Consider the following 144,179-nt stretch of genomic DNA (forward strand, 5'->3'; position numbering starts at 1 on the left):
GTTAATTCTTGCATTATTAGTTTATTTCTCTTGAATAAATAGCCATAATAATAATTAGAAAATATAAATACCTCAGTTGTTGGGCCAGATGTCACTTCTTTGAGGCTGGCACATAGAGCAGCTTTTTAGCATCTTAAAATGACACAGCATTTTTGGTTTGGTGTTGATACTCCATCTTTCTTTTAAGAAACAGATTGCTCTAAGTTATTTCCTCAGCTTCAAAAGGGAAAGATGGGTATCACCAACAAGAAAATGCCAGTAATTTCATTTTCATTCAGGGCGTGAAGCATTTAAAGGTTAATTTTAGATAAAAATATCATGATTGAACATTTTATACTAGCTTTCTGTAGATTTCCAAATGCTTTGGAGTTGCTAATGTATTAGTGTGGAAAATCGAAATGTAAAATTGCATCCATATGAGGACTCCCACAGATTTCTAAAGTATGCTGTCCCTTAATAAATTAATTATAGCATTTTTTTTACTATCTCCAGGCTTTTGTGGAAAAATCAAAGTTCTCACTGTAGGAAATCAAGGGATAAGAGCTGGCTGAGAAAAGCTGTGGTTCTGCTTTGTCAAGTCTTTGTGGTAGCCTTTATATTGGTGCTTTATAACAACATGTATTTAGAATAAAACAGACAATTAAATTATCTTTACATTAAAGGAGTGTTTCTTTTTGTGCACTAAGTTGCAGCTAGAATAGAAGAATTGAGGGTCACTTTTGAGGGCATGGGAAAAAAAATGAGTCTTTTGCAGAGAGATTTACAGAAGGAGTTTGATTATTTCTTGCCTTTTTTTCCCCTCCCTTCTCTCAGGTCCACACCAGTGTCCTACCTGACCACAAGGAACCAAGAGCAGATGTTGGGGTAAGAAATCATTTTCAGTAATTGATTTTTTTTTTTTTCCATCTCATTGGAAGGCACTAACACTCAGTGCTCAACAGGAGCTGAAAAGCTTTTTTAATAGCGAAAGTTTTTGGTGGAATGAATAAAATAATCAAGGCAGGAGTGGCAGTCTCATGGATTGATGTCATCCCATTCACATCTTTTTGAAAACCTCTTTCAACTGAAGCTATCCTGAGACCAGCATAACCCTGTAAAGTCCTTGCTAATATCAAGCAAGCAGTCTGGATGGGAAGTCATTTTCTGAGAGGGCTAAAACCTCATGGATAATATGGGCCCCTGGTGGGAGTGGGAAAGGTTGGTCCTGCTCGAGCTGAGTAGAAGAACAAAGCTCACCTGGTGCAGGTGTCAGATCTGTCTGCAAATATGGAAAATGCCTGGAGGCTTCAATTTTTTAGCCTAAGGGTTTGACTTTTCTGCCTTACAAGGGCTTCCTTGGCATGGTTTTCAAGACTTCAGCTAGTGTTTGAAAAACCTGTAGCTTGGCAGCAAGTTCAATCTTAGTGAAATAATCAGTGTGTTTTAGCTTTCCATATAGCTATTATAGAGACTTTTCTCTTTGGCTAGTTGAGATTATTCATCAAACTACTCAAGGCGAGTGTCTTTAGATTTGTGTCTGGAACACTAGCAAAATTCCGAAGGAGCATTACTCTGCGATTAGGATTACAGAACAAATTTTGTTCTAAAGCCTACTTTTCAAGCCTTTCCAAGTCATGTGGGCAAAGTTAAATTGGTTTGTAGACTGCCAGTTCAGGCCCCAGGGTGGACTATTGGTATCTGAATCAGTATAGAAAAAGTATTCTCCAGTTTGATATTAGACCCCTTGAACATTAGCATAACTCTCTTAATTTGGGTCATGGGATCATTTGAAATTTTATTTGATTTTGCACATAGCTCTGTGCTGTCAAGCAAAGAATTTCTTTTTTTCTAAATAAGCATATGAATATGAAACAGAGAACTAAGTAGAACATTTTAAGCCGATAAAATAATTCACCTTTAATTTTATGACACAGAAGAAGTAGATCTGATGCTCAGACATGTTTAGTGGGTACAATGACCAAAGCTCTTTGGCTTTATGAGAGAGCAGTGTAGTTGTCTCTTGGCCCTGGTCACTTGAGGATTCTGACTTAGGATTCTTAAATATATTTATGGTTCTATTTTGCTGCAGAAAGAAGCCCCAGGTGACCAAACCTTATATCAGTTTCATTCCAAATAGCCCTCTTCCCCTTTCCAAGCGGTCAGGTTTCAAATACAAACACTCAAATGTCATGAAATGCCAGAATAAAGGCTGCTGTGGAGAGACAGTGCTGTGGAATGCGTTCTTGCAGCATGGAGAAGGATATGCTCTTGGAAGAAGATGAATAATCTGGGCTAAGTGTGTGTGACCACAGAGTTTTAGTGTGGAAACACTCTCACACTGACTCATCCAAAGGAAGACAGAACCACCTGTGTGTTCACTCCAGCAAGGCTGTGCATCACCATGTGTTGCACCTGGATGTCTTTTTTTGTAGAAGTGCCTTTAATTTTGGCATTGAAAACTAACTGTGCTCTTTGCTTGTGTGGCTGTGTTATTTTTCTTCCTTTCTTCCTGTTCATCGCTTCCCAAATTCAATGTTTTTCCAGCCTGCCCTAGACACTTGTGTCCTTGTTCCATTGCTGCTTACATGCTGCTTAGGAAATCTAAGGCTGTGCCATTTATGGGAACAAGCCTTACCTCATGACTCAGTTTATTGAACTGCAGACATGCAGTTTGCAGTTTACTAACTGCACTGTGGGTGCTTGCCCAATTTCAGAGTTGGTGTTTGAACTGTACGTTGTGTATGGAAGAAAACTTATCTTAGTGTAAAGCTTTATTGTTTGCATTCAAGCACACAACATCCTGCTGGCTTTCCTGAAAGAAAGCAGGCTGAAGGTTTGTTTTTTTTTTTACCAGAGAAGTAACTCTTCTCAGCAGTGACAAATTCTTTTCTGTTTTCCTTGAAGAGAACATTGCTCTCTGTAGGCAGCCTCTGTTCACTCAGAGCAACTTGATTCTTCTTTCATTTGTATAGCCAAGAATGTATATAATTTAGCCTGGAATTCTAATTTGCCATTCCAACAGTAAACTTAGTGTTATGTAAGAAAAACCAAACTTTGTGCCCTTCTTATTTTTTTTTGCTAAAAATTAAACATAATGTCATGATCTTCTTACAATTTATTTAGAGCAAGTGATGTTGTGTTGTACATTTGAAAGATAAATTGGTAGAAGATGGCTGTTAGTTTCTTGCCCATTGTTCCCAAGGCAAGAATACTACTGCTGGCCAAATTGACAAAATGGGATCTCAGCAGGATATGAGCAGAGGTTAAAAAATAGCCCAAGTGCAAGAGAAGATTTAACCCTTTTTCCTCTTTGTACTTTGTTATGCGTGAAGAGTGATTTTTATAGAAGAAAAAGATACAGTGGTGTAGCCTAATTTAACTTTAGGCATTCTAGTTACATTACCACATTTCTCTGCAATTTTAATGCAGTAAATAAGTTCACCTTACAATGGAAATAGAGGAAAACACTACTTAAAACATTGCCAAGAACTAGAGAAATAAAACATTTCTATTAATAAACTTGTGCTGAACTCAATTTAAGAATGCCTTCCTAGCACATACATTCATATTTTGAATACGTGGATGGTAGTGCCAATGGCTTGAGGAAAAACCATAACAAGAACAACTTTGGTATAACACTGAAAACTTAGCACTTCTTGTAATCCAGAAATTAGAAAAATAGGAAGGAACAGATGCAAAATGCAAATACTGGTACTGAATGAAAATCTTCCTGTGGCTGTACATCTTACAACCTGTTATTTTGTCAGGTTGTTAGACTGTTCTTAATGGAAATGAGAAAGGTTCCTGCCCATAAAACCAAAGTTTTTAACAGTTTACTGATAATCATGCTGCACAAAAAAAATTCTAGAGGATTAAGTATCAAACTGTTATATTGAAATGCAATATTTTTCTTTGTAGCAAAGGAAGATTTTCAAGTGTGTGAGCAAAAGAAATAACAAAAATGAATGAATATGTTATCTTTTCTTTCTGCTTTGATTTGTAGCGAAGCTTCCTGGGCTGTGCAACTTTTAGAGTGGGTGATCTGGTAAAGTCAAAGGAGCAGCAGTTGACCCTCACCCTCAGGTAAGTGTTGTAAATCAGGGTTTTTCTAAGTACTAACCTTTGGCATTTCTCATCCAAAGAATGGCAGCAGAGATAGGGAAGGGTCTGCAGCACGAGTCGAACAAGGAATGGCTGAGGGAGCTGGCATGTTCATCCTGCAGAAAAGGAGGCTCAGCCAGACCCTGTCACCCTCCACAGTTAACTGAAAGGCCATGTTGAGAAATGCAGGTTGGTCTCTTCTCCCAAGAGGTAGCAAGTGAGCTTCCCATGTGCCAGATTAGAAAAGGTCATTTTATACCATGATAACCTATGGAAGAATTGTAGAGAACTTGGCATAGGGAATATTCATTCAAAGTTTCCTTTAGAAAGGAGCATAAAATTGTCAGTTTTGTTTGGTGTGTGTGGTTTAAAGAATTAGCAGTGTACAGGTTTTTTTAGGCACGTTTAAAGAAGGTGGTCCTAATTATTGAAGGTGTCTCCCACATGAAAATGCTTGTGGTCTCCTGAACTCGTTGTATGCAGCTACACTGAGACTGCAGGGGGTGTGATACAGAACTCTAATAAGTGACAGGGTACAGACCTAGGTTGATGAACTCCAGCTTAGTGATTGTAAGAATCTGTTCTTACAGGAATTCAAGTTGTCTTCAGCTCTTTGGGATAAATTTGGTTTCCCTAACTGACATATTGAAAATTTGATCTGGAAGATTGTCTCCAACAGGTGGCACAGTAATTGACAGAACGGAAAGCTTCGGTTTCAGAGTAAATATTTTGTATCTCAGCCATCCAATTTGTAAGCAAAAAGTTAAGATGGAAAACTCATAAGAAATAGATGAAAAAATTGGTTTTCATTAATATTTTTAGTCTTGGTTGCCCTCTTTGTTCAGCTAACACTAAAATACAAATGTACCAATGAAATTTAATTTGCAGACACATTAAATGGTAGGGTTTAGTCAGTTGGATATTTTTTAAGAAAAACATCCTAACCTTTCAAAAGTGGGTTTGTTTTCTGGTTATGACTATTGGGCAGCAGAATGTCAGTAGAAATGATCCACATTTCTTTGATGGCAATTTAACCAGAGCAGTCTACTTATTTAAGCTTGCTTTCCTCTAATTACCCTGCAATATTAGTACCTCTCAGGAGGATAGAGGATATATCAAGGGACTTGTCAGAGCAATAAATTCTATTTAATTCTTGTTGATATTCTTTGGATAGGAGTTTATCAGGGCATGCCTGTGATTGAGATACTCCTTTGTTAGATTTAAAGTAGAGATTTAAGGACCCAGAAATAGCTCTGTGGTGTGCCCTGTAAAGATTGGTGTAATTATAGAATCTGCTTAATTTTTAACTGAGTTTTCTTTTTCTTTTCCTTTTTTTTAGTTATGTTTTTCCTTTATCTTTCTGAGGTAAAATGGAACAATATAAAAGTGTTTTCAAAGGAGCATTCTTGTGTTTTTCTGTTATTTTGTGGAGAGCTGGCTTGTGTCTACAAATTCTTACTGCTGACACACAGTGCTCTACTTCCCTTTTTTTCTACCATTGTGCCCTAATAGTGATTAGGGACACAAGTTACAAAACCTCTGCAAAAGAAGTTTTTATTTTGATTGTCCTTTCTTCTCCATAAAGGTGTCCTAAACTGGTGGCTGAGTGTTTCTGGTAGATCTATGCAGTAATCATCAAAACACAAAAAGATTGATTTGCAGAATTACTTCAGTGTACACAACAGGTGTTGGGAGAGGAATTTAGTTATTAGAGATTTGGGATTGCAGTTTTCAATATGGAATTTATAAGAAGAGAGAGGTTTTCTATAGACTTGCATGTTTCATTTTGCAGTGATAACGCAATGTCACTTGCTTCCAGCTTTCTCATACAGTTGTGATGATGAATGGCAAAAAATGGGCTGTTGAATGCAACAGAAGTATTTTTCAGTAGGAGAATGTTTCTTAATATTGAGTGTATGATACAGTGTGTCTGATGAAAAAAATAAAATCACACTTTTTTTTTTCCTTTCTAAATAAGAGCTAGGTATACTGGTTGCTAATTTAGCAATAAAAGCTGATTTTTTTTATTTTTTTTTTTTTAGAAGATTGGAGGCAAATGCCTGCTGTTCTCAGTCCATCTTGTTCACTTACTTTTCCATCACTAGCTTGTTACCTTTTTTCTCCCTGGATGCCTTGGTCAGCATTTTATGGCCAGAAGGAGTAAGGTGGGCACAGATTCCTGCTGCTCGTGGTGTTACTGGCTATCTCCTTCCCTCACATTTGGGGGAACTAATACTGACCTGGGGATCCTTAAGGACCTGGGATAGTAGAGAAATCTGTTTCAAATGCAGGTGCTCTGCTGACAGGTATCAGATGAGTGCTGATCCTTGTCCCAGGGTGCCAAAAAATATCAGCAATTTTCCATCTCCATAAGCCAGGTGGGTTTTGTCCCGTGTATGGGCTTCTTATGTTGATGCTGAGTTTATTCTCTTGGCCAGATTCCCCATCCCAACTCGCCCTAAGCAGGTTGTCAAGGTGCAGTCCTTTGTTTTGTGGGGATGTGTCTCCTCACTCATGACTGAAAGCAATTTGGTGCAGGGACCGTCTTCACTGCACCGTGTGAGTGCAGAGTGCCCTTCTCAGCTTTATTAAACTACAGCAAATAAGCTGATCTCATTCTAATGCATTGTGAAGTATCCTAAAACCAATTGATTCCTTATCTGGTGCTGTGTTGAACAGTGTGTCTGTGTGAGACTTTTTACATCTCTACAAGCAAAGGACATGAGGTGTATACATAATGTGTGTGTGTGCTCAATACTGTTAGTGCAAAGTAAAATTATGCAGGGTTTTATCCTACTAAGGTATGATCACTAAGCTTTTGTTTTTTTCCCACTCCGTCACTTCTGTTTCTCTTTTTAAATTTTCTTTCAAATGAAATTTTAATCTCATGGTATTGCTGGAAAGTTTGAAATGCGTGTTTTCAAGTAGCTGAAGACTCTCAAGCACTGCTGGTGTTTTAAAATCAGTCTGACAGTTTTACCCTGGGCATTTACAGAGCTCTTTGTTGATTTGTATGCCCGTAGCATTCAAAAGAAACTTTGGGTTTGGGATTTGTTGATTTTGTTGTTGTTGCCTTTTTCGTTAAAATGTGTCTTCGTATTTCTGTGTGGGAAGATAAGAACTGGAGAAAGGAGTGCAACTACAGTGCAACAAGTCCCACTGTTTAGTTTTATTGTGTTGCATTACCTTCTCTTACAGGTAACACCTGTAACAGATTGTAGTATTAAATATGTATTAGACCAGAACAGGAGTGATTTTGAGAAGAAAATAATAATAAAAAAATATATAAAAGTGGAATTATATCAATCACTGTTTTTAAACCCATACAAAATACATATTGCTCCTTGTGCAGGCAAACAGTGCAATGCTCGCTATCATACTGAGGCCAAGCTTTTAATAATAGCACCAAGGGAAATATTGAGGATTCTAAAGAACAGGAGACAAGGATGAGAAAGTGTAGTTAGCATTTCCATTTTACTGGAGCAACAGGCCCTGTTGGTTTGGATCAGTTCATTTGCTTGGCACTTTGATCGGAACACCTTAAGCTCCTGAAAAATTGTCAGTCTCATAACCACACACTTTGGCTTCTAAAGATATGTGATTTGCTGACATCTGCTGTATTCCCTTTCTGCTGGGGATGCTGCAGTGCATTTGTTGACAGAGCCTAGTTTGGGTGCTGGTTTGACACAAGAAGGAGCAGTCAAGCCACACGGCTGTAGCAACTCCAGGGAAAGTTCTTCATTCAGAAGGCCCTTTCAATATTATTATGTATTTCTGCTCATAATTTGGACACTGAACCCTTACTGCTTTTCTTCTGGATACTTCTTAAATTAATACAGGCTTCTTCAATTGCAAAAATATCTGGAACTGGTTCATTTTTAATAGTCTCTTTATTGTCAGTAATTAATTTGGCTTAGAGCAGATGAAGTTTTACACATGTAAAATATGAAGAATTATGTTTATTTTGCAAGGTTTTATAGAAGACCAGATTTGTGTAGTTGCAAGATGAGTGTATTCTACTGAGTGCATAGTAAAGCCTAATGGTTTTCAAGGAAGATAATTATTTAATTTGAAAGCTTGGGGGTAACTATTTTTTGAGACTTTACTGTACGAGCTGAACTTGTTTAATGGGTCCCTTCCAACTCAGCATATTCAATAATTCTGTGGTTTAATGATTTTATGACATTGAAGTTTTCTATGTATTCTTTTTTCTTGATTCATCACTCTTCATTTCCACTGCTCAGAAAAGACACAGTATTGCCCCACACGTATTTGTTTTGATTCTCCTTCCTCGCTGTGTTTTTGTAATTGTGCTGAACTTATTCTCGTCATTTCCTTTTTGCCTATTTTTGCTTGGTGCCTTTTGTTACCCTTTCCTCATTATTATGAAACTATCAGTTACTCTTCTTTCCTTCCTTTAAAAAAAAAAAAATCTAGCTGTTCAGAAGAAGTCAGGGAGATAAACTTGGTGCTGTGCTGCCAGTGAAAGCTGAAAAAGCATTTGGTATCTTTCAGGAGTTTAAATCCTTGTTTCTTCCTAAAGGAAGTCAGCAATGCTCTTCCCTCGGTGATGTACATCTAAATTATTTGTTTTTGATTAATTGAAAGTAAACTATTTATGGGGATGATAATGAAGGAATTCACCTGTAACTATACTACCATTCCCATATAGTTCAAGAAATGGGATGGATTCTGAATAATTTCTCTGTGGAGGGATTACAAAGGGAAACGTGATATTCAGATTAGCTTCACTGTTTTGGTTTTGCAGGGATTCTGTTAATACACTCTATCCTTTCTTTGCAGATTGTTAGGAAACAAAGCCATGTACTCTGCATTGGGATTGCAGATCCTAAGTGGAATATTGGTGCAGTGTTACAGCCCTTTATCCAATGGTCCACAAAGAGGATAAGGTCTAGAATGAGAACCTGGCAGTGTTCATGGATTCATGCACCATTCATAGCACTTACCTGTCCTCAGTGTTGTGATGAGAGCTTTCATTGTCCTGAAGAAGTTGCCTCATTGTTGTTAACATTTGGTTTGTGATGGTAAATAGCCAGCTCAGTAGCGGTGGCTGCACTTTACAGAATGGAGAGGGCACTAAATATTTACTGATGTTATTCTAATTGAAAGGATTTGATGCTGCAAGTGACCCGGTGTCATGGGTTGGTTTTTTTCCCTGGACATCTGATGGTGGAAAGACAGTTGGTACCATTGAAGTCAATCTTATGAAGATGGGAGAGCTGGATGAGGGGGAAACAGACCACATCACAGCAGATGCTCAGGATCAAAAGGTAGAAACTCAGTTTATTGCACAAAGTTAATTAGAATGATCTGTTGTACCAGATGTCTAAAATACTAATTACCAAATTGGGTTAAGAACTTAAAACAAAATTTGTGGCGCAAGTGCTGTGTAAACTTATCTCCCTCATCCAAAAAAACCAAATTCATGAAGATGTACAGAGTAATATCCTAACCTGAGTTTCCTAGGCCCTCTCCTTCTTGAAGAAAAAAATAGCTTATTTTTATCTCAACTGAATATATTTGATCACTTCTGATAAAAACTGTCCAGAGAGATGCCATAAATACAGCTTCTTTTTTCCTTGGACAGCTGGTCTGGTTTCTGCCCTTGAAGTCCTGTTTATGTTGATTTTTATGTGCAATCTGTGCCCACAATACTGAAAAGCTGGAAGAATGACAGACAGGCAAAGCAAAGAAGAGGTAAATTCCCTTGCAAAGGGGCAGGTTCATCTGCATTAAATGGGAGCACACAATTTTTGCAGCCCGAATACAACAGTTCACTGCTTAACACTGTGGTGTATCCTGTTCTTCCTGAATAAAAGGAAATATTGCTACAGGGAATGCAGGATTTTTTTGTTTGGAAGTTACATATAAAACTATTTTTTGAGCAGAGGACATTATTTTCAGTATCTTTTCTGCATAGCAAAATCAGTCTGAGGGTAAATTTCACACTTTTTTTTCACTGCTTATCTCAGAGAACTTCAATGCCTTAGATGAGTGTGACCAGTTCCAAAAAAGCAACAAATGCTGTGAAATCTTCCTGACTTTGACCCGTAAAACTTGCACAATATAGGCAACATGAGCTGTTTTTTTCAGCCTTCTCTTTTATTTGGCTTTTCTTCCACTGCAGAATGTGGAATGAGACTCCTTGCAGTTATTGGAGATGTAGTTACTGAGCTCTGTTGGGCCTGGGGGACACAGAAGGCTTTAATAGCAGCTTTCTAGGGGTTTCTAATACTTGTAAAGAGAGACCAGACTCATGACCAATGTATGGTCTTTAAAGGAGTCCTTGGTTTGTACAAATCAGTGGCAACACAGTCTTGGATTATATGTTGATAGTGAGGATGCAATTGTGAGAATGGTGAGTCATTGAATTAATAAAAAATAAATAAGTTTTGAACTGGTGAATCACAAAATCTGAGCACATTTTAAGGACTTTTTTGTGCTTCCTGCTTTTCCCTTGTTTAAAAATTAATGAAGGGTTTTCTTGCACTGTGCATGTGAAAACTGCTTTGTCTAAAGAAACCTCTTCGAAAGTATGGAACTTGTCAAAAATGGTTTTAAACTAAAGTGCCTTATTTTTATAGTAAAACGTATTAAGCTAAACTATTACTATCTCCCAACATTTCTGCCATAATACTGGTAGGAAACATTTCTGTTTTGTTATGGAACAGCTGATCATATTTTTTTCATTTTCTTGGCTATAATTCTGATTGTGTTTCAGTATCTTGGAACAGAAATATAAAGAAAAATGTAAATTCTAAGTAAGACTTTGGAAGTTTGTATTATTATCACTCATGGTTTTCAGCCTACCTTTTATAAACTGCCATGGATTTATCTCAGACCCCCTGAATGTGTCACATCTGTATTGTATTTTTTTGCAGTGTGCATTGGTTCGTGAGTGTACAGCCACTGAGGGCATAAGTGGGAAGGACAACCTGCCTTCCTTAAATGCAGGTAAGAATTCCAATATCTGTAAGAGACAGCTCTTGCAACTCCACCTCTGGTCCTGTAGAAATCACACAGATTCGTGGCAGAGCTCATCAATGTCTCTTCAAATGCTGCACAGATGTTCAAGTTCAATATTTTAGTGTTTTATACATGTTTGGCATTATCATTTCACGGAGAAGTTTGAATAAGTGTGTGTCAATTGCGCTTTCTGAAGCAGTGCTGAAATCTCCATCTCCTGCATCTTTACTGTTCAGTGATTTTCAGTGACTAAAAATCACTGTCAGTGACTTCCATGGGCATGGAATTACCATCATTAGTTTCTGTTGTGTCATTGCACGGCATTCTGTAAAATAATTCTGCATTATTTGTAAGTGAATACCCAGGACAATCAATCTCTCTCATTCATAACTGGTGAAGTGGCAGTTTCAGATTGATCTGGAAACTGTCTGTCCTAGAATGAAGGGAGCTGTTGGCAAGGCATTCTCAATTCTAGGCCAGCTTGGGCTTGAGTGCATGGTGTTAAACTAGATCTGTTTTTCTTTCATTATCTGAGGAGTATTACATGCTGATGTGCTGTGCCATAAAACCTTTATTAGCCCGAGTTTATGAATCTCCATTACTCGGCAATAACAATGTCACAAATAAGTTATATGGGTCATCTAAAACCACAGCACTGTCAAGAATTCTGTGTTTGCTACATACCGTTGAGGAGGAATGTTACCAAACTTTTACAACTTTTTAAAATCTTTCTTGAAACTTTTTAATCTGATTTCTCTGATAGGGCAGACTTTCTGAATCTGCTTTGCAGTCTGAAGGAAGCCCTAAAAACTGCCAAAAATTAAGTTCTTCCATATGTGTGTGAATATTGCATTTTTTTTCTGTGAGTTGTTGAGATTAGATCAGAATCAGAAAAAATATGTTCTAGAGAAATACCATTTATTTTCATCAATTCAAAGTGAGAAAGATGTTAATTGAGAATTTCTGAATGTGCCGGAGCTACATCCGGCTCCAGAAATTCCTGAACTGGAAATAGCTGGAGGCATGGAGGGTATCCTGTGTCTCCAGGTGTGTATTTATGGCTTTTCTTGGGCACAAGATACAGAGGCCAGGTGAAGGATTTCATCTAGCCCAGTGCAGTTCTTTGGTTGTGATTCTGTATGTCATCCAGATTAGTGAGACTTGAAGAAATGACATTTCTGCCAGAGAACGATGCTGATTCACAACAGATTGTTTTCTGTTTGTTGCCTCCCTTGTATAGGTCTGATTGGGGTTTTTTGTTGACTTCTTTTGTATAGGAAAATGCTGTAGGTTGTGAATATGTTTTGTTGGAACTTCCAAGGTAGATGTCAGTTTTAGGAATATTGAAGTCTCGATCAATTTGTCAAGAATATTTCCATGTGATTCTACAGTGTATCTAGGCAGCGTTTTCACATTTGTTATTGTCATATACAAACACAATATAAAACCAAAGCCCACCCAACACTACTCGGGTTTATAAAGTTATAAAGTCAAACACACCTTGAAGAGCTTTTTTTTTTTTTTTTTTTTTTGTCATTTTTTGGGTTGTCAGGCTTTTTTTAAAGAATTGAGGGGAAAGAGGTGCATATGCAAGAAATGACAGCATGCAGGCTATTGGGAAGAGTTTGCACTCACAGGAAGTTTTTCTCAGATAAATAATTAGTCTTCAGTCTGTTTCCTGTATTTGTGACTTTCTCTTCTCGTGCAGCATCACCTCCACTTTCCTGCTGACATGCTGTGCTCATACAGAACTGCCCCCAGAACAGTATGTTTTCCATATACATTCATATTTAGTTCACGTGTATGCTGCTGTAAAGCTTTCTGGTATTTTCTTGTTGTTTATCAGGCCTTCAAAATGATGAAACTGAAAAAAAAAGCTGCCTCTGTGAATCCTTAAGCTTGTAGGCATAGAAGCATGCTGGCATTCTTGTGAAATTTAAATCCTAGGATAGGGAACTCTCAGCCCTCCAGTGAGTTATGAGATGCTTGTTGAGCGAGTGGGAATAAGCAGTGTGTTTCAGAGCCTTATCACTATTGCTTCTATACCTCCAGAGACTGAATTTACGTCTCAAAATTCAGTTACTTATTTATAATGCTGGAGAGTTTGCCAGTTGTTTACATGTAAACAAATTGCATTCTAAATTAAAAAAGAAAGATAAGAAAAGTAATTGAAATTAAGCAAAATTAGGAAAGCTTTAATTATTATTCCTGAGGTAATACACATCATATTCCTATGCTACAAAGAAAGATATAAATAGGAACACTGTTAGCAAATTAATATATGGCAAAGATATGCTTTGATCTGTGTTCAATAGGGAATGAAAATAAAACCAGAGTATTCAATCTTTTATTATTTTTATTGTACTCTCAGGGGAAGCAATGTGAAGGATATTGCATGGAATAAAAAGCACAGAGGTTCTTCATATTAAAAATGACAATGTCCAAAAATATTCATGGGTAAATATATGGCATTGGCTTTCAGGCTTGATGCTGTGAGAAAAGCTTTTAAAACAGAGTTTTCTCTTTTTTAACCACTGCAGTTCATGTGGATTTTGGGTTTTCTTCAATGCTTCTCATGATCACTGTCTGAGTACAGCAAGGATTATCTTTATGAAACTTCCACTCATTTTAATCACTACTTTTTATGAAAACCAATTCTAGTCTCACCCTTCTTATTGTACATGCCCTCTAGAATTTGGTTCTAGACAACTTGTTACAGGTAGAAATTAATTATTGTTGCAGTTGGAGGGGAAGATACTTCTGAGATTTTTATGGAGTTGCATGCCTTCAGTAGTTCTGTTTATAAGGAAAAAACATCAAGTACTTATGCAGCTTTTATTGGCCTTAAATCTTAAGCTTTAGCAATACTGCATATTGGGATTATTTGGGAAAAATGCCCAGGCTTTTTTTGACTTTGTAAATGAAATTTTCTTCTTAAACCCATGGATTTGACCATTTAAAAAACTTACAACACACTTGAGATTATCCCCATCTGAAAATTCAGACCTGAATCAAAGACCTGAAGATGAAGCCAGTACCTGGAGAGGAGTTTAATAATTCTAGCCACAATAAAAGTCACAACTTTGAATCCATATTTTTAGTGTTCTTTGTCCCTTGGTGCAGTTGTGATGGGTTTTCTGGGCTTTGCTTTACTTTGTGATGGTGGCAACATTGGGGAGATGGGAGGAAAGAGATTTTTCAGATACATATTTGCATTAGGTTCTCACAGATTAATGTGCATTTTTCAGTGTAGTCGATTCTGAGTGTGAATTTAAGGGCTGCTCTTGGAAAAAATCCCTTGATAAACTCCTTAGGAAGTAGATATAAAAAGGTAAAATAAAGAATCTTTTGTGTCAGGGGCATCATCATTTAAAATGTCCAGGTAATATGCTGATCGGGGGGCACAACAGAAAAAACAGTACCAACTCAAAATTATCATCTGGTTTGGCAGTTTTCTGTTTAAGGCCAGACTTGAATTAGCCCTTGAATTAGCCCTTAGTTTCCTGAGGTTTGAACATTGAGATATTTTGGGTATTGATAGTAAAGAAAAATTGCTCTTTTTAATATGTCAGAGAAATTAAGCATCTCTTTCGCTTATTTCACAATACTGAGTGAAAATTTAGTTTTTGAAAGTAAAATCACTAAGAACTAAAGGCAAAATTACTCTAAAAAGGCTCATAAAATGACAATAAAATGGCAAGAAGTGCTTATAATGTACTGTAATTAAGAAATAGTTGGCTTCTGATTGTAAAGGCGTAAATTATAACATCTGTATTGTCTCACCCTTCCCAAGAGATTGAAAATAGAATAAAAGTTTTTTAAGACTCGGTTGCTCCATCTCTGGATCAGAAAAGGGCATAATCCAACAACAGTTTTTCATCCAAGATTGCTGATGAAAGACATCTCAGTGGAGTGATGGGAATATAGAGCAGTGCGACCACTTAAACATTGCTCCTTTCTTCGGGTTGCAAGCAGTGGGTTTATTATCAGTGTATTTAAATCTCTGGTCTTCTTTTAGGCCTTTCCTAAAGGATATTTGTTAAAAATCCTGATTGCTTAGATAGACAAGGCAGTTTGGGTACCTTTTATTTTTAATTCTCTATAAATCAGACTACATAAACATTAATGGTGTCTGTGAAATGTCTGTTAGTAGCTGTCACTGTTAGTAGCTGTCACTCATTCCAAGTCAAGTGATGTTCTTATGTCACATTGCAATAGTGATCTGAAAACTGTGTGTGTAACATATCGACAGGGCTGTTATATTTATTTCTATGTAGTGGCAGTGTCTTGACCCCATCAAAGTTCCAGGTAACTCTAATATGTTCAAGTTTCCTTTAATGCAGAAGCACACCTCCAATTTGCATTAATGATTTGTGTGTGCATGTCCAGGGGAAGATGCAGCTGAACCCTGAGTCCTGTGCAATTTATTGGAATTGTGAGTGGTGCTGGCAAGCTGTGGTGGTGGCTGTACTGAGTTCATTGTTCATTTGTGCTCTCTGGTTTTCCTAACTCCAGCTGAAATGCAAGAAAAGAGAGTCTGATTGACATTCTCACTACTTTGAAGACCTAAATTCAAAAGTTAGCTACTCTGCTGGTAAAATGCGATTTATTGATGTACTAGTAATACTTTGCCCTCCACATGCTGGTATAAAAATGAAATAGATATTAAATGTTTTTAGTGGAATTTTAATGATACTAAAATTAATTTTGTAAGCTAGGGGGAAATAATATAATAATTATGCAGGTTATTGTCATAAATGTTTGGACTCATATAAGCACATGAAAGCAATGATATTATTTTTGCTCTTTGCAGTGTTGAGAAACCCTGTTTGTAAGTTGTATAGATTCCCTACTTCTGACAACAAGTGGATGCGGATCCGGGAGCAGATGGCTGAGACCACCCTCTCCTTCCACGTTCCTAAAGAACTAATAAATCTGCACATAAAGGAGGACATGAGAAGGTAAGGAAGAGGCAGCAATATAAATTATATTTTTCTGACTTTGAATCATGCAGACGAGGAGCTAAAATATATTTATTTGTAGTATGAAATGGGCACTTTTATAGCTGCTAAGAATTTACAGCTGTAACTGAACAGAATTGATTGCTCAATAGGACTCCAGTGACCTCATAAGTTCTGAGCAATGAACTGTGCTAAAGTGCAGTCATGGCTTTAAACCTGTTAGCACCACCGTTTGATTAACAATTTAAATATTCTGGAACATTAGCATTTTATAAAGGATCAGAAAATGACAGGGGGCTGAGCAACATTGTGCTGTGTTTGGCTATGTGTCTGGGTAGAGTTAATAACATAGAGAAACATTATGCCATGAAAAATGACAAGTTTATAGTGAATAAAGGAGCAATGAGGATAAAATGGACATTCCTTTAGCTAATCTAAATTAGTTGGCATAAGAAAAGGATTCCAAAGTAATGTTTGTTTGAAACCCTAACGTTTGGCCTCATAACCCAGAGAGATATCTGAGAATCATAACAATGTGTATGGCCTGGAGAAAAAGGAGAATAGAGAACACAGGTGTCCCAAAAGCCTTTGAATGTCCAATTTGCCATTGCAGTGATTAAAATGGAGCCTGTCCTTGAACCCTTGTAAGCTGTGCTGATAAAATTTGGGGAAACATCTTTTTAAGTAACCCAGGGCTACCCTGAAGACAGTGCCTCCTTCTTCTTCCAGCGATAATGGATGATGTAGAAGATATTGCCTCCTTCCTCATGCAAGTTACTTAACACATAGATGGGCAGCTGGTCTCATGTGTAAGAGTGATGCTGGGACCCAGTGCTGCATTCCAAAGCCATCCTGTGCGCTTTGAGGCAATTCCTTCCTGTTGTGTCACATCCCAAAACAACCTGTTGTGGCTGTTTGTTCTGCAGTATCAAGCTTCTTTTCCTTTTTTTATTTACCCCATCTGTTGCTTCCCTGTGATGTTTATATGCCAATAGAACAGCATGTGGGAGGCTGGAATCTTGATTTTAATAAAGTCACTGGACTGATACATCCTTATGCATGGTGATGATGGGTTATAAAATTCCTATGAATTGTTATAATAGTTTATTTTTTTCATTTAGTACTGTGTTTAGGCATTTATGGCCTCATCTTGTTTGAGAATACTTATGGGCAAGGTTTTTGCAGTAAGCAATAAAAATAGATTATACTGAGTCTCACAGTTCATGCACTTCCCATATTTTCATTTGCCTCATGGGTAAGTGCCTTTTAAATGTTAGAGGATTACTTGAACCACTTTTACTACTTCTGCATTATTCTCTCCAAAGGCATAATACAAGTAATAGCCCTTGTTGTTGTATCATATTATAGAATTCACCTCCCTGGACAAACTCCTAGGAAGAATTCACCATGGTGGGGTTTTCTCTTCACCAAAATAAAGATTTGAAAAAGAAACAGAAGTAACAGTGGCACAAAGATTGAGATAAGTGCCTCTGATTTTCCTGACTGCCGGTGTGGTTGAGCTGTTCAAGCCTAGTTGAAAGTGTGGGTGTGAAAGAAAGAGACCAAGTGATTGATGCAGTCTGGAGGAGGAGATAAGACTAACCAAAATGAGCAACACTATGTAGAATACCAGCAGATGGTGGGAACAGGAGCATCTGTGTCATCTACCATCATATAAGAGTGTGGGTTGGAGCTTCTGCTTTGTCTGGCCTTTCTTTTTCAAGAAAAGCAATTGTGGAGATGTGTGTTCTTGTGGAGTCCTTACACTTGTAGTCTAGTAGAACGTGTGAGGAGGATGCTGCTATATTCGGTGTGGGCTCAAGTATTCTTCTCTGTGTCTTTTCCCCTCTGTTAGTATAAAAGGATAAATATTTCTGTCTCAGAAGCCACTTATCATACTCAGCCTGTTTCATTTTTTTTATTGTGGCTTCAATATAGTCAGGCCTGAAGCAATTATCTATAAAAATGTGCCAGTAAGTGTTAATGCTATTCAGTATTCATTAAAAATTGTAGTTTAAATTCCCTTTTCTCGCCATCTTGAGATTGATTGTCTCTTGATAAAACTTCAGTGTTCATTGTTAACCAAACCCTTTCATTTATTGACATGATGCTTTGAAATTTGTAACTTCTAACAGTATTTGACTTTATTTTAACTTTAAGGGAAAGAATTTAAAGCAGGAATGGAAGCAAAATGATCTTAAAGTAGGAAGGGAGAAACAAGTTAAATTTAGCTTATAATTGTCTACACTTTTGTATAATAAAAAGTGTAGTGGATAGAAATTTAAAAGGAACTAAAAGTTTTCATCTCTTAGGAACCATATAAAATCGTATCATGGCTTTGCAAATCCCAGTCTATTCTCCTCACATGCATAGGAAAAGAGGCTTTAAAATAATTTTAAATGTATTTGTTGCCATTTTTGGGGTGGGTAGTTTGCTCATGGGGTTCTGGTGGGGTTTCTTTTGTCTCTTTTTTCTGCTTTGTTTTCTCTTTTTCTGTTTCTAAACAACTGTTCAGGGCATGCAAAGGTAAGCACAACTCACATTGAAGTTTTTAGTTGCCTGTCGGGTCAGGCTCACCAAAACTTGAAATAATTTTGGGAAATTCTGTAAGGAGACAAAAATTGCAACTGTTTTCAAGAGAGTCTAAAATGAGATTATTAGTAGAGAAAGAAAAACATGCCTTTTTTTTTTTCTTTTTTTTCTTTTTTTTTTCTTATTGACTCCTCCGTAATAATTATTTGCCTGGTTTGGAAACAACAGAGTGAAAAAGCTATGAGTATTTTATTTCTGGAGGGAATGTTATATTGTTTGTCTGGAGTTTATTGCCTATATATCACAGAAGCATATCTTGTAGCAAAGAAAAATGAGAGTAATTTTATCTGATTCTGTTCTTTAAAAAAAAAAAAAATTGAAGTGGTTATCCATACATTTTAAAGTGAACTTTGTTAGGAAGAATAATTCCTGTGCTCCTTTCCTTAGAAGCTTCTAAACTTCCATTATGCATGAATGATTGAGTCATATCCCAAAGCTATAGTTTATATTTACTCCAAAGCTGCTGTTTGATAAATATTCAGAATTTTTAAGCTGTTACAATATTACAGAAGTTTTGCAAATATAATCTGCAGAAATGTCCCCTCTTGTTTTGAATCCTGCTAAGCTCTTTGCTTCTGATGTGTTGTAGTGTGTTTTTAAGTTTCTTGTTTTGTTCCCCCATTTTAGGTATTATTCTCCCCCTGTTCTTTGTAAGATGGTTCTTCCCCCTCCAGTTTTCCCGCCACAGAGTCTTTGGCAGTTATGTTACCACGGTTACCCCTGCCCCCCTTATTTGTCAATCTCCCAAGTTACATAACTGCTCCTCCCTTATCCCACCATGTAAGTAAAGTTTTCCTCCTCCCTGGGCCCAGTCAATCACCCCCCACTCCTCCCTGCTTTCGAGAACATTCTTCTCTCTGGGGGTCATAGTTGGCTGGCGTCCCAGGGCCCCTCCTTTGTTCTATGTTTATTGGATAAGTTCTTGTGTCAGTTTTCTTATGTACCTCCCCACATGTTCCCCTATTGGTTAGCTGGGCTTCCCCTCCCGTCTCCACCCCTTCCCTGTAAAACTCTGTCTCCCCCCGTGTTCGGGGCCATTTTGCTGTGGGTTTTTCCACTTGTTGGTTTGCCCTGTGCTGCCTGTGGGCTCTTCAATAAACCGACGTTTTACCCCCAGCAAGTGGTCGCCTCCTCTCTCGTCTCGTCCAGCGCGAACCCAAGTCCGCAATCCAGCCCAGCCCGAGGCCAGGACGCCAAGGGGGGCTGGCCTCAGATGCGCAGGGGCGTCGGCCGCTTTACCCCTTCAGCTAGCCGGACTTAGGGCCGTGTACGCCCTCGCGCAGTTTGCCGTCCAACGTGGGGGCCGACGAAGTGGACTTTTGACCACGGACTGGACCCTGCGGAGTTGGGATTTACTTACCCTCTGGACGCCAGACTACCCCGGGTAGTAGCAGGCTTCGTTTTAGAAGCAGCGCTCCCCGGCGGAAGGGAGTCGGGACTCCTCGCACCCTCAGAGGACGACTCCCCGAGACGAGTGACCTTCGCCTGGTTTTTTCTTTGTCGCCGCAGCAGGATTGGTGAGTTCGGGCCCCGTCCTGGGGACTCTCCGGCTTCCCCTCTGCCTTTTTAACTTTCCCTAGGGGTATATGCCCTGCGTTGGGGACCTACCCCCCCGCCTTCTCTCCTTGAGGTTTTTCCTCGTCCCCGCGCCGTTTTTGTTTTCTCTTCCCTTTGGGTGCCGGATTTCCCCAGACGTGGGGCCGCACCCATCACCCAATCTCTTTTTCCCTCCGGCTGTTTACCCAGACTTTGGGGCAGTGGGGGGGGGCAGGGGCCGGCGGCAGGCGGCTCATTGTTTAAGTTCTCGTTGTTTCCCGGGCGTGCGGTTGCGTCATCAGAGGATTTTCCCCCTTTCTAGCGGTAGCAGTTTCTGCTCTAGAAAGGCGCAATGGGTGCCGGCTTGGGAAAATCCCAGAAGGAGGTTTATTATGTTGTGAAGGGTTTGTTGCTTGGGGGTGGTCAGAAAGCCCGCAAGCAGGAGTTAAAATGTTTAGTTAAGTGGGTATTTTCTAGGTTTCCCGAGGTCTCCCCGGAACGCGTAAAAGAGCCGCGGTTTTGGGCAGCCGTTGTGGCAAAATTAGAAGAGGCCATAAATTCCGGGGAGACATAACTAGCCACCGTGGCGTATTGCGCGCGCAGAGTTCATGCGACACTCGGCGTGCCTGTGGAGCCTAAGAAATGTCCCGCGGTTTCTGGTTTGTCCCCTCGTTCTCCTCGTTCAGTTGCCCTTGTCCCCCAAACCTTTCCCTCGTCCCGTAGGCATGAGCCCTCGAGGAGGATTTTGAGGGCCGACCAGAGGCAGGGGGTCCATCCTGCCCCTGCTCCCCCTCGACCGGCTCGGCCTCCCCCTTCGAGGAGCCCTGGCCAGGCTCCTTCTCTTCCCTTACCCTCTACCCCGGTCCCCAAGTCCCCGGTTCCAAACCCCAAAGTTGTTCGGTTTTGCGACGACCCTCAAAAGGGGTCCCTTGGTGCCCGAGATGGCGGCGGCCACGCGGCCGCTCCCGCCAGGGCTCTTTCTTCTCCTCCTAACCCTTTCCTCCCTAATGCTAACCCTTTCCTTCCCCTGGACCGAACCTCTTTTTCGGTTGTCCCTCCCCCATCTCTTTCCTCTGCTCCTTCCATTTCTCCGCCCTCCGATCCTCCGTCGGCTCCTCCCCAGGTTCCTCCCCCAGTTCAGCCCCCTGTTTACTCCTCCCCTGCTCCACCTTCATACTCTGCTCCGCCTCCGAACTCCACCCAGGGGGCGGAGAGGGGCGGTGTGCCGCGCCCACTCCCTCGCCCTGCCCCATTGCCAGACTCCGCCTCAACCTCCTCCAACTCCAGTTCCCACGCTCCCCCTTCCGGTTCTCACGCCTTGTGTTCGGGGTGGGGGGGGATGGATGACTGGAAGCCGGGGCAGGCGCCTTTATTGGAAGCCGCTCCGGTTACGTACCACCTCAGCGGGGAGGGGAGCTCTCAGGCCCAGTGGGTGCCTTTAGCACAGGCCCGGATTAAGAAACTGTGCAAGGCGCAGAAGGACTACTCCCGCGGGTCTGAATACTTCCGGGGTATGCTCCGGAATGCCCTTGCACAGGGAGATCAGGTGCCGGCGGACCTGAGGGCCCTTTTCTCTAGTTTAACAAGACCCATGGAGTTTAGGGTCTGGGTGGGGGAATGGAGGAGGGAGATAGTGGAGGTTCTCCCGATTCTTTGGGGGAATCCTTCAGTGTCTCATGACGCGGACGGTTTGGCAATTTCCCAAGAATATCTTTTAGGCGAGGGACAGTGGGCAGAGGGGATAGCTCAAGCAAAGGCCTTGTTCTCGTCTCAGCTTGTAGAGACCGCTAAGGCAGCAGAGCGGGCCTTTTATAAGCTAGAGGTGATGACCTCCCAATGGGAGGACGATGAAGTCCGGCAGGGGCCGCAAGAGCCTTACATGGTTTTTATCGAGCGCCTCTACAGATACGTGGAGGCCCAGGCGACCGGGGACGACGACAGGGAGAAGATGCTCTGGAGGATGGCGTATAGCAACGCCAACCTAGAGTGTCGGAAGGCCATCAGGAGGCTCCCTCGAAGTCCCCGGCCCACGGTGGAGGCCATGATAGAGGCCGTGGTAGGCCAGGTATCCTTACCATCGCGGCCTAAAAGAGCCTCAGTGGCTTTTGCGGAGGACCCCGAACCGGACTTCTTTGATATAGAAGCTGCCCCCGTTGCCGGGCCCCCAACACCCGGGTCCGGCAGAAGATCAACAGCCACCCACCCCTGCCACCTCTGTGGCAAGACAGGGCATTGGATGCCTCAATGCCAGATACGATTAGATTATTTGGAGTATAGAAGGAAGCGGGAAAAGGAGGAGAGTAAGGGCACAAAAAACTAGGCCTGGAGCCCAGCCCCTCCCTGCGCGAAGACAAAAATGCGGCAGGCCACTTAAAAACAAGCGGGGAGGGAGGAGACGACAGAGAGCTGCCGTACACACTGCCGGATTTGTCTTACTTAGTACCAGACTTGACACATACCTGTGGTATTCAGCCTACACCTGCGCTTGACACCATGTCCTCTGTCCCTACAGGCTGCAGCTAACTAGGGACTTCTATCTCCCTAGTAGTGACATCCAGCTGGTGTCTGTCGACCTGCAACACCCGGGTCGCTGGAGGAAACTTGGACGTTGCAGGTGGACAGTCGTCGGGGACACAAAGCACACACCGCGAGACATTCACATCGTCCCTGGTCTAGTAACTACCGACCGGGACCATTTCGCGGTAGGGCTGTACTGTGTCCGACCCCCACTCTTCCTCCCTAAGGGACAGATCATTGCCCAGGCTATTCCGGTTCCAGATAAAGATAATTGGAAGAACTCCGTGGAGAGGACATCGCCTCCGACAGTAGCCTGGGCACAGCTGGTGGGGAGGGAGAAGCCCCGCCTGACTTGTCAGCTCTCGTTGGGAGGGGACAGAAAGATCGTGAGGGGTCTTTTGGACACAGGTGCGGATGTGACGATCATTCCCTCTCGGGAGTGGCCGTCACATTGGGACTTGCAAAGCGCTGCGGGCACAATCTCAGGTGTTGGGGGCCTTCAATTGGCCAATCAATCTAAGAGCATTGTGCAAATTAAGGGGCCCGATGGGCAATTGGCCTCTATACGCCCGTTCGTTTTAGATTACACCGAGCCTCTCTGGGGAAGGGACCTACTAGCCCAGTGGGGAGCCAGAATTGACCTCCCAAAGGCTCCCCAGGTTTTTCGGGCAGTGGCCACTGAGGAGCGCCAGACCTGGAAGCTGAATTGGCTGTCAGATAAACCAGTACAGGTCTTGCAGTGGCCACTCAACAAGCAAAAATTAAAAGCGCTCAATGAGCTCATTCAGGAGCAGTTACTGAAAGGCCACCTGGTGGAGACCATGTCACCTTGGAACTCCCCAGTGTTTGTCATTAAGAAGCCTAATAAGGACAAGTGGCGGCTCCTGACCGACCTCCGCCAAATTAACGAACAAATAATGGACATGGGTCCTCTTCAGCCAGGGATGCCTTCCCCAGCAATGCTCCCCCAAAACTGGAATTTGGCAGTTATAGATATAAAAGATGGTTTTTTCCAGATTCCCCTGCACCCAGACGATGCCCCGCGCTTTGCGTTCACGGTTCCATCCATCAATCGTGAGTCCCCAGCCAAGCGCTATCATTGGCGAATGCTTCCGCAAGGCCTAAAGAACAGCCCTGTGATCTGCCAATGGTATGTCGCTTTGCTGCTGTCACCCATACGTACAGCCCTCGGGAATGCCGTCATCATTCACCATTACATGGACGACATCCTCGTGTGTGCACCCGACCACAGTCTGCTTGCCCATGCGCTTGACCTGACAACCAATGCGTTGGTTGCTGCAGGGTTCGAGCTCCAGCAGGACAAAATTCAGCGGATGCCACCTTGGAAATACCTGGGCCTCGAAATCACAAAGCGGACCATTGTTCCGCAGAAATAGGCTATTAGGACAAAAGTCCAGACCCTAGCGGATGTCCATCAGCTGTGTGGGTCTTTAAATTGGGTGAGACCCTGGCTAGGCATTTCAACTGAAGACCTAGCCCCCCTTTTCAATTTGTTGAAAGGGGGAGAGGGGCTGAGTTCCCCTAGGGCTCTCACCCCAGAGGCAGGGGTGGCTTTGGAGAAGATACAGAAAGTTATTTTGGCCAGGCAGGCCCACCGTTACCATCCGGGCCTGCCCTTCAAATTTATTATACTGAGAAAATTGCCACATCTCCATGGCGTGATACACCAGTGGGACACCAGTGTAAAGGACCAGGGGCTGGGTGACCCCCTCTTAATTATAGAGTGGGTGTTTCTCAGCCACCATCGGTCCAAAAGAATGACACGGCCACAGGAGTTGGTAGCCGAACTGATCCTCAAAGCAAGATCGAGGATCAGGGAGCTGGCGGGGTGTGATTTCGCATGCATACATATCCCAATTAAATTAGAATCAGGACAACTCAAATTAAAGACCTTTGAAGAACTGCTGCAAACTAATGAATATCTTCAGTTTGCACTCGACAGCTACACCGGGCGCATCGCAGTAGATCGGCCGGCCTACAAATTATTCAATTCGGAGTTTAAATTATCGCTGAAAAAGGTTCAGAGCAGGAAGCTGCTGGATGCCTTGACAGTTTTCACAGACGCGTCTGGAGCATCCCACAAGTCAGTAATGACTTGGAAAGATCCTCAGACTCAGCAGTGGGAGACTGATGTTGTTGTTGTGGAGGGCTCTCCACAAGTTGCTGAGTTGGACGCAGTCGTCAGGGCATTCCAGAGGTTCCCTGGGCCTTCTAATTTGGTTACAGATTCTGCATATGTCGCAGGTGTAGTGTCTCAAGCTGAGTCTGCGGTTCTTCAAGAGGTCACCAGCAAAAGATTATTTGAATTGATTAACAGGCTCGTCGAGCTAGTCTCCCACCGCGAGCACCCTTTTTATGTTATGCATGTGAGATCACATACTGATCTGCCCGGGTTTATTGCGGAAGGCAACCGTTGTGCCGACTCTCTGGCCGCGGCTGCTGTTACGCAGGCCCCTCTCCCAGACGTGTTCGGCCAGGCTAAGATCAGTCACCAACTTTTCCATCAGAATGCGCCTGGCCTGGTCCGGCAGTTCAATCTGACACAGGATCAGGCCAAGGCGATAGTGGCCACATGTCCCCAATGCCAACAAGATCAGATGCCTACTGTGGCCTCAGGGGCCAATTCCCGAGGTTTGGCGAGCTGCGAAGTGTGGCAGATGGACGTGACGCATGTCCCATCTTTTGGTCGATTGTGTTACGTCCATGTCTCAGTTGATACCTTCTCTGGGGCTATCTATGCTTCTGCCCACACAGGTGAAAAGGCAGCGGATGTGCAGAAGCATCTGCTTCAGGCATTCGCTGTCTTGGGCATCTTTAGGGCCCTAAAAACAGATAATGGCCCTGCGTATACCTCCAAGGAGCTGCGGAGCTTCCTGTAGCAATGGGGAGTAGTCCATACGACTGGCATCCCCTATTCCGCAACAGGCCAAGCCATGGTGGAGAGGGCCCACCAGAGCTTTAAGAAGATCTTATCCCGGCAACAACCGGCGATGAAGGTGGAGACCCCCCACGTCCGGCTGTCAAGGGCATTGTACACGCTTAACTTTCTAAATTGCTCTTTTGACAGCCAAAATCCTCCAGTGGTCCGGCACTTTGGCAGTCACCAGCAGCTGCAGCCTAAAGCCAGGCCACCGGTTCTTGTAAAAGATCCGGAGACCTGGCGGACGGAGGGCCCCTTTGACCTGGTGACCTGGGGGAGGGGATATGCCTGCGTGTCCACTCCCTCAGGCCCCAGGTGGATTCCATCTAAGTGGGTCAGGCCCTTCGTCCCGAAACAGAGGACTAAGAAGGAGGCAGTACCACAAGTCCGGCAAGCTTGTTGGCGTTGGCGGAGGAAACCACACCATCAATCTTTGTCTTTCTTTCCGGATCTTCCCCCAGTTACAGAAGAGCCCTCTCCTCCAGCTTCTCCTCCACCCCTTGACCTCCTATGTCATGTTTCCTCCCATTCACCCCCTGCTCCAGCTCTTACCCCCTGTATGTTTTACTTAAACTGGTTGTTTGGAGAAGAACCATTTTTGTGAATTCGTCATACTTTTACTATCTTATCTCATTTCAGTTACATCTCCCCCATGGCCCCCGTTTCAACATCGCTGACTCCCAACCCTAGCCTGCTAATGGCGATCATGACGACCTGCGGACTCCTTTTGCCACCTTCGGAGCCGTGGGTCATCCCCCAGCGGAAAGTCAACGTCTGGCGTGCCTTGGCTCAATCGTTAGGACAGGACAGTATATGCCTAGACACGGGCGCAGCAGAGGACCCGATGTCGCCTTGTGGGGATCCCTTTCTCTCCAGGCGAGTTTCTCCCTGCCTTCTAAAGTGCCTTTAATGCTATCCTAGCCCAGAGCCTCACTATCCTCCCCAGTTGTGATTCCTCCAACGCCTGGAGAGACGGAGTGAGCAGGCTAGATCCTGCACCCTCCGAGCCCACAGAGTTACATTTCCTCGGTTCGACCAATGCATCAATTTGCTTTCAGTTTGATTATACAATCACCCCCGTCGAGAGGGGTAGTGAGGTAGTGCTACAGTCCAAGTTAGAATACCAAGCTAAGCAGTGGTGTAAGGCTGTCCTAAAGATCCTCGGCCCCACCACTACCAGACGGACCCCTTACTCCCTTCCCCGAGGCGTGTTTTTAATTGTGGCGACCGGGCGTGGGCAGGCATCCCCTCTGGCCTGGTCGGAAGGGCCGTGCACTTTTGGCCGGCTGACACTGTTTACCCCCAACGTCACTCAAATTATCAATTGGAAGAAGACAAACATCACATCTAAATTGGCTAGACCTAAAAGAGATCTCAAGGATCTCATTGAGGATTGTGATGATGAAATTACTCATTGGTCACACTCAAAATCCGTCGCCTTTACCATCTTGTTGCCTTGGGTATCGGTGGCGAAGGCTCTAGGTGAATTGGGCTGTCTAGAGTGCTGGGTGGCTAAACAAGCAAATTTTACTTCGGCCGCGCTCTACGACCTCCTCACAGACGAGGAAATAACAAGGAAGGCGACACTCCAAAACAGAGCAGCAATAGATTTTCTATTGCTGCTCCATCATCATCACTGTGAGGAGTTTGAGGGCCTCTGCTGCCTGAACCTATCCTCTCGAGCCGAGGACGCCAGACATTCCATCAAGAGGCTGCAAGACCTTGTCCATCAGGTCAAGCAAGAAACCTCTGACTGGCTGGGGGATATTTTCAAGGGTTGGGGCCTCAGCGGGTGGGCCGGTTCCATAATAGAATCTGTTTGCAAGGTTGTTCTGAGTTAATTAGTACTTTTAGTTTTCATTATTTTGATCCGCGGTTTGGTCCAGAGACTAATGGTCAGAGATACCTCAGCATCTGTCAACCATGCCGCAGTCCCGTCGGACAAGCCCATCGAGCTGGAAGACCTCTCCTCGGAGGCCGAAGAAGCTACAGATGAGGAAGGGGCGACTGCACCGTCCTTCGACCACCCAGGGGCGGGCGGATTCCAGCTCGAAGAAAGCGAGGCCTGGCCGGACCAGCCGCGAGATCCTGAATTTTAAGTTTCTGTGGACTTCCCGTTCTTTTTATTTTATTTGTTAAGAAACGGGGAGATGTTGTAGTGTGTTTTTAAGTTTCTTGTTTTGTTCCCCCATTTTAGGTATTATTCTCTCCCTGTTCTTTGTAAGATGGTTCTTCCCCCTCCAGTTTTCCCGCCACAGAGTCTTTGGCAGTTATGTTACCACGGTTACCCCTGTCCCCCTTATTTGTCAATCTCTCAAGTTACATAACTGCTCCTCCCTTATCCCACCATATAAGTAAAGTTTTCCTCCTCCCTGGGCCCAGTCAATCACCCCCCACTCCTCCCTGCTTTCGAGAACATTCTTCTCTCTGGGGTCATAGTTGGCTGGCGTCCCAGGGCCCCTCCTTATTGGATAAGTTCTTGTGTCAGTTTTCTTATGTACCTCCCCACATGTTCCCCTATTGGTTAGCTGGGCTTCCCCTCCCGTCTCCACCCCTTCCCTGTAAAACTCTGTCTCCCCCCGTGTTCGGGGCCATTTTTGCTGTGGGTTTTTCCACCTGTTGGTTTGCCCTGTGCTGCATGTGGGCTCTTCAATAAACCGACGTTTTACCCCCAGCAAGTGGTCGCCTCCTCTCTCGTCTCGTCCAGCGCGAACCCAAGTCCGCAATCCAGCCCAGCCCGAGGCCAGGACGCCAAGGGGGGCTGGCCTCAGATGCGCAGGGGCGTCGGCCACTTTACCCCTTCAGCTAGCCGGACTTAGGGCCGTGTACGCCCTCGCGCACTGATGTTTTGCAAAAGTAGATTTCAGAAGCTCATTTTGCTTAGCGGAGGCCAAAATCACTTAGTCTTCTAGGTTTTGAATTTGTCATGTTTGCTTTACTAGGAAACACATCATTAGATTTTTGAAGCTGTATGTATAAAAAATTGCTACTTGGCCTTCATACAGCATTTTCAGCTTATGTGCTTTTTAATAGCACAATTGTTGTTTGACACAGTTACTGGTTGAAGTGGATTTTTAAAGTTATTCAATGAAATAAGTTAACATTAAAGTATTAAAATATTATTAAAAATTTCAACAATTGTATTAGTGTGAACTGTAAACTTTTTCAAAAATGGAAAATATTATGGTTTTTCCACTCTGTGTACTTTTAGAAAAGGCCTTTCATGTAATAATAATAAAGCTTGGTACTGTGGAGTATTGTTGATGGAGTTTAGATATAGAAAAGACAACTCTTTTTTCATTCATAACTCAGAATTTTATGGAGTCAACAACAGCAGTGATAAACTGTAAAAAGACCACGAGACATAAATCCAATTTAAATGCTGTGTCTTCTATAATTTCATTAGAAAAAGAAATAGATATAAAGTGAGGCTATGAGACTGTTTTCTATGGAAGTGTCTGCCATATAATCCTGTTTTCTAATGGTTTTGATTTTGCTGGAGTTTAAAATGCAAATAAATTCAGAAATCGTAGTCTTTAAAATTTCCACGCTGTGTATGCTCTAGATTGCTATAGCGCTGTACTCTCACTTTAAGCATTGTTGATGTGTCTTTTTTTGCCACATATTGAAGACTGAATTTTTACTTCATTGATTTGTACATGTTTCTGAGGAGAAACAAATACCAACCTTGTCACCAGTAATGGGGACAGGATTTGATATTTCTTGAAGACCTATTAAAATTAATATTCCCATTGCTATTGATGTCAGTGGAGTTAACTCTCAAACTTCAGTTTGAGACCAGCAGCTCCAGGCATGAGCTTAGATGGAGGCAGGGATGTAGTTCTTGGATAGAATACTCTATTCCTATACAGAAGGAGTAGTAAAGTTTTGGAAGCCAGCCAGGTCCAAACATTGTTGCTAAAACTATTAAATCAGACACCATAAATATTAAGGGCCAAAACATTATCGCTGCACATAAACAAAATTGCATACCCTGACAAATTTTACACACTTTGCTGAGAAGGAAGCCCTAAGATTTTAATTGAAAGGGAACCTCATGTTATACTGCTAAAAACTGGCAAAGAAAATGGTCCCTGAGAATGTTTGGTTTATCCTCTCAAATCCCTTCGTGACAGATTGTTCTTATGCTACAGCATTACCAGTTTGTATTGCTGGAGGAAAGTTTAATTGGTTCAGCTTCAGGAGCAATTAAATGGCAGAAAGTAATAATATCGTTAACATAGACTGTCAGCAAGTCCACGTGTTGTGTCTTTGTTTCCATGTTGATATTTTCAAGAACATGTACAAATGCAATGCTTTAATTCCGCTTCCAGTGCAGTCTCTCTGGTTTTGATTGTCACCTACACCAGGAGCAGAGGTCTGCCTATGGAGCTTGTTCTGACTGCACTGCTCACACTAATGCAAAGCTAATAATGATGGGGAAAGCACCACCAGTGTGTTGCTGTTCCATTTAAGAAGTCATTTTAAGGCTTTTTTGACTAATGGTCAGATCTGCTGCTCACATAAGTGAGCTCTGTGTTCCTGCGCTGCAAGCTCACTGGTCCTTTCCTCCCTCTTTCCACCTCTTCTACCCTATTTTTGCTTTTTCTTACATAATTTTTCTGTATGCAAGAACTGTCTTCTGGAAGACTTTTTGGAGACTTCCAAGAATTACAGTGGAACACTCTTCTTGATGCTCCAAGGAAAATAATGAAAACTGGTTGTGTTGCAAACATTTTCTCCTGTTAAATTCCAGATGTTTGAAGACTGACTGAAGATCTTTTATTTTCCTTAAAAGCAGGTCCCACAAAATGGCTTTGGGAGAGATACAGGAGAAACTTCCTCTGCAAGAGGAAAAACCAAACAGAAAGCCCAAAATACTAAGCTTGTTTGTGCAGGAAATTCAGATGATCTCTATTTCACTCAGGTCAGCTCTCAGGAGTGTACAGGAAAACTGATAATTTACTAAAGGATTTCCTTTTGGATTTCCAGTGACCTGTTTGGTTACCACAGCAGTACTTTTTTGACCTGATGAACACTGGACATGACATTTTAGGGAGCAGGTGTTGGGATTTTTTGTGTATATTTTGTTTTGAATCCTGAAGAAATGTGGTGAGAGCTGATGTGTTGATTAAACTGAATTTGTAGAAACACTGCTAGAAATATGTGTTTATGAAATGTTTATGAAAGTATACAAAGAGTAGTGCATCAAAACAACCATACTGAAAGTTTTGCAGGAAAAAGAAACTTTATATTCTTTCCAATGTTGTTTAATATCTCTTGAGATAAAGTTACTTGCTCTGAGCACAACTCTCTGGAGCCTGGAAGCCTTCTTTCCTTCATGAAAGAAGTGGTATTTCATTTTGAAGGTTACTGCATTTATACCAGATGAGTTTTGAGCACAAAAGTTACTGCATTATCTACTGACATAATTTATTGTTTACTTGTAAAAGAGAGATGAAAAGCAGATCTCACAAGCAGTCCGAAAATGGATTTTATTTCAATTAGAAATCTTTCTGATGTTTTGTAGCAAACTTGTTTTAGATTAATTTGGATGAACCTTGATAGATTAATGAGTTAATTAGCGCCTTCCCTTTTTGCTTTTTGGTACAGGAATCAGGAGCTTAAAGACCTGGGAGAGCTTGCTCCTCACTGGGACAACATGCGCAAAAGTGTAATTGCTCACTGTGATCAGTTGCTGAGCATGTACCAGGACACTCTGGCAGAGCTTGGGAAGCATACAGGTGGGAATCTGTGATTTTATCTGGAACCTTTCAGAGCTTACTAGATTGTTAGCTATAAAATACTGGCATATTCAGTGGGAATAAAATACATAAAAATCTTAGAATCAAAGGATGGTTTGGATTGGAAGGGACCTTAAAGATTATCAAGTTCTAGCCCACCTGGACCAGGTTACTCAAACTCCCATCCAGCCTGGCCTTGAATACTTCCAGCAATGGGGCATCCCCAGCTCCTCTGGGCAGCCTGTTCCAGTGTCTCACCTCCCTCCACATTAAAGAATTTCTTCCTTATGTCTAATCCAGATCTCCTCATTTAAGTTTGAATCCCCTTGTCCTGTCATCACATGATCTTGTAGAAAGTTCCGCTCCAGCTTTTATTGTAAGCTCCCTCCAGGTACTGAGGCAGTAAGGTTGCAATTGCATCAGCCTGAAATCTCTTTCCCAAGCTGAACTGTTCCAATCAGCATCTCTGTGGCCTCCTCTGGACTCACTCCAGCAGGTCTGTGTCCCTCCTGCGCTGGGAGCCCAGAGCTGGATGCAGAGATCTTGGTCACAGAAAAGGAGAAATCCGATTTGAGTGTATTAAAAAAAACCAGTCTCTAACTGAAAGTCACCTTTTTGAAAGCAGTCGGTCAGCTGCTTAAATATTTGGTGGGGGAAAAAGCTCTTGTGTTGCACTAAATGTTGTATAATTATTTCCATTTTGTTGGCAGAAGTGACGTTTCTTGTATTTATGATTGTTTGTCATCATCAGAATATCCCAGTTCCAATTTTGGCATCTACTGTCTAGCCCAGTATGGCACTTCCTGATTCTGTTTTAAATAGTATCTATATGTATTTTCAATCTTTGCCTAATTAATCTTGAAAGCGCTCCATAAAGTGTCGTAAACAAGCCAATAAATACAGATAATGACAGATCCAATGTAATAATTATAACATTCAGGAAGATATTGAGGGAACATTTTGAGATTTTAAAAAACAGACAATATAATCTCTTAAACATAAACCCTGCAAGACCTGTGTTGTGCAAAGTGGCTTTCTAAAGGGTTTATAATGTTAAAGGACCCATCTTAATTGGGTCTTGAGAGAAATAATGTGGTCCTGGGAAACTGAGGTCATCCGGGAGGAGCAAATCAGCACATGTAAAAGAGAAAGGGACATTAATCAGAAAACAAAGCAGTCTAATACAAGATTGTATACAAGATCAGAAAAGCGAGCCAGACATAGATTTGATTTAATACTGTAGTTGAACAAATAGTTACGTTGGGAGCACGTTGAAATTCAAGTACTTATGAAGTAGAAATTGCTAAGATTAGGGATGTGAGTACAATTTTAATTCAGACTTTTCAGGTCAACATATTTCAAGGCATGCCAAAAACCATTTTGCTGTTCAGTGTAGCCAGTGCAGGTGTCTTTCTTCATCCTAAAACATCGCCTGAGTTTGTGTTGAATTGTTCAGAAGGGCAGATGGCACCTGCAAATAAAATTTCTCCAAAATATGCTCATGCTTCCCCAGCACAATAATCTCACGTTGGGCTTTTTGAGTGATACCCACTTGAACTCAACCAAACTATTTGGGAATTTAGTGGAGAAGGCTGTTAGGAGACCACCTAATTTCTTTTTGAAGTTGAGAGATTGCTGTGGAAGTATGAGGAAGCCACATTAGTGTTAGACAGCAATTTTGGTTTACCAGCATATTTATTGAAAATGGATGTTTAAGAAAGTTAAAACTATTTCAGATTTGAGTTGTTTTGGCAAACACTTTTATCCTCAGTTATGGGAGAATTTGAGAGAATGTAAAGCATTTTATTGTAAGGAAATATACCAGGAAGATATAAGTGTTAGGAAACAAAAAGCCCAGTAATTTCAGGTAACTCTAAAGCACAGATTTGGTGATATTGGGAGGGAGTGGAACTTTGAAAATTATTTGTTTGTTTCAATCTGCATCATGGGATTTCCTGTCTAATCTAAAATTTTGACTCCTGGCTGTGCTCTTCATCTGTATTAAATTATAATTTTAAGTTCCTAACTTAGGGAGCAGCCTGAGCATGCTTGGCTGGTCTGGAGCATCGTTGGTGCCCTCTGGCAGAGTGGTTTATATTGGGAGGCTCAGTGCTCAGTCCTGTGGCAGTTTCAACAGATAAACACTAGCAAGTCTTGATTGGGCAAGTAAAAAACAATTTAAAATATTTTCTTTATCTTTTTATGTGTTTGCTTCAAAAAAAGGCTGAACCTTGGCAAAACTTATTTAAAAATTCCATCTGAGTGAGAGGAATTTTAGTTCTAGTAATTAATAGTTGGCGAAATGATAGAATGTTGGAAAAGTGGCCTAGGTGAACGTTGGGCTGCCTGAGTTAGAAGACAAGGCCACCTCTCTTTCCTAATCTACACCCTTTTATTTTATACAGATTCTGTATTAAATGTGTTCAGGTAAATTATATTTTCATGCTGTCGGACTTTAATTATTTTTCTTTACGCTACCAAAAAACTACTCAAATTCTAATGTTTTGGAAATATACAGCCATATTAATTTGTTTTGTTTTGTTTTTCCAAGGCATCATGCCTCCTCTGAACAAATATATAGCTTTTCTTAAGATAGTTTGTGTTTCTTTATTTGACCTTTCTAGGAAGAACGCATAGCCTATTCAATACAATACTTTTCTTCAAAGAAAATAATCTTACTTGGAAAAATGCAGTGCCATCATAGCTCTGTAACCTCGCAGTTTTAGCACAGAATATACACAATGCACATTAACTGCTGCGTTGTCTCCAGCAGACTACAGACTGATTTCAGACAGCAGGGAAGAGTATCTGTCTCCCAGAATAAAACAGTTAGATTGCTCTGTGAATTAAATGCTGCTTTGCTGCTTCCAGTATGGATACATGCTGAGACTCAGTGAACATTTCATCTCCTAATATATAATTATCCATTGAAGGTAAATTAAAGACAACTCCTCACATACAAGTATTGTCTCCCTTTAAAAGGAATACAAAAACATCTGGGTGGTTAAGACAATGATTCTTTAAACTTTTGTTTTTCAGGTTCTTCCTTTAAATCAAGCTGTAGCAAAGGAGAAAAAACACTAGAATTCATCCCAATAAATCTTCATCTGCAAAGAATGCATGTGCATAGTCCTCGACTGAAAGGTAAAGAAATTCCCCAAGTATGACTAAGTGTGCTTTGAAACACAGTTTCACTGAAATCTAGAAATCACATCCAAAGTCAAAGCTCTGCAAGGAATTTCCCTGCCTCGTCTTCTGATGCCACAAGTTGTGGACAATTACTGCACATCTTGGAAAACTAGGGGCTGGTTAACTAAATTTCTTCCAAGTTCTTTTCTAAAAACAGATTCCAAGAATGTGCTCATGTTGTTCCTATGACACTTCAAGCAAATAAGTAAATGGAGAATATGTGCTATTTTGGCTCAGTGTTGAGTGAAAATACTGCAAGCTTCCAACATCTCCTGGAAAGGGGGATAACTTTCTCTAACATGGTCTGTGGTTCTTTTTAACACAGAATTCTGTTGTTGCCACTTGCATATGATTTTAGCAGCTTCCTTTACAGATCAAAGATCATATTGATACATATATATGACCAAATGGCACAGTGAATAATTTGTTGATCAATTGAGATCTGATAAATTTGCTGTAACTACAAACACAGAAATTACATTCTGATATGGTTTTTGCCTTATTAATACACTCTGCATCTAAGATTGTAAAACAGGAAATAAAAACAGTGGTAAATTTCCTGTTTTGTACTGTGTGAGTATACATCCACTTCTAAATTGGGACACAGGGGCTTCCAATTATCTGTTAGATACTTGTTGGTTCAATATTTTGTTATTTGTTTTACTAAAAAATTGTGCCTCCAAATATTTCAACAAGATGGGGATTTATAGTGACATAATGTGATAACACAGATTTTAATTTAATGTTTTCAAGTTAATTAATTAACTGAAAAGGATTTTTAGGTTTGTAATGGGGGCCAGAAGCTTAACGTTGTCTTTTCAACAAAACCTCTTTGTGAACAGGACACTGTTCTATTTGCTAAATAAAAAGAGAATTTGAGTGAAATCTGTGACTTACTTAAGCACCCACAACTTTTACAGTACTGGAGTTTTGTTTTGCTTTTTAATGAATTTTCTCCCTTCTTCTCCAAAACCATTTTGCTTTGCACACATCATTAATTGATAATCAAAAAGAGTACAGGAAGAGATAAATGTTAGAATTGTTCTAGTTGTCTTCCAAATTTGGATCTTCAAATTATAAAACTCTGCCTCTGTTAGTTAACTGATGTTCTTCCCTGTGTCTTGTATTAGATATATGCAGGCTAAGCAGTTTGCAGCAATTGCTAATTGATCTGGAATAGGCAGCACTTCGATATGAAGTTGGTCTTTCTCAGCTCATGCTTTGCTTGGCATATATCAAAGGACACCTGGAATATAACCAGGAGAATGATGCTGGAAGGGGAAGAATAAAAATTCATGGAGGTGGCATTTAAACAAGCTAATGATCCATGGAGGTGTCATTAGCCCTTACACTATCAGATATCTTAATTTTGGGAATGCAAGATAGGTTTTTATCCCATCTATTGTATATACACATTGGTATGTGGGTTTTTTTGTGTTTGACATGTATAATAATAGGTTTGCTTTTCCTGAACTTTTGTTTGGGTTGTCATTGAGTACTGAAATGGAAGAGAAAGTGTGCTTAAGCTTTCAGTAGGAGTAGCTTTGAGGAAAAATACTGTTTTCCTATGGGTCAATGGTATCCTTATCCATTTGATAAACCCCACATTGTGCTCTGTTCATCATACTAGAGAACTTAAATCTGTATATTGACATAGCTTTGCTTTTATTTCTGTTTGCAATATGTGCTTGTTTTAAATAGATTTGGTGAACTGAAGTGGTTTTTGTTTTGCATCTGGCCAGTTTAAGACACTGACTGCCTCCTCCTCCTCCTTATTGTCAAGTATCAGTGGAGTCCTAATAGCTGAAGAATATGTATTAGTGATAATCTGTATAAAGACCTAAAAGAATGGGCTATTTAAGAACCTTGAGGCTCACCTTAGGCAAATGAAATTATGTCACTTCTCCTTTTAAGTGGATATTGAAGAGTCACCAACTCATTAGAGCTCAAATCAATTTGAGCAAATGTGTTCTGAGATTCAGCTCAGGAAGTAAGGCATAGTTCATTAACTGTGAATCATTTGTACAGTGCTCATGCTTCTGGGCATATTTATCATAACAATGCAAGTTCTATTTTAGGAGAGGTCTAGATTTTAATTTACATGGGAAACTTCTTTGAGGAATAAAACAGTTCTCAAAAAACATCCTGTAACGTTTCCTTTAGAAATGCATTTTAAAGATGAGGCATTCGGAACTGCACTTTTGTACCTCCAGTAAGTTCAGGTACAAAACAGGTACTTACTGTAAATGTAAATTTTTAAACTTAGAAAAAAATAGTTATGTGGTGTGGGATGTAATTAAATCTTCATCTCCACCCTGAGAATCAATCACGAGCTCTTTGAAAAATGATGTTTCACCTCCAGTTCTGTAAGCATATATCCACAAAAAGAATTCATCCCCTATGTCATAAGGCACCAGGTATATACAGAAAGAGACAACAGATTGTTTTCTCAGCAAGCATTTCATTAGTATGATTTATTTCCTATTCTGGTAGCTTCTCAACTGACTTTGTGTTTATAAACATATATAAGAAGTGTATATCCTAGAGCAGGGCTCACCAATTCAGCATTAAACACCATTATATCTGAAAGTACAGTAGCATTACATCCGAACAAATTCAAGCTAGAAAAGGAATAGGGATTTTTACTAGCCTAATTGACTTCTCTGGGAATGCAGTGAGTTTGTTGTCATTTGAAATCTTTTAATCAAGATTAGATGCCTAAACAAAGAGATGCCTTCACTCAACCAAGAGACAAGCTTGATGCAGGAATTATTAGCTGTGATTCAGTAGTCTCTATTATTCAGTCAGACTATTCCATCAAAATGGTCTCTTTTGACTCTAAAATGCTTGAACATGACTACAAGTTAAATAATGAAAGGGGCAATAGAGTGGAATACGCAATGGGCCAATTTACTTGTCAGCTTTGTAAACTGCAGAGCTGGAATATTCTTCTACTCAGTGGCACATAATTTACATATAGCCATAAATCAAATGAACTTTTTAAAGTGTGCAGTGGCTGTATAGAAAGATTGATTAGCTCTTGGGCCTTCTTGGGACATGGATTATCAATTATTCCCTGGAAATTATATAGACTTGTCCTTACTTTTTGTGGAATAGATGTCATAGTGTTTCCATGATTTAGGGATAGAAGCATTCAGATGTCTGTGTTCCTCTGTTCCCATTCCAGATGCTCTGTATGATGTTATCACTGTGGGAGCCCCAGAAGCACATTTCCAAGGATTTAAGAATGGTGGTCTCCGGAAACTGCTGAGTAAATTTGAGGCTGAAAGACGAAAGTAAGTATTCTTTCCAGCAGCTGGGAAAATACCATTAAGGTTGCATTAAAATGCTATAAGCTCACTGAATAACAAAACAGTTTATCCTGCTGAATGAATGGAAGATTAAAATCTGGTAGGATTGAACACTGCATTCATAAAATATTCCCCTTTTTTCCCCTGCTTTGATGAAAATTGAAACACACTCTACTTCTTGTGTTAAGACCAATTTTGAGTAAACACAGGAAATTACCTCAAGCTGTGCTGCAGGGTGTTCAGGTTGGGAGGATTTCTTCATGTAAAGGGTTTTTGTGCATTGGGACTTGTGGTGGAGTCATCATCCCTGGAAGTGCTCAAGAAAAGGCAGGACTCGGCACTCGGTGCTGCGGTTGTTCTGTCAAAGGTTGGACTCGATGATCTTGGAGGTCCTCTGCAACCTTAATGGTTCAAAATTATGATTTTTTTTCCTTGTATTTTAGGAAGCTGGAGGTATATCAGTACTTGAAAACCTGCTGTTCAGAATGAGCGATCTCTTTGGCAATTCTTGTGCTAAGAGGAATGTATCTGTAGACAATTTTTAAATACAGAAATTGTAACTTAAGGTAGCAGCTTTATTTCTGACAGGCCTGGGTGTATGCTAAGGTAGAAGTATTTTTAGTACGCTGTGAAAAAACAAACTACTCTTATTCTTCAGAAAGCCAAAATAAGACTAATCAAAAATAAAGGTTTCAGTTTATTGTGGAGCTCAAATGCTTTGTTCACTGTTGAACATGCGCCAAAGTGTTAGTCACATCTTTTCCTAAGAATTGGATGTATTTGTGTTTGTTGCTGTGGCTGTTCAGATTTTTTCAGTAGTTGTGACTGCTCAGTGCTCCAGCTGATGGTGCCAACTGCAGTGTTACAGCATTCCAAAGGGAAAGCAGGGAGGGAGTGCTCTGATCTAAATTACCATGACAGTCCACAGAAAATTAATTCCATTATAGTCAATGCTCAAAAAAGTTTCATGGATAAAATATCATAGAGAATAAAAGGGAAATTATTCAATTCTTCTGTTGACTTCTAGGTTGAATAGGAGCTGGCATTAATATTAACATCAAACAAAACCCAGCAGATCTAGTTGCTTTGAAAGCTGTATTATTGAGGGGGTCTTGCTTGCCCTACACAGTATAAAAACCCTGTTAAATCTTCAAAAAGCTTTCATTTCCCTGACCACCTCTGATGCTGAAACCTGCCAATGAAACACGTACATCATGTTGATCACATAAGACGCATCGAGAAACTCGGTGTTAATATTCTGCTGTCAGCAAACTGGTATGGGCAGCCTCATCCCCATCATATGAGGGCCTAGAAAGTACATGTTTTCTGTTGAAGAAAATGTCTGAAGACACTTCTTAAAGTATTTTCTCCTTTACTATCTGATTAATGCAGTTGCAATAGTGATTTGTGGGTTTTTATCATAAAAATTTATAACTGAAGCCGCTAGATATAAATAATATAATAGACATAATCCTTTAAAGTTATATGATATAAAGTAGCATTACAGTTCTCACAGTGCTCACCTTTCAGAAAATGAACCATTTCTTACTACATTCTCAATCTTATAATGGACAAATTTATTTCACTCTGGCGACAACAGTGCTACTTTGCATGCACCTGTTTATTTTGCTGGATAAAGGTGTTTTGAGGACACCTTGTGTCCCCCGGGGCACCTTCTGCAATTTGAATTTCCTGTTTTATGATGGGGCTAGATTTTCTGAAGATTTTGTTGAAGGAAGAAGTGACACCTTGCGATGTCAGTCAGAATACAGAACGAACAGGAAAAATGCAGATTCAGCAGCCGTTTTCTCTAGGCTAACTGAGCTGAAGACCTAATGCAGGACGTGGGAAGAGACTAGTTCTCAGCCAATCCTAGCAGCTGTCTAGATGTGACAGAATTGCCTTGCGTGTTTTTGACCTTCAGTCTGATTATTAGAGCAGTTTATCAAAATATTCAACAGTGTCAGCATATTGCAATATATTTCTTGCGCAGTCTTAGACTTGTGGAATTTGCAGACAAAGAGAAACAGTTATCTGGTAGCATTTGCAGTTGCAAAACAAAAACAAGACTGAGACATATGTTTTGTGAAAGTTTATCAAGCAGAAGAATGTGGAAAATGTGTATGTGAAGATAGTTCTGGCGTCTTTTCTATTACACAGAATATCAATCTTTGTGCAGACACAAAGGGAAAGTCCTGTATAATAATATTTACAAAAATACAGTGGCTTTGCAATTCTTCTCTCATTTATTACCATCAGGAATGTCATATCCAATTTTTATAAAAGGCACATTATAAAAAAAAAATAGGACCTGAAATGAGAGCAAGAAAGGCTTTTCTTTTAAGTGAAAAGTTTCTGGTATGTGATCTGAAGAATGTCCATAAAGCAAGTTTAGGACTGAAATGACCGCTGACAGTCATGTGGTTATGGTTAATGATGGCGCCAATATATGGAAATGGTCAAGTGTGGTTTTATATGCTTAGTGAAAGCTTTCAAATTTTTCCCAGAAAGCATTATAATACAGTTTTCAAAAGGTACCTGAGTCATAATTTACATATGAGAGGTATGTTTTCATTATGCTGCTGCTATTCTGCACTGGACCTACCCATGCGGCCTTTACCCTAATGCAGAAGTTTCATGCAGTTTGTGCCTTAGGACACCTGTGAAAAGTTTCTCTTCTGCCTAACAGTGCTTACATACCAGAGCTGCATGCAGCACTAAGCTTTAAAAGTAGCTGCAGAGGAGGGAATGTCGCTTACTTGTGAGTGGGAATATCTGTTTGTGAAGGCTAAGGCCACAGAAAACCTCAGCTAGTCATACATGCAGCAGTGTGAACACAACAGTTAGAAACTTCAAACGTGTTGTTTCTGAAAAATAATTACACATTCTTCTAGGGGGATTGAGAAAGTTGCTCTCAAATTATGAGAGGAACTAAATATTTGAAGTTGTGTCGTGCTTTCTAGGGTTCTGAAAATGTTTAAATTGTCCAAATAATTACCAGTCTGGTAGTGCACTTCATTCTGAAGAGTCATTCTCTCTTCACTAATTCCTTTACTTAAAAGCTATGATTTACTTAATTGCAATGAGAACTGCCCACACCTTTGGTGTCACTGCCCTCTTTCTTACAAGTGGTGTCTGTAGCTTTTCTGCTGCAATATTCAGTGAAGCCTAGAGCTGTGGGAGATCAGTGAAAACTATCTAGGATTTAAAGACTGAGGGAAATCCCAGAAAGGAGTGAACTTGATAACAGCATTAGCCAGATTCAGCCTGCAAAAAGGACTTTTTGATAAAGGGAGGGAAAAGCCTGATGGGGAATTAGAGAAGTGTCAAGACTTTTAAGACTATGTCTTCACTGCAATTAACATAGACTGTTGCTCTTTGTCCCTGCCCTATCCACTGAGCCTGCTGCTTGAGGGTTCCAGTGGATGTAGTGCCAGATCTGACTCTGGAAGTCATCTCACTAACAGGCTCTCCACCTCAAAGGCAGAACTGTGGCAGTTTCTTGATTACTCAGAGGGACAGAGGTTTGCTTGTTTTTCCTAATTCATTAGGAGGGACAGTTTATATTATTCACTTTGCTGAAATACTCAGAATTATGACTTCTACTAGACATGGGTCTAGTAGACATGAGTAGCTCATGTAAGTTGGAGATGCGTCGTAATTTAGATGTGGCTGGTAGTAATGGCAGCTATATGCCATTAATCCTGATTGCTTCTACAAAGAATTGTATCTAGGAATGAAGACATTGGTGAAAGACAGAAAAATAGAATGGATATTGGGGAATAGAAAATTAGAATTGGGTATTGAGAGTATACCTCAGCAAAATATGTAAGCAAGAGCCTTCATTTTAAAACTGCTTGAAGCTATCCTTATTTGCCAGAATCATAGAAAATGCTGAATTGGAAGGGACTGATCAAGATTTAGTTTCTAATTTGTAGAAAACTAAAGAGAAGGAACTAGAATTCACTCAATAAAAGGCACAAAGGGGAACTGGGGGTAGGGAAGAGATCTGGACAAAGACTGAAATGAAAGCGAATGCATAAAGTTCAGAGGATTGAACAAGTGTCAGTATTTGGTCTTGGTATGCCAAATTAAGAAAGAAAGAAAGTGGTGAAATGGCTGAAGGGACTGAAATACTTCAGACAAAAAGGAGAGAAGGGAGATACAAACAGTACCAGCTGGGAGTAGCATGTACATTCCTCTGGCATTGGTGATGTGCCAGGAGGGGCTTGGGTTCTTTTTTTCCTGTTTTAATCTGAAGCTGCAGAAGATTTTGGTTAGTTTCTCTGAAAGACTGAACCAGGGCTTTATAAAAGGAAGGGTTACGTACCAGAGGTTCAGGTGAGGAGCTGTGGGCTGCAGGCAAGAGCCAGTGGGTGTGTGCATGCTGTCTGAAGTGGTGTTTGAGAACAGTGGTGTAAGAGGATATTGCATAATTTGTAGGGAGGAAAAGAAGAAAGAGGGATAGGAGAAGTCCTGCAAAATAATTGCAGTAGTTTGAACAGTGGACAGTAGGAAGTTTGCAGTGTGCATTTGTGTGGTTTTGAAGTAATTCACTTCCGCACCCATTGCTGGGTCTCTTCTTGCAAATCAGATGCCTGTTCTTTATTGGAGATAACTCTGTTTATCGTCTCTTCCTGGACATCATTGAGGCCAATCAAAACACAGTGTGGGCCACTGATCAATTCAACCTTAATGGCCCACTTGGAAAGACTCGGTGAGGCAGTCAATTCTCTTTTGGGGAGCTCAGTTGGAAGAATAAGGAGCCTTATGCTCTTTGATATTATTACCTGACTTTGTCAAATATTTTCTGTCTCTAGAATTACAGTGTTTAAAAGAAACACATAAAAACATGGGGGTTTATGTTCAGATCACCCACTCAAAGGAATTTTGCACTGTATTACTTGGAGCATGTGGTGGTGGGCTGTTTCATGCCGTTTATGCTTTTACTGTTCAAGGAAAGGTTTGTTTTTACCCTTAAATGCAGGATCAGTGGTGTCTGTGAAGTTCAGGCATCTGGCTTTTTTTTTTTTTGCAAAAGCAGTGGTAAGATTTTTAGCACCATAAGCATTGCTGTTAATGGCAGAAATGAATTTGACATGATGTGACTCTCTGTTATCACAGCACTGGATACCAGTGTATTTACTATTCACCTGAAAACACAGCCAAGGCAAAAGAAGTTTTCAGCAACATCAGTCATCTGCAGCCTCTCATATCAAGCCATGCAGACCTGCTGCTCAGTTCTGCAAGCCAGCGTTCTCCAGACAGCTTGAAGAACTCTTTAAAGATGCTTTCAGAAAAAGTAAGATTCAAATCCTCACTGCAATGGAAAATGGAGTAACCAAGTCTCTCTAACTGCTGGGGAGGAAGGGGGGGGGGGTTTCTGCATCATTTGACTTTCACAGCATCAGGAAATGTTAAATAAACTCAGCTAAAATAAGCATCAAAATGTTGTTATTAGAAAAATAATGTTATTTAGCATTTCTGTAGGCCTTCCGTATAGAAAGTTAATGAAATCTATAAAGATTGCTTTATTAAAAAGTGTAATTAATTTAATTTCATGTAGCTTCTTCATCCTCTAGTGGCTACATAGTGGAGTTTATGAAAATATCAACAATTATAAATAATTTTGTAGTATGAGAAGTCTTTTTTTTTCATTCTCTTTCTATGATATTTCAAGCTGCTGGTTATGGGAGGTAGTTCAAGCCAGGTTGGTGTATAAGGTTTAGAATAACAGCATGATCAGAAATGGTGATGCAGCCTGGAAGGAGAAGCTGGGAAATTTGCTCTAGGAGATCTCAAAGTTTATTTCTCTTTTTCCTATTATATCTGTCTGTAGCTGTAACCTCTTCCTCATTTTAGTTCCTTTAGTTCTAAATTAGAGAAGATAATGTTCGCCGCTGGTCTCACAGACTGATAATGGAGATTAGCTGAAGCCTGTAGTGCTTCCCAGCATATGTTACCCTATAAAAATATGAGCCCTTATATGAATAACAATATGAACTCTGTGACCCGAGAGCTTGTGAAGAGTTTCCCATTTCTCCACGGGCCATCCCTTCAGCAGTATGATCCCAGTATGGCTCAATAACACGATCAGTAACCATTTCCATGCATCTTCAGCTATTGGGAAGTGACAGCCCTGTTGGTCTGTTGAGCACCATTACCCCAGCAGCTCCTCGTGCCATAGGAGGGTTTCAAATATTGATATTGAGCTTGGCCACTTGCTGGGAAGGCATTCCAGAAGAGCACTAGGGAGAGGAACATCGCTCTCAGCGGCAGATGTGTGAATCCACACTCGCTCTGAGAATGTGGAGTCGCTCTGAGCGTCAGGGGTGATGGAAGAAGGCAGAATTCAGCCTGGAAATGAAACAGAGGAATTTAAGGAGGGGGACTGTAGTGATTATGGTGTACCTCTGGATGCAGGAGGGCATTTTTAGCTGTGCATAGAAGAGTGAAGCTGCTCTGTTAGAGGTTAGTTCAAAGAAATCTGTATGCACAGGCAAAGCCAATCAGGCAAAGAAGGGTTTGTTCTGAAGATCCAAGGGGTGGTTGCTGAGCAATGTGCATTTTCTCTGCCATTGGCCTCTGGACAGGAGGAGGGGATGATTTCAGAGGCAGGAGCCATGGTACTAAAGTACTGCTTGAACCATGGCTCGCTAGAGACTCTGGCTATAAAAAGGGGACAAAAAAGACAATTCATTCAGTTTGCTAAAGCCTTAGGTATTTTACATTTATAGCTGGTGGCTTAGTTGAGTGTGTTCATATCAGCTTTTCAGGACCAGGATTAAATTGCTGTTAGTGCATGAGCTCAGGTTCCCAGAAGAAGGAGTCTCACCCCATGTACTCCTTGGATGTCTGTCTAGCCTCCACCTTTTGCTTGGAAGAGACAAATCCAGTTGTCTGAACAACTGCAGCAGGAGTGGTTCAATACCTGCTTCCCTGTCTATTACCAAATGCACTCCTAGGAAAAGGTGGACAATAGAGAAATAGGGTGGATTGCTGAGGAAGCAAGTGTGCTGGGACAGCTGCTTGTAAAGAGGGGAGGAGAGATGGGGAAGAGAGACCAAGAAACAGCTTCAGGAAAGAGAAATACAATTTCAAAGCCCTAAACTCAGTGAACCCACACAATACTGAAATTAGATCCCTCATGGTTAATTCAAAGCCTTATATTGCTGTCTTGAAATATTCTGTCTGTATAGTCTGGTACAGTACTGGAGAACCAAGACTACCAGAGTGTTCCTGCTTGCATTTAACACAGAGTAGCACATGCTCTGCTGAGTATAATGACATGATATCTGCTTGTGCTCCTGAGGCATATGTAGTGCTTTGCTATTCCATCTTTCCTGCACTTTTTGTATGTAAAAAATAAATGCTCTGATGTTTTAACTGGATAGATATTTAGAAAGTAAACATCTGTTTGAAGCCATAAAAATTATTTGCCTGGTGATTAAATTCTGCAAGTTTATTAAAAAACATATCACTTGGTATATATAAGAATTCTTTCTATAATTATTAGGTAGCAGTGAGTAAATCTGAATTATCAATAATGTGAATTACATTAAAGTGTTCATGTTGGAAATGGAAGGACTGGCTGCATGGATTGAAAGTGGAAAATGAAATCAAATAATTCCACTGCTGCTTCTTAAAAGGAGCTTATTTTCTCCTGTTAAGCATCTCCATATATAATTTACAGTTTCCTGTAGTGTTTTCCTGAGACTAACCTTTTATCATCCCTTTTTGTTAGTTGATTAAGGAAGCCTTTAGCTATCGACAAGTGTATCAGCATTTGCAGCTTGCAGCAGGCTTGATAAATTAATTTTCCAGCTATGCCTATCTTTGTTTGCAGAAATACTCTTTAGTAGAGTATCTGAAAGAATTTGCAGAGTTTTTATTTCTTTGTATAGACTGGTTTTGTGATTTCAGTGCAGTTTCATAAATAGTGATGTTCTGCAAATTTAGCTGTACTGAGCTGTTAGAAAGTGAAGTTAAAACATAGACTGCTGTAAAACCAATGGGATCTCTGAATGGAATTTAATTACAGAATTATTTGAGTTGCTGCATGAAAAATGGAGTCGCACTTCTGTACTGATTTTCTTTTAAAAACTAAATTTCCCTATAAAATATTTCTATTCAATTATATTACTTAAACTTTGCAGTCCTAGTGGGCATTATTTACATCAAGCTATCCAATTCTCCTAATTTTTTGAAATGTAAAGTTTTTTTGAGCGTTATTCTGAACCAGAAACGTGAAATTTTCTCAAACAGACATTGTGGGGAAGGTAGATATTAAACCTCAGCAAAACCATGATATTGCTGTTTTTAAGGGTAGACAAGTAATGGAGTTTCAACTCTCTTGCTATGGAACTGTAGAAGTGTTGAAGAGGAGCTTTGCTGTTACCACACAACCCCTCAAATCTCATTGTGCCATGGTAAGGCAAAGAATGGTGGGGTGTGATAGCACTATTCCCCAGAGACTAAGTCATTCTCCAGGCATGCACCATCTGGGTTGGAAATGTAGAAAACTGCAATTGTCCTGCAGAGCAATTCAGGACAACGAGGAGACAGTCCTGAGAAAACTGTTAAAAAATGGCCTTTCCCTCAGGCACCAAGTTGGTAATGAGGAGAAGGAATGGGTCTGGTAATATCGCCAGGGAGATGAGTAGCGTTGCCAAGTCTAAAGAATCCCAAGTCAGGTCTGATTTTGGTTTTAAAAAATCAATAATTTTTCTTAGATGTTCCTGCAGTTCTTATTTTTAGAACTGTAGAGATTTATTTGGAGTAAAATTTTCAGCCCGTCCATGTGAAACAATTCAGAAAGCATTTTTTTGGTAAACATAATGAAAATGGGAAAGGCAGAAACTTCTCATTTAAGTACCTCACCTAGCAGCTGGAGCCTTAAGAAAACCATTAATTTTTTAGAGCCTTTCTGTCTTAAATATCTGTAAACTTTTGAGAGGGTCTTGAGACAGGAAGGCAAGAAAAAGAAGTTGAGTAGGAGTGGGTGCAAAAGAGGAACAGGTAGCATGAAGAAAGGGATAGGATAAGAAATGCAGAAACTGGGAGAAAAGACTTCCAGGAATCTTCTCAGGAGTTCCAGGGAGGTGCTGGCACTTGGCACTTGTTTGTTTTGGGGTTTTTTTGGCTACTTTTCCCTCCAGTTTTTGCATAAGCAGCACATAAGGGCTGAAGAGAGCTTGGCTGGGCAGCCCTCATTTTTGGCATTTCCTGCTGGTTGAGGCTGGATCCTCTGACTCTTATCTACATACCTTCCCACATCCCTGTTTAATTAAGATTGTCTGCACAAAGGCATACTTTCCTTGTTGAGGTGGAAGGGAGATGAATAATGCAGGGAGGTTGAAGGATTTAAAAAATACGGTAAAATGCCAGCTGTAACAGTCAACATAGAAAAATGATGCAGAGATTGAATAGCATCTTCAGAAGACCCGAGAAGACAACTTCAGAGTTTCCTTTCTTTAAAATATACAAAAAAATCAAGCTTGAAATCAGGTGTCACCTACCATGATATCTGGGTTGACACCTACCAGTAGTAAAATTTATCTGTGGAAATACTGCTTTTGCAGATACTGCTATTTCAGCATTGTAGAGTGGTGGGTTTTATTTAGAGAGATTATTGAACTGGTTAATTGTGTTTTATCTTACACTTATTCAGAAATCATTGTGCTGTGGTTGGTTACTCTTGGAAGTGGTTCTTGTTGAGGCTTGCCTCTGAGGTGAAATTTGGAATTCAAATAAAATGTGAAAAGATTGTGATCTCTGACAGATAATGTGCTCCTGTGTTAATGCTTAGAACACTGGGATTGTAGAATGTGATCTCTAAAACTCTTGAAATTTTCCTCATTATTTGTTGGCCTACTTTGTTTTCTGCCTCCCAGGCAGGCCTGAAACAAATAGCCGCTCTGCCTAAGGATAATTCAGTGTTACACAGCTTTGCTGCCATACCACATTCTTTGCTCTAACCTTTCCATTGGTTTGGTTTTTTCCCTAGACGGAGTTATTTGTGCACACGTTCAAGGACCAGCTGGTGAGAAGTGCCCTTCTAGCGCTGTACACAGCCCGGCCTGGCTGTGTGCTCAAGAAACCAGCTGTGCCCAGGAGCAGTGCAGAGGAAGGGGCTGATGCACAGCACCAGGACCATCCTGCTCACGTCAAAAGGCAGGACTCCATACCCCATCATTCTGAGTATGATGAGGAGGAGTGGGTAAGTGGACAGAAACCCTTGGCCAGTGAAACCCTACAAATTAGCATAAGCCACCTCAAGCCCTCAGTGTCCTTGTCACATGCCGTTGCAGGGGGCAAAGGGGTGCAAAACTGTAAAATTGTGCTTCTCAGATGCATCGCAGATATGCAGATTTTGAAGCTAAATTGCAAGGCTTTGCCTAAGTACAGTGTGCTGCTCTGAGACTGCCTAGTTGTGCATAGAACAGTGAAGGTGTTGAGTGTATTCTTGCCCAGACACAAGAATAGTCTTTGTTCTTACTTGGGTTGGTTTTGCTAGTTGGGCAGATTTAAGGACTGGAACAGTATATGCTGTTCACAGGGAAATGGTTTTTTTGTTCCCCACCCCCTGCAACACCCCTCTCCAGCCCTCAGGCTGTAATCATTTTAAATACACTGAATTAACCCTCAGCCCATTGCCCCTAGACTCTGTTCTTAGAAACTGTCTGAGGTTCTGTAAAAGAATTAAATACAGTGTTTGGATTTTAACATTCTTAGCATATCTTTCAAAGATATGTATTATTTATATGGCTGAAATGTTATAAATCAATTATTTTGGTGGATGTCTTCTTTAATAGGTCTGTTACTTTATTTCATACGTACTCAAGCTATTTTTATTCAGTCCAGGCTCATGCTTTGAGTTCATCACTGTATTCTCATAGACGTAAAGGATGTCAGCATATTCATCTCTATTGTAAATAATTAATAACTTGTGTGAGCTATGGTATTCCACCTAACCTGTAATTTTTTCCACACCAAAAATAAAGGAAGAAGAATATATTTCTTCTAGAAGAAAGGCAATTATTTCCAGCCCCATGCATTAAGTATTCGTGAGATTTAAACAATAAATAACTCATTATTTCATTTGTCCTCCAGTTTTAGAGCCTTTAATTCACTTTTTCTTGTTTTCTCAACAACCTGAGGGGCTGGAATGGTGCTCTTTGCTTGAACTAAAGCCAAAATGTTTGTTTTTAGCTGTTGAAACATTTAGAGATATAAATAACACAATAGTTTTTGTAAAAGAGATAAATTTTGCACTGGAAAAAGTGGCATTTGTGAAAGCTGCATTTTAATTTAGTACTGCAGTTCAGCATCTCTGAAGAGAAGATAGCTTTGCTGTAATTCATAACTAAAAGCCGCCAGGTGCTTGGTCCTCACCTATTAAACTGCATAAGTGGGTCATTTTAAACAGCATTCATTTTTTTCTGCTGAATTAGTAATCTTGATTCAAATTAAATGTATCTTTCACTGTTTTCTGAATTGAGCTGAGTCAGAGTCATTGTCAAACTTGAGACAGTATAAATTTTGGAGAAATTTTGTGATTTTTTCTGGATTTGAATGGTTAAACTTTTCAGTTATTTCTGTCAGTAGAGGTGATATGAGTTTTAATAATCAAATTGTGATTAGCACGATGGAAAGAGAAAGAATAAAGGCATGTAAAATTTGAAAAAACACTTAATCCACTGTGAAACACAACTATAAAGGGAAAAACTTTAATATATGTTGCTTTGTATGCACAATGCTCTATCCTCCTTTGCTGTTGTAGGTTTTTTCCTCACTATTATCAGTACTAAGTGTTATAAGTACTATTATAAGTACTAGTGTTACATTTTGCAGTTGGAACTTTAGTTTTGCCTGAAATCTACATCCTTAAACAACTCTTTAAGCTGACCCTTGAAGCAGCCCACGAGGGTGTTAATCTCTGAGCAGAGCTCAAAAAGGCCTTAAGGTGATGCCAAATTTTGCCCCAAACAGGCAGGGTGACTGCCTAATCAGACTCAGCTTAAGTCAATTAAGCAGGAGGTATTTTTATTAGCGACGCGTCGGAGAAATCACAAAATGGATTTCTGAGTTCTCATAGCAAAGCAAGTCTTATATACAATTTTGGGTATAGAATTACATCAGATCAGATACATAATCATGCATATTCATATGGGGCGTGGTGTAGGCGGAGCGTGGACGGAGCGTAGGTGGAGACATCTCTTTTGGGGAATTTTCAGGTGGTCGTTCCTGTTGCCTTCATCATAGACGGGGTCTTTCTGATGAGTCTTCCTCTTTAAACTTTTGAACTCTTTTCCTAATTTGGTCAATTCCCGGTGTATTTGGCTTGGATCCCGTGGCTTGGCAAAACCCATAGGGTCGTTTTGACATTGCTGGCTCTAAACCTGCTTAGCTTATTAGTTTCTCCTATACTTATCTCTTCCCCTGTCATGATGCTCTACCTTTTATCTAATTTATTGCTCTGTTTTCCTGGTGCTGTGCTTTCTCCGTGTGTTCTAGTGCCAGGCCCTTCTTTACATGCTTCTCATTCTATGTTTTAACCCATTACTTCTGGAAGGCTATCTGCTTTAGGGCTTCATTTCCCCCCTTTTTCTAGTAACTTACGAATTCTTTCGTCAAGTTCTGGTCCCACAGGACGCTGATAGGCTCGTACCATTGCCCAAATCATTTGGGTCCTCTTCATTATGCCCCTTAATTTCCACCACAAACAGATGTTTGTAAGAGTTAGTAATAACAAAGCTACAATTACTACTAGCATTGGGTGCACCAGGTAATGGAAGACCTGTGTAGCTGTTGGGGAGTATCCTGTAAGGATGTCCCACCAGTGATGCTGGCCTACTTGTTCTATTTCGGTCAGGACATTCTTTATCTTTTCTGAATTGTGTTCTATCTGCCATACCATTCGTTTAGTTGTTTGATTCACCTTTTGCACCAATTTCTTTACTTCAGGGTGTGCAAGCATTGCTTTGAGGATTTTGACGTCCATCCCTATTTGTAATTTCGGTATCTCTTGATATAGGTTGAAATTTGTGTTAATTAGCTGTTGGGTAGTTATTGGGACAGTGTAATGAAAATCACAACCTATGATCTTGGTAAAGTTGCATACACAAAAGTTAGTATTGTTAGTCTCTTCTAGGCAATTATCTATAGTGACGTTGTCACAAGCTGTCTTTACGCAAGCACACCCATTTCCTATATAGTAAACTTGTGATTGTGTTTTATCATGCGGAAGCATTTCTAAGGTACATACACTGTTTTCAGCATCTAAGCATAAATCTTCGGCTTCTACCACAGCATTTTCGCAAACATAGCCTAATTGTCCTCTAGGGATACATGCTTCCGTGCTAACCGATTGCCACCTATTTTTGGTGTAATCATAACTGGCCCAGACGTTATGGTTTATTGGCCTAACAACGACTTTTTGGTGTGTTGTCCCTAGAGTGAGGATGGGAAAGATAGCTCTTTCCTCTGCCGCACTAATGGTGAGGACATAAGCTTCAATGTGTTCTTGTTGAGGCTCATAGGTGAAGTTCACTAGTTGCCACCAAGCCTGATGGTCCCTCTCAAATTGTGTAGTGTGATTGTCCTTTAATATTGTTTCCCTTATTTCTTGAGGTAATATACCTGACGTTCCTTCTCTCATTATTCCTGCCGCTACTGATTGTACCCATTGTTGCGTCTGAGAGCATTGGATAGCGAGTGCAACGTCTCTGCTGAGTTGCCCTGTGTAGTCAGTGAGCTTTACAAAATCTTCTGCAGTATGGTTTGCTACCATGGCTAGTAATTTCACCACTAGCGATTGTGTTTCGGCTAATGTAAGCATGGATGTACTGAGAGGCACCTTAAGCTTTCCTAAGCTCGATGTGACGGTACTTAATTTGTTTACTAATACCTCTTGATCTATTGTGTTTACTATGCCAAATCCGGTGCCAATCCACCCACTTAGATCTCTTTTTGTTTTTCTGTGATGAGACCTTGTCGCTAGCCATGCATTCCATCCCTTAAGGCTTTGCTGTATAAATGGTCGACAATCCTTTTGCAAATAAGTAATATCGGTGTGAATGTTCATTTGCACCTTTTTCAGGGAATAAGTGGGGTCCAACAATAATTTTAGTTCGTTAGATTTTCTTATCACCTGAGGCCCTATAAAGGTTAGGTTGTGTACTGCTTTACACTCCACTGGTAGGGTGGTTTCTTGAGGCAAGTCTAGATCTGGATACAATGGGATCACATCTTCTGGTAATTGTATCCTATATTCGGCAGCACGCCCGAAAACACGCCCGAGGGAGCTAAAACCCTGTCCCAGTGTTTTTAACTCCCTTTCACATGTGAACGTCATTGACTGATCCAATCTAAATACCATCTCACACAGTGCTTCTCCTCCCTCAGGACCACTAGATGCTCTATAAATCACTGAGTTTTGGGGTTGTGATCTAGGTGGATCTTCTCTGAAGTCGCTCCACTGACATGAAATTGGGCCCTTTTGTTGAGTCCAGGCAATAGGTTTGCCCATTTTCACTAGACTAAAGGTAATTAGGTTTTGTTTAGAGGCTGGCATCGAGGGTTGAATTGTTAATATCAGCCGCCTTGTTTTTCCTCCTCTTTCTCCTGTTGGGTCAAGCTCTCGACACCCAATTTGGATTTGGTCTCCCTTGTATGCTATCATGGAGGGCTGATGCCATACTTTACTTGCATATGGCTGATTGTTACGTAAGGCATAAACCTCGAAGTAGGGTCCGCTCATTCCTAATTCCGGGTGGATACACTGATGTGCATGAGACCATGGGTCTACTGGGGAAGAGTCTTGGGGAAGAGCTATACTTATCGAGAGTCCAATGATCAGAGTTGTAAAGGTTTGGGGTGGAGTCGGGGTCATAGTGTCTGGCTGTCAATTTTGTTTCTTTTGGCGTTCTCGTTGCTTGATGTGAATTTGTTCTACTCGTAAAATAGCCTTTTCTAGTTCAGTGTCTAAATCTCTTTGTTTTTTAAAGGGTCCAATTTGGTCACTTGTTAGTGGATGTCGTGGGACAGAAGAATAGCAACGGGTCGATAAAACCTTAGAACGACTAAGTTTCAAACAATATTGTAACCAGCGGTGTACTTTCCAATGGCACCACCCTAATACAATTTGTTCAGGAGCTTCAAACAATTCCTTAGCCTCTAAAATGGGTCTGTTGGCGAATTTCTCTAAGGCCAAATAGTCGTCATTTTCCCTTGCTTCTTTGCAGGTACACTCATAACATTGGAGGTCCAGTAAACAACTTTGTACGTTCCAAAATTTTCTATCGCAACCTCCACAAAGAAATCCAATTAGTCCCACACAATTTCTTTCCCCACACCCAAAGCACGGCCGATCGTGAATAGGGTCCTGTGGGTCAGGTCCTTGTTGACTGTACGTTTCGACCCACCCTATCCACTGTATTGGCGTGCTACGCAATGCAGCTCTAGCTTCGGCATTAAATTCTGCTATGAGAGATAAAGGTTTTGGCAAAGTCAATGTTAGTTTATGTTGGATTCTCACGTGATCCTGCGGAGACAGCTGACTCAGAAGTCTGTACATCTAGGGCAGGTTTAATGTCCTCTTGTTGGTTTTCCGGAGCTCTCTTGACCCGTGAATAGTGGATCCACGTAGGTCGTTCCTTGATCCGAACCGCGGTGAAGGTAGTCAGCAGCACTTGGAAAGGTCCCTCCCACTTTTCTTGTAGGGGTTTTCCTGAAAGATTCTTAACATACACCCAATCCCCGGGGTTAAACGGATGCAATTTGTAATCCGGTTGCTTAGGTTGGTGCTCTATCATCACAGCAGCATTCTTATCAAACTGTTTCCCCACCGCAATTACATAATCGTAAATGTATTGATTACCAATCTGGTCTATGACATCCCCATTTACAGCTTGCATAGCATAAGGTCTACCATATAGAATTTCAAAAGGACTTAACTTTTCCTTCGATCTTGGCTTGACTCTCAGTCTCAGCAGAGCAATAGGCAAAGCTTGATACCACTGCAAATTAGTCTCTTGGCATATTTTAGCAATTTGCTGTTTGATAAGATGATTCATCTTTTCCACTTGCCCACTGGCCTGTGGACGGTAGGGCGTGTGCAATTGCCAATTGATTTGTAATGCTTTGCTTATTGCTTTCACTACTTTTGCACAGAAATGTGTACCTCTATCTGAAGAAATGCTCTTCGGTACCCCAAACCGTGGAATAATTTCATTCAATAGTACTCTAGTTACCTCTCTTTCCTTATTTGTCCTACAGGGGAATGCTTCAGGCCACCCAGAAAATGTGTCAGTTAATACCAACAGGTACCGAAACCCCCCCTTTTCTTGGGAGTTCAGAAAAATCAATTTGCCATATCTCACCTGGGAATTTACCTCGGTTTATAGCTCCTAGGTGTACTTTGGTTCCTGTGTTTGGGTTGTTCTTCAGACACCGTTCACACTGGGACGTAACGTGTTTTATAGTAGTAAATAATTTTGGTCCTGCTATTCTGGTCTGCAAATATTGGTAAAGCGAATCTAGGCCCCAATGGGCCTTCTCATGTTCTGCCTTCACAAACTGCCACATCACGTTTCCTGGTATCACTAACTGTCCTGTTTCTAATCGACCCCAACCATTTTCTAGTATTTTGCCCTTATTCCTTTGAATCCACTTATGATCTGATTCTTGGTAATCTGGCTGGATATTGATATCCAGCTCCCCTGGTATTAGGGCCGCTATTTCCGCTTTCTTATTTCTTATGGCCACCAATTTAGCTTCTGTATCTGCCTTCCTGTTCCCTATTTCTGGAATAGTATTGCCTTTCAAATGCCCCTTGCAATGCATTATGGCCACCTGTGTTGGGAGTTGGACCGCCTCCAGCAGTCGCAGAACCTCTCCTGCATGTTTGACTGTTTTTCCTTGTGTAGTCAACAGTCCTCTTTCTTTCCAGATGGCTCCATGAGCATGTACGACAGAAAAGGCATATTTAGAGTCTGTCCATATATTAATTTGCATGTTCTCTGCTAATTCCAGGGCTCGGGTCAGGGCTATCAGCTCTGCTTTTTGAGATGAAGTCCCTGCAGGCAGGGGGTTTGACTCAATTACCCTCTCTGTAGTGGTGACTGCATAGCCAGCCATTCTTACTCCTTGCCTCACGAAGCTGCTGCCATCCGAAAACCAGTTGTCCGCGCCTTCGAACGGCTCTTCTTTGAGATCTGGGCGACTGGAGTAGACGGCTTCAATTGTTTCCAGGCAGTCATGTTCGATGGGTTCTGCTGGAGCTCTTCCTTCTAAGAATGAAGCTGGGTTCACAATATTAGTTACCTGAATGGTTACATCATCTGATTCAGCCAGGATGGCCTGGTACTTTAAAAATCTGGAAGGCGACAACCAATGGTTGCCTTTCTGTTCCAGCACAGCTGACACAGTGTGGGATACTAACACAGTCACCTTTTGGCCCAGCGTAAACTTCCTGGCCTCTTCTATGTTAATTATTACTGCGGCCACTGCCCTCAGACAGCCTGGCCATCCTTTACTTACTTCATCCAATCGCTTGGAGAAGTAGGCCACAGCTCTCTTGTGTGGTCCCAACTGCTGTGCCAGTACTCCTAGGGCCATCCCTTGCCGCTCATGGGAAAATAGCCAGAATGGTTTTGACACATCTGGGAGACCTAAGGCTGGTGCTCTCATCAGCTCCCGCTTCAGCCTCTTAAAGGCCCCTTCCGCCTCGGGAGTCCAAACTAGGACATTCTTGGTTTCTTTTAGCAAATCATACAATGGTTTAGCGAGTATCCCATACTGGTAGATCTATAGCCGACACCAACCTGTCATCCCCAGAAAGGCGCGCAGGTCTCTCACCGTCTCTGGTTTGGGCATCTGGCAGATGGCCTCTTTCTTGGCTGCTCCCAGGGATCGCTGTCCTCTGGAGATTTCGTATCCCAAGTACACCACTTCCTTTTGCACCAGTTGTGCTTTCTGTTGAGAGACTCGATATCCACTTAAACCGAGGAAATTCAACAAGGAAATAGTCCATTCAATGCATTCTTCCTCCGTCACTGTCGCTATTAGGAGGTCGTCTACGTACTGCAGGAGAGCGCCATCTCCCGGCGGCCCTTCCCATTGTTCTAATTCTTTGGCTAACTGATTCCCAAAGATCGTGGGCGAGTTAGACCAGCCTTGGGGCAACCGTGTCCAGGTAAGTTGGGTCTTTCTCCCCCTATCTACTGATTCCCACTCAAAGGCAAAAATCCTTTGACTCTCGGGGGCTAAGGGAAGGCAGAAGAATGCGTCTTTCAAATCTAATACGGTGAACCAGGCCAGGCTATCCTTTAGCCTAGTTAAAAGCGTATATGGATTAGCAACCACCGGGTGTAATGTCTTGGTTATTTCGTTTACTGCCCTCAGATCCTGAACGAGCCTATACGTTCCATTAGGTTTCTTTACTGGCAAGATCGGTGTATTAAAGTCCGATTCACATTCTACCAATAACCCTAGTTCTAAAAACCTTTTGATTATGGGCTCAATTCCCTTTCTGTCTTCTATCCTCAGAGGGTATTGTTTTCTTACCACCGGTCTTGCCCCGACCTTAAGTTCGACAACAATCGGTGTCGCTCGTTTTGATTTTCCAGGTATATCTGTAGCCCATACCAATGGATAAGTCTTGCTCAGGATTTGCTCGAAATTGTGGTTCTCAGGTTTGGGTTCCACACAACTGATTGTTAGGCTTAGGGCTGTAATCAGTTGTTCATCGTTTACTTGAAATTCCAATTTGTCCTTGTTGAACTTTATTATGGCTCCCAGGTTTTCCAATAGGTCTCTTCCCAATAAGGGCTTTGGCGAATTTGGTAAATACAGGAACTGATGTATTCCCATTTGTTTCCCAATTTTGTATTTAATGGGTTTCAAAAAGTAAGCTTTTTCTGGTTGGCCTGTTGCTCCCACAACTTGTACAAATTCATCACTTTTAGGTACCAATTCCTGATTTAAAACCGAAAAAGTTGCTCCCGTATCAATTAAAAATCGCAATTCCTTTTTACCTTCCCCTAGCTCCATTTTAACCAGTGGGTCTGCTAGGGTACGGCCCACCGGTCCCCGTCATTCACTATCCTGATGTGTGGTGGTGGTAGTGGCCATAAATCTTTCCCTCAGTTGGGGACATTCTCGCCTCCAGTGCCCCATCTGTAGGCAGTGCGCACATTGATTTGGCCCTACCCTAGTGGGGTGGGGCTGGAGTCTCCCTCCCCTTCCCATTGGGTTGCCTCTACCCCTTCCTCGAGTTCCAGGTTCCGGGTAACCTGTCTTTTGAGCTGCCACTGCTACAGCCACCACTCGGGCTATCCTCCTGTCTTCCTTTTTCTTCTCTTCTGCTTCTCTATTATTATATACCTTCCATGCCTCATTTAGCAGTGTCTCTAGGTTTTTGTTTGCTGGGTGCTCAAGCTTTTGTAACTTCTTCCTGATGTCTGGGTTACTCTGTCCCATCATTAACCCTAGCAGGTGCTGTTTCCCTTCTTCTGTTGCCGGGTCTAGGGGTGTGTATTGTCTCATTGCCGCCCTGAGTCTGTCCAAGAACTCCGATGGGGTCTCATCCTTTCCCTGCCTGATGTTATATAGCACTGACCAGTTGATAGCCTTAGGGATTGCATTACGCAAGCCCATCGCTATCAGTTTCCTATACTGCACCAACTGTTGATAATGATCCGCGTTACCTGGGTCCCATTCTGGTTTACTGCTGGGAAAATTATCTTCTATTCTCCCCGGTAACACTTGAGCATGTTGTCTCCCTGTTTCCAACACAAGCCCCCTTTCTGTATCTGTCAGCTCCGACAGCATCACTTCTATATCCTCCCAATCAATATCTAAATTCTTCGCCATTAATTCAAATCTCTTTGCTACTCCCTCCGGATTTCTCCTAAAATTTTTTGCTTCATCCCTCCAATTGTTCAAATCACTTGTCGAGAACGGCACCTTTACTCTAGTCTTTTCCCCTACCATTGGCATAATTTGTCGGAGAGGAGCTATCGTATGGTTCCCCTCCTCTCTTTGCTTTGTTTCCCCTCGTGCCACAGATCTGGTATAATGCGAGTGACTGGTCCTTGCCCCGGGGTTCTCTTCCTGTGCCTCTATGTCCAGTTCCTCATTTTCACCTCCTATCTCTATTACACAGTCCGTCCGACTCCCGTCCTGGGTCTGTCGTCCCCCTAATATCTGTCGACCCTTATCCTGCCCCGGGCTACTACCCCTCTCATCCTCTGCTGCTTTCCCATCTCTTTTATCCTTTATCTGTATTATTATACTCAATCTCTGCGAGTTGTTCTCTGTCTCCTTTTCGCATGTCACATTACCACTCCCCTTATATTTTAATTCAGGGACGTCGCCCCCCCATGAGTCGCTCTTGTCCCCAGCCTTTGGTGTGCTGGTTTCCATTCTGCAAACACCAGTCCTTGGTGTGTTAGTTTCCATTCTACAGTCACCCCCATTTCTGGATGTGTTACTATCCCCGTATGGACTAAGCTTGGGCGGGCTGCGTGTCTCCCCCCGGCTCTCTTCTCCCAATGGACTGCCTTCTTCCCTTTCGAGCTCCAGTCTGGGTGGGCTGTCAACATAGCTCCCCGACCCCTGTGGGCTACCTAGTTCCTGAGGGCTGCCCTTTCCCTCGCTAATCCCCGATTTTGATGGGCTACCCTCCTCCCAGCCGTTGTCTAGTTTCTGAGGACTGCATCCAAACTTAGATTTCCACCACTGCTCCAATTCCTTTAATGGGCTAGGATCCCCTTGTTCCTCTTTTGGTCCGGGAAGGGGTCCTTCCCGCCCTGGAGCGAATGGATGGTATTCCCACAAGCTTATTTCGCTCTCCTTTCCACTATCCCTCCTTGTTAACTTGAGACACTGCTGTCCAATACTGCATGCATCACAGCAACGGTCCTTTGACTTCGGACCTTTCTTATCTCTTTCCAAAGCCAATACTAGGGGGTCCTGAGGGGCTACATTAATTCCACATCCCTTTTGCCACTCAGGTTTATTCCTTAGGGTGAAAAACATGTCTGCGTATATTACCTCATCCCATTTATTGAGCCGTCGGAGGAAGAGCATAAGTTGTAAAATGGTATTATAGTTAGTTGTCCCCTCTGGTGGCCACTTTTCTCCGTCATCAAGACGGTACAGAGGCCACCATTGTGTGCAATACTTAAGAAGTGTTTTTTTACTTATGTTTCCCCCTGGAATCCCTCCCAGGTCCTTCCAGTGTTTTAAGATACATCCTAAAGGGGTTTTCATATTTATATCTTTACTCTGTTGGCTTCCCATGGCTATTCCCTGTGTCTGCGTTTTCTGTTTAACCGGAACAGTCTCTTTTCGCAAATACTGTATGTCAATTGATTTTAACTCTTCATACACACAATTTCCAATCGCTTTGTCCGTTTCCGACCTGGCTTCTCGTGAAGAACAGGAAATGCGGAGCGGGACTCCCTCTCGCTTCGCAGCGATGCTGCGTCTCATTCACTCTCACCCACACATCTTTATGAAACAGTTCCTGCCTTATGGTCTATATCAGAACGGACTGTTTACCAGGTAGGGCCACGAGAGGTCGCCTGCAGACCGTGAGATACCAGTTTGCCAAGTTCATGCACATACATTTCCAATCTGTTTACATAGAAAGTAATAAAAGCATCCCCTATAAAATTTTACAGCGGACACATAAGACAAACACATAAAACCACCAATTAACACATCTTTCTCCCGCTCTCAAAGAACAATAGGCAATCTCCCATACAGCAAAACAAACCAAGGATACCAAGTTCAACTCTTCTCTACCACAACCTAGTCGTTTCCTTTTGTACTCTATTTACGGGACTTTAACCCGTATTTACGGGACTTTAACCCGTAAAATCAGGGATTTTTACCGAGGCGTCCCTCCGGCTTACCCTGCGAGCGGTCACGTCTGACCCTCGTTTTCCAAACAAAGCGCTTTATCCCAAAACCAACAAACAATTCAAATACCTCTTAAAGCCAATAGGCAATTCAAATACCTCTTAATTGAGCAGGAGATGCAGCCAGCGTCCATCCGAGAGCACCGGTCCAGGGAAGGAGCTTCTCCCAACGAAAAGCCGTCAGAGGCGCCCAGAAGACCCCGACCCCAGACCCGGGCCCGGGAGAGGACCCTTAAGGCTTGGATCTCCTGTCTGGTGCCATACGTCCCTTCGTGGTCGCCAGAAAATGATGCCAAATTTTGCCCCAAACAGGCAGGGTGACTGCCTAATCAGACTCAGCTTAAGTCAATTAAGCAGGAGGTATTTTTATTAGCGACGCGTCGGAGAAATCACAAAATGGATTTCTGAGTTCTCATAGCAAAGCAAGTCTTATATACAATTTTGGGTATAGAATTACATCAGATCAGGTACATAATCATGCATATTCATATGGGGCGTGGTGTAGGCGGAGCGTGGGCGGAGCGTAGGTGGAGACATCTCTTTTGGGGAATTTTCAGGTGGTCGTTCCTGTTGCCTTCATCATAGACGGGGTCTTTCTGATGAGTCTTCCTCTTTAAACTTTTGAACTCTTTTCCTAATTTGGTCAATTCCCGGTGTATTTGGCTTGGATCCCGTGGCTTGGCAAAACCCATAGGGTCGTTTTGACATTGCTGGCTCTAAACCTGCTTAGCTTATTAGTTTCTCCTATACTTATCTCTTCCCCTGTCATGATGCTCTACCTTTTATCTAATTTATTGCTCTGTTTTCCTGGTGCTGTGCTTTCTCCGTGTGTTCTAGTGCCAGGCCCTTCTTTACATGCTTCTCATTCTATGTTTTAACCCATTACTTCTGGAAGGCTATCTGCTTTAGGGCTTCAAAGGAATTATCTGAATATCCACTGAAATGAAGGCGACACAGCATCTTCAGAGTGCTTGGACGTGCAGATGCTGTGCCATACATGGCACAAGCAAAGCACACAGCTGAAGTGGTGTGTATGGAGGGACAAGAAGTGACTGAGGAGCTCTGTGGTGAATTCGGAAAGGCTGAGAATCCTTTAAAAACAGAAACAGCCTCTGGGACTCCACTGGCTGGCAGTGTTTAGAAGGAAGACATCCAGTCAGGTGCAGTGACAGAAAGGAGTGTCCATTCCTGCTCTCTGAAATGAGGAAGGTGTCTTAGTTTTTAATGATACTTTCTGATCAGATGGAACTTAATTACAATTTTTTCAGTTGGATGAATGAAAGAGAATTATTTTACAGGCTCATTTTTAATTGTCCTAGGAGAGGTGCCCAGCTTTCACTGATGCCAAGGCCTGCCTTTCCATCTTTTCATCTGCTTAAGAAGATGAAAGGTCAGTGCTAGGCTACAGGAAAATATTCTGGAAGTAGTAAAAGATGACAATAAGAAGTGACGAAGTGAAGGGAGACGGCCCATCTTAATTGATCAGCATCGAACTCCAATTTATTGATCTAACATGCACATTTTTATAACCGTGTTAATTAAGTTCATACATATTGCAAAACCCGAGCTCATCATTGGCTACAGATTACACAGCAACCCCTCCTCTTGTTTTCAATACCTGTGGTTTGTTATTGAGACCAAAACTTGTGTTTCTCATCCTGTTATTAACTGTTCTCAAGGCCTCCATGTTTGTCACTGCTTTCCCATCACTACCCAAGGACAAGGTATTTACTTGTTATTAAAAACAAGCCTGAGAACTTTGCTGTTTACAGCTGCCTTTTACTTTTCAATCAGCTGTATATTTTCATGGCCTTTTTTCCTTCAAGCCATGTCTGAGCAAAATTCTCCAACAAAGAAACGGATTAATTTCTTCTCATGGAGAATCATAGAAGCCACTTGATTTTCAGTGATGGGAAACTGCAGTTTTACTTGAAAATTGTTCCTGCCAAACTGCAGAATTTCAACAGCCTTCTTAGATAAACGTGACTGCCTTTGGTGCAGACAGAATAACATCTCAATGAATGATAAATAGATGCCTCTACATTTTCTATCTGCCCACAATCCCAGGAGCCTCCTGTGTGGAGAAAAGGGGCTGTGAAACAGGCCCTTGCTCCCTCTCAGTTGCTTGTATATAAAAAAGCCAGATACATGATAATAAGAGTGAGCTTTCTGTCAACAGATGTTTATGAATTTCGCTTCTAAACCCTCAGGGAACGTTTGTGGGAATATTGTATAGAAATCATCTCAATGCTGGGTTAATAGTTGGTTTGAAAAAAGTGCTCTTTCCGATGTGAAACAAGGGCTCATATTTGTGTTGCTTGTGCAATAACTCCAGATGCTCTTTAAGAGCTTAATGCTTTTTTTGTGCAGGAATTAAGTTCCCCCATCACACAAAAGAAAAGGGAAATTAGATTGCTCCAACTTCTCTGAGCAACCTCACTTGCATATTCCTCAGCAACTTCAGTGACTGAAAGCTCTGAAGCTCCCTTATACTCTGGAGGATTCTTCATAGAATCCTTCTCCCCAGAATTATGCTTGTGGGCGGTAAAAATCAGTAGTTTCACACATATTGTAAATGTTTTTTCAGGATTGCTTGAAGTGCATAGAGGAGGAAACTTTTGAAGGAATCTATACCTGCCCTCAGTCTTTTGTGTCCTCAGGAGGAGGGAGCAGGGCATAAGATAAGATCCCTCTAGTCAGGCTGAAGCAAGGCATATAGTTGAAAAGCGACATTAGATATAAATGTTTGCCTTAGCAGTGGCTCTAGATTTGCCTCCACTCAAAATCCAAGGGTTGCCATTTAAACGGAACTATGCTATTTCTCTGAGTTCTCAGTTTTCTTTAACCTTCTCTCTTGGTATTTTTGCAACTTCATTTTTCTGCCTGAAGACCTGACAAATACATAATGCTTCTGGCTCTGTAAAATACAAAACAAAGCAGTGATGTTAAATTCCCATTTTTAACCCTCAAGCAAACTCTGGTTGCTCTGCAATACTTTCAGAATGACTCAGCATTGAAACATATACTTGGAGAGGGAAGGGTGGTTTCTGTGGGTTTGTTATGGTTTGGTTTTAGTCTGATTGCTTGTCTTGTGAACAGCCTCATTACTTGTATGGCTTGGTTTCTTCCTTCTTATTCAGTGCTGCAAAAGTGGGTGCAAAAGCTTTGATTATCCATAACAGCTCTTTCTTATGCTCCACATGATTTCTTTTCCTCTCTGCTTGTACAGAACTTTTTGTACCTCTCTATTACTTCCCTAATTCTCCTATTGTAAACTCAGTTAAGTGTGACGGTTGCAGTTTGTGTGAGAGGTGAGGAACAAAACTGAAATTGTGTTAGCTAATAAATATGCCATGACAGCAAGTTTCTCATTTTAGTCCTTGAATTAACATTTTCTTCAGCAGAGTAACTGATGTGATAAAATACAGGATATGTTAAATTATCAAAAAGAGGTTATTAAACACTGTGACAAAACTGGCCCACACAAGGTTTCATTTGTCAAGCTTTGAGTGTGTCTGTACTCTTAAGGTATCATTTAAATAGACAAGCTGCTCAGTTCCTTGCTATTAGACCTGAAACTTTGTCCGCATTATGTCGAGTTTGAAGCGCTTGTGCACAGTGTCTAAAACCATAAAAGTTTGGGTTCATTTACGCTGCAAGAGAATCTCCATGAAAAAGGCTCAGGTTGGTAATAGGCTGAAGGATGAGAGGAGCAGTCGTATGCTAACATCATGAATAACTTACTATTGTCCCTTTTTGGTTTTTTTTCTGCAGTAACATGCAGTGATAATTCTGGTCTTTTCAGGACAGGGTCTGGGCCAACGTGGCAAAGAGTTTGAACTGCCTTATTGCCATGGTGGACAGGCTGCTTGAAAAGGACAACATCAGCAACATCAAAGAGGGTGAAAATGAGCCTTCAGCAGAAGATTGCAAGGTGTTGCATACAGGCGGTAAGCAACCTCCCCTAATTTTTTTTTTTTTAGTCATTGACAAGAGTAAAGAAAAATTTGCACAGCTACAGAAAAGTCATCTAGAGAAGACTCCATAGTATCTTTGATGAGAGTGCTAATGGCAAGGTTTACACATTTGTGGGAGGTTATTTATCAAAGTACAGCTTTAATGTGTGCTCAGACTGCTTGCCATGTGCAGTTGTTTGTGCTAGAGTGTAAACCTTTTGAAACTACAGTCTTTTCTTTTTGTAGGCTGATGTAATTTAATTTACTCTAGATTTTACTTGCGTGTAGTATTTTGAGGAAAAAAAAAATTGGACTGTGTCTTACCCCATAGAAAATTTGTAAGGAAAGGTGAACATTCTGAATCAGTGTCATTCTCCTGCAAATGCTTCTGCTTTTCTGAGGTGATATACTGAGTTTTATTTTCTGATTTGATAAAATTCATGTTTACCTGGATATACCTGTCAGCCTGTGTCAAAAGGTCAAATGGAATAATTCAGTGGGATGATGTAAAGAAAATTTTGTGACAAGGGTCCTTGTCACCTTCTGATCTTCTCCTTCTCATCTTCTGATCTTCTTCTGATCTTCTCCTATGATTCATGTTTGCATTCTTGATGCATAGATTATATCTGCTTAATAAGTCTAATGGGATTTTCTAGTCTGAAAGTGTGTTGCAATAAATGAAACAGATCCTTAGTGATGGTGGTAGTAGTCCTAATGGAAGGACATCAGAGCCAACCTTTGTGCCACTCTTTGGCTAAATAAATCAACTCCCCATACAAAACAACAAACCAACACAACTGCTTTATTTTGTACAGTTTTGTATAGTTTCAATTTTCTTTTTTTTCATTGTGCATTTTATCCTGTGTCTTCCCTTACATGTTCTCCACGGAATTTAATTACATCATTTTATATAAAGACTTTTAAAGTTATCAGTACTCACTTGTAATTTATTTCTTACACAACAAGAATTAAAATCACTTTTAAAGTTTTATGTCATTTGTGTAGTACTGGTGAGATCTGTGAATTCTGGTTGTAGTATTGATTTTTAATGCAGCTGTAACATCTGCATTTTACCAGTGTGAGAGGTTTATGCTGGAGTCCTGGCATCCTTGTTTTCAGTGCAAGATGTGTTGGACTTGATTTTGTGTGATTTGTTCAGAGAGCAGCTTATTCCTTATCTGTTTGGTTCTCTAAGTTTCTGTCTACCAGGCATGTAATGTTAGACAGGAGGGTGATATAATCTCTGCTCTCTAGTGAAGGCTTGCAGGTGAAAAATATCAACACAGCTTTCTACACCTTTCCCGCCTTCCTCAGAGAAAGTACAAATATTCAACAGCTAGGTAGGTGTAGTTTTGAACTTGGGAGAATCCTTAGATGGTGGGCCTTTTACAGACTTTTACAGACTTTTCCCTAATTTCCTTCACTCTCTTCAACCCCCTGAGTATCTCCTCTGCTATACGCCGTGTTATGGATTTAACCAGCACAGGCAAATGAAATATTGGTTACAACTTTTAGGTCACAAGCCAAAAACAAAAAAGGAAAAAGCAAAGTTGCATCATTTAAAGTACTGTAATAAGGCAGCCATCAAGTCATCAAGTAGAATGAAAGGTAGCTCTTGCTTAGCAATAATGATAATAGTGATGGTTAGAAAATTTTAGATGAGCTTCATCCAGCTGAGAGGTTGTCTTCTGGAGCTGGTGGGCCAAAGACACAAAAAATATCCAACTGCTATGATGCTGGAATAAATCCTTGCTTTTTTCTTCATTTCAGAGCCATCCCTATTTCTCTTGAATAAGTACAGGTGTCCTTCAGTGAGAGCAGTGCTTTTGTTGAGCTGTCCTGAAAGTTCTCTAACACTCCCTCACATGAGAGCTGCAGAGATCTGTGGGGCAAACTGCTGTGTTTTCATGTCCTTTTTGAGTAAGACATCGTTTTAGGAATGCCTTGGACAGTTTATAGGACTTTCAAGGTCACATAGAGATGGAGACGTTTTAAAATTGCTTTCTTTTATAGGACTAACTTGAAAGATGGAGCTTTCCGAAGAGCTTTCCAGGTGTGTGCCAAAGTTGGTTCCCTAATGATTTTCAAAACTTTGGGGCCAGAATTTTTCATGCTTGACTTCTCTATGAGAGTGTGGGTGTAGATGTTTGTTTTTCTCTGCATCTCCCTCTCTGAAATTTAACGTGAAACCCTAAGGCTGCACTGTGAAGCAACTACACAGAGGTTGAGATTCCAAGTTTACAGTTACAAATTTGGCTTTAATTCTGCTTCATTTTAAACTTGAAGCCTGATTATGAGTTCACAGCATTTTCCTAGATACAAAATCACACTGTGTACGCCCATAGATACATTTCTAAAATAACAGACTTTTGCACTACTTAAAATTCACAAACGTGACATAAATGAAAAGCTTGCCACATCTTGCTTATATATTATACATAATTTGAGCATATTTGAGCATAATGTATTTCATTAATACTGCAAATATATGGCACAGGTTGATCTTTAAGTCTGAAACTGCTTTAGTTGATACTCAGAGAAATTGGGCTGCTTTTGTAAGAAAAAGAATGCAGAGTTTTGAACAAAATAATAACAAATAAGCCTTGAAGTATGAGATTAAATTTTTGCTTATTTAGTGAACCTGACTGGTTTTTTGTAGCATATAGCAATGAAAGACCTTTCAAAAAATGCACATCTGTTCATTTTAGATGATAGAAAATATTATGACAATATTTTGATGCAATAGCATTTTCATATTAATTTAGATATTGTTGTAACATATATTCAGAGTTTCCTAAAGTAGGTTGATATTTGCAGTCTCAGTGACTATGGCATTGTGTGATCTTACTCTCTTTTTTCAAACATGTTTATATTTGTTGTTTGGAATCTTTGTAATTGGAGATACTGGAGCACTTTTTTTTGCTGTACTCTGCCTTTCAATGTGAATTATACCTTCCTTAGCCTTAACTTTTCATGCAGTCTGACCTTTGAGTGTATTCTAAAGACTGAATTTGAGTTACAGTTACCAAGGTAACATGCTATGGTTTCATCAGTCGCAGGATTATGAATCCTCTGCAGGATAAATCAGGAAGAGTAGAAGGATTTTTAAGGAGAGGGCTTTTTTGTTGTTCTTCTGACTCTAGTCTGGTTTGCCTTGGAGAAATATGTGACAACATTAAATTCTTTTCACTTTTGCCTTTTCGTTTTCCGTGAGAGTTGTGATGTGAAAGCCTGTCCTGCAGCATTAGAGGTGCCAGTGGAACACAGCGTTGGCTCTGGTGCTGGCACAGCCCCGACAGATGTCTGTGCTTGGCTGCTGCATGTGGCTGCTGTTTCTGTCTGCTGCTCGTGCCTCCTGTCAGAGCTCCCACCCAGCCGTTCCCTCGCTGCCTCTGCGTGAGGACTCCCCCATTTGATACACACAGGATCCACCTAGCATCACAAACAATTTGAGTTGCCAGTGTGATTGCACCTGGATTTTGCCTTTAAGTGAATTATGGAATCATGAGCTCCGTGAACTGGCCCTTGATAACCTTCAGCATAGGTTTGCAAAGAGCACCTGGGGAACATTGCCACATTTCCTAGCTGGAATTACAGGAGACCTCTGTTCATACTCACATTGCTACAGACACATGTGGGTTTATTTTTCTTGTATTATCTCATACCTGTTGGGGACTATATAAGTTTTGATTCAAAATTTCGGACTTTCATTGCCCTGGGGATGGGGACTACATCTTTCGTTGCATCCCTTCCAATGCAGGCTGGTAGAAGTGGGAAATAAAGCTATGTTCTGTGGGAAATAAAGCCGTGCTCTAGTTTTATTGGAATCTTCAGAAAAGCTTTTATTATAAAATATTGTTTAGTCATGAAGATGAAAAATTTTTCTGTGGTCTGTGTCCTTGAGCAGCAGACATAATTTATTTAGAGCAGTCACATGTGAAAAGCTTTCTCTTTCCTTCCTCTTCCTCACATTTTTCCTTCCTTTTCTTTGAAGCTTGTATTTACAAAAGTTTTACTTATGCTTTTTTTTCCCCTTTTCCCCTCTCTTCTGTGTCATCCTTTTCTTTTTGATAGGATCCTTATCTGGGCTGAATGTAGCCCAGGAATACAAGACAATCCCCTTCAGCAGTACTTTCTCTAAGTACTTTGGCTAAAAACAGAAGCTGAAAAATATGTAAGGGAAAGACTGTTTAACTGAATCAACAAACTAAAACAAGATATAAGAATATTTAGTTGCACAGCATTCACAGAACCTTCCTATGCTTAAAGTGTATTAGATTTTCTTAGCTTTGTCTTTTATTACCTTTGTCCTCTCTTTCTGTTTTCACTCTGACTAAGCATGCTGAGATGCTCATGTAGGTATTATTGGATGGTTTTGGGTTTAGCTATTAATCCATGTGACAGTGGAGAAAATCTTGGATGGTTGCAGTGGAATAATAAATCCCAAGAATTCCAAATTTCTGGACACCCAAACTGTGCAAAGCAAACTGCTACCTTCAAGTGCAGGAACACCAGGAAATCTTATTCAGGTTTTTATTGTTCCTGCAAGAACTGCTGCAGCATTATGAGTACAAAGCCTCCTCCTTTTTCAAAGAGCTTAGCCCTCAGCTGCAGTTCAGCTGAGCTCCAAGAGCTGCGTGGCAAAATAAAGAAATAAGGCACTGACCTTTTTATGGTGCAAAGTTGAATATGTGCAATCTTCTGTCTTTTTAAACCTCCCTTTAAAAAAAAAAAAAACATTAATTCAAAGACTGTTCCTTTCCTAAGTCAGTAAAATCAAATTCTGGGTTAATTATTTCATGCTGATTTTAGGGATTTACTGCTGCTGTGTTGGTTGGTTGGTTTGATTTGCCTGCCTTTTTCATTAAAACAGAGTTTGTCTAATGATCACTTTGTGATATAAAGACAACTCATTTATGTTTTTTTACCTCTAATTATTTCAATTCTGTCATGGAATATTTTTATGATCAGGTAGCGAGTGATTAATTTAAGTGAAACGTTACCTCGTGGGTATCTGCTGTTACATTTATACGTCACATTTATATTTGTGTTTCTTACATTTGTGTGGCTGTAGTGCCCCCCTTTGCTTTAAGGGCACAACATTATGCATTCTTCTGCTTTTTCTTTAAGGTTTGGTTTTTTAACTTCATACCATTCAAGTTTTGAAGTGACTTAAAGCAATTTATGGATTTTAGGTGGCACAAATAGCAGTGACAAAATTGGCTTTTTTAATCTGTTGCTAGGGCTAAAGGAGATAGGAGTACTATGCTGAAGCATCCTTTTTGGTTACCAGCATATTTTAATGAGCATTTCAGTGGGCCTGACTTTGAAAAGACCAGAAGCTTGCTTTTCTGCCAAAGTTTATAAAATTTAACATGTGGTTTGACATATTGCAACTTGGATATGAGCACGCAGAACTGACTAGCTGGGTGCTAAGCAGGTCATTTGCCTGCACAGCCTGTTGATTACAGGAACATGGGGCTGAAGGGCGTTTTCCAGTAACCAAAGGGCAAATCCTGTCACAGACTGAGCTGCCATCACTCTGTTGGCAATGAACATGGAATATTTACTCAGTGCTTTGTGGAACATGCACTTTTGTTTTAATCTCATTCTAACTGCATAGCGGTGGTACTGTCCTTTTAGTTTCATCCTTTAATTTTTTAATTTAATATGTTTGGTTTTCATGCCTTGTTTTAGTTTCCCGTGGCTGACTAGCTCTATTTTTGTGCTGAGTTTCTTTGCTTTATCCGGAGACTCTGACAGTTCTTCTGGATGCTAAGTGTTCCAAACTGACAGGCTGCCCATGTCATTTTAGCAACCTGACAGTCATCCCGGAGTCTCCTTGTCGCTTCTGTTCTTGCTTCTAATCTCCTTTTTTTAGATGGTCACTCATTCAGTTAATTCTTCACCCCTTCTTCAAACAATTTTCCGCTGTGATTTTAATTTAAAAGAAAGTTGAGATCCGAAGGCTCAATGTGTGTGAGTCCATGAATGTGTTAAAAGCAATAATTTGTATTATTCCTTTCCTGAAGTGATTCTACAAAGGTATTCTGAAAAATATCTTATTCTAAAATGTATACAATATGATTTACTGAGTCACTCTAAGAGAACTCTTAGACTTTAGACTTTGAGCTTACTTTGCTGCTGATGCTTTTATTGGCATATGTATATTGCTTAAATTAATAAAGGATTGTAATTTGACTGAGACTTTAGATTGCCTGATCTGTCTACACTGGCTTCCAGTACATTACACTTTTTTGTCTACCTTATTTCTAAACTCGTCTGTGTTTTGCAGCAGCCTCTGGTTGTTCTTTTGCTTTTATTCCCTGGAATAAACACCACAGTTAGTTCTTGTTATTTTCTCCTCAGGAAGAGGGGAAATCAAGTTGCTGCTCAGTCTTTTTCATCAGCTTAAGGAAATTAAATCTTGGTAGCTCTGCGCTGCAAGCTCTCCATTTTTCCAGCAGCCTCTCTAAAACGTGTACACCAGCGTTTGGCACACAGCGTGTCATCACTCTGTTAGCCAATGACATGTATAAAATCACCTGGAGCTTGTGCCTGGGGGTGGCTCATGGTCTGTTTTGTCAGGATGACACTCGCTTCAGAACTGCTTTTTTCCAGGGAATGCTTCCTCAGTCTGTGTTACTCATGGTTAAATATGTATGACTGTGGTAAAACTCATGTTGTCTGACCACAAAGTTAACAAAGAGCTCATCCGATTCTCTGTGCATGCTCTGTCCTTGTTCCCCTTTCCTGCTCCTTGCTTTCTCTAATTTCTCCCAGCTTTCAAAGCTCTCTGCAGTCTTCTTGGCTGCAGTTTTATTAATTTGTGTGTTTTTCTGGAGCTCAGCCAAATTGACTGGCAACAGGCAGCTGTCTTCTGCCTCAAGAACTTCCTCAGTTCTAATGAGGTTTTACTGGCCTGACTCAGAATGTTACCTGAAACAACACGCTGCTGTCTTGCACCTAATTACAACAGATTTTAATTATCATTGATTCTTAATTACACTGACCTACAGAAAATATGAGCCAATTATAGACTGTTGCATTGTCAGTTGCATTCCCAACTTTTATATAGATTCTTCTAGAGTGTTGATTTCCCTCATTTCAAACTGTACAATCAAACTGAGATGTAGATTCTGAAGGAGGGGGATTTATTTATTTGTTTTTATTATTTGCTCAACTTAGGGGTAGGCAAAGCCATATGCAACTACCAGGCAGGTCTGATTTTATTAAATCATATAAAATTCAGGAGTAGCTGGGATTATTGGGCAAGTTTGTGTAAGGTGTTCCAATTCTCCTCCATTCCTAGTTATCACTGTTTCATTTGTAATGTATTAAGGAATCACATTTTTCAATCATTTCATGAGTGTTTTTTTTAATATGCCTAGCGTGTATTTTCATAGAGAAAAACATGTTTCAAAATACTCTGCATCTCTCTGATAGAAATAGCTAAAATGAGTTCAAAATGTCTAAATGTTTAAAGAGAACAACATAGAATCTAAAAAAAAAGGAATATGGTCTGAAGCTTTTTATATTTCCAGCCTGTAGATTAAGTAGGTGATACCCTTCCAGATACCTATTTGTTATTGTGTTTTACCCTCCAGCACCCACCTTTTCTTAAATATTTGGTTATTCTCTTTGGTTTTGCATTTTTGATGCTATTTCATTTCTTACATAGCCAGTTCTGAGTCCTGAAAGGAGACTCCATCGCCACTGTATTAATCTCTGTGTGCTAAATGAGGTTTTATGTGTTTCCCTGTGTACTCTGTTTGTGACACTTGAATACCAGTTTTACAGGGATGCTGGGACTGTTGGAAAAGGCCATTGTTTCAGAGTGCAGTTGGATTCAGGCCAGGGATTTAACCCCATTCCCAGTGGTAAGATGGAATCCTGCTTATAAGTATGTTCTCCAGTGGCATTTGTGGTCCCACAGTGGTCTGGGGAGAGCTGCAGGGGTTGTTTTAAAGGGAAGGGTGATGTGCACAGCTGCTCCTGCCATCCTTCCTAGTGAAGAAGGGTTTTTCACTGCGAGTTTTCCAGTCTGGAGCAGATGACCTGTCGTGTTGTAGGTGACTGGTACGAGCAGCTGTACCCGCTGGTGGTCACGCTGAAGGACTGCATGGCAGAGGTGGTGACCAGGGCCAAGCAGTCCATGGCCTTTGTCCTGCTCCAGGAACTTGCCTGTGGCTTGCCCCAGTGCCTGATGCTGACCCTGAGGAGAGACATCGTCTTCAGCCAAGCAGTAGGTTGTCTTGTGTCGCTCACTTCCTTCTCTTGCTCTAATTATAAGCATACTCTTCATGCCAGTGTTTGTGGGTTTCTTTCTCATTGGTTTTTTTTTTTTCCCTTACAATTTGATACAGCTTTTTCATTTATTTTCCATTATATTCACCTAAATAATTTATAATGTGGTAAGAAATTAAATAGGAAGTAGAAATCCATGGTACTGGCTAGGCAGCATCCAAGCCAGGGAGATTTTTTTCTCCTGGTCACCTTGGAAATAGGGAGAAGACAATTTGTTTTCAGTTTGTGGCAGTGTTTTAAGTGTTTAAATACTATTAGCATGTCTTTCCTTAGAACTGTCTTTTCTTGGCAAATAACTGAAGCTCTTTATGTCTTCTCCTGTATATCATGTTTTTTTCAGATAGATTTTTTTCTAAACATTTCACTTAATTTCTCTCTTAAGTTGGCAGCTGCCTAGGAGATTCAGTTACATTAGATGTTGAACCACTTTCAAATCCATCAGAATTCACATGTTTAATTCACAGTCTTGCATGTTTGAAGCCTGACAAGTGAGGTTCTGGTCTTATTTATGTCAGTGTAAATAACACACAATGATACAAAACAAATTAAGCTTATCTAATATACCTTAACAGAATATTTCACTACTTTATACACCCCCAAAAAACCCATCAAAATACATTATTATGAAATCATGTACTTAGTCACTAAACAGAAATACCTATGCTGATTTCTCAAATATGTAGGTGCTACCTCTGTTGTGTATAATGATGGCAAGCCTCATTTTAACTGTTTGTCTTGTAACAGTTGAAATGTCTTGTATCTGTTTGTCTTGTAACACTCTTGCACATGTTTTAATTATCTTTACAACTCGCTGGATTGGTCTGTGGTTTTGCAATCAAATTGCACACAGGTTTACATGATCAAGGATTTTTACAACAGCTTCACACTGTTGGATTGCTGGTGCAGTATGAAGGACTCCTTAGCACATACAGTAAGTATTGCTCTTGGACAAAGTTCCTTATGTTCCCTGCCCAGAAGTTACCCAGGAAGTTCTTATTTTAACCTCAGCAAGCCTCTTATTTGGCTTGCTGAATCAAATCTTGTCCTTACAAGACAGTAGACTTGCACATAATAGCACAGCTGAAGTCATTGACACTGTGTTGTTAATTCTGCAGCAAAAGTTATTAATCTGTTTCATTCTGAGTTCCTCAGAGAACACGGCCTGCTTATTGTTCCATGCAGACCTGACCCAAAATAGCAGGTTTATAAAACTAATGCAAACGGAAGATTTAAACACTTACTGCTTTTATCAGCCTCGGCCCTGATCCCCAGTGCTGATAATGTGAAGATAGCCTGAAAACAGTTTCATAGTTTGTTACACATGCCATTATTTGATATGTATTAAAAAGGAAATTTGGAGGGAGAAATTGCCTTATCTTTCAAACTTTGAACTAGATCTATTGGAATCATTCCCTGAATCAGAGATTTTGACTAAAGTAGAGGAATTTAGCATTTGTGCAGCTTTATTATGCAGTTGCTCATTTGGAGATAGCTGTCTTCTTCATTTTACATGATGCTTGTTTTTATTCTCAAAACCTTTGTCCTCCATCAGCAGGAAAGCCTTTTGAAAACTTTCAGAATAGACAAAAATGGCTTTTCTGAGGTTATTTTATGTCTATATAGAGCAGGCTGATTTTCAGAATTGCTTAATACTCATGGTTACCATTTAGGGCACAGAATTGTCAGCAGTTCAAGAAATGAGTCTGGTTTTATGTAGGTTACTGTAATGTGGATTTAGAACTGTGATTTTTAGATGCACAGACTGGAAAATATATTGCTTTGCCCTGACCTATACAGTGACTGATCTGCCAACTCTGTTAATAGTCTCTTTAATCTTTTCATGTAGGTGAAGAAGCAGGGATGCTCGAAGACATGGCTGTGGGCATTTCAGATTTGCAGAAAGTAATGTTTAGAGTAATTGAAGCCAAGTCAGAAGATTTTTTGCCTATTATAAGTGGAAGGCGGTAAGAACTTTGTTTCTTGGAGCCCAGGAAACTGAGCTGCAGTTTTAATCTGTAGCCCATGAAACCCGTCTAATGGTTTTCTTGTTGCTGAGTTCTGTTTTATTGAAAGTGCATTGTTTTACTTTTTAGAAGGTGAGTTAGTAGGGATTCTAAAAGCCAGTAGGCTCTGGGTTACTCTCCTGATAAAAAGCTGAAGTTCCAGTTACTAATACAGATTAATCTGAGCAGCGTCTGTGTTGTGCAGAGCTGCTGGTGCATTATTCACACATGGATACTGAACCCTGGACAAGTGACAAGGCCATTGTTTACAAATGTGGTCTCTAACTGAGAAACTTTGCTTTTGAATGTCCTGAATTTGTATTTCAGCATGAGAAATGAAACTGCAGTTCCAAGAGTTAGGCCTTGATTGTTTTTAAGATGGAAACCAAAAAACTCCGATGCCACTTAGTATTAAAAACTTAGTAGTCACTTTTAAAAATGGAAGCCTTTTTTAGCTGCTGAAAATCACACAGGACATAGGCAGTCTCAGAAATCCTTGCACAAAATCACTTATCCTTTATGAATCTCACGTGAGTACTGCTGAATGTCAGGACATATACTGCAATACTCCGTTTATTTTGGCTATTTGAGGGTTAACAAGATTGGAATGGATTTTTCATCTTTATTATTATTCTAGTCTGAAGCTCCAAATAGTTTTATTTTGCAAAAATCACTTCCTTAATAGTATCATTGCTCTTAAGATGACTGTAAATTAAATTCAGCTAAAAGCAGGAACTTTTAGAAAATATATGTTTCCTCTGAAGGGGGCTTTCACCACTGATTTACTTAATTAATCTGGATGATTCACTCTCATCATATGGGCTTTCTGAGAAGGGATTGAATAAATAACAGGAAGGCTGGAATATGATAGGCAATACAATGGGAATAATTAAAATTAAAAAAATTTTAAAAATAAAATCTACAAGGTTTATGTGGAGGAGTGCCATTCCTCTTAGAGCTGTGATAAGACTGCTCCTATCAAACAGCATTGGAAGTGAACCGTAAAAAGAAAAGATGAAAAGGTGAAAATCTAGTTATTTTCTAATAATTTTTTTAGAAACCCTCCATTTTTATTTTGGTTGTTATATGGTATGGCTCAATAAATGAGAGTGAAAGACTGTAGAAATGCAAGACAGAAAAATCAAACTACAAATTCTTATCTTGAAGAGTCAGCATATTTACTTGTAATTGTTTTTTCTAGGAAAGTGCTTAAACCTGACATTCTGTGTGCACAAACAAATCAATCCAAAGTGTGTGGCACTGTCTAGCAGTGCACTGATCATCTGGTGTGGGTGGTAGACACCAGCCACCCAGGGGAGGTGAAATTCTGTTCAGGAGCTCACATGCTTTTATTAGAGGCCATTCTTTTATTAGAGGCGCTTTTGGAACATTCTTTACAGAATCACAGAATATTTTGAGTTAGAAGGGACCCATATGCATCATCAAGTGCAACTCCTGGCCTTGCACAGGGCTTCCCAAGAATCACACCCCGTGCCTGAGAGTTCAGATGCTTCTTGAACTCTGTGAGGCTTGGTGCTGTGACACTTCCCAGGGGAGCCAGTTCAACCTGCTCAACCATTCTCTGGCTGAAGAAACTTTTCCTGACATTCAAGAACCCCATCCTCACTCTTGTTTTCATTGTTGCTAGTGAACATTACATTATAGAGGTCCAGCTCCCAGCAAAGATGTTTCAGCTGCTGCCACAAGAGATTAAAGAGGGAAAGCTGCTTCGCATGTATCCAGTGCTCTTTAATGTTGGAATCAATGAGCAGCAAACACTGGCAGAGAGGTAAGGAAAAGTCACGTTGCATTTTCTGTCCAAGTACTCCATGCTGGTACAGGCTATCTCTCAGGATTAGAAACAAATCTTCTTTGTTATTTGCTCTTAGACAATCTCACATTGACTCAGTGTGTATTTTCAAAGGTATTAAAGGAAATAAACACAAGCTATGAAGCAATGTAGAACAGTGAAAAAGTCCAGATGAAGATAAGATCATAAGCAGGGCTCCGTTTCACAGAGTTGGTGCCATGTTTCTCTTGGATACAGGTGCAAAATGGATTTCTATTTCAGATGCAGAATTTTGGTTGTATGCAGTACTCTGAAATTCTCACACAAGTTTGAAAATTCAAAATTCTTACATCTTGAAGATGGGTTTGAAGAGACCAAACAAGTGATAAGCTAGAGAAATTAGTACTCCTCTGCAACAGATTGCTGGAAACTAATTAATTAGTATAAAAATAGTCATGGATTCACCAACGTATTAATTTTCTCTTCCAAGAGAAGGGTATCTGTCAGTCATGTTAAATTACCACATTTGTGCAGGGCTAAAACTGCAAAGTAGAAGTCAAGATGTCAATACAGACAGCTACTTTGTTAAAACTTCTTTTCTTTTAGCTGCTTTTATTAACAGAGCGTCCAAAATACCTAATGCTTATCTTGAGGTTGCATTTGCTCTAAGCCAAAAGCTTATAGCAAAGCTGTAGCTGGAGTAATGGAGGGATACAGTGAAAATCCTTAACCTGGGTAATAGGCAAGAAGTTAAACACCACAGGATTTTATCTCCTGTTCACTGTAGACAGCCAAGTAAACCCAGTCTTTTAAAGAAGTCTACTAAAGAATGTCATTAGGTAGCTTTGTGAATGTTTATGGGACACTTCTCCAAGTTGAGTGGTGGTATGTGAGAAAATTTAGGCAGAAAGTTGAAATGGGAGACATAGACTGAATCTAAAGACAGTAAAATCTGGCATTTTACTGTGAAAGAGCTGGATAGCTGGTTAGAGAACTTGGAAACTTCTTGAAAATGAAAATAGGTTATTCTGATGACATAAAGAGAAAAGTGCTGAGAGGAGTGACGTGGCCAAACTCATAATGTGCAAAACCAACAAAATCAGTCATGACAGTTCTGAGTGGGACACTCAAAAAATAAGAGGTAAGACATGATGTGGTAAGCAAGAAGCAGGCTGGTGGGAGCTTACACGAGTGAGATAGGCAGGAAGGACTGAGTTATGAATAGTCTGAGGAAAAATTTGACAACATTTAGAAATAGCCTGATTACCTGGGGGCTTGTAGAGGAGTTGGTATGAAAAGATGCCTGGCTTGCAAGTGAAGTGGCAGGAAGTGTTGTTCCCAGTGGTCATTTTACATTGTGTGCAAAGAAAGCCATAGGAGAAAACAAAATAACTGCATATTTATAAATATGGATATGTACTAATATCTGCCAAGAAAATAAGTTCAATGCAGAAGCAGCTTTAATGCATGCAGTTACAGTCTGCTTTTGTCTTAATTCAAAATGCTGCTTAACTCCTAAAGTTGTACATTTGTTTTTGAGACTGAAAACACCACACACGATTTATGGCTAAAAACATGGAGGGGTTTGTGGGATAAAGAACCTGAGAATATAAAAACACTTTTGTGGCAAATTTCTAGGAAATGTTACTGTATTAGAAAAAAAATCTTTTAATTTGTTTTTTGATAGAATACACTTGAGAATGTTTCCGATTTAAAAGAAATGTTCTCATGTGACAGTGCAGCAATGGCTACTAAGGAAGTAGTTACATCTTCTCCCTGTGGCCTGTTGAAATATTTGCTTCCCTTGTTCCCAATTTAGCAGCATATTTGGTATCTTCTGATCTGTGTCCCCTTCTCTCTGAGTTTCTCACTTATCTGCCCATGCCTCTCTTCCTGTACTCCTCCATTCCCGTTTCAAATCTATTCTGAAGATGAATTTCAAAACTTTGGCCCTAATTGTCATGGGGACATTCGTGTCTTTACAATCATATCTCTTGTAGTACCGTGAGATTTAGTTTCTTGGCATGTGAAATGTGGCTGTTGTAGAAATCTTGGTCTCAGAGAGAAAGATATTTGTTTTTATAGCTACAGTTATTTTGTAGATAAGCTTCTCTTCCATCTTGTGTCACTTCCATATTATCCAGCTCTTACAGAAATTGGTATGCTTAAGCAGTAGCAGCACTAAGAGATGGAGAGTTGGTGTTCTCTGCCTGTGGTACCCAATTTTTGGAATTGGAATTCCCCCAAAGTGCCTTTCCATTTATTCACGATTTGTGAGGGGAAAAGAATAAGTGCCTTATTGCATGTTTGTAAATAGATTGCTTTGTTAATAAACTTTTGGAAGAAGTATGCATCAGCGATGATCTCGTTTCCAAAAATTAATTCCAAAGCATACAAGAACTTAACTACTGCATGTTTGACAAAATCTAATGCATTTAGCACCAAAGTTATTTCTTTATGCAAAGAAATAACTATGAAGGATAATTTATCTTTTGTTGTTGTTTGTGGGTTTTGGGTTTTTTTCATAATTTATTGTGTATTTTCATAGGTTTGGAGATACCACTTTGCAGGAAAACATTAACCAGGAAAACTTAGAGCTTCTCAAAGAATATTACAAGTTATTTACAGAAAAAATGCCTCCTGATTGTGAGTACAAAATAATGCAATGTCCAAATCGGTTTGAAAAGCTTTGAGTAGGTAGAAGGTTATAAGACAGTAATATTAGCAGAATCCCATAACTTGTTCCATAAATTTAAACATTTTGTACCTGTACATGACCCTGCTGGTCTCAGGAGTGATTTCAGGCCTTGTGCCACAGCAGAAACTACAGAGAAAATGAAACAGAGGAATGATGAACTGAACAGCTATTTTAAGTTATTAAAATAATAAGTTTGTTAATATTTCATGTAGAGGACAGTCTGTACCTACTGTATTTTTACATAAATACTTGGTGGGCAATTTCATCAGCTTCAGTCATACCCTCTGTTCTTATTCTGAAAATATGTTGAGGTTTGGTGAACCATGGAGAAATCTGCAGATCAAATACAAGCAATGAGCCACATCATCATTATATGAACGACAAGGTTTCATTGGAATAGGCCCTGTATTCCACTTCTGTAGAACTTCTGTATTATAAACATAAGCATTACTATGCTGTTACTCTGATTGCCAGAAGCAAGGACTGAAGAAAACATCTGCATCAATCGAATCCTGTTAGTTTTAATGCCCAAACTATAGTCCCAAATGTGGGAGATTTAACTGCCTGATGTTTAAATGCTATGTAAAACTTTAATACATCACATGCGTATGTATACATGTTTATCTCTTATATCAGGATGATTTTAATTTGTTAATCATTTTGACAGAAACAAAAGCCCTTCCTAAATGATGGGCAGGATGCCCATCCATCCCCCCACAGACCTAGTATTTATTTCCAGGATGTCTACAGAGAAACTCATACAATAAGTTGGGTGATTAATTGAGGGGAATCTTGCTAAGAAAACATCCTCGAAAAACTAACCTCATGCAGGTTAGGACTAAGGTAGATCTGCTACCTCATAAATGGATTTTATTTTATAAAATACTGCATGCAGACAGTATTGGCTACTTTTCATTAACACAATTTAAACTTGTACTGCCTTCCTGAAGGATTATTAGTGAGCCACACAGTTCCTGGACTTCTTTCAGACTGTGAAGGCTTTTGAGAACTAATTGTGTCTAGTTCATCGTGTATTTTCTGGTTATTATAACTTTCTTGCTTTTTTTCTTTACCTTTAAGAACTCAGTCTCTTCTTTATACAATTTTTTGTGGAACATAAAGCATCTTTTGGTTCCACTGCCCTTCCCAGTAGCTCCCTGCCAGTATACAGAGTCAGTCTTTTGCCTTGGAGAAATGTGCCTTTTAAACCAGCCCCCTGGGAAAAAAGGGAAGCTCTCAAACTTGTTCATTTGTGGCAGGACTTAATCCCACTCCTGTTCCCCCTCGTCTGGAAGACAAACCTCCATACAAGGCTGGCAGCAACCCTGGTGCTGGGGCCACGTGAGAGGCATTCAATATTGATGGCTTTTTGATGGTTTTGTCCCACCTATCCAGATAATTTCCTATAATGCCAAATCTGTGCTACAAAATCAATGCAGGACTGTGTTCCCAAAGCTGTCAGTTCCAAACAGTGCTCAAAAAGCCCAACAGAATTTGAGCATTTGCAGCCCTATTTGCCAGGCTGTTGGATCCACCCTTGGTAGCCTCCCTGGCCTGCTGCCTCATTCATATATTCCCTTTCAAAGAATTCAATTTCCCACTCCCTGGAAGGTATTGCCACCTTCGCTGTTAGTTTTCCTCTTGTGTCTGTATTTCTCCTTGGCAATAATAGTCTTGCTTGTAACTAAGCATCCACTGACTTTCTGTCTTTAGGATGAACATACACTTCGTCATTTACCCATTTGTTAACTTCTTAAATTCTTTTAGCAGAAACTGAAAATAAGAGCATGTTTCCAGCAAGGTTCCTACCAAAAATGCTGACCAAATATAGCTCAAAATGGTACTGCTTTTATAGAAATACTAAGACAGTAAGGGTCCAAAAACGTAAGATAGTTGTTTAGTAGTACGTAAGTACCTGAAAACAAAAAGGCTGTTTGGTATTTCCAGGCTTCTCCCCCTTATCAGCCTGATTTGGTGGTTTGGTACTGTGGGGGACCCAAGGAGTTTAGGCCATTGATCATTTCCAGTCAAGGTGCAACCCCTTTGGCAGTACTGTGAATTAGGAGACTCTTGCTGTACCTGTGCTGAAGTCATCCCTCTGAGATGTCACGTTTTCTGCTGTGACCCAAAGGAAAGCTACTGGGAGCAATAGAATGTTTAGTGATACATTTGCATCATCTCAAAGCATCTTTGCCATTTTGTGCTCTCTGTTTTAAAGAAACAGATGCACCCATAAGTGTAATAGTCTAGCAGAGTGTGATGTGGTTTTATGTGCTCTACATTATCTAATGTACAATCAGAGCTTGTGATACAGAGGTAAAACAATCCACATTAAAATTATTGCAAAACAGATTCTGGATGTACGTTTTCCTCCCTTTTTCTTGTTTTCTTGTTTGTGAGTTTTTTTAGACAGCACAGTATGACTGGAGCAACTTAGTTCTTTTTGAATAGATTTAAAGTACTTCTTCCTATGAATCATGGATAAGGGAAACTACAGAATTTATTAGATGTAAAAGGTAAAAGCCTGTTGATGAGAGGGATCATTCCAACTTGGATCACGTTAGGAGAATGGATATTGACCTTCATTAATACTTCCCTCATTTTTTTTCTTCCAATTGAGTATAAGTTTTTGGGCTTGGGTTTGGGGCTTGGGTTGTGGGGTTTTTTCCCCTCACTGGATGGATAATTTACTTTCTCTGCTTGAAGAAATCCATTGATCAATTTAGTTTCACTTTGTTCCACTTGATTCTGGCCCCTTTATTTGGTGATAACTATGATTTAAATTCTTTTTACTTTGCCACCATGAGAAGAAATAATTTCAAAAAACAGATTCTGCATGTTTTTATTGATTTTCAGAACTAGCAAGGATAAATGCAACATTAGAAAAATCCCTCCTCTATATACATATGAAACAGAGGGGGAAATTAAATTGCCTACTCTTGAATTTTTGCTGGAGATGTAGGATAAATTAAACTTCAACTTAAATTCCATACCCAGAACAAGCAGGTAAATTTTTGGATTTTAAGCAAACTTGAAATTATTTTCTACTTCAAAATAAAGCCCCACTTAATTTCAGGAGAAAGATACTTTGTTACTTTTTAGAGGGGATACTAAGTGCTGTTTAACCCTTATCTTACATTATAGAAAAATCTAAGGCATATTTTAAAACAAAAACTAGATGTTTCAATTTGAAAACAAAACCCTAATTTTTTACTTTAATTTTAAAAAATAATCATCCCATCAAAGCAGGTTGTAATACACTCAGTTTTTTTTTTATTTTTCTGATTTCTTTTGAATGTCTGTAATAGCTGATGAACAGAACTACAGCAGAGATTTGGTTTTGTTTTTCACCATCCATTTATAAGATAAAGGTTGAAGATACTTCAAATTTCCACGTGAAGATCTTAGGGAGGACAAGGCAATACTCAAAAGACATAAGGTTTGCTTATTCCTTAAATATTTAGCTGGTAATTTCTATCCTGTGTTCCAAAACAAGGCTGTAAATAATAGACCTGTTCTTTACCATGAGCATTCTTTAGTCGGGACAATCATATCACCAACCTTATCAAAATGAGCAACTTTTTTCGTCCTTTTTTCCCAGGTTTACCACATTTTCAAGAACAAAATGATTTAAAGGGATTGCTAGAAAGTCTTCATCAAAATATCCAGGCCAAAAAGAGAAAGAATGTAGAAATCATGTGGCTGGCTGCAACGGTGAGCTCTCTTGTTTCAAAGAAATTGATGAACTAACCATAAACTCATTTTCATAAGCTTGCTGACTTTGTAACTGCAATGGATTTTAAGGAAATGACTGGAAAACTCACTGGTTAAAGGAGGCAGATGTGCTGTAATAGTTTTTTGCAGACAATTTCTTTTTCTCACTTTTTAAACTGGTAGAACCTGCTAGAATTTGAGTGATTTGTTTGATATCCATTCTTTGATAATATAAAATTACTCAAAATAATTTTTTAGTGTCCTTGAGGTATGATGTGGGACACGATTGCTTGGTTCCCTTACTTTAACTTTCTGAAATGTGTATTTCTGGTCCTAGTGATCTACACACTGTTATTCTATATTCCATTTATTTATTGAAAAAGATGTAAGAAGAAAACTTTGTCAGTGCAGTAGCTGTGCAATATCACTTTTTTATTGCAGTGGAAGTACAAGATTCCACATATGAGCCCATCACTCATCCAGAATAATTACCTGGGATTTTTTTACTTTATTTTATAAATGATTTTTTAATATTTTAAAATTTTTTTAGGACTCATTCACATCGAATAGCCCCAATGAATCGGGGGCTTCCAAAGATACTAGTGCAAAGAGAATTAATCTCTTCAATGAAACAGTTCTTTCACATAATTATTTAAGCAGATTATCATATAGTACTTGTTTTAAATCCCAGTGCAACTGTTCAAATTTTTAAACAGATTTAACTTTTAAAATTTTCAATTATATGATGGAAGAAACACTCATAGGTTCTCCTTCACTATCCTGTACCTCTTTGGATTCTAAGTAAGATTCCCTTAATTGGTTCCCTAAATTAAACTTTTGAGATTGTCCTCACCATGGTATCACAAAGAACTTAAAGGCTCTAAGTATTTTCTGATTTTTATAGAATTTAATAGTATTTATTGTTTAATAGAATTTCTAAGAATGCAATTAGCATTAGATGAAGAAACACTTATTTGCTGGACTGACACTGGTCATGTTTCAGTTCATGTTCCAGTTCATCCTGCGAGCTCTCCCATGATAGCCAATGCGGGAAGTTTCTTTTTGTGATTCCTGCTGTAGTTTATTGCCTTGCTGCATTCTCACAAACATTTTGAGGTTTTGTACCATTACAGCTGTGATTCCCCAGGGATAGGTGTAAGCAAAGTATTACCTTTTCTCAGGACAGGTTATATCTGGGAAATGGTAGATTTGGGCACAGAAGCTCTCCTTCAATTTTTCTTTTTCTAGTAAAATATCATTTGAAACAATAGTATAAACTAATGGAATGATACAACCACAGATTGATTCCTAAGAGGAGGAATCATCCTCCAAAATGTCATGTTTCCTTTATGTGTTATAACTTTTTCAAAGTATAAGTGAAAGTAGACAATCCATGGCAGCAATTTGTTAAACTTTATTAATTGTGAGCCATACATTGAACAGTTCACCTGTTGAAAATAAAAACTATGTAAGTTAGATGTGTCTGACTCCATACCTTCACAAGAAGTTAGTCTGCTACATTCATGTTTGTGAGTTAAGACTCACCATATCTTCATTCATCAGATATTCAGACAATTTAGCTTTCATTGAACAGGGCAGCTGCTGCATTCAGTGAGGAAACGGTGAAGGAACTGTTTCTTTTATAGTTATGAAAGTCCCATGTCAAATTCAGGAATTCAGTGTACTGGTACTAACTTCCAGAAGATGTTTTCTTCTTGAGAAGTGCTGTAGCTGTCTGGAAGCCCTCGCTGGGCTTGCAGAGCTGTAGGGCTGCGCAGCCTGGTAGGAAGGAAGGGCTGACCTGTGGGGCCTGCCCGTGTTTCAGATTTGCCGCAAGCTGAACGGAGTGCGCTTCACCTGCTGCAAGAGTGCCAAAGACAGGACATCCATGTCAGTGACGCTGGAGCAGTGCTCCATCCTGAGGGACGAGCACCAGCTGCACAAAGACTTCTTCATCCGGGCGCTGGATTGCATGAGGAGGTACGTGGTGCTCCATGGAACTCTGAGCCAGGCCAGGGCTGCCAGCGAACAGGGCCTGAGGCTGGTTCTGAGGGCCCAGCAGAGCCTGAGGCAGGTTCTGAGTGCCCAGCAGAGCCCAGGGCCACGGGCACACAGGGTCTGAGGCTGGTTCTGAGTGCCCAGCAGAGCCTGAGGCTGGTTCTGAGTGCCCAGCAGAGCCCAGGGCCACGGGCACACAGGGTCTGAGGGTGGTTCTGAGTGCCCAGCAGAGCCCAGGCTGGTTTTGAGTGCCCAGCAGAGCCCAGGCTGGTGCTGAGTGCCCAGCAGAGCCCAGGGCCACGGGCACACAGGGTCTGAGGCTGGTTCTGAGGGCCCCGCAGAGCCCAGGCCTGCCTGCACAGGGTCTGAGGCTGGTTCTGAGTGCCTAGCAGAGCCCAGGCTGGTGCTGAGTGCCCAGCAGAGCCCAGGGCCACGGGCACACAGGGTCTGAGGCTGGTTCTGAGTGCCCAGCAGAGCCCAGGCTGGTGCTGAGTGCCCAGCAGAGCCCAGGCTGGTTCTGAGTGCCCAGGGCCATGGGCACACAGGGTCTGAGGCTGGTTCTGAGTGCCCAGCAGAGCCCAGACTGGTGCTGAGTGCCCAGCAGAGCCCAGGGCCACGGGCACACAGGGTCTGAGGCTGGTTCTGAGTGCCCAGCAGAGCCCAGGCTGGTGCTGAGTGCCCAGCAGAGCCCAGGCTGGTTCTGAGTGCCCAGGGCCACGGGCACACAGGGTCTGAGGCTGGTTCTGAGTGCCCAGCAGAGCCCAGGCTGGTGCTGAGTGCCCAGCAGAGCCCAGGGCCACGGGCACACAGGGTCTGAGGCTGGTTCTGAGGGCCCAGCAGAGCCCAGGCTGGTGCTGAGTGCCCAGCAGAGCCCAGGCTGGTTCTGAGTGCCCAGGGCCACGGGCACACAGGGTCTGAGGCTGGTTCTGAGTGCCCAGCAGAGCCCAGGCTGGTGCTGAGTGCCCAGCAGAGCCCAGGGCCACGGGCACACAGGGTCTGAGGCTGGTTCTGAGGGCCCAGCAGAGCCCAGGCTGGTGCTGAGTGCCCAGCAGAGCCCAGGCTGGTTCTGAGTGCCCAGGGCCACGGGCACACAGGGTCTGAGGCTGGTTCTGAGTGCCCAGCAGAGCCCAGGCTGGTGCTGAGTGCCCAGCAGAGCCCAGGGCCACGGGCACACAGGGTCTGAGGCTGGTTCTGAGGGCCCAGCAGAGCCCAGGCCTGCCTGCACAGGGTCTGAGGCTGGTTCTGAGTGCCCAGCAGAGCCCAGGCTGGTTCTGAGTGCCCAGCAGAGCCCAGGCCTGCCTGCACAGGGTCTGAGGCTGGTTCTGAGTGCCCAGCAGAGCCCAGGCCTGCCTGCACAGGGTCTGAGGCTGGTTCTGAGTGCCCAGCAGAGCCCAGGCCTGCCTGCACAGGGTCTGAGGCTGGTTCTGAGTGCCCAGCAGAGCCCAGGCCTGCCTGAGCAGCAGCCTGACTGCTGCTGGGTCACCTCAGGGCAGGCTCTTTGCAGCGGTGTGTTTTATCTGTCATTAACAGTTTGTGAGACAGATATGTGAAATCTTGCAAGGGTCAGCTCACCGAGTGTAGAATATGAGCAGTAGTCTGAGCAGCAGTTGCTTTTAAAAAAAGTTATCTTTCAATTTTGAGGGTATTTTAAAAACCATTTGCGCAGTCATTAAATTTTTTGTTCGACATCTACACAAACACTGAGAAAGCAAAAGAAAAATTTGTTACGCATGGCAATTCTTACTAGTCATGTTATTGAAAAGAAACATCCAAGTAGGTTTGGACTGGTGGTGTTTGCCACTAATACCTGATGAAATCTTTACTGCGCTTTAGAAGAAGTGAATTAAAACATGTTTTATTCTAAATTGCAACTATGCAGAAATTGAGGCTGATATTATCAGGAATGTGTAATTAAAAGATGTAAAGATTTTTCATTACCTGAGTCTTTGATGAATAAAAAAACCTTCTTGAGCAAACAAATGTCAATCATAAAATTAATCCACATGCTAGATTATCTAAAGAAACTTTCATCATTGGTTTTAATGAGCTTAATCATATAGTTTTAATCATATAGTTACAGTTCTAATCACATTGTCAAGAGGAGTTTTAAAATGTGTATCCCCGACACTAGAATAACATATAACAAAGGTCACTGCAAAACTAATAGAAAATATTTTGGTCAGCCTGCAAAGAAGTAACTGAATCATATCTTGGACTTTTCTTAAACACAAATTGTTTGTATGGTGGCTTTATAAAGATCCTAATAAGTAAACAAGCATGTTTACGGTCTGTAATGGGTAATTCTGGACCTTCATATTTATTATTGCCAGAATAGGTGCTTAATGTGTAGACTAATACTGTAGGTTTGCCCACATAAACCCTTTGTCCTTTGGCAAAGATAGCTGCTCTGAAGAGAAAAGGTAATTTTATAAAGAGTAAATGAGCTGAGATGGCTTAGCTGTAGGTTTAGTTGACAAGTGCTACTAATGCAGTGAGATGTGGTGTGTTGAACTGAGCTGTATTGTTTTGGATGTATTGCACCTTGCATAAATCCCTCAGTCTCTGTAGTGATTCAGTGAGTGAATGAGTTTTGTGCAGTCTTTCATAACTACATATTTTATCATTAATGAATTCTGAGTTTTCTGTGTTAAATGTTGTTTTTTGGCATTTCAAATGCTTTTTTTTTTTTTTTCTGGTATGTCTCCAATAAATACAAAAGTATGTAAACTACAGTAAGTTACCAGACAGGAAAATAATTTAATTACATAAAATCGCCATAATGTTAGAATAGCTTTGAGTAGAGTAGGAGATTGGAAAATTTTCACAGACATAAATATAATTTTAAAAAACCTGAACTTGTTAGTAAAAAAATGTAGTAGGTTTTTGTAGATCAAAATATAAATGGTTTTGAGTGGGTTTATGTCATGTGAGTGATTTGAAAGTTGAGAAGATTAACACATTAGTTATATTTGCAGGCAACAGTAATTTGAAGTCACAGAAGAATGTTGTAAAGGCAAAAAAATCAGAATAATACTTAAAAATTAAACAAGCAAATGGGTATATGAGGTTGAAGCACCATTACAAAAATGTAAAATCTATCAGTTATGCTGTACTTTCAAACAGACAAAAGCTTTATCCTGCTCTTGCCCTGTATATGAATTTCAGAACTGAATTAAAGTAGGTGAAAAATGAGTTACTTTGACTTGGGTAATAGGATTGTCTGAGGACTAAAGCAAAGGCTTTGCAGTAGTGGCAGTAGCATACAAAATAATTTGCACCATCAGGATAGTAAAGAAATAAATCTTCTAACTATGCTGGTTGCTATCAGTCTAACACAATACTAGAGGTTTAAAAATAAAATACAAAAAAAACCCAGCCAAATTCCTCTTTTTCCCTCCCGAATTCAAAATTTTCACGTCTAAGAAGAGAACCTATTTTCCTTCAAGGGCAGACAGAGAAAAACTATTTGCCATTTAATTTGCAATTTTAGCAGTTTTTTTCCCAATGAATCTTCTCTAGATCACTTTGTTAAAGTTTGTCAATCAAATCCCTTTGTGCTGATTGCCACAAATTGCTTTTAAGCCTTTCAGAAGAACAAGTAGACATGAAAAATTCAGTTTTACCATCTAGAATCCTAACAGTTTGGGTTGACCTTTGAAAGGCTTCTTTTAAGAGTTAACAGTGGGAGGTAGAGACTGCTGTGAAACTAAGTGAACTGTAGAAGTAAATGGTGATTCAAAAGCAGACTTTATTGGAAATGCCATAATTTTGAGATATGAAAATTATAAAGGTGCCTGTGTAGCCATTAGACTTTTTCTTTGTCTGCCAGTGGTGACAGAGCTTTTGCAGTGGAAAAAGGAAGCATGCGTTTACAGGTTCATGCTTCCTTGCCACCAGCAGCTTGGAGATGCTGCCCTCCTGTGTGCTGCTGCTTTTCAGCTTCTTCAGGGTGCCCAGAATTTTGAGCAATCCAGAAGTGATTCCCAAAGTTTCAGCGTATTTGCCTTGGTGTACATTGCATAACTCTGTTTTGGAAAATACTGCCTGTAGCTGTTCTTTTAATGACTTAGTTTGTAAGTGGAATTGTTGTCGTTTAGTGATAAACTCTACAATGTTTGTTGCTTCTTTATAAAAAAAGGCTGTACAAGAATGCTTCTATTAGTTCTTCCTTTCACTTATGAAAAATGTGGAAAATGAAGCAATGATGGCAATGCACACTTTCTCATTTACAATATGTAATAGATGGCTTTGTCCTCAGTCATAAGTCGGGCCATTATGATGCTGCAATTGATGTGTACCTGGAGCAGCCATTCTATAAATAATTCCACATATTATAATTTCCTTGATATAGGTTTGTGACTTCCATTGATCTTAGTGACAGGCATAGTTCAGAATGAGGAAAATCAATATATCATCCCCTCTGTATCAAGTGCTTGTAATTCACATCGTATTAAAACCCTGTTTATAATGTCTCTGCCACTTCCAAGTCTCTTTTTGCAGGCATCAATATTCTTATTTTTCCCTTCACCCATACCTGAATGTTTCCTATCATTCAGTGTTAAGTCTATTCCAAGAGACAGAGAGGCACAAAACTGGTTTACCTGAGTTCATTGCAGTATCTGTCACATGGTTCTATTTTTTTGGTCTTTAGAGCTGACTGCTGTTAAGGGAGGATGGACTGGTGGGCAATGCATAATGAAGTAGCTCTGTAAAAAAAAATAGATTTTTTTCCCTTTTTAAAATTTATTTCTTTTCTGACTCTATTTAGCTTTATTGTTTCAGTGACAGGATCCCTTTTGGAGGCTGTGGGTCATGAATAACCTCAGGATCTCCTGTCATTGGGCATGTTTCCAATAAAGCCTCAAAGCAGTAACAAAGGCCATGACAAATCCACTGTCTATGGTGAATCCTCCATGCTGTCAGCCTTATCATCGTTCTGAGCTGGGCACAACACCTGTCACGTGTTTCTGACATTGAATACAAAATTTGACTCAGTGTGGCACACACTGTTTCCACTTGAAACGGTTAAGGATATTTCAGGGTGTCTTAGATAAAGTGCCTATCAAAAATCTCCCTGAAGCACGAGTTCAAAGAATGAATGATCTGGACAACAAGTATTGGGCTTTTGATGAGCCAATTATAAAGAAAATATCTCCTTTTTTAAAGAGCTGTTTGAGGACATTAAAAATGAGTGAGTTGAGGAGGAGGAATATCTGACCTCCACCACCTTTTCTTTTTTCTTTTAAAAGTATAAGCACAGTGCAAACAAAACTTTCGAAAGGCAAGCCTGACTTCCAGTATAGATTTTTACATCATTCTATGGCTCTTTAGAAACTTAACATCTCTATTTGGAGGTGGAAGCTGTAGATGATTTGCATCACCTGATGTGCTGATAGGAGCCCGGGCATTAAGTAACGGTAAGGTCCAGTTTTGGTGCTTTGAACTGCCATCCATCTTGTTTTCTAAAAGTTAATTCACCTGTTGTGATTAGACAAAGCTAGCATGCAAGTAGTTAGATTATTGTAAAATATTGTTTGGTGTTCACTTTTGAGGTTTTTCTAGTTGCTTATGGAAAACTTCATTAATTTTCTCATTCATCTAGTGCTTTATTGCTTATTAAGAGCTTCCATGAAAAACTCGGTCTTAGCAGAAATCAACAACCAGATGTTTATAATCACCAGACTGAGTAATACCAGGTTTCTTCCTGTTATATTTCACTTTGATTAAGATTTCCTGGAAGAGTGTGTGGGAAAAGTCCTGTATGCATGTTCATTATCTATTGAAAATCCAGTTCCTACAGCTGAATTACCATGGCTTTGGCCATGTTCAGCTAAATCTCAGGAAGAACAACACTGCCAAGTCTAAAATGTAGATAAGAAAGAAGCAGGAAATGAGAGTAAGAGGGCAGTAGTAGCATACAACAGCGAGTTAAAGCTATCAAACATGAAATTTCTTCTAGAAGTTACTGGCCTCTAAACCAGTGTTCTTCTCAGAGTGATATAACTTGGACAGGGAGGGCTCATAACTTCCTGTCTGCAGTCCCAGCAACCTACAGACTGTCCAAAGGTGGGAGGGGGCACACAAGGATGAAGCAACCAGCTGCTCTTCCAGACAAGGTGGTTTTGTGATAGCAGATCCTGCATTCCTTCAGGAGAAAGGTGACGGAGTGTCAGGCTATAGCTCTGGCTGCCTTGTAAAGGAAGCAGCTAAATACATTTCTAGGTTTATCTTTCCTCTCATTTTAGACTCCCTTGATCCCTTCATAAACTTAGTTTCCTATTGTAGGAATGCTCTCTGGCTCAGATAATCATCTTTTCTTGTCCAGCAGCCTGGTTTCAGGTTTTTTTTCCCTGAGTCCCATCCTTTGGGATGGAACACTGGCTCAGGGCCAGCCACCATCTCTGGGGGCTAGCCTAGTGCTTAAGATGTACATGACATGAGAGAATTCAGCATTCAATCTCCACATTATCTTTTTCCATTTTTTATTATGATGCATTCATAAGGTGACCAGGCACATTCTGTTATACAATTGTGCTTTCAAATAATTAGGGTCCTATTCAGCTTCAGACACTGGATCTGAATTTTTCTATCTCAGGTTCTTTAGGGAAGGAATCTAAAATCATATTGGATACCAAAATAAAAGGAGAGATGTAATTGTGTGTCATCATCAGCCCCCGTATTTTATAACCATAATTTGAGGAACTGTCTTTGATGTATGGGGGTTTTCTCCCTTCAGCCTGCTGCTTTTTCTTTTTCCAATGAGCATTTCCCTGTTTCTTACTCTCTTGCAGTAACATCTTAGTGTGTGGTATTTTTATAGAAACTCTTCTGACAGTGGCTTTTCTCAGCTTAGTTTTAGCAGTAGTTTCTACTTGTTGCTTTCTGTGGCAGCTCTGGTTTGGTGAGTGACATTTTGTAAGCGTGTCCTTACCATTACAGCAGCCACTGGTGACCTTTCACTGGAATCCCTGGCAGCAACAAGTTGTTTCTCAGTATTAACCTGCAATACAAGTCCTGGTAGCTGTTTGCAGGGCAGTGACCAGAGGAGTTTCCATTTGGATCATTATGTACCTATTATGTATTTCCTACTTTCATGATGTTGTCTGCAGTCAGCTGGAACTAAACCCAGGAATGGAGACAGCAGTATTATATTGCTATCCTATTCTCTAGATCATCCAGAGATAAAGCTGGGAGATAGTTTGGGGAATTTGCATTCTTAGTAGTGGAGGTCTCTGCTATAATTTGTATGAATAGAAAGCACATGTTTGTAAGGAAGTTAATGCAAAGGAAATGTTGGAGTCCTGCCAAAGTGCACAGCCCGCTCCACAGCTGACTCCTAATGATAGAACAGTTAAAGTAGTTTCTGCAGCCCTGGGACTTAGTGGTGCTGCAGTTGTCCTGTGGGTCTAACCAAACCCCTAATGCCACAATCCCTGGGCACTGGTTTGGCTGTGCATCTGCAGTGCTGTTCCCGTGCCCTGGTCTGGGTTTACTTCCCTGCCAGCCTGTCTCCTCTCCCCAGCCTGCAAGTTGCCATGTGTGTGTTGTCTTCCAGCAGTGGGAAAAGCCCTTGGCTTTTCTGCTCTGTTGGAGATGCTCCTAATGCCCCAGGAAGGTGCCAGAGCGCGTTTCTGCCTCTGCAGAGTCTTGTGATTCCAGACAAGGCTTAGCCAAGATCTACAGTCCCTTAGACCACGGAGATCAGCGCGTGGGAAGGGAATCACTGCTCCCTCTCTCTTCTGTTAAGGGATGACATCCTTTGGTATGTGAACCAGCCTCTTTTGTTAGGTTGCCTCTTGCTGAGGGAGACAATGCCTCTGTGTGTGCTGCTCAGGAACTTCACTTACTGCTCCGTGAAATTGTTGTGTAGTACATAGATAAGAAACCTTCCTTTCTGTCCCTCTCATTCATCCTATGGGTTTTCTGATGTATCATCAGCTTTAATTTCATGCTACAGCCTCCCCTTGGCTGCACGTCTCCTTACCCTTGTGGGAACACTGTAATGTGTGAGCCTTCTTATCCCACATTTCAGTTTAGCTGAACTCAGTCCTTGTGCCCAAAGAGGATATGTACACATTGCTGTTCCTTCCCCTCACACCGAGAGCTAGCATGTGCCCTTTGCTTTCTAGAGAAAGACAGGCTAAAAAGGCATCATATTATCTGCAATAGATCACTGAGATACACCTGACTTTAAAAAATATATATATTTACTCTTCAGCCCCTCTCCACTCAGCATTTTTCAGATTTGAGGAACTTGTTTAGATTACTGAAACATTGAAAAGACTGAGGTGCAATCTGATCACACAGTCATGTATTTTATAAAACCCCGTTGTAGGATCATCTGGTTAATAGTTTGTGTCCTGGGTGAACTGAAAATCTGATGAAAATACATAATTCCTGTCAAAATAGTGTTGGCTTTTATATTTGATTTGCAACCATCGTTCCAAAGTTGGTGGTTTTTTAATTTAAATTCCTTTATAATTCTTTCATAACTGTTGATAGCAGAGCATCTACAGAATACAAAGTAATCAGCTCAGAAAGGTTTGCAGCTTCCAACAAACTGCCTTGTGGTGTGTAGTAAGTAAAATATGTGAGGGTCCAGAGTAGTTTGTTGTGGAGTGTTTTTCACATGGTTTTGGTTTGGTTTCTTTAGGGTTTTAGCTCATGGTGTTTAACCAAGACTGGCATGGTCTCTGTTCTAAGTTTATTTCTCCTAAATGGTTGTTACATTGAAAGCCTCAGGAAAGCAAATGAAAATGGGTAAACTGGCACTGTGGCAGAGGCATTATTGGCTGGTTTTGAAGTGATCAAAGTAGCATCAGGCAGAGGCAAGCAGCTACAACAATATCTCATTCTCAAAGATCCATTAAATTATTCTTAAAATCCACAAGAGACTGCTTTGATAATATTGGCTATAACTGGTTTGAGTATTTATTCCACTTGCACTTTTTAAAGTCAAATGTTTTTTGATTTAAAAAGCTTATAATTGACAACCAAAGGGCAAGAGAAAGAAATGCTCTTGGATCTCTTTCAATTTTAAAGTGGGAGAAAACTAGTACAGAGGTGCCAAGTCCTTTATGACATCATAGTCCTTCCTTTGTTTGAAATTTCATTTGAATCTACTTTTTCTTTAAAAGGGCCTCTTCTCATAGACTGTTTTGCTTTAAATAAGAGTCCTGTTGCTGTACTTGAGTGTGCAATAGCAAAGCTTGTAAATAATGTTCATTACCTTACTGACATTCACTTTTCTGCATAGTACTAATTCTGTTTTCACACTCCTTCTTGCTACTTGGGTTCATGCTGACATAGCAAATGCAGCAATGCTGGCTGCACAATTCAAGGCTCTCTGCCTTCTGGACACTGCTGAACTGGTGTTTAAGCTTTTGAGTGCTGATGGATAATCTTCCCTCAACATCATCCTGAATAAAATCCTCTCTGGCTTTCCTGCTGTGTGGTAGCCTCAGGGAGAAGGCTGCTCCCTATGTCACCTTTCTCTGTAAAAATTTGCTATCACAGTGATATTATCAGCAAATTTGTAGATAACCACATTAAAGTTAGTTTGACGTTCATTTGCCGTGTGAAGACGCTTTTTGAATTTATTTTTCAAGTAATTTGGCACATATCAGACGACTATGATGCTGTTTATTTTCTCTCCTGTGCCGTGCAAGGAGCCCAAGATGTGCTGCCAGATTTATTATCTTCATGTGATGATCTTTGTTTGTAAATGAAAATTTTGGTGGGATAGAAGCTCTAGGAAAATGTAGGCATTTCATACAATGTGATCAAGCTCTTGTTCTTGGTTTTCAGAGAAACTTGAGTGCAGTAACATTTTTCAAATCAGACACATTTTCTTACTTTTACACCAAGGGTATTCACTGGCAAGACAATGCTGGGTACAGTAGTGTAGAAAAGTATTTGTAGGCTTAGCAGACTATTTAAAAATCTTTTTGTGACAGATGTATCTCAAATTTTATATTTTCTATCCTAAAGGCAATCGTTCTTCCTGCTGTCACAAAGCATCTTCTTTGGTGCAGCACAATAGGGATTAAAAAAACCTCATTTCAGTCTTAACTTAATTCCAATCTGAAAAACTTGCAATGAGGTGGTAATGAACTTGAACTTAGTACAGATTACCTCCTGCATGCTTACACAGATGTTCAAACACAAGACAGATATTTTTGAGACATAGTTCTCTTCTGAGAGTGTTTCTCTCTTGAGCAGATTAAACCCTGACATTTTCTGCTTTGCTTGTTGTTGCAGCGAATACGGTAACACCGTTTGGAGTTCACCTCCTAGGTTTGAATTAGGTCTACATAAATTCATACCCAGAAGAAGTATGGCTCATGATTATCAGGATGAGATCCTTGTAGCAAATAATAGGTTGTTGAGATGAAGAGGCTGATCCTCTGATCAGACCAATCAAAGCCATTTGGAAAGCAAAACTCTATGCTAATGTGTAACCCGATGGAATAATGTGTCCACACTGGGCTAGGAAAAGTCTAAAAGCCTTTCTTCAGACAGGACCTACACCTGGTACTACTGTGGGCTGCTTTATGCAAATACTACAGCTTCGTTATTATTGCACCACAAAATGCATTAGGCATCCAATTTCCTTTGTAAATGAAGCAATACATTACTTCAATAGCTACTTTTGAAGCTTTCTGCAACTTAAACCACAGATGTTAAAACTATTGGAATTAAATGAACCCCCTCTGAATTGTAATCCTTGAATAAACTAGAAGGGGTTTTTTAATTATAAGTTTTATTAAATTAAAAATATACTACAATGGAGTGGAAAAAGTCAAATGATCTTATATGGCAAAAATAAAAACTTGAAGCTCGCTATCCATACTCCATTGGGTATGGAATGCCAAAAGAGAAATAATACATTTCATCTTGTTGCAAAGCCTAATGTTCTGTACCACATCATAATGTAGCCCAAACCTGACAATTCCTGGCTCATAAATCTCTTGGTTTTTCTTTTATTTACACTACAGACAAAAATCAAGTCTGTCCTTCAAAAGTACTCTGTCGTCAAGTGAGCTTGAAAGTTTATGTTGTTATCCATCATGTTTGACTATGTTTATGGTGCTGGAGATAAAATCTAGGCTTGTGAGCTTCATATTTTAGGGGATACAGTGGCAGTGCAAGTATGGACTGGAGATTATGAAGCTCTTTGAAGATGAGAGGGAAAAAACATTTGGGCGATTGGCATTGGAGAAGTTATTTCCAAAGACCACTGAATTCAGTGCAACACTTATAATCAAGCTATTTCTATCATAAAACTTTAGATAGCTATTGTATCCCAGCTAAGGACTCAGGTTCCCAATACTGTCCTGGGGAGGATGGTTAGTAGCCTGATTTAGGGGCCCTGAATCATCCTGGGGATGCTCTGTAGAACTAGAGGAAGCCTGGGCTGTTAAATTTGGCACCCAAAGACTTGCCACTCATGGTTAGGGAATGTTGCCTTTTAAAGGAGTTGGATCAGGTCTCAGAAGTGTATTCTGTAGTTGTCATGGTAAATACCTGAAGGTGAAATAAAGGTATGAGGGCAAAACTTAGCTTGAGGAAAATTTTGCTGACATCAGAACCTGATGGGCTTTTAAACATATGCTTGTCACTAGACACTAATTTATTTATTATCATGAGGTCAAGGAAGCCAGGAGTTATTAGAAAGAAGAAATGGGTAAGAAACGAAATGTGTACTGTTAAGTTACTCTTTAAACTTTAGCTGCTACAAGATAGAGGCTGCTTGTTTGCTCAATTCATATGATAACTACTGCATGCTTTGCAATAAGGGTAGAAGTCCACTTTGGTTACTTTCCTTGTTTACATAGAGAGCAGTAGCCATCAAGTGATGTAGTTATAGTGCCCTTATGCTAAATTCTTGTTTATTTTCATAGAAAAACTTTATTTGATAACTCTTCCAGACAAAGTTACTTTAGCTTGCATAACTTCAGCAACATTACAAATTCTGCAGATATTTAGCCATTTTGAGTAGATACATGTGCAGAAGTTATACTTCTATACTGAAGAACACTTTTTCAGTATTTCGTTAGATGTTGCTCTAGTTTTTCTACCATTGTGATTTGATGTGTTTATTTTTGAAAAAGAACTTATAATCAGTGTTCCTTAATAAAAATATGCAGCTAATAATTTGAATGAATGGGAGGGTGAGGAAGCTTTCTAAATAAAGTATGTCCTGTTTATGGAAGCAAGTGTTTGGTAGAGAGCTCTTTCCTTGCCCTCAGGTTGTCTGTTGCTTCTTCGGTTGTTGAATTCCTCTGCACTCGAGAGAACATTATTGGTCAAATCTAAACCCATTACTTTTCCATTGAAATTTCCATTATCTGTGAGCAATTCCATCTTGGGGAGGATTATAATATTTCTCATATTCTGTAGTGTTCTGCATGTGCTTCATTACTGTGCACCATACATGGGAAAATGTCATTTATTATTTCATACATCAAAATACTCTGTCTGCATTGATGAGCCTTCTTGTCTGACAAGTGCAGCTGCTGGCCTGCACTCACATATCTTTAGCTTTATTTGAATCTCATATCTGCCATCATTAGCTATTCATGCAAGCAGGAAAAGCAAAGGAAATAGTTCAAGGAATTCAGAGTGCTTGCTTTAACCAACTCCAGTGTTCTAAGAGAGTAGCAAGGATATTATGAACAACAAAGAGAGCACAAGCCCTGTCCCATGTGTACATTAATGAGATAACAAGAGATGCCTGTAGCTCTGCAAAGATAATTTTTTTAAAATTGCTTTTGCTGTTTAATTGCAGCTTTTGTGTTTTATAGATTTTATTTAAGCTATCAGTAGCTGTACATTAATAGTGCATTTAACACAGAATTGAATATTAATAAAAAGGGACAAGTGGACTAATTTCCATGTGTAAACCAGGCTCTGACAAGATGATGTTAACTGATAATAAGTTTTTAATAAAGGGTAATTGAGAATAAAGCTATAAGAATTGTTGAGATCTTTAAAAAATAACCAAACCGAAATTGTTTAGTTACCAGAAGCCTGTAAGTGCTGTCCAACAGACACAGAAGCTCAGGATTATCTAAAAACCAGGGACAGAATCAGCCTGCTCAGATGTTTTTGGAGGGTGGCTGCCCTTTTTCGTAGTCCCCTGGCCACGAGCAAGTGCTAGAGAGGACTGTGAGTGCTGACATCCCTCACTCACCTGGAAAGGCAGCATTATTCCTAATGAGGTTAATGTGGAGTGAGTTGCAATATAATTGAAGGACATTAGCATTTATTAGAAATTGAAAAGAAAGCGGAATTCCTTAAGGCCTGACATTACAGGCATTTGGAGAGGATGAAATGTTTCTCATTAACAACCTGTGTGCTTTTTGGCTGCACTGTAGGTTTTTCTGTATGAACACCTGGCCTCTGGCTCATATTTATTTGATCCAAACACCTGAAGCATATGAATAAGTGTTATTGGTTTTCCTAGTGACTGAAGAAGGCATGGCCAGAAACATAAGCATACCAGAATATATGAATGTAATACAAATGTAATAAGAATGTAATCTTATATACGTATAAGAATATAGTTGAGAACTGTATTCTTATAAAGAGAGTGTAAAATCAGAGGCACTGGCATTGCCTCCAGCACAACCTCAATCTGTGTAGTCTAATATTTTGTAGTTATTTCAAAATACAGGGTTTTTCTGGAAAATTGGAGCAGTGTTTAGCTAAAGTCGGAGCACTGTGAGATGATGAAACTCTGAAATGTACCTTGAGCTGTTTTCCTTCCAGTGCACATAATAAGCAGTGCATATAATAGAGTAGGAAAATGCACTGCAGACAAAGGTCACTCTCCACCATCCCAGTGAGACATTTGTACCCACTTGCTACCTTCTGTGTCCCATCCTGGGGAAGGAAGGAAGGAAGGAATACTCCAACATTGCTATTGGCATGCTGCTTCTTCAGAAGAAAATAATAATGGATGAATGTTTCCCACAAAATCTTGGATGGTTCCTTTTTTTTTTTTTTTTAATGTTTTGGATTTCTCACAGGAAAACACCCTCTTTTCCCCGTGATTGCAATTGCCACCAAATGTGGAAAGCCCCATTGCTGTTCTGCTTGGCAGTTGCATATGTGGCTTGCTAAACATGTGCTTGGGAACATTCATACTTAAAATATCTCAAACCCAGAGACTCCAAAGTTTCAGGAATTGGCAGGTTCTGTAGAAGGTCCCAAGGCATTGTAGTTTAAACTCTGGTGATAATGTTTCAGCACCACTGGTCATGCGCTTGAGGGAACACAGTCTGCAACGCAGGAAAGACTGACTTTATAAGAAACTTCATATGTATCTGATAGTTCAGTCCAGGTCAGGAAATAAATGGCCATTTTTTTCATCTGTCAGAGACTTAGCTCATGGTTAAGTGCTGCTGACAGTGCAGTGAACTCCTCTTGAGCTCAGGGAGTCTTGAGCATAGTTCATAGAGCTTATCCTGAGAACTGCGTCTTTGATCTTTGGCAAACTGACAATTACTGTTACTGCACTGAGCAAAACCACGTCCTTCAGCTCTTTGTAACAGTGAGAAAAATGTAGTGTTATTGCAGAGAGGAAGGTATTTGCACCTGTGTTATAAATTATTTACTCCTTTCTGCCAGCAAAGATTTAGGAATGCAGAAGGTAAATAAATGGCTTATTGAATTTTTAGTCTTTAGTGATCTCAAATCTTCTGAAAGTCTTTTTTTTTTTCTTGATACTGGGGGAAAAATAGTATGGGCTTTCATCTCTTTATTCTCCCTTTCAGTGCAGTGGTATTTTTGCTTAAAAAGTGAATCTGTGCTAATATTGTCTTTGTGAGATACAATGAACTTCTTAACAAATCTGCAGTAGCATTCAAATAAAGATTTCCTTACAAATGCAGCTTAACAACCAAAGAGAAAATGCTTGTATTCGATATTGTTTAAAAGATTTCAGTTTCAGTTCTCCTCCTTGGTACTTGAGTGAAGAACAGACTCCAAAATTTCAGCCATCTTCTAAAAAGATACTGAAACAAAACAAGTAAGATGAAAGAATTACATTCACTCCTAATTTCTCATAGAAAGGTTTATTTCTCTAAGTCTCCACATTGTACCTATTAACAGAAAAGATGACAAATGCATTCAAGGCATTTAAATTAGAATTTTATCCAGCCTTGTCATTTGCCCTGAAGGAAGTACATGGAAAAATTGTGTGTTTCTGATTCAAATGGAGTTTTCCTTGCATTTTCCAAAGTTCTCTAACAATCTACCTGCTGAAGAGAGGAGAAGATGGTTTATTGGTAGTAATGTTGGGACACAATTTTCAGGTTGCTGCAGTGTGCATCCCAGCCTATGCATTTTTTGGATAGGTTGTTTTGGTTAGCTCCCTACCTAACCAAAACAGGGCTGCATTTTTTTTCCTGGTGGCAGCTAAAATCAGATTTAGATGCATTTTTCTTTGTGGCTGGGGAATCTATATGTGCACAAATTCACCTTGTATAAATATACCCCCAGACTGTGTGCTGCTGAAAGAACAGCTGGGATCAGAACAGATAAAATCTCAAACTGGTTTTGTGGTTTTTAAAAAATGTATCAGTGTGTTAGGTGAAAGTTTTTTTAATGAACTGACATTATTTAGCTGAATTATTTAGAGACTAGCAGTTGTCTGCAGTTTATGACTCACACTTTGGTTAATCCCATGAAGAGACTATGTCTCTTGGTGTCATTAATGAAAAGCAGTTGCATTCCTCCTTTCATATATCTCAAAGTGAAAACCCAGCAAGTCACAACATTCAAATTTAGAATTCCTTCTGTTCAGCACCCTCCTCCCTTAAAATACCTAAATTAGGGATGCAACATAGATTAAATGATGTTCTGTTTACACCAGCAGTTCTCTGACCTTAATTCTGTCATCCTACCCATAGATTTGGACATCTCGAAATGAATAACAGATTTTAAGCTTCATCTTTCACACGTGTCTGTTAACTAGTGTAGGAAGCCCTTTCTGCCTCTAAAATCAGCTTTGCTACTTTGTCCTCAGCATGGGGAAAAAGACTAAAAAAATTTTTGCCAAAAGAAAAGGGATGACTCACAAAGATTTATTTTCATGGCCAACAGAAAGTATTTAAACCTGATTAGACATATGAAAGAATTTATCATGGATTTATGTTTCACTGTGCTATGTGAGCTAAATGTGTAACTACATCTTCAGTAAAACTCTCTTGCTGTGACAGAAACAGTCTGGAAACAAGTGTGACTCGCTAACCAATTATGCCAGTGCCCTACCCTTACGGAAGGGAAATGTTGGATCTGTTCAGAGCTCAAGTGAATGTCAAACCCGTGGGGTTTTGCTTGGTTGTTTTCCTGCACAGAGATGCAGACCACATTGGCTTTAGTGTTGGTCGTACATTAGACTGAATTTGACACCTTGTAAGAGAAATTTGTCAGGAAAGATTTCGCAACTTTGACCTGAGAAATTCCCATACACATGTAATCCTAATACTTTATAGAAGAGTGTCTAGGAAGATTATTAGAACCATACTTTTTGATAGACAGAGAAACCTTTGTAAAATTGATGTGTAATACTACAGAGGACTATCAGTAAAAAGCAGAATGAAATAGCAAATCCTTTCCTTGGAGTACAGTAGAGGTGAAAATCATGTTTCAGAAACTGCTCTGCTGTCTCGACAGGTAAAGAAGAATCTCCTCTGCAAACCCATCACTTTCCAGTTCTGAAGCTAATCTCTCACACAGTCACCACAATGACTTTGCAGGACTTGAAGCTTCTGGCCACAGCTGTAAATTGAAAACCTCTGCGGACAGATGCTAGAACATGATCTCAGTCATTTTATACAGTGAAATTATTAAATGTTTCCGGATGCAGTTTTGGCAGATTAAGTGTGCTCTCAAGTGATTCCAGGGCACTTTGGGAGTTGGCATGACCAGGATACTGTGCCCATGGGGCAGCATCTGCTGTCCATTTTGGCAGATTAAGGGACACAGGCACAGAAAGTCAACTTGGCTTTGCTGTTCAGATGCTGAGGGTGAATTTAGCCTGCTAATGGAGGTGTCCTAAATGCACCAGTGACAAAAATTGTGATTCTAACTGGAATTTTTTCTTAATGTTTCTTGTATTTTCACTATAATAAGTTTGTCAATGTTACTTTTTTACCACATAGATACTCTTTAACATTGAGGGAAAACCATTCTTGAAGGCATTCTGTATCAGTCAAAAAGGAAAATATTAATTCTTCTGCAATCAGCAGAGATTTCTAAAGTGCTAAGATGAACACTGGTAGAGATGTATATTACCCAGTAGCATGTTTTATGCATATTAGATATCAAGCTTGAAACTGCCCTTTTCCCGTCTATTCTTTGGAGTTAATTGTATGTTAAAAAGTAAACATAGACAAATATAGGGGTGTTGCTCTGTGTGAACCAGCAATTCGGGAGATGTTTCCATGGCCCAAAGCTGGAGTGAGTTGTGCTGTTTTGTTGCCTGCAGTGCAGGGTGTGTGCCTCTTTCACTTGCTCTGGGAAATCCAAACACAGCTAAGCTGATAAAATAGGTCATAAATTTGCACATTTATAATTATTTTGACTTCAAGGAGAACACATACACAGCAGAGCAAAAGAGCAACTGTGTAAATTGAGTTTTGACTTCAGCATTCCTTCCAAAGGATCCCTGTCCATGTCAGCACATAAGACAACAGGGTTTTCCCGGATGTGGTTGTGTGGCTGTGGGACCAAGTGTCTCCTTGCCTGTTATTAAATATTGCTGCAAGAGGGTTTCTTTATTAATCTCTTGCTCTGTACTGAACTGTTAAGGCCTGTTCATAATAGTGCTGAAAACCTGTACCCTGTCCAGCACTGAGCCTCCAGTAGCTTGCTGTCTCTGACCACCTCCTCAAAATTGAATTTTTAGCTCTGTACAGACTGAAACTCCGTAATGGTTTTGAGCCCAAACCCCACAGTTACTTCACAATAGCTGATTTTCAAGATCTAGGTGTCCTATCATCATGACTGCACCATGAATCTGCTGCATGGTCCAACTCAGTGGTCAAGCCTCATATTGTATGATCTACTTTCCTTTCTATTTCCTAAATATTGCATTAGAAAAGTCGTGTGTTATAACCAAGCAAGGAGAGAAGAAAGGAGTGGGGAAATAGAGGGTTTCTATTCTAGCAACAAGAGTAGGGAAAAACTTGCATTACAAAAGGTTAAAACAGGAGGAGGGAGTTTAGTGTGACAATTTGATAAAACAGATTTGATAAACAGTCTGGGGTTTTTGTGTATGTTTAAATAGCAGCTTCCTAAATCACTGACTGAATTTCTCAGTATTCTTGGATCTAAGACTGCTTATCAGTTTCAGCAATTCTCGTTGTTTTGAGCTGAGATTATAGGATCATGTAAGCAGCAAAAATTGATTTCTAGCATCTTCTACTTTATTTAGTGCCATGTGGATTTGAGGGAAAAAATTTAAGTTATTAAATGCGTATCAGAAAAAGAATAATTTTAAAGATCATTGATACAAAAGATGTCTCTGCTGATTCCCCTCCCTTAGCTTCCATTTTGAAACAATGCAGAACCATTTTTTGTTCTTAAAAATTGTTGGAGGTTTATTGCATCAACTTCATATTTCAAAATAAAATTTTGTTTCCCGATGTTCCTTTATATGTTTTATCTGAGTTCTGCTCTGATACTGAAATCCTTCAGGACTAGGCTGATACCTGTTTATTTCCTTCTGCATGATGTTTTATTCTTCTAGATGTGCTAGTGCAGCAGCTTGGTAATGGCTAGGAGATGTTCACAAGGATCCCACATTTTCTCTTTGAAAAAGTTAAGGCTGCCTTCTTGAACTGTAGTGCTGTACATTGATACAGGTGATTATTCTCTGAAGTGTTTCAGTCAATCCCAGTAACATGTATCATGTAGAAATTAGGATGCTTTCGTTCCAAAAACTTCTTAAGAGAAGCTGCTTCTTGAAAGCTGCTTATGAACTTGACTGTCTTGAAATAAAAGGAATAGGTAAGTTATCAAAATTGTGTAAGACTGAGAACTGTTAGCCATCCTTTCTATTTGAAGAAATGTCTCTACTATTACCAGATGGCACTCTAGAGAAGCAACTTACTTTTGCTATTTTCTGTGTCAGCACGGAAGTTTAAGAAGAAAAACACATCAGGACCAGAAAAACCTTGCTTGAATCTGTCTACAAAAAAAAAAAGGGAAATTCCCATAAAGTACAAGTGCAGTAGGACATGAATTCAAACGGTAGTCACCACTAGCACGTGGGACACCTGTTAATAGAAAGCTGCCTGTTTATTCCACCTGAAGAAATCGTGTAGAAGAGTTCAACGTTTCCAGTGTTGCTAATAACTGTAGCTGGAAAAGTTCTAAAAAAGAAGCATACATCCCAAAATGTGAAAATCATCTCCTCCAAAAACGTTGCTCAGGGACATCAGTGTGACTGACAATCGAAAGCCAGAATGTGCCCTCATGTGTGTGCTTGACTCTCTTAAGGACTTGAGAGGCTTTTTCCTCACACCATTTTCATCATCTCTGCTTCACTACTTTGAGGTCCAAATAATTTATCAGCTGAATTTGAAAAGAACAAAAAATACCTGCTGTTTTGCCTTTGCCTCATTTGATAAGCATGTAGCAACTCCTAACAGGAGTTTAGGATGATAAAACATCAAATGAGATAGAAGGCAGGCTGAAATGGTTATATTGTCATTAACTTACAGAACCCTTGGCTGCTACAATGTGTTTGTGCTGTGCCGGAGGTCTCAAATGAACAATTTGAGAGTAAATGAATAAAAATTGTATGATAGGTTAGTGGGGTGTTCATGACTCCAGATGTTGCGAACTTAGGTGGTTTCACTACTTCTGTTTAAATTATTTGTAAAATAGAAACTTGCTGGTTATTTTTCAAGTTTTCTTCCTTCCTTTTGCTGTTAAAGTTCAATTTGTGATGGAGATAACGTCTGAAACTATGGCTGTACCTTCACACCTGAGCATGTAGCACCCTTAGCGCTCTGTTCTGGTTGTGCTGTCAGTCAGAAGCCACATGAATCCAGCTGACAGGGCACTAGTGGGATTTCTGCTGTTTGCAGTGAAACTCCTCCAGGGTGGGGTGAGCCAGGGGAAGCAATGTTATGGTGCTGACAGCTGGGTGTAGGTCTTTGCTTTGTTCAATAGTCACTGCAGAGGACACTTTGGGGTGTGTTGGAAGGCACTGTCACTGCACTGCACTGAGAAATGTTGGCACACGCTATAGCAAGGCATCTGACCCTGATCAAATATTCCTCCTCAATTAAAAGCATGCGTAGCTATTCTGCTCAGCTTGTTCTTAGGAAGCTAATAATGGACTTGGATCCTCTTGCTCTATTTTGGGGACATCTTATTGAATCATGCATTGAATGATGTGACTAATTTGTGGAACAGAGTGCCTGTGCATCAGCTGTTCACGGTTGCTTTCCTGGGGGGAAGATAAACTTTTTATGTTAAAAGACACCGATCATTCTTTTCAGCATATCAAAGAACAAATGTACTGTAGGCTTTTCTGTTGAAAAAAAAAAAAAAAAAAGAGAACAAATGGCTTTTATCTGTATTTCCATCATTACTCCCGCATAAATCTCACTGAAGCTAATGTGACTTGTAGCAGTGCAGATGAAAGCCAGACACTGTTGAGATGTGGAGTCCAACAGAGCAAGGCACACCACAGAAGCAGGAGGGTTCATCCCTGTAGGAACAACCTGCAAGTGTGTGACTCAGCCTGCTTGGAATGAACCATTGGTGTGCAAAGCCAGGGCTCTCCAGATTGGTGTAAACAATCAATCTGATTAATGCAGTGGCTGTGCACCCTACTGAATGCTCAACTTCACTGCTGCCCAGATGGATTTCTCCAGAAGAAAAAAGTTTGGTGTGTGCATAGGAGCACACGTGATGTCTGTGATGGAAGGGATGCAGGGCAAACAAAAATCACCCGGACTCTGTGACTGGGAAGGAAGAGATGGGACTGGGAGGGTTGAGCTGGACTTCTCATGAGTTGTGGGCATAAGGGGAGTAAGCTGAAACCTGCAGGCTCACCTTGAGGAGTTGGAAGGGAGTAAGGGGACAGGGTCAAAGGGACAAACCTGTGGGATGCTGTGGAGATTAAAAAAAGAAAAGGAAAACCAGCAAGCAGCAGGTTCTTAAAAAAGTATATAGAAATACATAATGGAGGACAACATTAACTGGGAACAATAAAGTTAGTCCTCCCAGCTGATCACAAATAGTAATGTCACTGTGAGCAGAAGAGGAAGGCAGTTCTGTAGGTGGGCCCTAGGACAGAGGCATAGCTGGAGCAGTCTGATAGAGAAACACAGAATTACTTATTTCAGTGCTGACAAGGCCAATAAACCATGCAATCAGCTTAATTTCTTGATAGTTTCTGAGATAATGTCTACAGCAAAGTCTCAGTTCTGCCCAAGTTCCATCCATGGACACTTGAGATCTGTAGAACAAAAGCAGCAAACACCCTGCCACCAGCAATTACTTTGACCTAGATGAAAATAGCAGGGGTTTTATTTTTTTATCTCTTATTTTGCTATTCGAAATAGTATGTATTGATCCCTTTATTAGTGTAACATACAGACTGAAGTTCAAAGCAAAGACTAAGACTAAGAACTTATTATGGAAGGCTTGTTCAAAAGAGAAATTGGGCAAGGAAAGGTTTTGATCAACCCCCCCTTGCCTAGGGTTCCACCTGCAAACGCAGCTCTTGCACCTCTCTTGCTATCCAAGCTTAGGAAATGTAGCACTGCCCTTTAACACACGAGTCAGAAGGCAGGCTTTCTGTAAGGTGATGTGGCTGCTGCTGTTTTCAGAGTATCCTCTTCATCTTACCTGCAGCTGTGGGACAGTAAAGATAATGTCTGCCAGCTTTTTCTCTCTTGAAAGCAAGAGCATACTTGTGACCTGTCCTTCTGAAAGGGCACTGCATTGTCATCTGATATATTTGGATATTCTCAAGTCCACATTAAAAAATGGCAAGTTATCTTTTCATCACAGGATATTCATAGTAAATAGAAAAAAAAAAAAAATCTTGCCAGTCCTTGCTGCCCAAAGGAAGTCTATAAACAGGACTCCTGAGTGTATGCAAGTAAGCTTCAGAGGAATTGAAGAAGTGTGGTTGCAGTGTGAGTAATTGTACTTACAGAGAATCTGTCAAGAATACAAAAGGCAAGCCTGGCAGTGGAAGTGTCCCTGTTGCTCTGGTAGGACAAGGACCACACAATCCAGCGTGATTCAGTAGAACTTCCTTCTAAGTAGATTAGCTCCTCCCTGTGTTGACTGATAAAGATACAAGGTGATTTACTTACAGGAATGCAGGTGCGAGCCTTTGAATAAAAAGAACTGCTATGGACTTTGAGTCACCAGCAGTGATGAATTTTTGAAGTCAGTTTACCATCATTTAATACTATTTTAGAATAGCTGTTAGTGTGTGGCCTTTTCATTTCTGCCAATAAACTTCCTAATAGATACTGAAGCAGGACTGAAAAGCCTGTGAGCACCATGGAGACATCATTTGTTCAGTGTTGCATTATGACGTACTCATGATCTTTTTTTCTTTGCTTCCTTAACTTTTTTTTTCAACCTCCTTATTTCATTTCTGTTCAGTGTGTGTGTTGATTTTAGTGATGGTGTAGTTCATTGTGGAAGTGATTTAATGTTCACTTGTGAATACTACTCCAAGGCACCTAGTAGCATTAGTATGCTAGTAGCCGCCCAGTGATGGTGCTTCCTCTGTCAGCTGTAGAACACAAAAGTTATACTGGAAGTACTTAGATAAATCTATTTCCTCAAAATGGCTCTGTACTTTCATTTTGTCAAAATGCCTGCGTGTTGGCTTTCTTTGCTGCTGAAATGCTGTTCTATCTGTTCCTAACTTCCCTGTTTAACAGCAGACAGACCCAGGGAGCACTGACTGACTCGGATGATCCCGAAACAGGCTGTCTAACTGATAACAAGCCAACTGCTCGACACTTCTATCCTGTCGCCTTGCTGCTTGTCAGCTCACACCTGCTGGTTGTGTGGCTTATTTTAAGTCTTGCTTTGCTATTAGCCAAATATCAATAAACTTTACTTGTGTTCCTTTCTTTTCTACAAACAGCAACGAACTAACTCTAGAAAAAAGAATCATGTTGTAATATTTCTACAGTCTCAGACCCCAAGGATTCATCTTTAAGATTCCCATGTCTGAAATGTACTGTGTTTTCATTCTTTTTTTCTGAACTCCGAGAAGTATACTATGCATTGAGTGAATTGATTTGCTCTTTCTGTTCATGGTAAAGCTTTCCCACTGTAATTAGCGCAAAGAAAGCCCACTTACAATGCTGTCACTGTATAGAAGTTGTGGAATCCTGAATGCTTGAATCCCTCTTTCCAGAGTAATTAGTCTGACCAAAAAAAAAAAAATAAAATAAAAATTTGCACAACACAAACTAACTAGACAAATATGGCAGGGCAATGGTTTGTGAGACTTACCTTCCGTTGTGTTTTTTCATTGTAACTAGCTGACGGGATTGTTTTCGTTTAATAAATTATTATTACTTTGCTACAACTAACCCTTTTCTGTAGAGTAAATAGAATATACTAAGTTCTGTTTTGTAATGAAATTAGCCTGTTTGTAATTGTTGCTTTAGTTGCTTTTGCTTTCAGTACACTTTTATATTCTTTTTAACAAAGTCCTGTTTATGTCTTGATGCACCACTTTGGCACTTGTGACTTTTGTACTGTATGTGAACGAACATCCTTCCTTTATAAAGCAGAGAGGTGGATTGGGCTGTTTGAAAAGCCATTCTCTCTTTTTTTCATTGCAAAGCTGAACATACAGCAAATGAAGCAGAGATGAAACTTTCCTTCACGAATCTCTAGGGCCAGACTTAATAAAATTCCTTATTCCTAGAATGCGCATTTTAGGGCAATGTATACTCACACATATATAGCAAATCACTTGAAAAAGAAAGGTATGAAAAGGTTTAAAAGGCAAATATATTTCTGGAATTAGAACAAAATGTATCATTAAAGTTATTAAATTTTTTTACTGAACTTTAAACCTCAAGGGCAGATATATTAGGGGGATGGAAAATCTTATCACCTATTTCTGAGGGCAATAAGTGTACTGGGCCTGGCCTTGGATTTAATTCTGTAAGATGTATCATCACTCATGGAAAACAAAAATGTAGAGTTGAATCCTTGTTATTTTTACTTCAACTGTTGCTGAAACTCTGCAATGAACAAATAAAGCATATTTATTTATTCTATGTTTCCTGAAGTTGTACTTTTTCCCCCTTTCACTAGAGAAGGATGCCGCATAGAGAATGTTCTGAAGAATGTCAAATGCAGAAAGTATGCATTCAACATGATGCAGCTGATGGCTTTCCCAAAGTACTACAGACCTCCAGAGGGGACATATGGAAAAGCTGACACCTAAGTTTAACAAAAGTGTAATCAGGAGCATGTATCATGCTAATTAGTGAATATAACAACTGCTGTTTATGACATATGAATTGGGAATGTATGACCAGTGGAGGTGTTATTTTTAGCAGGTTTTATCACTTTACACTGAAATGAATCTGATTAGTCATTATGAAATAAAACCATGAAAAAGCAATGGACTGGATATTCTGAAAATCAAATATACTCAACTTATCTTTGTGAAATTGAAGCTTAGTATGACTCATAAGCCAGCTGGAATTAGTTTCTGGGGTCATTTGATTGAAGATTAAAAAGGGAAATGGCATTTGCTGTAGGAACAGAGATTAGTAATCTGGAAGGTGGCATTCTGACTCCAAACCAAACCCTGAGATTTGATTTAAGGGGTATCTTACTGCTGGAAAAGGTGTTTTCTGTAACCAGCAGAGCACTGAGGTCTTGATCACTAAGGATTAAACCCTTCACAGAAATGTTTATGAAAGATGCTAATGATAATACCTGGGCTAAATATAATTTTGGTAATTACAATTAGCTTCTTTACATAAGCGTGGTAACTTCATAATGTGTTTTTAGTAATTGCAGACTGTAATTTCAGTAATTCCATTTTGATTCCCTGCGGTTCATTTGGATGTATCACTCTTGGTTTTCTGCACCTCAGCCAAATACCACTTATTTCACTTTCACATAGATCACACTGAAATCAGGGCGATTAATTCCACAAGTCATGTGACTTGAATTTCACCTCCTCTTTAGTGTAAACCCTTAAAAGCAAATTTTCTTTAGTGCTAGGGAAAATAAGTTGTATATACAGGAGTTAATGTATCCTTAGACTCTGAAAACTTGTATGTTATTAGAAAGCCTAAAATAAATGTTATGAGTAAACTGCTGTACTAGGACTAGTTAGCCACAGCAGCTGATTTATATAAAATTTGTAATGCTGCAGGTAGACACTCTAGGATGAAGAGCTATCAGCTTTAAAAATGAATGTTAATGTTCTGCCAGCTGGTGTTAATCCTGAAATTTGTCTTGCAAAGAATATTTGTGTTTTCTAATTGTGTCTATTTACTTCTATTTACCTTCTTCTGCCTCCCAGAGAGGAATACAATTTAAAATTCCCAAGTATTCACTGGTTACTGACCTTTATGCAATGCCTTCTTTTTATATCTAGAGCAGAAGTATGAGAAATGTAACCTAATGAAACTACCCTGGGAATTTGAGCATCTGTAGGAAATTGTAATTGCCATGGATAAAGAAGTAAACGTTTGCTTACTCCTATGGAAGTCAAAGAAATCTCTATACACCGTGACTTTTAATTAGTTCTTTTTAATCCATTAATATTCATTACTGGGTATAAATCTGTAACTATAATAGAATTTAAGAGCCTGATTCTGCAAATTCTATTTGGGTGATCCATGGAACTGATCTATCATTTGCCTAAAATTAAATCCATCTTGTGTATTTGCAAGATCAGGCTTTGGAGTTTGTAGGAAAACATCAGAAAGAGATTCTTGTTCTAATACTCATTGACTTCAGTGGAGCCAGAAATTCACCTATACAATACATTAGCTAATTGGAACTATTTTTTCCAAGAAAAGTAGATAATGTAAGTAGTGTTTTGGTGCATTAGTTTTTTATTTCTATTATATAATATGCTGTCATTAATTGCTTCCTTTTTCTTGGAATGTATTCAGTATATGTCAGAAGAATTGACAATGCATCACAGATAAGCTCAGACTCATGAGAACATAATGCCTTGATTTCTTCTTGTCATGTACCAGTAGAAGGGGACAATACTCATTGGGTGGCTGGATATGTGCATAAATTAGTGTTTGTCTATTAATATAATGTAGCTGATCTGTGTGAAACTTTCTTCTGAATTTATGGAACATAATCTTTCCTAGAAAAGTAATTTTTCTTGTGTCAGGCTGCTGCACTAACCCTCACTATATACATGTTTATTATTAGCTTAAAGAACCCCTACATATGCAGTTTAGAGATAGTGATAAATTCCTTATGGGTCTCTGAAATAACCTCCAGGCATGCAGTAGAGAATGCCAACCATTGCACAGTAATTCTGAAACTGTCTGTAAAAATCTCAGTGGAGATGGTGCTCTTTGCTGGGTGCTATAGGTACCTAGACTTCTTTATCTGAGTCCCATTGGCATTCTGTCACATTAAAATATGAAATTATTCTAGATTTTCTTGCCAGGAAAATAGTATTTCAAGATTGTGCCTCAGCATTTTAGCCCTGCCCAGGCTCTAAATTGCTGTTATCACTACCATGTTATTTTTGCGTTGAAATTGTTTTTCACGCTGAAGCCATGGATTTGATGAGGAGAAAGAAAAAATGGCACTGGATTGCTATCCTTTTTGTTTTAGCAACCATTCACAGTATGTTCTTGTGAAATTAAATAAATCCCTTATTTGCTAAAGATAATTAGACAAAACCACAAATACATCAGTCAGCTGCCGTGAAGCCTCGTGCTTGGGCCATTACAGAAGAGTTGCCTGAGCTCTGTGCTAAATAGTGCTGAAATTTTTCTCACTGATATTTGGATTGGAACATCTTGTTGTAGGTCTGGAGAGCTTTGTAAAACCTGCACAAGCGCTCCAAGTGTCCTGGAAAAACCTCGTTGCTTCAGTAGCAAAACAGGCCCAAAGATTTTGTTGTTTGGTCAGTGCCTGCTGGGGCTACTGTGGTCCCTGTGGGCAAAGGCTGTGCCGTCAGCTGGCCATGGATTCAAAATTTTGGGGTTTTCTGGTTTGCCTTTTATGGAGAAACAAAGAGGGGCTTGCTGCAGGTTGATGGTTGTGCTACATGGAGTACATTTACTCTTTGTAGCAGCTGCTCCCAGCCCTGTGGGTTGTTTGAGTGTCTGACAGAGGAGTTAAATCATCCCTGGGGTCTTGCACATTATCTTCTAGCTCACTGTGCATTTCAGTGCACTACTTAATTTTTATGAGCAAACTACATTTTTTGTCTTGCAGAGGGATAACATAAGCAGAGTGATTTTGATGGTGGCTCCACAAAAACTGTTCCATAACTGCTGTCTTAAAACTTTTGTAAGGTATAAAATAATCTGCTTTTAGAGGAGGGCAGTTCTTAAGGGCTAGAAGATGAAAATTCAAAAATACATCTGGCATCTAAAGCCAAATCTTGTCTTAGAGATGATATTATTTGTAGAAATCTAATCAGGATCTGTCTCGAGGAATCCTGAAATAAGGGCTTCTAGCTTTCAATATTTGTACAATGCATCACACACTTCCATGGGGGTTTTGTACCACAGAGTAGTGACTAAATAGAGAGCTAGCCTAAAATAACTAAAAACATAAGGAAAGGAATGTTAAACTATTTTTCCCCAGAAATGATTGTAATATTGTTATAATACATGTCTATGAGTGACATTATATTATCTATTGTTTATAATACATGTTCATGACTGACATTAAGCAGGCAGGGTATTTTTTTTGAGGTCTTCTGAGGAATTTAAAATGCATTCTGATTAATGTTCATACTTTGGCTTTTATGGAGCAATTAGAAAGCAAAAATTTTTAATCATGTTGTGTGATTTTTGTCTATGTGAAGCTATGTATTTTGATGGAATCCTAGCAATGTCTGTGTTATAAAAAAAAATAATTTAGGAGGACAGCTGAAACAAAATATTAACTGGGAAGTAGCCTTAAGGAAGCCCTTTGCAATGCAATTTTAATTTTTTTCTGTCTGAATTTTGCCATTACGTAAGTGAAATGAGGAAATTAACAAACAATTTTGTGTCTAAATCAATCTCTCCTGATGAAAATTCACTTAGTTGCAGTGGAATAACTTGTAATGATATTCTAAATCTTCATTAGTAATTTTGGTATAAAGAAGTGCAACACTCCGTTCTGAAGCCTACTCTATAATATGCCTATTAAAAGTTTCAGGAAAAAATTATTTTTATTTCTAGATTAAACACAAGTTCCAAGAAATCCTTTGGTCCATTTAAAAAAAAGCATGAAATGCACTGAACATCCACCAGTGTAATAAAGAAAGGAATTGCATTGAAAACTATGCAGCAAAATTACTTGTGTGAGTTAATGTATGTAATCACTTAACAGTCTTATACGTACATTGTGCCAGTTGGTTATGTTGTAAACTTGAAACTATTGATATTTATATTTATGCTCTTTTTTATTATAAAGAACTGCGCTGTATAGGTAGTGCCATGAGGCATGTTTGCATCTTGCTTTTCACTTCCTTGCAGCTTAAAAGCAGATGTTTACAGTGGAAATGGTTTAAAGTAATTTGCTGTTCTCGAAAACACAAACTTACCTTGTATATTGTGTGTTTACAAAAAAAAAAATCATACAAATGCTTTTTAGAGAGAAAAAAATCACAGATTTCAGTCCTTAAAACACTGGGGTTTTCCCTTAGCCGTACAACACCTCAACTGTTGTGCTGCCAAGCATTTGGCTTGCACTCTGCAGGACTCAAACATTTATTTTCTTTCTTTCATAGCATCTGCTGAATAAGTAATATAACAGCCGTGACTATCAGCATGATACTCACGATCCAAGTTAAAAACTTACATTTGCTCAGATATGAGCAAATACTTCAGGATAAATGAACTGTAAGACACTTGTGAACCAGCGTCTCCCTATTCCAAAGAGCTGAAACATAAGGCACAGGATTTGTGTGCTGGCTGGGAAAAAAGGTTACAGTTGGAGTCTGTGCTAACAGAGTGCCCTGGCCATGCCAGGTTCAGAGCAGTGAGAATTCAACCACGCTGCAGTGGTGTTTGGTTACTCCTTCCTTGCATGCAAAGTGCCTTGAAAGTTTTCAGCACTTCTGTTTATGAATGGCCTGACTTTAAAACTTCTAAAATCCCAAATTACTTTGGTACTTGTTTTCCTTTTGTGTAGCTGTTCCTTGTGATGTTCCTGTCTTACATTCTGGAGCACACAGGGCTGTGTATCAGTAACATTAACAGGACCTCAGTCCGCAGCATGTGTGTGTCCAGAGAAACAAAGCACAACTATAGGAATTCAATGCTTTTTATATTTCAGGGTTTATCAGTTTTGTTTCATTGCTGTCTGTAAGCCATGTCCATTGTACACTATGTGTATATTTTTATTTAAATAAATTTAATGTTTATTTTTTATGTTTCTGACTTTTCTGTTCGTTATTCATTTTTCATTGTCATTGCGGTGGCGTTGCCCAGAGGGAGGATTGTCCATGCTGATGAGAGTGTGTTCCCTCCTGAAGCAGTTGGGGGAAGCCCACTCACAGGTCTCATCACCTCTAGGAGCAAGGATATAAGAAAAGTTCTGAAATAACATTTAAAAGCCGGCAATGGGCAAAAATTTATAGTTCATATTCTTCTTAGTCTTACCTTAACTTTCATCTCAGAACCAGGTGGGTCATGCGTTTTCTAGTTCAAAGCAAACAAAACATTCCAATGCCCATAAGGAGATCCCTTTCACATAACTGTTGATCTTTAATTCAGGTGGGATCAAGGCTTTTCGTAATGAAGACTTTTAAAAAGGTGATGTGTCATGCTTTGTCTGGTATCACATCTTCACCATCTCAGCAAATTATTTCCTTGGGAAATAATTATGGATTGCTTCTGTGCTGTTTTCTTGAGTTTCTGTTGGAATCCGGATTTATTATATGATCTCTCACCACAATGAAAGGTAAGTTCCCCATGGCTGGCTGAAATGTAGCAAACAGATCTTCTGTTCGGGTATATGATAAAATGTGGCTCATCTGTACTGTCAGTACTACGAGTAGAAGGTGGTTGCATAATTTAGTATCTCTGTTTATATGTTAGCATTTTTAGTTTTACTAAAATATATTTAGTGAGATTTTAACTACTTGCAGAGTTCTTGATAACCTTTAGAAAACACTGGGAATTGGTGCTTCTTTGGAAATAAATTAAAAAGCTGTTAGCATTCAGCTAACAGGAGCCTAGGAGTTTTGTCTCTTAGTAATAAAAGTGAAAGTATTTTTAAATTACTTTGTCTCACTTTGCATGTTTATGGATTTTATTTTCCTCGTAAACTGGGAGCCGCTTTCTTCTCACAACGATGTAAGACAGAAAAGGAGAAAGAACCTACAGCTGAAGTGAGATGATAGAATAATATGATAGCAAAAATATGTTTTCACTGATTCCCTTTCCAGTGTTACTTCAGAGCATGCTTGAGTATGTGACATAATATTTCTGAACCACAGTTTGCAGGGTTCCACACTGGGCTGACCATTGCTGCCTGTAACAGAATGTGTTCACAAATGCTGCTTCTGCTAGGCAAGAGCTTGATTTTGAGGGAAAAATGGTTGTTCCACTTTGCACATTCTGCCAACAGCAAGGGAAGAGGACAGTGCTCCGCTGAGGAGGTAAGGAGTGTAACAATGCATCAAGGTTTAATGCTTTTTTTATGATAGATAAAAATTGTAGTCACATCCAAAGGTTACAAAGCATTTTAGATAAAGAAAAGATAAAGAGAATTTTAGAGGTTGATTGCAAGTCCTAATGTAAATATAAATTACTTGCTTCTAAGTACTTTTAATTAAGTTTAAATAGGTTAATTATTTATACTGTTCAACGGGAATATTTGATACATATCAAGGTAATTTTCAGCAGGAATTAAAAACAACTCCCAAACTCACAAAATAACATCATCTAGTATAAATGAATACTTTTAATGACTACCTTTACCTCCTCACGATACACCACCTCCATGCTTTGTTGAAAGAAAGAATTAATTAAAAAAAATTAAATCAGGGTTTTTGCTTTTTTAATATCAGTATGGGAAATAGAAGTGATCATTTCATGGGTGGGAAGTAGTAGGTGTTAGCAGGTTTTTTGTGTGTGAATCCAGTTAGTGTACTTAGGTATAAAATACTGAGTAAGAGTTCAAAAAACAAAAAAGTGGAGCACCCAGTTTATATTCACATATTCAATGGCATGGTTAATGGACATCAGCAGGGGAGATGTGATCCCACACTTTTTAAAAATCAACAGGAAAGCAGTGCACACTATGCAATTCGCTTTTGCATTAAACTTATTAAGTCAAATCAATTTTTACAAGCACATAGGCTAGAGTTCTGGAACTTAATTCCTTTTGATCTTCCGCCTGCTAAATTCTGCTTCCCATTGTGCTACCATGCAGTTTATTTTTAACAGATAATTTGTTTGGACACCATTAAAATGAAAATATGACAACTTCTAGTGCTACTAAGGCACTGAAATTCCTGTCAAGTTATTAATTGTCTGCACTCACACACACAGACACGCAAACAGCCATTTGCACAAGGGAAAATTGTAGAGTTAAGAAAATATCGCTGCTATGTTCAAGAGCATGAAGCACACAAAACACAGGATCCTGACTTTTGCAAAGCCAGCATTACAGAATACTCCCACTAATTTCTGTGCTTGAGGTGCAGCCCCCATACCTGTTAGGTGTCTGGAGAAGAAGACTGCTATGATGTGACAGGTTTTAAATGGAACATTTTGGGGCTGAGTCAATTGATTTTTCTTTTCATTACAATATGACATTAATTCAAAACTCTTTTCTATGATTAGTGTTCTGAAAGGCACATTTCCGAATTACGGATTCTTTTTTCAGCTGAGCACTGCTTAGTGTTAGGGAGAAGGGTGGATGCACCTTAGCTAAGAAGGGAACTGTGTGGATCAAATGGCCTTCAGATATTTTCATGGTTTGTGATTGCACTCTCATGGATCATAAATACTGTCATAATCCTGTGACCTACTAAATATGCTGGCCTTTTGTTTTGCTCTAGCACCTCCTATCTCCTTTTTAAGTTATGATCTAATTAGCAATTCATGATTTAATGAATAACCTACATAAGTAGATATGAGTTCATGTCCTCAAAGAAGATACTACAAAAGATAACCAGACACATGAGAAGTTCCTTCTATGGATTAAATACTCTGGTGAGTCTCGATCTGAATCATCTCTGTGTCAATAAATCCCTGCCACTATCAGCAATATAGATCTATGACACCACAGGAAGCTTCTAGTACTTAGTTTTCCTCTGCCAGAATTTTGTTTTACAATCTAGCTTCCTGCTTTCATTGCTCATCTGGTAACTTGAGAAGTTGCAGCCCTCTTGCATGGTACTAAAAGCTTTATTCCACTTCAACAGTTTCCTCAATCATTTTCTCCCAGTGTACTGCTCAGTTCATGACTAGGTTTGACAGAAAATGTGTCATAATATCTCCCATTTCTCTAGTGTGTTATTGAAACAGCAAAATGAAGACTAATAGCAATTAAGGCAACTTAAATTCCAGATCAGCACACAAAGCAGATAGGAGAGTTTTATATCTATTCTTGTTTGAGGCAGCTGGATGTTCATACTTATTTTCTTACTCTGTGCTTCCCTGCAGCAATCCATGTCCCAGGAGCTTGACCTTGGGATGCTGGCTGTATGTCAAACTCCTCTATCTCTTTGCCTGGTGTTTGCTACAGTTTTTATTGGCTGATAATCTTCATCCTCTTCCACTGTCTAGAAAAGGACATAAAACAAAAGGGAAAAAGGTGTAGTGCACAGTAATATGTATTTCTCTTCATAACAATGAGTGTATATATATATATAAATATATATATATATATATAAATATATATATATATATATATATATATATATATATATATATATATTGTGCACCAGCGGGAATACAGACATAACACTTTTTGTCTCTCTACTTTATTCTACAGCAAATTACCATCACTGTAGTGATACATTCTTCAGCAGTGAAAATGGAACGGATCACAGTTTTCTGAGTTGCTAACTGCATTGAGATTTTGCAAATGATGCAAGATGTAACACATTGCCATCACAGTTCTGAGACTGCAATCTGAATTTAATGCTGCCTTATTTCATTTGACCTGCTGGAGGAATTGTGATAAATTCCACATCAAAATGTTTTCCAAAAGAAAATTAAACCTTTGCATTTCTCTCATTGATAAATTAGCTATCATTAAGACTACCACATTTTAAAATGACATGTTCTTACTAAGATGGGTCTTTATTATAATTTCACATTTTTTAGTATGTTTATAGGTAGTTGATAACTTATTCACTTCCTTTTCCCTGTAAAGACTTTTATAACAAGTTATTTATATCTGAACTTACTATAACAAAGAGAACCAGAGAAACAATGGTCCAAATAGATGGATATGGGAAAAATTAGTTGTGCCGGTCTATGGCATGTCAGATCCTATTTCTTTATTCAATAGAGTTTCCTAGGACTTGAGACCAGAAGAAATAATGAACTCCTCCATGCTTCATAAAGTATGGCCAAATAACCCCATATACCTGAGAGCAATACAAATCCAAAGGCCATTGGATGTTCAGTTCTTCTCAGAGACTGTGACTGTGACTGATACCCACATGTGCATACAGACTCCTCAGGGGGATGCGGAGGAATCACTGCAAGCCTTCTCATGGGCTCTTCTTCACCAGAAGTGGGTATTTTATCCAGTACTGCCTAGTGAACCCAAAGCTATACAGCATGGGAAATGGGTGAAGCCTTTAGGTAAAGGAAGGAGCACTTGTGCAGCTTAGCTCATATCAGGGAAATTTCTCCCCATTGGCAGGAGGGATGATGAGGGGGACTCCATGATATCAGCAGGCTAATTAATTACTTTATTATACTATTATTCTATACTATATTACACTACATCTAAACTGAAACTGAACAAGAACTCCACGGAGCAAAATCTTGTGACTGTCTCCTGACCAACCATCCAGACTCAGCTTGCAAAGATTGGTAAAGAAAACAAAACACTCACACAAGAATCCTATTACCACATTCCTTCAGGTAAATAATCTTCCAACACATTCCACACGTTCACAAAACAACAGGAGCAGCACATGAGATAAGAACTGTTTTCCCTCTGTCCTTCTCCAGGAAAAAGCCTGAGAGAGATAATTGTCTCTCTCTGTTCAGAGAATGTGAATCCCACAAGTTCATGCTAGGTTCATGTCAGGTAGTCCTTAGTTTTAGGACAGGCAATTCAAAAACAGCAGGTTGAAATATATAATCAAGGATTTTATGTTAAAGTGGAGACTTGGTTTATATGTCACTTCTGTTGTCTATATTTAGTCTAATTGTCATTTACATTCCCAGGAGAAAAATGGCCACAGCCAGAAACATCATCAATCCAATTCTTTAAGGAATGTGTGACCTGTCCTCTAAAGATATTAGTCTTTATCTAAGTTAGGAAGGGACTAAATAGGGAGCTCTGAAAAGCAGTTTAAATTAGACACCTATAGCCTAAGTTAGGATTTCTGAATCCTAGTCACACCAGCTGCCAGCTGTCAGTGTTGTTCAGCTGAGGAAAGGAAAATAAAGCTGTTGTTAAAAAAATACAGAGAAGCCTAAGATGTGTTAGAAAAGCTTTTTCAAGAATGCTCAAGGTGTGGAAAAGCAAGATAAATGCTGTTTTAAGGAAGTGAACATGGGGTTGTCTCGATATGTCTGTACTATGTTGCCAGTCTGCCAAAATTCAGTACCAAAAATCCTTTTTAATAATCAAGCAGCGCATCTTGAATTTAGCCAGCAGCAACATTTACTCTGCAGTGACATTAAAAGTAAGTAATTTATGACTGTAGCCCTCAATCTATTTGCAGACAAGACTGTAATATTGAAAGCTGGCTATTGGTCAAATTGCTTATCTAGTTTTTTACTTGGTGAAAGGAAGTTTTGAAATGAAAGGTAAATAAAATACTTTTCAGCTACATGTAGGGGCTTAGTGTGCTCTCTCTCTCTCTCTGGGCTAATTCAATAGCAAAGCCTGTGCTGAGCCATAAGGTCAAGCTTTTTAACTTGGAAAGGTTAGAAATCATTGTTATTGAAAGCAAGGCTGACAGCACAGCAGGTATGGCCATCAGTGGAATACCTGGCAGCCCTGTGGCTGGAGCAGCAGTGGAAGGGGGATGCAAGACTGCTATTTCAAGGGAAAGAACCAACAGCCACATTGCTTTAAGCATCTGGATTGTGAGATTAGGCTGACAAATAAAGCAGCAGCTTGAATACCATATCCTGAATTCCTCTCTGCAGAGACGTGCTTCTCTGAGCTTGGAGGAAATGTAAGGAGTTGCTGCGACTTGCACTGAAATCACAGAATAATCACAGCAGTGCTGACAAAAAATTTGCTGGCAGTTTTCACATCTGCATGGCTATAAAAAGCAATGGCATTCAAATATACAGCAATACATTGGCTGCCCCAAATACCCCTTGGTCTCCTCCTTGCCAAAATGGCTTCCCTTTGTCTTGAAGGAAGAAAGATAAATGGGGCGATTCTCTCTTCAGAAGTTGCTGCCTGTCAGTGGAGTAGTGAATAGTCAGCACTTCCAAAAAAGCTCTTTTAATGGCACCTACTTCTCAGTCATTGCAACAGAATTAGCTACTCAAACAGACGGGTCTAGCAATCATTCCAAACAAAATCAATTCTCCTTGGGAATATTAAACATCTTGGGACTGTAGAAGGGTTGGGTTTCGTAGAGGTAGGGTTGGGGTTTTTGTTTCTCTGGCAGCCCTTCAAGACACATTTCAGGTGTAACCACTAACGAAAGCAGCCCTGAGTGTAAACCCTCTGACAGGGGGAACAACAGATCTCCTTGGGTCTGGGGCCAGAGGAAGCACCATCATGGAGAAAAACCGTCAGTTGAAGCACTTCCCTCAATTCCTCACAGAGACACTTCCCTCAATTCCTCACAGAGACATTCTTCATCATCAGCATCACACATGGGCAGGCAGGAGTGTTGTTAACATCCAGAAAACCAGCGTGTTTGGTGAATCTTGGTAAGTTAATTTCCAGGGAGGGTTTTCCAGAGTTCTGTGTTACTGTCCACGGTGGGGGCACCCTGCAGGCCAGCACAGGTGTCTGTGAGCCTCCTGCCACAGCTCCTCGGGGCTGTCTCACTGCAGGGACAGCAGAACCCTCTGGAAGGTGTGAGGGGGTCCTTTGGGAAACTCTGAAGAGTATCTTTGAGGAAGGCCGCTCTTCCGAATTGTGTCAGAGGCCTGTGGAGGGGCTGCAGGAGCCCTAGGGACACCCAGTGAGGCCAAGACAGGCGTGAGGCCTTCTCCTCGAGGAGCTGGTGTTGTGATGGTGGTTTTCCTCCTGAGGAAGCTGCCATTGATCAGCCAGTTGAGGCAAATCCTCCACTAAGCAAAGGCTCCATCTTGACAGGCTGAGCTGAACAGGAGATCCATTTAAAAAAGGAAGAAAATAAAAAGGAAAGAAATCAGCTCTCTCAAGTGAAACTTGTTGCACAGGGTCTTCCCACTACTGCTGTGGTGAGTATTTGGAGAGAAGACAACAGGCTCCCCTCAGAGCCATGGCAAGGTCAGGATGGGGTCCCTGAGGGGATTGTGCTGTGCCCATGGCCTCAGAGCATAGATCATTTCAGCAGGGAATTGCTATTTCCAAGAGGGATTGCATCAGACCTGCTTGTGCAGCACAGCCAGGGATGGCAACTCTGCGAGGAAAAATCAGGACCTTCACAACTTCAGAATCCTTTATTTTGTAACCTAGTAGCATGTGAAAGGGAGTACCTTTAATTCTCTTTCTGTTTTAAAAATCCACTTGCAGAATGTAAAAGAGCATTCGAAAGCAAGCTGCCTGTTTGTTCTCTGCCTTTTCCTTGACTGCTTCCTTTTCAGAGGAGGGCAGTGCTGCTCGTCTGTCTGTCCTCTCTGCTCCAGCAGTGGCTCTGTAAGGGGAATTCGGATGGCTTGTGCTGAATCTTTGCTGTTCTGCCATCTGAAAGCACAGCCCACTCTGATGGCCTGTGCTGAATCTTTGCTGTTCTGCCATCTGAAAGCACAGCCCACTCTGATGGCCCGTGCTGAATCTTTGCTATTCTGCATCTGAAAGCACAGCCCACTCTGATGGCCTGTGCTGAATCTTTGCTGTTCTGCCATCTGAAAGCACAGCCCACTCTGATGGCCTGTGCTGAATCTTTGCTGTTCTGCCATCTGAAAGCACAGCCCACTCTGATGGCCTGTGCTGAATCTTTGCTATTCTGCATCTGAAAGCACAGCCCACTCTGATGGCCTGTGCTGAATCTTTGCTGTTCTGCCATCTGAAAGCATACCCCACTCTGATGGCCTGTGCTGAATCTTTGCTGTTCTGCCATCTGAAAGCACAGCCCACTCTGATGGCCTGTGCTGAATCTTTGCTGTTCTGCCATCTGAAAGTACACCCCACTCTTTCCCCCAAGTGCTGCAGCAGAGCTGAGGTACCAGGTGGGTCTGTGTGCTGCACAGAGGAACTTGAGGGGAAGAAAGATTTTTTCCCATGAGGATTCTCATTTGACCTTATGACATTGCCCCCAGCATATGATTTAGGAGGACAACTCCAACCATTTCACTAAGATCAAACCATTTGGGAAAGAGACAGTAATGGGAGGAGTTAAAAATAAATTTCCTTTTGCTTTTCCGAACCAGCTATCTGAAATCATATTGAACCCTTTTCTAGTGCCTTAATAATAGCAAAATCCTTGGTGATACTTTGAGAGGTAACACCTCTATTTAGATTATTTTGTTTTATACATGCCTTTTTATTATTATTTCATTTCAGAAAGATTCAATTTGTGACTATGCTGGGTATTTTGCACCTGTGGTTTTGTTTAAAAATATCTTCTTTCCCTTGGAATCAAACAGATTTTATATTTCCTCTTCCTAAGTTCAGCATTGGAAGATTTCAAACTGCTGTCATTTGGAACTGATTGCTAATAAATCTTTATTGAAAACTATAACAGTGAGATAAATAAAGTTTACTCTTCTCTTATACTTGTGATAGTACTTAGAATTAGTTTTATACTCTCCAACAGTTTTCTTTTAAGTGAAGAGTGCAACTTTAAAGAAGCACATTTTCACTGTCGGGTTTGGGTTTTTTTCATTCTGGGGTATGTTATATTTCTCAGCAGGTTTTACAGGAAAAGTAGCAGCTGAAATATCAGTGGAATTACTGCTTAATTACTTCAGCTTTATGAATAAGCCAGCACAGACTTTTTAGCTTTGTTGGAAGAGAAGCCTCATCACCTGTATTTCATAGGTCACTGGAAAAACCAAGATTGGCACGGAGTTTACAAGTGCCCGCTTCTTACTCTCGGGCTGGATTCAGCTCCTGCAGTTCTCGTGGACATTGATGGTCCTTTCACATTATGATGGCAGAAATCCAGCAAGAACTGACTATGTGTGAGTGTGTGAATGCCATTTTGGTGCTGCATTGGGTTCCTTGGACTGAAGGTGACTGAGGGGTCCCTGAGCAGTAAAAATGTTTGTCCTCCCACCTTCAGCCTCCTTGTCCTGCAAGGCAGGTATTCCAATATCCTGCTTGGTGCTGCCTTGGGGGCCACCGGTGTGGAAGCACAACCATTTGTATGCCAAAAGTGTTTTGAAGGAAGCATTCTTGACAATAATTTCCTCATACACACTGTGTTTTCTTGCATCTAAATCATTATTTCGTGCCACTGAAGGGGGATGGAGGAGGAATATTAAGTACAATAAAATTGCTGCCTCTGTGAGGCAGGGCGGGACACGGCTGTGCTTGAATTCTTGATGAATGAGGTCATTTATGGGCTTCCCCACACAGAAGGGATCTGCTCAACACTTTCTTCTGACACATGGTTCCCATATGAAGAGATTATATACCACATTAAGGAATGCGTAATTCGTGATCTCTTCAAAGAATATTCCAGGAAAGGTGAGGGAGAATCCGATACTGCTGAAGGTGTATTTAAAGCCTCTGCCAACAAGATCATCCTAAGGATTAGAGATTTTCTTAGTCATTTTGCTTTCAGTGCTGCTGACATTTCTAAATAAGAGGCTGACAGTAAACTAATTCAGAATGAGTTCATGCCTTCAGGCTTTTATCATGCTATAGACACAGCAGTTTCCATAGGAAAAAAAAGGCAGTGCAGAGGATAGGGTGTGGAAGGCTTTGCTTGAGTCAACATTTCTCATGTCAGCAGTGTTTTAGATTTCCTGTTGTAAAGGATCTTTCAACTTCAACAGATACCAGATGCTTTTTTTCTTCATCTTTTTCTTAATCCCAAGTTGCCAGCAGCCGTTGTAGAAATAAAAAATTCTGTCTGGTTCTGCAGATGCGTGCGTGACTTTTAATTAACCTAGTGAACACATATAGATCCAATTTGCTGTATCCATTCATCTGTACTTGAATTAGGGTAAGGGATGTCTTCAGTGCTGTAATGTAGTAAAGTTTATTTTTAATTAACCTGCTTTGCACTTGTAAGTGAAAGCTAATTAGTACAGCTCATTCATTGTTTATATCTAGGAGCACTGGGAATAGTTTGATTTCTCTGCCTACTTGGTTCTGAGCCATAAATACACATCCACTACCTGCAACTTTCAGGTTTTTCACTGAACTGACACCAGTATTTGTAGGAGTTCATATTATATACCAACAAAGTTTTCTTAGGGCAGGATCCTGGAAAAGATTTCTGAATCTTTGTCCATGTTACCTCTAGCTCTTGCTAGTATGTGAATCGTGGATCTGAGTTTTGCAGATAGAACCAATTTTTATTCTTCTTAAGCAGCTGTGAATTATCCTTAAATAACTTCTCATTTTGGTGAGGGAGCATACTGAACCATAGAAAACTGGGGGCTTACAGAGCCCATCTCCCTCCTTTCACTCCTGAGTGATATTTAACCTGCTGGCACACCATTGAGATGTCAGACAGAAGGGAAAACAATGCATCCTTCCTCTGCCCCCCAAAAATCCAGTCAGATTTTCCCTGTGACTTCCAGTGTTTAATCTTGGAAAGATTTTCCTGATATCATCTGCCTGAATTTTCCTGGAATGCTGTGGACAGCGAATCTCTCAGGAAACAAATGAGCTACAGCAGAATGGCCTGGGCAAGATGTTGGAGGGGAAAATGTATCACTGGAGGTCATATTCCATGTTGCTACACAGATGCCCAAAGCTAAAAAAATATATTGCAAACTCTGGTTTTCTGGGGGATAAGTGGAGAAAGACTGGGTCAGGGTGTATTCTGAGCTTACTGGCTCCCTAAAGGGAGTAAACAATGGCAACAAAAATACCCCTGGTGTTCTATAGCTGCTGTCAGCTGGAGCTGCTGAAAAGGTATCTGCTAATGGTGCACACTGCTAAATGTTTTATTTCCTGACAGCTTTTCTGAATAAACAATTTAAGTTGGATTTTGTTTTAAATGTGATCCTGCTGCATTCTTTATGTGGTTTTTTTATTACTCCTCAGTGCATAAGCCCTATAATCAGCAAATGGCAATGTTTCCTTGTAGAATGCAAGTGCAACTTCTTCTGTGGATGCCCCTGATTCCCCCTCCCTGTTGGTCTGCACTGAGGGAGGTCAGTGCGTAAACCTAGCACGGCACAAAGCAATCAAGGCATTTTTAGCACCCGTGCATGCCAGAGAAAAGAAATCAGATCCCAGGACAGGACGAAATAGGAGCCTACCAGCTTGTCAGAGCAGCGAGTTGTTGGTGGAACAAAACTTCCCTCACCAGTTATGTTGTTAATGTGAGTGCAAGCCTCAGCATGCTCACAGACAGAACCAGCTTCCTGATGCTGCTGAAAGTGTGATAGCTGATACGCTCTTGGCCTCAGGTGCCACATTCACTGTCAAACAAGCCCTCCCAAGCATTTATTCCTGCACAGGTTGTATTGCTGGACATGATTCAAAAAGTGCTTTAACTAACACAGACAGCCTTTTTAAAGGCTGTGACAGATCCTCGTTATAAGCCACTTTTGTTTCAAATCAGTAAAACAAAAAAAAAAAAAAAAAAAAAAACCAGGCAAAAGCAGAACAGTTTTCAATGAAGTAGGAGTTTCTATACAGGGAATCCTCTGCTCTATTTAATTCTTGTTTCAGATTTTCTTCTGGTGGACAAATGTATAAGTGACCTTATTGAATAAAATCTGCATACAAATTTGGTAAAGGCAACAAGATCTAAACTTTTACTTTAATAGCTGAAAAGTGAACTTATCATGCCTTTCAATGACTTTCCTTGGGAGTAAGGATGGGAAGAGTGACCAGCAGAGATCAAACCACACAATAAGATAAATGGTTAAATATTTTTAGTTAAGAAACACTGTCTTTGAAGATTCTATGCATTAACAATCAAGTCTTAGTGGCCTGTATGGAATGGAGAGCATTATCAAAGATTATGTGGGGACCTGTGTCCAGACAGTCTTTAGAATGTCAGTACATTCCACCTGACTAAGCAGAACCATTGGATACTGCTCTGCAGTGCTGCTGTTATTGCAGCAATGACAAACTTTCTTTTATTAGTGCTGTCCAAAGGTAAAAAGGAAAGGTAAGGGTATATATGACAAGTGCATTCTCTTGACTGTTTTCTTCCTGCCTCCCCACACCCTTAGTGATTTAGCAGAATTCTAGTAAGAGGGAAGAAGATAAGAAAGGTGATTGGAAAAGGACTCTGCCTTTATGAGACGCTAATGTGTGCTTTAGGAAATCACCTGCCAGCAGGGAAAGTTTTTCACTTGGGCAACTAATGCTTTTGTGCAGTGAGGGTGCCACGTTTTGACAATTTGTAATGTCAGTGCTGTCTTTGGGACCTTTTACTCCACTTGATTTCCCACAGTGTTTTGTGTTCTGTGTCAGCTGCAGCTTCATTGAGTCATAGAGTGCTCTGGGTTGGAAGGGGACCTTAAAGACCATCTTCTCCCAATCCCTGTGCCACGGGCAAGGACATCTATTTTACTAGACCAGGCTGCTTGCAGTCCCATCCAATCCTCAGGGCAGCATTTTCTGTCTTTTATCAGCTGCAAATCCTGGCTTTTCATTTGCCATATAGAATTTTCCCTTTAATTAATTTTTCTGGAACTAGGATTTTTATTGAGAGTATGGTGTAATTTCTCAGGAGTCAAATAAGCAAATTCAGAAATCACAGAATCTGTGGACATAGAGATTCTGCTAATGTAAGCCATAGCCAAACCTCTGGAGATATATGGGATAACTGGCTACACGATGGTCAATCAAGTTTGATACAAGTGTCTGTGGAATCCACATAAGGGAACTATTGTAAAAAATCCCTCTCTCTGTAGCTAGGTCTGAGCAGTGCCCAGCTGGAAACTCTTTGGTTCTGAGTTTCAGATGTGCCAGCATTCAATAAACCATTGTGTGAACTCCAGAGGAATATTCCGCCATTCTTCCCCTAAGATAAGTCAGACACTTTAATTTGTATTGTGATAACTCCTGCTGACACTGCTCAGAAATTAAGATCTTTCTTTGCATTCCAAATGAAAATTAAGCTCACTGAAGAGAGACCCCTTGTACCAAAATGCCTGCAGAAATGATACTAAAACAAAATGGATTTTCAGGCCAGGTTTGAAGTTTGGTCAAAATATCCAAAACTGGGATGATCTTCTTTTCCAGTCTGCCTTGACGTTTTGTGATAAAAGGAAATATTGCAATTCTTCTGTAAGTTTTTGTTTTCAAAACATTTGTTTTGAAAGTGACACATATTAGATTTAACCTCTCAAAACCGCTTCCCTAATCTGTGAGTTGGGAATTGAAGGAATTTGGGGTTTTTTTATATAACCATGGTAATGAGTCCATGGCAAAGACCACCACCCTGCCTGTGTATGACTTTCTGTCTAGCCACAAGCCAAACTAATTGGTAATTGTTTGACAGGCACTTTCTTTGGTATCACAGAGCTTTCCACTTCTTTTTAAAGCACTTACAGGGTGGATTTCCACAGTGAAGAGACTGACTAGATGTAAAAATTCCCAGAAAGAGCATAAATAACCCAAATAACTAATACTGCTGAATTTTCCCTGCCCATTCCCTTAAAATTTTTTGAAAGGTAAAAAAAGATTAAAAAACTACAGAGAATTGGTGTGACATAAGTACACCAAATTCAGGAGTCCTTTCATCAGAGTGAGGTGATGACTTTTCCGTGCAGGAAAGGATGATTTCAGGATAAATTTGAGAGTGTCTCCATCAAAGAGCACCAAACTGTGTAAACCAGGATTGGGCTGTGAGATGCCAACTGTTACTTGTACGAAGTGAAATACACAAAGTGTGGTAATTGTCTTTATAATTTAACTCCATTTTTAATAGTTTTCCTGAAACTACTATGAAAGAAGCTCAGAATTGAATTGTTCTTACTAATTGTTCTGACATAAACCAAACTTGTATCATGTACTCCCAACTGTATATGGATTTACTATTATTGTGTCATTTCTTTATTGCAGTATTCTCTGAGGTTTTCAGGTGGAGACTTAATAAAAATAATTAAATAGTGCTGCCCATAGCAAACAATAATAATAAAGAATCAGGTTAATCCACAAATATACTCAGCATACTAAAAAGGAAAACTATCCAAGGAGTAATCGTGGTCCTAATACCAAATTAATCCTCTTGAAATAATAAGCTTTTCAGTCTGAGCTGAAAATGCAGTGCCTGAGTGCAGCTTGAGACCTTCCATGAGCTCTAAGGAGTACAGGCAGGAATTAGAGACTCTGAGAGTGTCAGAGTGCAGATGTCCTAGGGCTGGCTGTGGCCTCATGTCGAGCTGACAGTAAGTGCTGTCAGAGCTGGCCTTCACTCCAGTAACACTGCCTTTCCATGCCAGTTATAAAACAATAATTGCTTTTCCACCCCACAGACAATGCCAGCAGAAAAGACATGGTGGATATTAAAATATCCCGTTTAAATTCCAGCTCTGGATATTTCTGTGGTTGAAATAACACTCCTCATGGAGTTTCCTCCATCTCTACCCAGCCTGTCTAAACCAAAAAGGAAACAGAGCTTCAAGGGGAAAGAATAAAAAAGGTGGATTTTTCCTTGTGAGAAACGCAGCTCTTTAGACTTCCTGGCTGGCTGCTCTGCATAAATTAATAACCTGAAGTAAATATAACGAGCAAGTATTTTCTCTAAATTAAATTTGTGGGGAGATGCAGAGTTGATCAGGCTGTATTTAAGTCTAGACAGTTTATGTTAATTATGGTTTCCTGAGGCTGTGGTTACTTCCAGCAAACTGCTTTTGTTGGCAGTGTCCACTCAGTGGATTATCCTTTTTGCACATTGTATTGTTTCACAGGAAACCTCTTTTTACTTGTTGGACCTTTATGATGAGAAACAACAACACAGCAGCAGGTGAAATTATTTCTACATTCCTTCATTTGTTTTGATGAAAAATCAGTGGCACATAGGACTCTTTCAGGCTTCTGCCACTGTTAATTTTCATATAGAATTCACAAAGGATTAATCAATGCATTTGTTTGAGAGTATCTCTGGGGATGTTGCTGGAGAAAATCGTGTTTAGGCTTGTTGTCGACTTTCTGCACATGACTTGAACCAACACTTATACTAATTTCTCAATCTACTACAACTGCTCTGGCTTAAATATAAAATAAAGTTCTGATTGATCTCATGTTCAGGTTTATTTTTTTGGAGGGGTGGTGGTTACAGGTGTTCAATGAAAAACCTCACACTTTTAAGACTAATTATTTTCTTTCTTTTATTTTCTTTGTCAACATTGTGGTTTTAAATTAAATTAAGCAATTGCCTAGTACATATTTCTCAATTTTAAAAATGACAAATAATGGATGAACGGCATTCCTGAGGCAGGGAAAGTTCCTCAGACATTGTACAAGACTGCAGAGAAACCAAAGAGCCTGCTCTGTCAAAGCTGATACACAGCAAGAGCCCAACAGGTGAATTTTTAAAAGCTGCTTAGATAAACATGGGTGAAGCACTGCCTTATATGCACCTGCTCGAGGGTTTGGTTTTACTCCTTCTCCTCAGAAGTTTTACTCCTTCATCACTGCTTCCTGCGAGGAAACCAGAAGCCCAAATCGTGAGTGTCTGATGGAGGCTGATGAATTGCAGGAATGGAGCCTTGTTATTAGACTATAGGAAACATAACATCTTTGAAAAAAGGTATTAAGGATTCAGGAAATAAAAAAGGTAAAAATTAGGAAGTAGTAGTGGATAGCATAAAATAAAGGCAAGTTATGTACTAACTCCAAAAATTGTTCTTGTGATGCAAATTACACGAGTTTCTGTCTTTATAGTTTGTATTAACATTGCAAAAATATAGAAATGTTATTATTAAGTAGTTATTCTTTTTACTGAGGGGGAAGGTGCAGAGACAGTGCAGAACCATGATCTGAGTAGGATTAAAAGTGAGAATGAAGATAAAGGTATTTTCTGTGTTCAGGGTTTCCCTAGATGCTCTCCAAATCAAGAGGGAAATGTTATGGAACTAACAATGCAGTGCTGTGTGTTGTGGATAAGATCACTACTACTATACAGAAGATATAGGAAATAACTGCACAAAGGGGAAAATCAACTAAGACCTGAAAAGTTTGATGGGATATGATCTTATGAGACAGGATATTGGATTTTCACTGACATTAGAACTTGCATTTTCCAAGTGGGTAAAGAGGAATGTGGGTGAGTTAGAGAATGCAGCACTGGATGAACTAACAAATCTCTATTACGTTATTACAACATATTCAACTCAGATTGCATAGACATTCTTTTCACTGGTAACAGCAGAGCTATTCTATTTATTTGGCATGTGTACATCCTCATTTTCTAAAGCAAAATACATAACTCTGTATTTTACCACATTCTTGGGCCTCACTGCATGAAATCTCTCCACCAGCAAGGAGCTCAGCTTGCAGTCTCCTCTCTTTCTAGCCTTCCATTCCAGCTACCAAAGCTGGACAACCCCTGAGACTAAGGGGAAGACACATTTAATTGGTTGTGATAATTCTTAGAAAACTAGATTCAACTAGGACAGTAAATCCACGTAGCTGGATTGCTGTACTTACTGTAAGTGTCAAGAAGATCAAGTGACTGCAACTAGGAAAATATATAGAAATTTGAAATGACTCAGCCAAGAAATTCTGACACAGTGAATGTGTGCAAGTAGCTGGGATAGATTCCAAACAGAGGAATGAACGTTTAAAAATATTACAAAATTTTCTCATATAGAAATACTTTGTTGAATGCAAAAGTATTCAACATGTATTTAATTCGTTCAATTTCATTTCCATACATTTTCTTCTTGAAAGTGTGTGTCCTGGAAACAGATTGATTTCAGTACAACACATGGCAGAATAAAGTTCAGGCTCTCCAGTGGGATTTGAATCTGGTGGGTGCTGTAAAGATTATAGAATTCCATAACTGAAAATCAGGTGTGCTGCCTTGGAGGGGAACCTGCTGGTGGTGAGAAATGGATTGGTGCTAGCAGACATCCTTTGTGCAGGTTTAAATCTTGCTTCAGTTTGTTATTTGTTTCACTTATATTGTTCTGAAATCACGGTCCTGAGAAGGGCTTGTCTGAACAAGAATGTCTCACGTGAATTACTTAAACCAGATTATAAAACTGCAGTGCTAAACTATGCAAAAGGGTGTGTGGAAATATTTGGTCTGGTTTAGGCTGTGCATTTTGGTGATTTTTTTTTTTTTTTAATAAATTGTAGGTAATCACATCAATGCTCTGGGAAAAACATTGGTTGCCATCCTGGAATGAACACATATGGAATTTTTAGAGACAAACACTGCTGAGTTCTGGTTTCTGTGTGAAATGGAACTTAATAGAAAGTAGGGAATTTAAACAAAGGGCTACACAGATTAGGCAGAAAACAAACCATGTGGATTTATAGAATTCCGTTTGTATTATTTTTCAATAGATAAGTCAATAAGGCTGTAGAGAGTTTTAATATAGGTAGATGTCTTTAATTATGAAGATATGAGATATTTTACAATAGGACAAGGGAGAATGGTGGGGGTTTGATCTCAGAAGAGCCTATCAGTATCTTGGGGCTGCAGAGTGATGTCTCCACATTGAAATAATGGCTACAATTAATTGTCATGTATCAGGACTTCAGTCAGATGCCTGAGACAATCCTTCCTCTCATACTAACTTGGTTTCTGGCATTTTTATTTATAATTTTCCTTCTCTGAAACACTCAAGATTTCTTAGAGTTGTGGATCACACAGTGAATCCCAAGCAAGGTGGGAGGTGGGACAGAGGCTCCTCTCCACTGCTTTTCATGCCTTACTAATATGTTCACGGTGATATTGGATGCCTGGGCTATAATTTTTTTCTGCAGGTCAGAGTGTCAGGCATCTTTAAAAATGTTTTAATCCGCTTTCCTAGGAGAGCAAGGTTCATATAATCATGTCTGGTTTTTTCCCTCCAATAATCTCAGAAACTGTTGGCTAATTTTACTGAAATGGCAGGAAAAACTGTAGCGTTAAAGGCATTAATCTTCCACGGGTTTGGGGCAGCAGGGTTAATGCCATGGCACAAGCTGTGTTCAGCAGTGAGAATTTGCTCTGTGAAAGACACTGGAGCAGACACTGAGGAATAAATACGACAGAGAAATATCTAAATATCTTTGGAATATCTAGGGAGCTACTGATTTCCTCTTGGTTTTTATGCAGTAGCCTTTCCGAGATTATCCTGGCATGTCTCAAATGAACTCCTGGTATTCCATGGCTTTCAGGTTTCATCTTTCCTGGTCTATCAACAGCACTGGCAGGCCTTCTTTTAAAGAGCTGACATGCTTTGGCTGGAGATCACTGATCATTTCTGCGCTGCGTAACTCTCTGGCAGGTGAAGGGGTCAGCCCTGGTGGCCTGACATTGTCCTCCAGTTTTATTTAATTTGGAGAAAAAGCTCTCCTGTGCAGTTTGCCCTGGCAGTGCACCACTGGAACTTTCTCGTGAAGTTAACAAAGCCAGTTCTTGGTGTGATATCCACCTTGTGCTCCTGAAGTACAGTAAACATAAAAATCCATCTTCCAAAAAAGGAATGAGTTCTGGGTTTTGTTTGGTTTTGTTTGTTTGTTTGTTTCTTTTTGTATTGTTTTGGGTTTTTTAATGGAAAATGTTCTGTCATGTCTCAAAGGTTGTCAGGCTTGAAAAGAAAATGGGTTACACTAAAAAGGCTTGGATCTATCAAGGCAAATTCCCTTATGAAAGCTAAAAACATCACTTAGTACCATGTCTGCAACTGAGAGGACAAAATCACTGTGAAAGTCATACAAGGTCTGCTTTTGATCACCAAATGAAAACTAATCAGCTGTGGGGTTTATGTGCAAAACCAAAGTAAAAAGAAACAGGTTCATATAAAATCTTTGTCTTATTCACCGACTGTGTTTCACTAGTCTTTTCAATCCACTTTTCAAATTTACCTTGTGGCTCTATTATATTTTATACATACTTATTTTACTCATTCACCCCTTTTTCTGCAGCCAACTCTATAATGGCAATTTTGGCTATTCAAATCCTTATTTAAGATGTTTTCATTTTGTTAACTGCTCTTTGAATGCAACCAGTTATCTTTCTGGATTAAATTAATTGATTACTATTGCTTAGTAGACTGATAACTTTTGAATCCTTCTAGTTTCACAAAACACACTAAACTGATACAGAAAATGTAATTTTCACTGTCTCAAAAATACTATATTTTCTTTTTATCAAAGAACATGAGTGACAAAATGTTAGGTAATATGTAGAAAATTATCACTCAGCACATTAAATCAGATTATCTCTCAATCCTAGTATGACCATCAAGCTGTTCAACCTTGGTTACCCAACAAAACAAATATTTATTATCCTCAAAATCTGTGCAGTGAAATGTCATATCAAACATACCATAACAATTCTCAGGAGAAGATCAATACAGCACATGGGCAGCAAAAGCTACTGATGTGACAGAGATAAAAAGCATCCCTCCAGAAATCTTGGTAACAATTTTTAATGAAACATATGTGAAAAGTGCTGCATTTCTCCTTACTGATTAATAGGGACCCAAAGCGGAGCAACATTCAGAAAAGAAGTGTCCTCCTTTCTCAAGTGGAGCCTTGGGACTCTTCATATTGAAACACAATAAAATCTTTGTGTTTCTCAAACAGCCACTGATTTTAGAAAGAATTCCATGGCATAAAAATCCATCTTTCTTTACCTAAAAGAGTCGATAAAGTATTTTTATTTTATGGGTAGCCTCTTTTCCCAGCATTACTTCACCACAGATTTTCAGGAGAAGTCACGACTGACTAGTGCTCAAAAATTTCTTCTGGTGGCCTTCAGAGTAAGACAAGAATTGTCTAAATTAGGTTAACTATGGAGTTTGGCAATCAGTAAAAGGATAACAACAAAAACCCATTCTCCTTTCAATTTGTGATATGCGTTTCAGGTTTTAGTATGTGTTTTGAGGATTTGAGTGTTTTCAGTCTCATCAGACATTTTCATGTAGAAACTAGGCTACAGAGGAAAGCAGCATTTCAGTGCAGATGTTGAAGGCAGTGACAGTTTTGGATTTTCACCGAGTCTAGTGAATATTCCAAAAATAAATACCTGTTCCTGAAAAGCATCAGCTCAAAGAGGGCAGCCCAAATCCTACACCAATGCAAGTGTGGTAGTGCCTCTGACACATGAGGAGCTGACAACTGGAAGAGACTTGTCACACAGATCACCTCATTGGAAGAGAATAGCCTGCCCAGAAAAAGGGGCACTAAAGATTCTGTTCCATTTTCTGTAGCTGTCGACAGAGGTCTGCTCTTCCCAACGGCCTCAAGCACTCCTGATCTGAAAAGGGGTGGCTGAATTAGGTCTTGCACTACATTCTTCCTCTGTGTAGGTGCCAGCGGCCATCAAGCAAGGATTTTCAGCGAAGGCAAGCAAAGGTGAATAATAATAATAATTCACCTCAGGAACTGGTCCCCGTTCTGGACGGTGTGTGCACCTTTTCCCCTGCAAAACATTAACTCCATGTGAAGTGGGAACTCCAGGAATTTCTTTTACAAGAACTGACATCTTGGCTTTCTATTTAGGTCACCATGGAATGCTTCACTCCTCCATGGGCCCTTTCACATCAGAAAGTGACAATGACTAATGACAACGACTGTTTCAGTTTGAATTTTCATGGGGGAGACAGAAGGTCAGGAGTTGAGACCATCCAAAAGAGAGGAGACTTGCCACAAATTGTAGGAAAATGGTAGTGGGCTTTTAGCCGTATATTGGAGGTAAAGTTTTTCCTCGAATTGGCTGACAGCACGTGACTGTCAGGATGTTATTTTTTATACTTTATTAATTATGTTCTGAAAATAAGCTTATACATTTGAAGTAAATGCTGGGACAGAATTTTGTGGGGAAAATGCATAATGTAGAAGATAAAGCACAGCAGGACTCTGAAGCTCACATGAAGGAGAAATTTTGAGAAGAGGGAATGGGGAGGACAGTGTAAGATTCTCAAGATCTGCGCTAAAATGGTAAGAATTAAGGTTATTGATTATTCTGGAACATAACACAGTATCCTTCTAACCTTCACCTTTAAAGACCCCCCTCAATTTCATGAAAATAGTCTTTTTTCACAAGGCAGCTTAAACTTTCATCACAAAATAACTTTTCTACCATTTCTGTATACTACAGAAATACAGTTCAAAGCCAATAGTGTCAGAGGGCATTACATTTAAGGGTAAAACACAAATGAGAAGAAACTGGTGTTATTCAAGACATGTTCCCTATTTTCCTCTGCAATATTTGATATGTACTAATTTTTAGAAGACAACTCCAGGGGAAATATTTTCTTAAAAATAAAATTTTTGCATAAGCTTGTGACCCTTGTACTGCCTATAGGCTCCTGAGGTTCTCACCAAATGGAAGAGATATTTTTCTATTGGCAGGGACTCAATAGAAGAAAGAAGGGAAAAAAAATCCATGCCCCAAAAGAATAGCTTCATGGGAAAATGTATTAAACAGTGAAAGAACCAGGAAAATTAGAGCTAATTTAGATTGACAGTGTTTTCAAACATGTCAGAACTAAGTGAACTTTTTAGGCAAAAATGTTGTGCTAGATCCCTAGAGGACATAAATAATGATATCCATTATCTTCCTCATGAGATAAAATCAATATTTTATTTTTAAAGGCCTTCAAAAGAGATGGAGCTCCAGATTCTCAGAGGCACAAAATACCAGTGTAAGCAGGATAGAGTGTCTGAGGCTGTGTGAGCCTCAATCCTACTTTCTTTATCTTGGAAAGTTGCAGAGGCTAAAAATGGCCTACAGACATTTCAGATGATCCTGATCCGAGGCATCTGGTTTCCATGAGGGTTTTTGTCATTCATTGAGAACAGTGAAATTATTTCTGCAATGCTGAAAGGCGGGACAGAATCAGCACAGCCTTTGTTAGAAGTGGGATCTGCAGAGTCAGAAATGCTTTTCCTTGGAGTGATCTCATGTAGTCCATGCAAACTTTAGATTTAGAATTTAGCTGCCCCTCAGGTGGAGTCACTGCTTCTCCTCTGAGCTGATAGCTGACCCAAAGAGATGGGCTTGCCGATGTCTGCAGCAGCATTTGGCAATGACTCAGAGCAGCAATTACTGACTCACAAAAGAACCTTTTCCACTAATGCATGTTTCTCGCCATTTTCCTAGGCATGGGAGGCTGTGACTCACTGCGTGCTTCAATTTAGAGGAAATGCACGATCAATGTCGTTTACAACTCACTCTTTTGGACTACTGATGCCTAGATATGCAGCTGCAGGCAGGTAAATGAATACCATTATCACAAGAGAGACTACCAATTCTGGGATACTGAGAGCCAATTCAGGACCCTCCTGCTTGCATGTTGATATGGGGATTTTTGTGTTGGGAGGGTTTTTTTTAAACATCATGAGTGAAAATAATTTGTTAGAGACACAGAGGAATTTGATGAATACTAGGAAAAGAAATGTTCTTATTTTTGTTATTTAAAAACTTTTAAGCGGTCTCCATAGAATATAAATGCAGTGCAAAGAAGTTCTGTTCTTATCTTATAAATACCAGTGAGAACAAGCCCATTAATTTGTAATACTGCCAAGGGTTGTACTTATGAAGCGTAGAATGTATGAAGTACAAAACAACAATTTCTATTCAGTCACAGAACAACTAAAATTAGGCTATACTTTGAATTCTCTATGGCAGAAAATGAAACCTTCAAGTGAAGAAAATGAAACCCTTTCAGGGTTTTTTATGTTTGAGCAATTAAAACACCTCATAATTCCACAGTATATGAGATCCAGTGGAAGACTCATTGAAATAGATCAGAACAGATTCTCTACATCACATTAACGATTTGAGCAACCAAAACATGCTTTGAATTAAATACAATGACAAAATACTAATCTTGATTTCATTTTAATAAATTCCAGAGATGGATGGTTGTCATATATGTGTGCTTTCAGTTTCCCTGCAAGGCATTTAAAGTTCAGTTGTATAGTGTGGTTTCATACATTGAAATATTGTAAATAAGTTTTAAAAAACAACCCAGAAGACCATTTTTCCCCCAAAAATATTTTTGACAAAAAAATAGCAGCATTAAATGTATGTTTGACAAAACAAATTTTGTTTGGAAATTTGGACTAGATCTAAAGTTTCAAATGTCAGCTTGAAAAATTCTCTAACAGAGACTACCAGTCTGTGAAGCTTCATGTTTAAACTTAGGCTCTGCAAGAGTCAGAGAGCTACATTGATGGTAATTAGAAAATTTTTTGTTAGATTAAGTGGGTTAAGGTTATTCAGAGTAGCTCTTTCACACTGTCCAGTGACTTAAGCATCCTCAAAATAGTAGTGGACTGCTCACTATACTCTGAGCAGTTATTTCATTTTTATAATTCCCTTTTTGACATATTCTAGGTGTGTCATGAGGGCTTTCTGTGTCCCAAGGACTTCACGTTTGGGAACATTCAAAGGAATAGGAGTCATAATGCAAAAAGTATTTCAGTTTTTATGTAGCTCCACATGTCTCGGCATATTATAGAATTTTATCTGTGACTTTTTTCCTGTAAGGAACAGAGTCAATTCCCAATACTTCAAAACCCAGCAGTGGTTTACATGTTTTTCTATCCACACTACTCCATGTGCATTACACATACAGACACACTGCTGTATATTATAAAGTGGGTAGGTTTATGCACATTATAACATGTATGTAGTTACACACAGACACACACAATTAATATGCTTTATACCAAAGCTATATTCTGTACAAACTACTAACAAAACCCCAGACCATGACATGACAAAAGAATTAATTTCTTTTAGAACCTTTTGGGGTTTTTTCTGGATTGCAGGAAAGTATTTATTAAGAAAGCATAGTCTTTCAAATATACCAGATAGTACACTTCCATCAATTTATTTTATTTAGTGACAGAGAAAAAGTAACACTTGTAGTAAAAGAACCAAGAAACCCTATAAATTGCTATCTGGTTCAACACCATTTCATAGAAGTTCTTTGAGAAAGAAAACAATTCTTTTTTTTACAAAGCTGTCCTTTTAGAATTTGTTCTACAACCTTAATTAAAACATTTGACTATGGGGTAGAGAGATGTTGTGGGTTTTCCATTATATTTCAGTTTAAAATATCTTTTTATTATCTTTTAAAATGTGAAAATCATGGTAGCCGTTTGCTTCAGGTGACAACTAGAAGGAGTATGAGATATTTTGGTAGTTTGATTTGTGCTTTGACTATAAAACTTTATGATGCAGCTTGTCTTGATGAGAAATCTTATAACTTAAGCAGTCCTCTAATTCTCTCACACTTGCTTTTTCAAAAGGGATAAAATAAAGATTTTGTGTTGAATTTGGCTCAGCTGAGTTTGATGGCATAAATGAGGGCAGAGGCTAAGCCTGACTGTGGAAGTGGGACCTTCGAAGGAATTTGGCTGTGGGCACATGAAAAGCAAAGCAGAGCAGCTTATTCACAGCCTCATCCGGCTTTTGAATTTGATGCTTTGATATGATGATTTGATATCAGTAAAAGGGTCAAACATATTTTAAACTAAAGAGAGCAATTGAGTTGAGAGATAAAATAGTGCAAATTGGAAAGTTTTCACGTTTCACAAACTGCTCAGCGCTGCAGAATGAGACTGGAATATTTTTAATTACCCTTAAATGTGACTAAGCTGTGTGTAGGTTTCAGAAGCAGGTGAGTCAGAGGAGGAAACCTCACTCCTCAGCAAGGATTTGGACCATCTGAGATAAATCAACATATGTAGAAAATTAAATCTGATTAAATAATGATGAAATTAATAGAAAATTGTATTGTTTTATTTTTAAAAGCCTGAAGCTTACTGCTTCATTCAGTTTAAGAAATGAGAAGAGAAATAACAGAGTGGAAGGGTATCATCACAGAGAGAAACCCCCTCAGAGAGCAAGCTTTTAATTAAATCATAACAGATGCTGACCTAGGCATTGAGGGGAATCAACGTTTCTGATTTGTACAGCATTTAAGGTGATACAAGAGGTGAAGAGTGAAAAGCAGGGGAATTCATGTATGCATTGGTTTTATTCCTCCTGGGATCACAAAGGTCATTGGCAAAGTTCCTGCTGACCATAAAGTCGCATGCTCAGGCCCAGCTGCTCACGTTGTTGTTCATAAAGAAAACAGATTTATGCAACTGAGCCGCTGAGTGGAGGGGTTTATGGGGCGCTCCCGGCGCTGTCTCATGGAAGGACTGCAGGAGCTTCTCACAGGGTCGGGGGGAATGCCTGGATCCGCGCTTGGATACGTGGAGCATCGCTTAAAGGAGGCGCCGAGGGACGAATCTTGGTGCCGGGGAGCAGCAGCCGAACAGGTGAGCCCGTGTGGGTTTGGAGCGGGGAATTTTCTCCTTCCCCTTTGCAATTTCATCTCGCCAGTCCCTCCCCGGTTCCCTAGGAAGAAAAATGGAGCTTATGAGGACAAAAGGGATTAAGGAGAAGGAAGCAGCTACTCTTCTTTTATTGTCTGCGTTTGAACTGAGGGGATCCCTCTTCACTTGGGGTTTTAAGGGTGATGATTGCAGGAAAAGCTGCCTTTTCCAGGCTGTTAGGGGTATTCCGGGGGTGACAGGGAATCCCTGCGTTCTATTTTAAGGGGAATGGGAAAAGTATTCTTGTGGTGTTATGGGTTTGATTTGAAGGCAGCCCACCCCATTTTCATCACCCTCGGGTTTAAATGGAGGGGGCAGCCCTGGTGTCCCTCCTTTTCAAGGGTTTGAATGGAGGTCGAAATCGCCCTTTCCCATCAGTCGAAGACTTTCATTTAAGGAGCGCCCCTTCTTTTCTGCTCTCGTAGGGGACGAAACTGAAGGGGAGAACGCATTTCTTTGCCCTTGTTGAAGTGAGGAAAGGAAAGGGAAGATTTATATAGAAATATAAATCAAAATATAGAAATATACAGTCAATATAGAAAGATATTTGTAAAAACACGACTGAACGAGGCCGCCTTCGGCCGAATGGAACGAGCTCAGCCGAACCAAGGCGAGACCGGCCGAACCTGACGGGCTCGAGCGAACCGAGGCCAGGCTTGCGAGGCTGCCTGAACGGAGCCGAGCTCAGCCGAACCGAGCCCGCTGCTCTCGTGCGCGCTAATTAGCGCGAGTGCGGTCACAGCCCAATGAGCTCCTGTGCCACCCCGCGCTCCCGGTCGTGTCGGTGCGATGGCCGGGCCGCCCGCGGGACGCGGCAGCAGGAGAGCCCCGAGCCGGGCGAGTTTAACGTGAGGCGGCGCCGCTTGCCCGCCCTCGGGGAGGCGAGCCGAGCCGAGCTCAGCCGAACGCGCAGAGAGCGGCTCCGAGTTGGGCCGAAGCGCGCCGAAGGGACGAATGCAGCCGAATGCGGCCGCCAATAGCCGAGTTTAGCCGACAATAGCCGAGTTTAGCCGAAGAGCCGACTGGAGCCGAGTGACTCCGGAGCGAGCCCAGCTCCCCCGAGCGCAGCCTCCCGGGCAGGGCGAGGCGCCGGCCCGGGCTCGGGGTGCAGCCGGGGCTCTGTGAGGCTTCCCCGCCTGTCCCTCTCTCTAGCCCTCCTTCCTTCTCCCCGTATTCGCCTTCTCTCGCTCCCTTTCCCCCATTCCCTCTCCCCCCACAACCCCGGCTCCTTCCTGTCCAGCCCCTTCCCCGCTACTCCCTTCCCGTTCCCCGTTTCTGCCTCCTCTGTCCACCCTCCCTCTACCCCCTCCCGGGCTTTCCCTTCCCGTCCCGCTTTCCTGCACAGCCCGCCCTCCCTCGCCGCCCTTTGTCATGCCCTGCTCTCGCTCCTCTCTTCCGGTGCCCGCTTTCCTTCTTTGCCGCGCAGCCGCGGGGCTCGGGGTGCCGGAGAATGAAGGCCCGAGGGTATGAGGATTCATCCGTGGTGCTGTTAACACAGTCAGAATGGCTCAGTGACTCTGTGCCAGGCTGGTGTGGCCTCAAAGGCTGCCCCTGCTGCTGGCAGAGTGTGTGAAGCGTCTGCTGAGCGGGCAGCGGCATCCCCCCGAACACCTTCTCGCAGCGGGGACGGAGATGGACCCAGCCCAGCGCGTGGAAATGGATCTCTCCAGCTGAACGCTCAGGTGAAGCGAGCAGAGAGCGTGCTCAGCATGAACCAGGTGAGCTGCACGTCTCCAGGGTAATGATTCTTGCACCTTCAGAGCCACAGTGTCGCTGAGCTTTTTTTTTCCCCAGGCTTTCCATCACCTCTCAAACAGACGAATGCTCCCCTTGGAGGCTGCTGTGCCCTGGGGAGCCTGGCAGGTGGCCCCGTTGGTGAGAGGAGGGCAGCTGCAGGCAGGCAGCCCCCAGGAAAACACGGGAGTTTCAGTGGTTTCTGATGCCTGAGGAACGGGGAGATGGCGTGAGCTGAGCAGGAGTTAAGCACGGTCGTACAGAGGCCTGGCTGTTATGATTTAAGATGGCTTATTGAATATCTGTAGTTTCTATAGATATTTGTATATCTGTCCAAGTAGGATATAGAGCCTTGTGCAGGAGAAAAAGAACTCTTGATGTAAGATATGACCTGGGGGGGCATCATGCCAGGCTATCCCTTCCAGATTTGGACGGCTTCAGTGTCTTGTGTGGCATGATGGGAAGTTCTGAAAATTAAGATTTCCTCTTTGGTGCGGGTCAGATGGGTGACGCCTGGCAGCTCGTGCACTGCCACTGTGCTAACCTGCGTGCCTCTCCTTCCCTCGCTGCTCCACAGGCAGCGCAACACGGGAGCAGCAGGGAGAGCTGGCTTTGTCCTGGAGGATCCAGGAGCTCGCGGTGGATATCTGAGCCTGCAGCTCCAGGCTGCCGCAGGACGGAAGGGCTGCACACAACCAGAGCGTACAGGTACTGTCACAAACGTGGGCTGTGGTGGCTGAGCCCTCAGGAGCTGGCGGTGCCAGCTGGGAGAAGAACAGTAGCTTCCAGCCTTTTCTTTTGTCTGCGTTTCCCGTGTTCAGTCAGTCTGATTACTTCTGGGCATTGCCCAGCAGGGTGTGAAATGCTTCAGGGGCTAAAGGGGGAAAAAAAGGGAAACACAAACTATAATCCACACCTCAGGAGGGAGAAGACATCTGTCAGGACAAACTCTTAAGAGAAATGGGATGAAGAATACTTGTTTATTCAGTCTTTGGTATGTGTAGCTAGTTCAAAGAGGTCTCCCAGTCCTTCCCATTAGCAGAGCAAAGGAAGAGCAGCAAAGCCCTCAGGCTAAGCCATTAAAAGCAGCAGCAGCAGCTTTGTGTGCTGGAGTGTGGCAGGCATTCCTAGGTTTGCTTTTTGGTTTTGCATCTAGCACTGGTAGAGGAAAGTTCTTTGCAAGGTGATAGTTCCAGCCTTGTATTGAAATGTGAGCAAAGAGGAACTTTGTCAGTTGGATTGGGGTTTATTCACAGCACTTGTAAACAGAGTTAACATTCAGATAACATGTGCAGGGAGTGTGTGCTGTGGGTTAGCACAAGTGACAAAGGAAGTGGGACAGGGACAGGGCACTTTTCCCTTCAAGGTACTGTCTTTCTCTGGAAGAATGATGTGAGAGCAGAAAAGTTGCAATGGCACTGCAGTTCCCTGCACAGAATATACCCAGGGAGGTGAAGCATAGCCCAGTGGTGCCATTCACCTGCGCCCCAAGGGGGAGCATCAGTGAAGTGAGGAGGACTGAGGAGCTCTCCCCTTGAGCAATCACAACAGTCATGTCAACGAGTGTCACCCTTTTCCAGACCACTGGCATGTGCTTGGGGACAATAACCTGTGTTTTTTACAGCCAGGTCTTCTGAGCCGCTGCTCACTGCTCGCAGTGAAAAGAAACTTGTGTACAGGCACTCTGCAAAATTGTCACCTCAGATGCCACTGAAGCACAGCTTTGGCTTTCAGGCATCTCCCCTGCAAGCTGTCCCTTGCGGCGTTTCCGCACTGGATTCATTGTAAATTCATTCCTCCCATTTTTTATTTGTAATTTCCAAAGAATATCAGTCGACTTTGACAGCCTCTTCAGGGCTCCCCAAGCTTCATACCACACCTAAATGCTCGTTTTCACTGCCTGAAGGGCTTCTCTCACCCGAGTGATTCTATGAATTTGGCCTGTACTTCAGCTTAAGGGGAAAGCTGTACATTGATTGCATTTTGGAGAAAAAGATTTGACCGTCCAGCTGTAAATTTAACTTGTGTTTTGCCTTCCAGGTTCGCTCGTATTGTAATTTGCAAATGGCACGGCAAATGCCACGAGAGCAGCTGGTGAAGGTGGCTCAGAAGCAATGACAAGAATGTGCTGCAAAGTTGGGTCCAGCAGTCCAGCTTCCCGACACGGTAGGGCAGGCACACCTTTTGATAAAGCATCAAACGCTGTAGTTTTTATTCTTGGTGTTTGTCTGCGCTCCCATTCTGATCACCCCTTGAAGTATTATTTTTCAAAATGATATCTAGGAGAGAAATCATGTTTATTCAGGGGGAGCCATAATTTTCATCTGTTCCAAATGCACCAGGTGTGTTTTAAGGCCTGCACACACAGCAAGAGCCGCAGAGCTTGTTGTGCAGTTTCCTGCAGCACTGATTTATTCTGTATTCCAGTAACCATGCCCTGGGCTGCCAGCCAGGCTCAATGCCAGGAGCGGGAGGAGCAGACCCGAGAGGTGCTTTGGGTGGAGCCCAGCCAGGTTTCAGGCAGCCCGCAGAGTCTGCCCTTGCAGTCCACGCCGGTCTGCTGTTGCCATCTGCTGGAAAAATCCCTAATGGATATTTCCAAAGGTGGGGAGGAGCATCCGCTCCTGTCACGGACCTGCTGGGGGCTCTTTGCCCTCTGGCTCCGTGCGCTCTGCCCAAGAACAGCGTGTGCAGCAGGCTGTCACCGCTCTCTGCAGGGTGAAGCACCTTCAGCCAAGGTCAGTGCAAGAGCAAAACAATCCTGCCAGCAAAGCCTGCTACTAGAGAGGCAAACAATGATCCTTCCCCAAAGGAATTCATCCTTCTTCTCCCTTACAACTCTCCTGTGTCATCACACGGCAGAATAGTTTGGGGTGGAAGAGATGTTGAAAACGACCTAGTTCCACCCCTGTCCTGGGCAGGCTCACCTTCCTCTGGGCCAGGGTGCTGTGCTGTCGCAGATCAGGTGGCAGATCTGTGGAAATTTTAATGATATTATTAAGGCGTGTCTCTTATTGCCTTGCCATTCGTGAATCCCGAGGCTG

The 144,179-nt window shown here is 40.5% G+C and overlaps 1 protein-coding gene across 1 annotated transcript; it reads left to right on the forward strand.

The window, feature by feature from the left end:
* Positions 1 to 9,266: 9,266 nt before the first annotated feature.
* On the forward strand, positions 9,267 to 108,721 carry LOC128948640 (inositol polyphosphate 4-phosphatase type II-like; the record flags this gene model as incomplete). Its single annotated transcript, XM_054293404.1, has 17 exons — positions 9,267 to 9,371; positions 10,983 to 11,055; positions 15,881 to 16,028; positions 31,228 to 31,358; positions 34,398 to 34,502; positions 37,735 to 37,843; positions 42,983 to 43,160; positions 47,865 to 48,077; positions 63,593 to 63,737; positions 71,816 to 71,987; positions 72,857 to 72,981; positions 73,897 to 74,014; positions 75,702 to 75,842; positions 78,391 to 78,488; positions 82,142 to 82,254; positions 84,080 to 84,234; positions 108,589 to 108,721. Coding segments are annotated over 17 exons (2,262 nt in total), but the record flags the coding sequence as incomplete, so codon positions are not given.
* Positions 108,722 to 144,179: the final 35,458 nt, after the last annotated feature.

This window comes from Melozone crissalis, unplaced genomic scaffold, assembly GCF_028551555.1.
Source record: "Melozone crissalis strain CALT ecotype California unplaced genomic scaffold, PUWL_Pcris_2 ptg000140l_1, whole genome shotgun sequence".
NCBI classification, from domain to species: domain Eukaryota; kingdom Metazoa; phylum Chordata; class Aves; order Passeriformes; family Passerellidae; genus Melozone; species Melozone crissalis.